The 143,642-nt window shown below is 46.6% G+C and overlaps 1 protein-coding gene, 1 long non-coding RNA gene and 2 other non-coding genes across 5 annotated transcripts; 2 read left to right on the plus strand and 2 right to left on the minus strand.

The window, feature by feature from the left end:
• The first annotated feature begins 46,348 nt into the window (after positions 1–46,348).
• TRNAP-UGG (transfer RNA proline (anticodon UGG)) lies at positions 46,349–46,420 on the plus strand. The gene has a single exon. It is a non-coding gene; the product is annotated as a tRNA-Pro (tRNA).
• Positions 46,421–46,619: 199 nt separating this feature from the next.
• Positions 46,620–46,691, minus strand: TRNAP-AGG (transfer RNA proline (anticodon AGG)). Its single transcript has one exon. It is a non-coding gene; the product is annotated as a tRNA-Pro (tRNA).
• An 11,264-nt stretch (positions 46,692–57,955) lies between these two features.
• Positions 57,956–69,425, minus strand: LOC129201644 (uncharacterized). The gene is made up of 3 exons (XR_008575455.1): positions 69,255–69,425; positions 65,114–65,226; positions 57,956–59,467 (listed from the first exon to the last, which is right to left on the minus strand). It is a non-coding gene; the product is annotated as an uncharacterized LOC129201644 (long non-coding RNA).
• A 1,366-nt stretch (positions 69,426–70,791) lies between these two features.
• WNT11 (Wnt family member 11) lies at positions 70,792–98,491 on the plus strand. 2 transcript variants are annotated; one of them, XM_054813192.1, is made up of 7 exons: positions 70,792–70,923; positions 71,487–71,697; positions 80,928–81,163; positions 81,926–82,039; positions 82,124–82,203; positions 83,664–83,956; positions 93,396–98,491. In XM_054813192.1, the coding sequence occupies exons 2-7, from the start codon at positions 71,615–71,617 to the stop codon at positions 93,568–93,570; spliced, it is 981 nt and encodes a 326-aa protein (XP_054669167.1). In that variant the 5' UTR covers positions 70,792–70,923; positions 71,487–71,614; the 3' UTR covers positions 93,571–98,491. The 2 variants fall into 2 exon arrangements, with proteins under 2 accessions (XP_054669167.1, XP_054669166.1); XM_054813191.1 differs by having other exon boundaries at positions 81,926–82,203.
• Positions 98,492–143,642: the final 45,151 nt, after the last annotated feature.

Here is a 143,642-nt window from a genome sequence, read left to right on the forward strand (position 1 = left end):
TTATTCTCCATGCAGATGAAGAACAGAGCCACAGAAGGGCTGCCAAGCCAAGAGGCAGGTATTCTGCAGCCTCAAATCCCTAGTGCCATCTATTTTACAAATCCCCTCTACCTAATTTTTATTACTAAGGAGGCTTATTACACTACCAGCTAGGGCACAAATGAGTGTGAAGAGCAATATCACTGGACCAAAGACAAACCCTTCCCAGAAGGACTTTACATCAGGACAGCTGAATGAAAGGTAGGAGAAAGGGTTAGCACTTGAGAGCAGTTGTGTTGGCCTCTTGCCTGTTTTTTTCTCCCCCGCCTTGTAGCTCTTGCTGATGTTTTCAGCGGCTTCAGTTCACGGCTGGCTCTTTCCTCTGCTCCTTCCTCCTATTGCTGTATCTCGGGTGGTACATTGGTACTCGAGTGCCTCCTGAAGGGTTGGTTTAACCAACGGAGGTACACAGGCACTGTGATTGAGACTGGTAGAAACAAGAAAAGCTTAGCAGGTGCTAAGCACCCTTTTGGAGGGACCTAATCCAGGCTATTTGCAATGGTGACCCTTTTTTATTACCTCTTCTCGCCTATTATGTCCTCCAGCCGTTCTCCTCTGCTCCTGACCACGGTGTCTCAGAGCATCCAGGCTGCACAGGGTGGTTGCACCCCATGATCTGTCGCCAGCCCCATAAAATACCCAGTTCAGCACCATTTTTCCAGCACTCCCTTATTTTCCTGCTCTCCAGCCCTGACTTGTATCTGCTGTTCCACAGGGCGGTAAGGCTTGCTGAAACATAACCTTCTCCAACTTCATTTCCCAGAAGCATTAGGCCTCACCCAGGGTTTTAGTCTCAATTATCCCAATAATGGGAGCAAATTGCTCTGCATCAGGAGGTGCTGAGGCAACAGCAGAGATGCGGGTGGACACACACTGACTCCTGTGTAGTATCTTGTAAAATAGCTGGGAAGGGAGTTTAAAGCAGCGTTGGCTGGGTAATTGAAGCCAGACCTGGGTCATATTTTCAGCTCTGCTCAGATCTTTTCCAGTATTTTTTTTTTTTTTTTTTTAACCTTTCCAAAGGTGGCAGATGCTGTTCGGGACCTGGACCGTGGAAAGCCAAGAGAACAGCACAACTGCAAAGTGGAACAACAGCCCCAGAAGGTTCATCTGGAGACACCGCAGGGAGTCCAGGCAGGTGCCCTCCCTAGAAACCAGGCACCCTTTGAAACAGGTTGTTTCACCACCTGAAATTCAGTTCCCTTGCAGGAAAAAGCTAGGGAAAAGAACAGGTTTATGTACTGGCATCAGTGCTGTAAGAAAAGCAGACATAAGGCTGTGAGTATGTGGCTGAGGTGATCGAGAAATAAATCCCACCAAGAACTGCTGGAGTGAATTCAGCTGTCCGCTGAGGGAAGCCACCACATCTCCATCTCACCATCAGATGGGGGCAGGATGCTACGGACTGGAAGTAAGGAACCTAGTCCTCCCCCAGGACCACCTGTGGATGAAGCCTTTTCAGACATCCATCAATAAGATGGTGAGCCTTTCTCCTGGGCCAGAATCACAAGATTGACTCTAATACATCTCTGTGTTCAGAATAAAACTGCTGTGAATTGCTCTTGATGCAGAGAATGCATTTCACACCCAGAAGGGACAGTTACAATCATCTTTTTTTTGATCTCCTGCAAGACATGGGCTGTCAGGCTTTTCTGAACTGATTCCTGCTTCAAGGCCGTTGCTCTGTCTGAACCATTTCTGTTGAAAAGACATCCAGCCATCTTCATTGGGATCAACTTTCAGTCTTCTCCGAGCTAAAGAGACTGGGCTCTCTCAACACATTTTCCCATTTTTACAGTCATTCCTTTTTTTCCTTCTATTAACCCTTTCCAGACTGGCAACCTCTGCTTCGACTTCCTTCACCTTATGTGTCTCCTTCCCCTATTTGTGTTTAGACTGCTTAGACTTTCATGTTCGACCAATATCCACCATGACCTCCAAGTCCCTGCTGGAATTGCTGACTTTCAGCGCGTCAAATCATGCCCCCCACCCCCATTTGGTGAATCACACCCGTATGTGTCATTTCTAAGCATGCAATCCTATATTCAGTCATGTGAAAGTACCAGGAGTTTGCATGTGCTCAGCATATCAACCACAGTCAATTGCCTTTTGTTAGTGACCTGACTTGGTTTTTATTATTCTTGCCAATCCCAGTGTTTATCCATAAAAAAATTTCACGTTTTTTCTTAGCCATCAATAAAAATGTTAAATAATGTATGGCTACAGACAAATCCATCTAGAGTACAGCTATGAAATGTATTGGGTCAAAAATGTATGCAAGCATTTATACACCTATTTTAGACCTTTCTGACACTTTTATTCCTTTTAAATGTACATCATGTTGATTATCCACTGGTTCCAATTTCCTAAGAGAAATTTTATCTTGTAATTCACAGCATTCCTGTGTAAATACGCTACATCCATGCTGTCATTTTTGCCTATCAAAACTCATGTGAGATTGGCTTTATGTGATCTGTTTTCTGTGTGGATCACTATTACTTTTTTCAGTGATGTTGCTGACACCATCATTCTTTCCAGGACTAGTGTTAGGCTGATAGCCCATAGTTACCCAGGTTATTTGGTTTCTCTGTTCCAGAAAGAATTTTTATATTCCCAGGATGCAAGTTATATATCAAACTCAACAGCACATATTGGTCCTTGGTCAGTTCTTTTGTAACTCTGGGATGCCAGTTATAAAGATATCCAAGTGGAGACCAGTGACGAGTGGCGTTCCTCAGGGGTTGATACTAGGACCGGCGCTGTTTAACATCTTTGTCAGCGACATGGACAGTGGGATCAAGTGCACCCTCAGCAAGTTTGCTGATGACACCAAGCTGTGTGGTGTGGTCGACATGCTGGAGGGAAGGGATGCCGTCCAGAGGGACCTGGACAGGCTGGAGAGGTGGGACTGTGCAGACCACGTGAAGTTCAACAAGGCCAAGTGCAAGGTCCTGCATGTGGGTTGGCGCAATCCCAAGCACGACTATAGGCTGGGCAGGGAATGGATTGAATGCAGCCCCGAGGAGAAGGACTTGGGGGTATTGATTGATGAGAAGCTCAACATGAGCCAGCAACGTGCACTTGCAGCCCAGAAAGCCAGCTGTGTCCTGGGCTGCATCCCCAGCACCGTGACCAGCAGGTCGAGGGAGGGGATTCTGCCCCTCTACTCCGCTCTCGTGAGACCCCCCTGCAGTACTGCGTCCAGCTCGGGGGTCCCCAGCACAAGAAGGACATGGAGCTGTTGGAGCGAGTCCAGAGGAGGTCACGGAGATGATCTGAGGGCTGGAGCACCTCTGCTCTGGAGACAGGCTGAGAGAGTTGGGCTTGTTCAGCCTGGAGAAGAGAAGGCTGCGGGGAGACCTTAGAGCCCCTTCCAGTCCCTACAGGGGCTCCAGGAAAGCTGGAGAGGGGCTGGTGACAAGGGCAGGGAGGGACAGGCCAAGGGGAATGGCCTGAAGCTGCAGGAGGGGAGATGGAGATGGGATGTGAGGCAGAAATCCTTCCCTGTGAGGGTGCTGAGGCCCTGGCACAGGTTGCCCCGAGAAGCTGTGGCTGCCCCTGGCTCCCTGGCAGTGTTGAAGGCCAGGTTGGATGGGGCTTTGGGCAAGCTGGGCTAGTGGAGGGTGTCCCTGCCCATGGCAGGGGGTTGGAACTAGATGGGCTTTGAGGTCCCTTCCAACCCAAACCAGTCTGGGATTCTATCATTCTATGATTCTATGATCTAATATCTAAATATCTAATTTTACTAGCTATTCTTTCACATGATTTTTTCCTGCTGTAATGGAAAGTGTTTAATCATCATCATGTAATATATGCATATATTTTCCCCCAAACTGGAATACAAATGATTCCTGAAGACATTTACTACTTCTGAACTATTGTTAACAGATCTGTCCTGTCCTTACACACTCATCCACATCTGTCCATGAACCATTACTACACTGAGGATTCTTTGATTTTGGTGTATTGAAACCTTATACTTATTGTCGCATCTTTGGTCTCCTTCTGTTCCCTCCCTGGGGTATTTCTCTTCCCCAGCAATCTCTACAATTTCTAGTTTCTAATTTTTACTTTTAAGCTTCCCCAGTTATTACATATTGGGGTTTTATTATTCTTTTCATAGCTGCATTCACTTCCCTTATAAAGCAGCTTTTTTAGAACCTAGTTTACTCTTCCCTTTCAGCTGTGGGCTTATGTTTTTTTGGATATATATATAGTAAAATATTCTTTAACAGTTTCCAATTTTCATTTACATTTTTAAATTCTCTTTGCCAACCAGTTTTTCATCTGTTTTTTGAATCAATAGAATATACCTACAAAAAGTTTTCAAACTTTCTTTCCTTCCTTTTATTAAAAGGAAAAACAAAGAAGAGAAACCTGAGATTTGTATCTAATCCCATGACTCCGAAGTCTGGGGTTTTTAAAACATGTAATAAAGGTCCAGATAAAATCACAAGAATTGGCAACACTTTAGTATTGCATTTGTCTGACTGCATTCCCTGGCCGGTACCTAATAACATATTATCATAATTTTTTTAATATATGAAAATAATGATTTCACCACAATTTTGAAAGGCGAAATCCGGAGAAAGCATGTGTCTGTTATTTGAACATTTACAGTAATAATGAAGATGATTTCCAAGCTTGCAGTGATGTCTCTAGGAGGTGGTGCTGACACTTATCACCTGTGAAAACCCAAGCAGTTTAAATTCAGGCCAAATTAAAAATACTGGCCTTACATTCCTTGGCCAGTGACTCACCATTCGTGGCACCGTCATCCAAGCAGAATATGAGGTTTAGTTCAGTAGTGGGTGAAATTCATCCCATAGATCAGATATGTACAGAGTCTGATTGGCTTTGTGCTTCCCATCAAGAAACAAAGGGTTTCAGTAGGAGTTTATCAACGTGTAGTTCTGGATGCTGACGGCAATATCTCTGTGGCATGTCATGATCAAGCTATTAATTATGTGTAAAATAGCAGTAATCCACTTGTCCTTCTAGTGTCTCCATTCCAGATATGACTTTTACTTCCCAAATCCATCATCTTGCTTATGAAAGACTGAAAGTTTCATGATTTTTTCTAGGGAGAAAATAGGGAAGGGAAGGGAAGGGAAGGGAAGGGAAGGGAAGGGAAGAAAGCAGAACAGAGAAGAAAAAGAAGAAGAGAAGAGAAGAGAAGAGAAGAGAAGAGAAGAGAAGAGAAGAGAAGAGGAGACATTACTAAGTGGAAATAACTTAGGATCTAGCTAGTTGTCCCCTCATGCTAGAATTGATTTCTTGCGGGGTTTGTTTCTTTCCTTTTTGGCTCTTCAAAAAACAGAATGAGACTTGAAGTAATTTTCTTCCATTGTGCATCCTGCGCTGAACCCAAGAGACATCTGCAAAAGGAAGGTGCAAAATGCTGTGTCACAGGATGGATAGCTGCGATATACCAGCTGGTCCCCGAGGCCACAAATCACCAGGTCTGCAGCTAACACTGCTCAAGAGATGCTTTGTATTCTCCAGCACGTGGACGATCCAAGCATGGACGAAAGAAATCTCCCTCTGGGTTAAAAGAAGTGTAAGAGGAAAGATGAGAGTGATACACATGTCTAATTTACCTTCAGGAGCAATATTTTGTGGATCTTTGTGTTTACTGCTTGGGAAAGTGTGAGGCGTTGGTAAGAGCGCGTCTGGAATATCTCCTCCAGGACTGGTCGGTCATGTCCATGAATGAGTCATTCAAACCAAGCAGGTGCAGGGAAGTGCCAGGACATGGACGGGAGGATGGAGAACTTGTCATCCGAGGGGAGGCTGCAGAGCTTGGATTTTTTCGTTTAGCACAACAGCATCTGAGAAGGGAAATGAGTGCTGTTACACATGAAAGGTAAAAATAGCCGGGAGCAAAAAGAAACAGTGGAGTGAAAGAAAAATTGCTGGCTCAAGAACAAGTAGGTTTTAATTGGCCTGGAGTAAATTTAGTCTGGAAATTAGATGAAGTTTCCTAAGCATCAGATCAGCAAAGTCCTGGAACAGACTTCCAGGGGCTGTGAAAACAGCTTGCTCAGATGACAAATCGGTTTAGCTGCGGTGGTGGCTGTGAGAACAGGGAGCTCTGCTTGGTGAGCCAGCAGGCTCCCACCCTGTGCACCCATGTTTATAGGGAGATGGTGGAGACGTAGTCCCCAAGAATGATCTTTCAGCCACGGGTTTGGTAGCACTTGGACCATAGCAGCAAGGTAGAGCTGTGAGGCACCAGCAGACAATTTGCAGATGAAGAAATACTCCACCATTGGGAACATTTTGGTCCATCTTCCTTGTAAGCTTGCAAGATCTCTCTGCTGCTGTAAAAATGTAATTTATGCCTAATCTGGCTAGCTGTGACCCAACTGCCCTGCCTGTCCTTTCATCCCTGCTCAGCCTGCCAACCAGGTGAGATACCTGTCTTCTGGGAAAGACACCAAGACCAGGAAAATCACCACTGCAGACTGCTAAACTGCACCTATGATGAACTGATTTTCTGTTCCACGTGACTTGGACCTGCAAAGTTAACCTTGGACCTGATATGACCTGGACAACATCAGCACAGGTGTAAATGTCCCTGTGTCCTTACAAAGATTAGAGGGACACATGATCTGAACTTGGACTTCAGTTGCTCCAGAGTTTGCTGGGGACTAGGCAAATGCAAAGTTTTGCTTCGAGTCCATCTCAATCTGATGTGATTGCCTATGTGACAAAATTCCAGACGCCAAGGAAATGGAACCAGGAGCCCTAATGCATGTTGAGAAAGGTCCTTGATATGCATCTTTCTGATGCCACCCGGCACCTCTCAGATGGACTTCTGTAAGGCTCTCCTCTCCTCTCACCATGGCCCAGGACTCATGACTCACCATTGGAGGGACAGCGAAGTGACATTCCCAGCTGCTTGGAGGAATGTCAAGCTGAAGTGTTCTCCCTTGTTCCCTGTTAAGGGTTGGACTAGAGTGTTTTTGTGGTAACCGTGAACGAACAGATAGGAATGACAGGTTAGGAGCTGCTCTGTTCCCAGGTCCTCTGCCTATCTTGGGCTTTCAGGTTGTTGAGTCAAAGGCAGGTGATAACTCTGTGTGACGCCATGAAGAAGCACCAAGTTGCCCAGTGCCAGCTCAGTCATCCTCCTGCATCCTCAACACCGAGCACTCACGTGCTCCGGGAGCCTTGTCACATGGATGATGTGCAGCCCAGGAGAGGAGCTGGGACACAGGAGGGAAAGTGGTCCTCTGGCCCAGCTTGGTCCCCTCCCTCGGAATTCTTCAACCAACACAATGAAGATTGAGACCATGAAAACATGCTCTGTTGTTAGAGTCCCACTCCTCCTTTCTCAGGATGGAAACACCAGAAAAGTCCCCAGATGACACTTTTTCATCATCAGGAAGAAAAAAAACCCACACTCTGAGTGAAAGCTATAACAAAGGCTAACACCAGCATAAATATAAGAATGATCCATTTGTCTTTGAGGAACATTGAGAGTCATTTTGCAGAAGAGCCTATGCGTTTTAGGTGCCTGTATCGCACAGACACTGATGGGATGTAGCCCTACAGCTCATGGAGGCAGTGCAGTTTGTTCTCCCGTGAAGACACCACAGGCAGTTTATTTTCCTGATACACTGCTGTTTTATTATGACATTTCCCCCCCCTTTGCATTGCAGCCAACAAATCCAAATTCCTCAGTAAAGTTTGGTCCAGGGTACCGTCTGCAAAGGGTAAAAAGGTGCCATAAATCATTCCCGGGGAGCGTAGGGGGTGGAAGATGAGTTGAACAGAAGCAGAGATGCTGTTGTAACACCAAATCTCAATCAAGGTATCGCTGTCTGATCTCTACAGTCACCATTCAAGCCACCCTTCCCTTTGCTGGTCCTTCCCTACCAGGATGCAGGACCTGGATGAGACCATTGGAGCTGGACACTGATCTCAGCATCCCACCTCATCTCCCCATGTGGGTTTGAATCCCTCCAGAGCTGTTGAGCAAGGAGGTTTTGCCTCTGATTTATCCAGACGTCATACAGAAGAGAGATGTGAAGGACTCTGGTTTTCAGTGACTCTGTTGCCCCGTCTCTGCACGTCTTTGATGTAACTCAATCTTGGTGCGCTTCTTTCACTGGCGTCTGACTGAGAGGTCTACAGAACTGTTTCCAGAGTTTCTCCCCCATTTATCCTGTGCAGTCTGGAGTGGCGGGTCCCTGGAAAAGCCATTGGAAAACAAACCTGCTCTGGTGCCTACTATAAAATTTGGTTCTGTTCAGATTAACTCTGAATTCTAGACATTCAAAACCAACGCAAATGCTTTAAAAGCCATTTATCTGCACAGCGATGAAAGGACAAAATTCCTTGGCAAGGTTGGAGGCTCCCTTTCATATCTCGTATACTTTAACTACCACATTTACAATGCCTGTAGTACCTTACTTTTTACATTCTGTACTTGTTATTTTCCACTTCTCCAGCCGACGTAGCACAGAAACCAACTCTTACCTTCGTAAGGGAGGTGAGACGTCAGTACTGATTTAGAGATTTGTTCTTTGAATGAATGAGTAACATCCATCCTGGCATTTCTTCATCCCCCCCTACTACATGCATGGATAGGCACTCACACACTGACTACATCTTCATTTCAGCTCTTATTGAACCATAGCTGGGTTTTACTAGGCAGCCACTGGTCAGAGATATACCTAATGCAACCCAACTGGCTTTTAAAAAACTATTGCTTTAATACCGGCTGGGCTGCTGTTATCACGTAAGACATGAAATTGAAGACAGCCCCTGCACTGAAGAGCTTGTTTAGCTACAGACTGCTGGCTTTTTGAACGAAAGAGATTGCAATACAAAATAGTCTTTGCATTGAACACTAAGGACTCATATGTTTGTTTCTGGAGGTTTGTTTCTTCTGAACCCTGAAGAAAAGAAAAAGAAAATGCAGAGGAAAGAAAGAGGTTGAATGAGAGGGCTGAATACCAGGAATGAAATAATTTTCTCTCCAAATTATGCAATAAGTGTAGCCAGAAATGACTAGGTAGTTTCTTTTTCAGCACCTTTTCCAGAACCGTGTGTGCTAACAGGCAGCAGCCGCCCACTATGAGCCGAGCAGCTGTTTGTCACAGGCAAGGACATTACACCCTGGTCAGTGTGTTGGAAATCCTCCTATCCAAGCTCTAAATATAACATACAGGAAAACTTCTTGCAGGTTTGAGAACGACCCATTACTAACCCCCCTCCCATCCTTCCGGGAGGAGAAGAGTTCATCTATAACTGGGATGCTCTCATGGGTCTTGCTGCTCTATTTCTAAGCCTCAGTTTCCCCACTTATAAAATTGGCTATTTAGGGAACTTCTATAGCTTCTTTAGGTTTTGGTGATGTTGTGGTTTAACCCCAGCTGACAACTCAGCCCCACACAGCCGCTTGCTCACTCCCCGCAGTGGGATGGGGGAGAGAATCAGAAGAGTAAAAGTGGGAAAACTCATGTGTTGAGATAAAGACAGTTTAATAGGTAAAGCAAACCCCAAAGAATTAATTCACCGCTTCCCATCTAGCACCAGATAACATAGGAGGGCAACAAAAGAAAACAAGTCATTTGAGTGTGTGAAGCTCGTGAACAGCATCTAATCTGCCCTGGTGAGGCCACAGCTGGAGTTCTGTGTCCAGGTCTGGGCTCCCCAGTTCCAGACAGACAGGGAAGTACTGGGGAGAGTCCAGCGGAGGGCTGCGAGGATGAGGAGGGGCCTGGAGCATCTCTGGTGTGAGGAAAGGCTGAGGGAGCTGGGGCTGGTTAGCCTGGAGAAGAGAATCCTGAGAGGGGATCTGATCAACACTTATCAATATCTAAAGGGTGGGTGTCAAGAGGAAGGGGCCAGACTCTTCTCAGTGGTGCCCAGTGACAGGACAAGGGGCAATGGGCACCAACTGGAACACAGGAAGTTCCACCTGAGCATGAGGAAAAACTTCTTCCCTCTGCGGGTGACCGAGCCCTGGGACAGGCTGCCCAGAGAGGTTGTGGAGTCTCCTTCTCTGGAGAGATTCCAAACCCGCCTGGACGCCATCCTGTGCAACCTGCTCTGGGTGATCCTGCTTTGGCAGGGGGTTGGACTAGATGATCTCCAGAGGTCCCTTCCAGCCCCTGCCAGTCCGTGATTCTGTGATTACCTGGAGAGCTTGCCAGTGTGGATTCTCTAGTGGCTAATAAAGTTGTTGCTGTCACATGGCCAAATGTCTATTTGGAAGAGTCCTAGTTTGGGCTTTTCTTCTGCACCCAGTCTTCTAGAGAGGAAAGAAGTGGAGAGGAGATTCTGATTCTTGACGAAAATTAACTTCATAATGAAATTTACAAAGAATCCTAACAGCACAGCTTTTGCTCAGACTGACCACACTAGGTATTTTGCAGTAGAGTTCAAGATGTTCCTGCATAAATATTTCCCTCAGGTAATAAGATGATCAGACTCTGAGACCACAGAGAGTCAATTATTCCTCAAAGCTGTGTGCTTATTTTATTTGTGGATTTAAAAACAATAGCAAAAGTTTACAAGCTCCGCACTGGTCTCTGCAGAACTTCTCCAAATCCTGCCCAGGTCTACTGCCACCAAACATAAGGTACAGAACAAAGCTGGAGACATTTAAAAATAAAGGGCCACTCCTGGAAACTCAACCCTGTGCCCAAGAGCTGCGTTAACTGTCAAATGCCATCCCTCTTAATCTCTCTGCAAAAGGTTCTTCAAACAAACCACACCTATGTCCCAACAAGTAAATCAAGATAAATTGAGTTTTGATCTGGTTTTGGGTACGGTGCTTGGCACTGGATTAAAGTCCTTGCAAACAAAGTCTCCTGAAGAGACAACCAGGAACCTGCCTGAGTGTGCAGAGTCCTGTCTGCTCTGAATCAGAGGGGCTGCAGTTCAACAGCAGAGGTGAGATGGTTGCTGGTATCAACAGTTGATTTTAATCATCTTTCTTGGGAGGAGCACGTTGTGGCTCAGTGAACCATGCCGATCTCTTTAGCTGTTGCATGCACGCCTGTGAAAATGGGGGAAAATGAGTTTGCTCACTGTTTTGCACATCCTTTGTGGGCAGAAAGTAGGTAATATGGCTCTAATGCAAAGTGCTGTCAGATAGGACTCCTGGATCGATGTCTCCTGGGTGATTCACACTTTCTTTTCGGGTAGATCCACACCACTCATGCATGGGGGTAAGATGGTATCAGAAGGGGTGCTGCAGGGGTAAAGCAGCTGCCCATCACAAGGAAGATATGGGGAAAGAATGTAGGAATGGACTACCAGCTCTGATCTCCAAATGCACCCAAGATGTGAGTCTGCTGCAGCAGCACATGTCCTGGCTTGGTGCATCAGGGAGGAGAAGGGCGATGGGGAGCAGCCTGCAGCTGTAAGGATCACCTCCGGGTCCTTCCCTGCTCCTGCACCCTGGAGTAACGCAGAGATCCTGCTCATTGCTGCCAGCCCCAAAGGAGACATAACATTGACCTTGGAGAGGTGCAGTGTGTTCATTTATGGCTGCTTCCTGAAATGCATGGGTTAAAAAGTGTCACATTCACTGGAATATGTTTTTAGGTTTGTTTTTAATTACTACAGAGCTCTTCACATAAACATATTTTTTTTTACCAGTACATCACATAAAACTGCCTTAAAACATATCCTTTACAAATCCTCAAACAACATTCGATGTCACCTTGACATTTCCAGTGTGGGTTTTTAGGACAGTTTTTAAGAATTAAAGGTAAACTTCCAAGAAAACTTGTATGTAAAAATAGTTCAGATAAACCTCAAAAGACATTTGACAAATATAGAATGACCAGGGCAGTAAAATGAATACATGCGAGTGAACATAAAGGGGTTTTATTTTCCTTAATTCCAGTTGAACAGCCCATTATGTCTTTTCCTGGAGCCCGCAGACTTGAAAACCAGTCGCAAGCTGAACTGAAGTGGTTGGGATATGTGATCTATAAACATTAGGGTAGCTGAAGCATGAAAGCAGACGATGTGAGGTTGGGTTTATGATACTGATGCTATCTCCTTTTCTTTCAGAATCGCCTGGAGTTATGAGATGGAGCCTGCTGGATTGTATAAATGTTACATAGTTTAGTGAGTGTATGAAAGAGGAGTCAGTCTCTAGAGCACGTGGGCATCGGCTGCTGTTCCTCCTGAGTGCCTGGGACTGCAGATCTGTGAAATGAGGAAAAAGGGAGCTTTTTTTTTTTTTTTTTGGAAAGATCCAGTCATTCAGATGATATTTGCCAGGTGTGGATTTAAAGCCCTAATTAAGCTCTCACTGTGGTCAATAGGAGCTTTATCATAGCCTGCAGTGAAAGTCAGACCCTAAATCACCAGCTCCTTTTAACTGGGGACACACAGACCATTTTCCTATCACTGCTTTAGTGAAACGTACCCTTGAAGCGCGTGTGCAGTTCAGCTGATGGTCCTCTGGGCATCAAGGGACACACGATCCATCTACCCACAAAGAGCAGCAGCAAGTGCCGTCATGGAGAACCCCAAGGAGCCTCCAGCTGGTGGAAACAGATGATGGCCTCATGTCAATCAGCAGGTCAGCAGAATCATGCCGATTTCCAGCAGCTCTGGATCTGGCTCTGATGGCAGCCATACCTCTTTGTCTCTGGATAATTGAGTGTTGTCAACATTTCTGGAGGGTCAGTTCCGAATCTTGTAGTGCAGGGTCCATGGCAAGCACTGAAGGCATCCTGTGACCCAGCATTTGCTGTTGTCTCCATTGCTGTTGTTGGAGCGAGTCCAGAGGAGGCCATGGAGATGATGCGAGGGCTGGAGCACCTCTGCTGTGGAGACAGGCTGAGAGAGTTGGGCTTGTTCAGCCTGGAGAACAGAAGGCTGCGGGGAGACCTTAGAGCCCCTTCCACTCCCTACAGGGGCTCCAGGAAAGCTGGAGAGGGACTGGTGCCAAGGGCAGGGAGGGACAGGCCAAGGGGAATGGCCTGAAGCTGCAGGAGGGGAGATGGAGATGAGATGTGAGGCAGAAATTCTTCCCTGTGAGGGTGCTGAGGCCCTGGCACAGGTTGCCCCGAGAAGCTGTGGCTGCCCCTGGCTCCCTGGCAGTGTTGAAGGCCAGGCTGGATGGGGCTTTGGGCAAGCTGGGCTAGTGGAGGGTGTCCCTGCCCATGGCAGGGGGTTGAAACTAGGTGGGCTTTGAGGTCCCTTCCAACCCAAACCAGTCTGGGATTCTATGATTCTGGGATTCTATGATTAATTTTCAGTGTAGCCATTACAATGTTGCTGGAGGGAATTGCTGCTGTCTTTGGGCAGAGAAGATAAGTCAGCCAGAGAGCTGAGTAGGAGGGAAGCACTCACAAAAATGATGGAGGAGTATGCCTGCCTTTGCATGTGCACATGTGTGCACTTTCCTAATTTTGCTCTGAGAACCATCTCCAACCACTCCTCTACAGCCACCGCCCTTAAATGACCTCCTCCTTTCTCACAGCTTCATCTCCCTGCTCTTCTCTTATAATTGCAGCTCCACACCTTGGGTCCAGCCTTGCGTGAACTTCTCCACCATCACTGTGTCCAAGGCTACCCCCACCGTCCTCTCTGTCTCTGAGACTTGTTGGCCTGGAGCCCTGGGAGAGTGATTTCCCCCATATCTTCTGCTGTTCACGCAACAATCTCCCCCTTCCCATGTTCCAGGTCCTCCCACCTAATTCAACTCCCTTCTGCACATTAAGCTTCCTCCAGAAGACTCAGCACTGCTAACCCCTCATCAGTTAAATGCCCTCTCTGTCCCAGCAACATGTACGTGGGGAAGGATAGATTAAAATCATGCTAAATGAATACCTGATGTGGGCTTCCCTGAGTGCCTCTTCTTGTAAAACCAGAGAACTTGGCTGCTGAACTCTTTGGGGCAGGGTCTGTCTTGTATTTATATCCTGTAAATTTTCAAATCCATTGCTGGTGCTAACAAATAAATAGTAATGATTAATCGCTGGTCATTTTGGGTCTGATCCAGCTTTGATTACATCAGTGGGAACCTTTCCATTTGCTGTGTGGGAGTTGGATCAGACCCACAATCCATCCTCTTCTTAGCTCAGCACCGTCCTTGAGTGGATTTTATCTTGTCTAGCTTAAGGAGTTTGCATTCAGGCAGGTTTCCCCTGCTTTTGCGAAGCTAGTATAAAAGTGACATATCAAATCTGGAGATGTGCCTACTAGAGACCTCCAGAAACCCATGTTTGGGATCTGAGGGATCATCATATTTCACATTTTCATCCACTCCAAGAATTTTGGCAATGTGCGGCTGGTGAAATGCTGTAGTCTATGAAATAAAACCTCCCCATTACAAGGGTGGAAAACTCAAATAACTTAAAACCAGCCAGGACAATGCTCTCATGAGATGGCACTGCAGCTCAGAGAAGGTGGCAGAAGGGAAGACGCCAATGTGTCCTGTCAATGTGGCTTTTCTACCCTCTAATCACCAAGGGTTGCCAATAGGGGAGCTGAGATGAAGCCCTGAGATAGCAATTTGTTTTAACTAGCATCGAAATTGCAACACTTATCCATTTATATACAGCAGAAAACAAAGGAAAAAGAACTCCAGGCACTAATGGCTCTCAGCTGATGCAGCTCAAGCAACTAAAAAATTACTAAATAGATGATCAGGTGGCAGGGTTTACATCTGTGCCCCCTGAGCACGTCAGGCCTTCTGCCATTTGGTTCAAGGAAAGCATCCTTGAATCTTAAAAGGAAAATATAATAATGAATCCAGCAGGCAACTGAAAAATAAATCACGGTTTTACATGCATGGAGGAGATCCAGAACATCATCCAATCCTCTGAGGCACTTCTTTCCCTCTGGTAACAAGGCAAAAGGGTTCCCTCTGTAACAAGATACACTCTCCATCACCACCCCAGCAACGAAGCAACATCTCACGTTCTGCCAGACACCTGGCCAACTCCTTCCACCTCTGACCCCTTGATGAACACCCCTATCTTCAGCGAGAAATACTTTCCGAGATTTTCACATGGGGCAGAGTTATTCCTCATTGAGTATTAATCCTGCTGCTGCAGGAAATGTCTGTAAATTATATCCTTTCCTAAAATGGATCAACTGCCTGGGAAAGTGCAGGCACAGCTCATGAGCTAGCCTCAAATGTCTATGTGTAAGAGATAGTAGGTGACATATATGCTATCTCGACCAGTGTTAGGAAGGATCTATCTATCTGAATGCGTTCATATACCTTATGTTGGCATCTAAACGCTCCTTCAGCATTAAAGGTCTCAGTGGATCACCCATATGAAGTAGGGTGCAAGGAGTTATCATCACCATGTGGAGAAAGAGATGATGAATACAGAGATTATCCTGTCAAAAATATCTCTGCTTGCCCAGTTTATGGGTTTGTACGTGCCCAGAGGTCTGGCCCCCTCCACTGGAGTGGATGTCCTGGGAGTAGCAGGCAATGCGGTTGTTAAAACACCTTTGACAAGGGCTACCTTCATCCCTGCACCGTGCAAAGCTGATGCAGAGCACTGATGGTGCCAATCCCCAAATTTGGAAACATTTTTCTGATTGGCACCTAAGCCTTGAGTGATGGAGATACTGACACCTTGGCTGTTCAGAGCACGAGGTCCAGCGTGCAAATCTGTAGTGCTCCAGGAACAGACATTCCTGTGTGCCACAACTTCTGGGCCATGCCAGAGGGGCTTCCCAAAATAGATGTTGTTCTTGTTAAGAACTCCTCAAAGAACTTGTCAGTTCCTGCTTACCAAAATCATGTAAACAGCAAGGCTTAACCACATAAACAAACAGAGGAATATTTTTTTTTCATGAGTAGTCCTCTTAAGTGGCAGTACAGAAAACTTGCAATTTGGATTCCAGGGAGTCAGAAACTGGGAAAGCAGCAATGGCTGCCTGATGTGAATGGGAGCAGCTCCCAGCCAGAGCTCTTAAGGGCAAAAATGTGTCTGCCCTCTGCGTTGCTTCAGTGCCAGCAGTTTGCAGGCAGCATAAGAAAATGCTGTGCTGCTTTACCTCCCAGTTTCAGCTTCATCTTTCTTCAAAATCATAGAATCAGAGAATAGTTTGTGTTGGAAGGGACCTCTTGGAGGTCATCCAGTCCAGCCTCCCCCTCACAGAGACCTCCAGAGGTCATACAGTCCAGCCTCCTTCTCAGAGTAGGTCTAATTAGACCTGGTTTCTCAGGGACTTGATCAGTCAGATCTTGAAGACCTCAGAGGATGGAGATTCAGTTGGGAGGAACCCATCGTCTAGATGAGTCCATTCATGGGGACCATTTTTGGATCTGTTCAGGCAGTTCAAGGGAAAAAAAAAGATGTTTTGTAGGCAGATGCTGTGTTTTCTGGGCCTGAAAGTCCTGGGGGGGTGTGTCACTAAGGTCAGGTCTAGTTCCACCACTGACCAACACTGGTTCTCACCAAGACCAAAAAATGTTCCCCTTCCCCAAGTTTGTCAGCACATGCGGCGGTGGCAGAAGATTTTTAATTGCCTTATAACTACTTTTTTGAGGGTAAATTAATGCAGATTCTAGATCAGGCAAGATGTTTGCTCCTCCCAGATTTGTCAAGAGTCCCAGACATGTTGTTGGTAAGTCAGATGAGGGATCAGCTTTTCTAGGGTGCTTTTTTTCCCTGGTTCTTCTCTGGTACCATGAAAACATCCTCTGGTGCTTACAGAATGAATGAACAAGCCAAAGACCTGAAGGGTATCCATCAAATCCCTTCACTCAGCCTCAGGATGAATTTTCATTGAGAAAGAGGAAACAGAGTTTATGAGGGGGTTTCTTCTGTAAACACTTCACAATTGTAGGCACTGAACAACTCTTTGCTGTTGCACGTCACTCTGGGTGATAAAGGGTACCACCACATGGATTTTCTCATCTCTCCTCTCCTCTGAGGGCAAGAGAAATCTATCCCAGCACTTCTTCTTGTCTTCTGAGCAACTGAAGAGCAATTCTGCACCATGGTGCATCTTGAAGAAGGGAACGTCTTCATGTCATCCTCTTCCTCAGGAGAAATCACCGTCATTAGGGTGTTTGGAAAGGAGATTGGGTCCACACAGAATGCAAAATGATATTTTACCCTGAAATAAATGCGTGCCAATGCATTTCCCTATGTATTTCCTTTTTGCTCTGAAACTGTCCAGTCCAGTCCATGGAAAACATATTTCACTGCTTTTCACATCTGCCAAAGAGGTTGTTTGCACAGATTTTCCATTGCTTTGTTTTTGTTTCCCCTGAAATGATACATGCTAAAGCTTCAGGATCAACCATGTGTTTTGCTTGAGACTCAACATGCTCATTAACTAATTGTGCTGGCATGGAGAAACTTGAAGATAACAAAAGGCAGCCTGGATCCTGCTTGGATGGAAACAGGAAATATTATCATACAGAAGGGGAATTTTCAGGACAGCCTCACTCCTCTCCTCTCTCGTGACTCGCTGTCGGAGCAGGCACTCAGAAATGATGGCTGTGCTCTTGTCAGGCTGCGATGTGTCTTCAGATGAGGCTGAAATGCAACCTCTTGGCACTGCTGCTGTAGGCACAGGGGTTTGAATGCTGGCAGTCGCTGTGAAGAGGAGGAAAAAGGTCTGCAAACAAAGTCCCTGGATGAAAAAAAGAGGATTGTAGGTGTGATTTAGAGGAAACAGGCTTTGCAGAGTCGGGATGAGTTTACATCTCACTGCTTGTTTTCAACACAGCTGATGCCTGCAGCGGGAACACAGTTTTAGGGGTAGGGCAAGAAGAAGCTCTTCAAGGGGATGTGGAGTCACCTGGCTTCTCACCACGTTTTGGTAAAAGGCGGCAGTGTCTGCTCCTTGTCAAACTGGGTCCTGTATCATGCTGTTAGGTCTAGTTGGATGATCAAGATCTGGCCAAAATCTCTAAGGAAATGCATTGGTGGAAAACAGTTCAGTCTGGAGAAAACGGAGTTAATTTTGATGGCCTGGCTTGCTTCCTTCCTTTCTCCATCAGACGCTCTCATCCCCCTTCCTCCGTGGGATAGCCTGAGCTGTGCAGAGACTGCAGGTCGTGAGAGCTAGGCGGAGAATGATTACTTCACTGTTGGGGAGGATTTTTTTCATTCCAGAATTTAGTTCTACTCCTGATTTTGAATGGACACCAAAGTTTTAGAACTTGGCTCCAAAAACCAAGTCAGGAACCACAGGGTGCCCTGCCCAGCTCTGCCCTGGAGCCAGCAGCTTTGTGCCAGCCCATCTTCAAGGCCTTCCCAGAGCTGGCAGCCTGGGAAGTGGTGGGCAACCCTTAAAGTGAGAGAGCCTGGAGACCAGATCAGAAGTCTTTCTGAGGTGTGCACTCCCCAGAAGCCCACCTGGCCCACCAAATAGGAAAGTCAGCAGGAAACCAGACTCAGGCCTCATTCTCAGCAGAATTCCAGCCAAGTTGAATGTCCATCCACAAAATGCTTTGATTTCAGCAATTTCTGACCAGACCAGGATCTTCTGAGATGTTCCATCTCTCTGTGCTGTGTCACAGTTTCCCCTGTCCATTGCATACACACACACGTGCTCCTGGGATGTTGTGGACCCTCATGAAACTTTAGGGTTGGAAGGGGTTAGAGAGAAAATGAGATGAACCTGGCTAAAGGAGGAATAATGAATGCTGTGTGTGATCTAGATGTCATCTTCTACTTTCCTTGCTGGACACCTAATCTCACCACTTAAAACACTAAGATTTCCACTCCTCTGGTCAATGGTCCAATCCAGAAGTTTCCTCCTCAGTGTCTCCTTTAAACATACCTTCTGCCCATCACCAGGCTGTGGCAGAAACCATCAGTTCACAAGGAAACACATGCTGAGATGGGTCTGTCCTAGCAAATTCAGGGCCAGCGTATAGACCTTCATAAAACCTAAAAGTGCTGCAGGGAAAAAAGACAACCAAAAACCCCAAACAACCACCCTTGAAAATTAAAAACTTTGTTCCAAGCTTCTTTATGTCCAGGCAATTTACTTCACAATAGGACATTATCTGGGGCTATCTGCTTGGAGAAACAAATTAAGGAGTACTTTGGAGGATCTGGAACCCATTATTGAGGTGTAAGTAATTAAATCTTTGTAATCAGGACAAAAATAGGAAGCAAACCCAGGCATTAAACAAACCAAGCACTTAAATCATCCTGTGAGACAAATGTGAGTCCTAAGTGGGGCAGAAACATTTCAGGCAAACGGAGGGTTGATTTTCAAATTATTCTGGAGAAATAGTGGGAACAGGCAAGAATGAACCACGCTTTGAGTTCAGCTGAGTCTTAGCCGAAGATCTGCAAGAACTCTGGGCCAGATTTTGGGGGATCCAGGCTGATGGATGAAGTTGAAACCATGCCAGGCAATGAGTTTAATGTAGTCTGATGTGCCAGACAATGAGTTTTGTGTGGCTTCAACATGCAATTGGGACAATGTTCATATGGATATTCCTCCCAGCAGCTGGGGCCGCTCCCTGCTCTGGTTTATAGCTACGTGGGTCTTCCTGCCAGCACAACTGTTTCTGGAGCTGCAGATCTAATGTGGCTTCAGCCAAGGGTTTATCCGGATTTGGGCTTCTTTGGGCTTGAAACAGTGGGTGCACAACTGCACACAATGACAGTGGTGCCACCAGCTCCATCAGTGATGGTTCATTCAGTGTGTGGTTCATTTTAGGTAGGTCTTGTTGAAGCTGAGATGTAAAATATCTCATTACCAAGTGAACAAGGAATGAACTGGACAGATTCACAGCACTTTTGACTTGAACTGAACTTAAGGACAAGCCATACAATACCTCTGAATAATCTTCATTGCATGCATAAATGTTTCTGGAGTAAGTGGACCTGTCTCTCAATTAGTCTCTCTCCTCGATCTGTGTTACTCAAGGACGACTGAAAACAAGATCTCAGACTCTACAAGAACCCTTGTGCTCCTGATGCTACAACTTTAACACTGTTCCTGTGGACATCATCATCATTTCCACAGCAACCACCTGCAATGGCACAGTGGATTATTACTTCAGAAGGAGAATTAACAATAGCAGACAAACACCCAAAGGAAGAGTTTGATTTTCTTGTGCCATAAAAGACCCAGTTTAGAGAGGACTAAGGAGAAAGAGCAACAGAAAATATAGCATGGATGCAGACTTGCTTTGCTTTTTTGTTTTGACAGGATATGAAATTCTTCATTTCCTGCACTGAAGTGTTTTTGGAATATTGGTGATCACAAATGAATCACTGACACCAGCCCATGAGGCATAGGATGAGATGAGACCTCTCGGGTTAAAGAGTTCAGTTCCCTGCTGTCATACTTAATCATATTATTTAAATCCATTCAGAAAATGATCAGCTCCATCTGAAAACATATTCATTTCTCATACAGCACTTATTTCTTTGGAAAGTTTTTCTGGATCCTCCCACTTCTGAACATGAGAAATGTTCTACTTTCTAATCTCACTTCATTTGTCAACAGGTTATGGCCATCTGTGCTTGTACCAAGGTCTCTTCTAGCTTAAATAGTGCTTCTCCTTGCCTGCTGCTTACTCTACTGATGTTTTTCTTAAAGACTGATGGAAGCCAAATTTCGCACAATCTTCTTTCACAAGGTGTCTAAAATAAAATCAGCAAAGCAAGAAAGTCAATGTAACATAAAATTAAATCAGATTATTGGTGTTCCATTGCTATTATTAAATGAATGTCTGACCAAAACCTCTACATCTGATCACTCTTGAATTTTAAGGCAAATTTGATCTAGCTCTGAATTCATTGCCTGCCCTTTCCTGCCTAAATAATCTCACATCTTGACGAAGCCCCTGCGTGCCAAAACCCTAGAAATAACCAAAAATGGGCTCCTGCAGGAAACATGAAATGCAGTGGGATTTGGGGAGAGATTAACACTACAGTTCCACTAGCGCTTTAAGTTGTCTGAAGCCAACTCTACCATGAAAAATGTCTAACTCTTTTCCAACCCTGGCTGTAAGTTCCCACCCTCCACTCCCTCCCTGGACCAGCAATGACATTTTGTGCAGTGAATCACTGTGGGAGACTGATCCAGGTTCAAACGAGCAACACTGGTGCAGATTAGCTGGGGAGAGAAATAGGAGATGGTACTGATCTACCTTACATGCTTTAGGATGGGATGAATCATATTTTCTGAAGTGTCTTTTTCCATTAACGAGGGAGTGGCCCAAGGATGGTGCAAACATCCACCTCTTAGACCTCTCATCTGGGGAAATGGGCACACTTCCACCTCTCCGGGATCTTGTTGGGGTCTGGGCGAAGTTGTTTCGTGGTTTGGCTCCCAGCTGAAGTCACCTACTGAATGAGCCTTGAGCCATGCAGAAGTCTGCCACTAGTGTTAGTGCCGCTATGCATGATCTAAACAACACAAACAAAACAATGCCAAATATGTACTGAAATCAGCTATCGCAGAAGATGCAAAATTTAGTAATGTGAAGCGCAGAGAGCTCCTGTCAACTGTCTCCAACTCCTCTGAAAATCAGGCACCATATGCCCCAAAAGTGAGGCACATCAACTCAGCTGTCATTTCTGAATAGATTGGCCTATGGCCCAACATCTACACACTTTAGAATGACCAATCCAGCTAAAATCATGTAGCAAATCAGGGATTGGCATCGTAAATGTATATTCATGATATATTACAACAGCAGAGAGAACAGAGCAGATTAGTAAGAAACAAGAGAGCTTCACGGAGCAGGACAATATAGCCAGGAGCTGTCTAACAAACTGAGAGTGACATGTGGTTATTATAGTTGGAGTTCTTCCTTGGGCTAGTGAGATTTCTTACCATCTGGGAGAACTTTGAAAGAGAGCAGGAAGAGGCTTGATGAATGTTGCGTGGGGGAGTGTTGCATGAAAGAGCGTTCAACATCGTGAGGAAGCCAAGCAAACAAAGAGAGCAGTCAAAAGGGAGACAGAGGGGAGCGAAAGGGAGGAGGTTGTGTGGGAGATGAGGGGAGAGGCCCAATTTCAGCATGAAAGAGGTCCCTCGACCCACGGCAGTCCACATTGCTCTGCGTGTGGGAAGCAAAGAGACCCTTCACATCTTGCACTTCTGTGAAGATCACAGTGCTGTAAAGCTTTGGGCTGCCATCACAAAACAGCCATCTGCCTCTCACCAGTCCTTGTGTCCCTATCTGTTTTCACACAGAGATGTGTGTCCATGAGGAAGGGTGCATGAAGCCTACTCTGCTAGAAGGAGAGCTGATGAGGTGGTTCTACCAGCAGATGCAACCCTCATTTCCACAGAGCAAGAGAGCAGCTTAGGACTTTTGATAGAGATGTTCAAGTCATCACTGGCAAAATAAGTTTCATTGCTGGCATAGACTGCACAGGCTGCAAGAAGGTTATAAACAACATTGTGGGCATGGCTTGGCTGGCTGGTCTGTGTGACCTGACTGCTGGGGGAGAGAGGAAGATTCACTTGCAAAGCTCAATCTGCTATGAAAAAGAGGGGAAAACTATCCCTGATTTTTACCCTTGTTTCACCTCTCCAAAGAATCCTCACCACCACACCATCTCTTGCGGGGATTCCCAGCCTTCTGCAAATGCTCTTCACAGCTGATGCCTTCTGTCTTTCTCCCTCTGTGAGCATTTCTTTCCATTCATCCCTTTTCTCTCTGCTATTGTGTCCCCCACTATCCTCTGGGCTTTACCTACCACCTCCTCATCACCGTGCTGCCAAATCCAGCAGGACCAGAACAGATCCCACGCTGAGAAGCCCACTGCTTTGTCTGTGGTGTTGGTCCATGGCACAGGGAGTCCTGGGAGCTGCAGCTCTTCAACAGGATGGTTCTCAGACTTCTCGGATACTTGGTCCAAAACATTTTTGGCCTATCAGGTACCGTGAACCATCAAACTCTGAATTGAAATAATTCTTTAATGCAATTCCACAGACCACGTATTATGGCTTTGTAAGCCTGAACCACCGTTCTTTGATTTAACCCTTGTGTTCATCCCCCTGGTCAACTTTATTGCCTTCTATGAAAGCTCTCCCCAGTTCTGCAGAAGTAAGTATTTTGCATATTATGCTCTGGCTATAATTGGGTTTCCAGGAGGTGCTGCAAATTACTCCAATGCAAGCAGTGATTGACAGAAAATGGAAAGGCACACCTTAATGGCTTTAAGGCTCTGATATTTGTTCCATTGTTATCACGGATGCAAAGTAGCTACTCTGATTGAGTTGTGTTTTGCCCTCCCGTCGTCCTGTCTTTGTACCAACGCACCTAAGAAAAGTGGTGGGGAACCTGTAGCAATAGTTCCTCGGAGATGATGGGACCTGGGCTGATGAATCCAGTTCCTAGTGGGTCAGCATGATGGTGGATGTTAAAGACAACAGACTGACAAACCAGGGAACTGCTGCAAGCCTGCGTAGTGGGGTAAAAACCGATATATTTCCTTGTTTATAATTGCTGGTCTAGCTGTTCTCTACTGACTGTTTGCAGAAAGAGGCTTGCAGGCAACAGGGACTGTGGCCTGATCCAGTGCTGCAGATCCGAATCTCTTAGCTCATCTTCTTAAACAGCTCCTTGCTTCCAGGGATGCACTGTAGGATGTGTATTTTGTTAGCCCTGTGTGTGTGTACACCCGTGCACAAGAGTGCATGCATCTGCAACTATAAGAGACTCACAGCTGTGAAAAGGATCTGGACAAAACTCAGATCTCGGCATGCAACTAGAAGAACTCATGTAGCTGTTAATGTAGTCCTTTCCACCACAGACTCTCAAAGCATTTAAAGATGATCATTAATATCTTCAATACCTTCTAAAATTATAGTTTCAAAAGGGCTGTACTGAGTCCAGCCTACCTCTGTGAGACTTTATTAGAAAAAACACATTTTCTCTCTCCTGCCAGATGCTTTCAAACCCTGCACTTGTATATTGCTCTATTTTACTTATCTGCTGGCCAGTCATGGATAGAAAGATTTCACTCTGGTTTTGCGCTGTTCAGTCCCAGATTTAATCCCCATGCCCTCCCTTCTGTGATTTATGGGAGCGGACCAGCCCTGCAACCTTCTCCTTTTAATGCTGCACCTGCACATCACAGCTAACAGCATTAGGTGCTTTCCTGCAATAACTCATAAGATCTCTTTCCCAGGCAGCCATGCCTTTCCGTTAGCAGATATTTCCCCTTCTGGTCCTTTGCTCTTTGGCTCATTTTTTTGACTGTCCTCAGCCTTTCCCCAGATGCTAAAATGATCAAAGTCCTGCAGTAAGAGGCTGCACTGTGTTTGGGGTGTGCTCAGCTGCCTAATGCAGCATCGCATTCGGCTTCGCTGCTCTCCTTCCCATCAGCTGCACCGTTGCTGTGAAGTAAAATAGTCCTACAGCTGCATTGCAACGTACATACCCAGGAAAACCCCACCGGCAGCTTCTTTCCCATCAGCAGCAGTTTTGCTCTTCTTTAGCTTCTGGCCTGCTTTTGCCCAGGTTTCTTTATGTTGGGGCAATTTTTGTGTCCCTGATCTGTGTTCAAACCCCTGATTACAGGCTCTTTAAATTAACTCAGAGAAGAAAGGATATATATATATATATATATACACAGACACACACACACACACACAAATATAAATCTCAGGTATACCAGTGGCCCACTATGGCTGGCGAATTATGCATCTGAATTAAGAGCTTGGCTTCACAATCTGCTACAAGAGTACCTGTCCCAGAATCTCCTTAACTGAAGCAGCCTGTGACCCAGGGAGAATTTGGCCCTGAAATGCATGCCATGCTATTTCCAAGGTGGTCTTATTTCCAGGGGGAGGTTCTGATTTTCCTTCATATCAGAAAGCTGGAGCAGCAGGGAGTCATTGGTATGACTCACAGGGAGTCATACCTAAATACCTCAGACCCGGGAAAGGGCACTGGTATGAGGAACAGCTTTATTTTACAACAGGAAAATAGAAGAGCTGAGCACTGTTCTCCATCAGCACCCACCCCAGCTATACAGTATCTTCTACTACTGAGATAGGAGAGCTTCAAAGAAAATTGCCCATATCCAGCCACAATACCACTGGACAGAGAGCCAGGCATCACATCCTCTGTCTGCTCCTTGGAGAGAAGCAAGCATCATGGGGTTTGGCCATGGGATTAGGTGTTCAGTAAAAAACCCAACCAACCATTGCTTCTGCACAAAAATACAGGCTGGGGCAAGAATGTCAAGGGAGAAGGGAACAGAGCTGAGGTGAGTCCTCGGACTGGGAAACCTGCACAGCATCGGTTCTTGGAGTTAACGGTTCAGATGCAGCCACTATGTCACCTAGAGAATTAGGCAGCTTCCTCCTGTCTCCCACAACTTGCTATAACATCCTTTACCTTCTGGTGAAGCCACACTTCAGATCTAAGCTTTGCATACCTTCAGATGGAGTCAGACAGACCTCGACCTGTGGCTTCACACTGAGGGAAATTCTGTATAGATGTAAAATTGCCTTACACCACAGATAGGAAAAGGGAGGCATCACTTCACACTGGCAGGGGATTTATCTCAAACTTGTGAACCTAAAGCAGACCTGTAGAAGGTGAGAAAGTAAACATATGGAAATAATAGTGATTAAAAGCGCTTTTATAGCTAAAGCATGTTTTTCTCACCCAAGAAAAATTGTGGAAGCACTGTTCAGACACCTACCATGCAATTAAAAAGGATCTAAAATAATCAATGCATCTCTGCATTGCAGTCATTCATTATTGCTAATATTTTTTATTGTGTATCCAGAATCAATAATACACTGCTCATGTGTGACACAACTATTGTTTTTCTTCTGTTCTGTGGGCATTGTAGTAAAAGATATTGTTTGAGAAAGGAAATTTGATGTCACAAATTCTGGTTTCATCACTTCTGAAAGTAGGTGTAGATATTAGGAGGCTCTAGTCAGCCTTCAGCATGATGTAGGCTAGTGATTTTCACCCAGGTCTATCATCCAGGTCATCCAGGTATGTTTCCAGAAAGCTTTGGGCTAACCTTTAAGAGGGCCCTCCTTAGGTAGCTTGTACCGATGGGAGTTATCCTGTCCTGTTGAGCTCCTTGAGGCATGCAGTGAACTTTGAGCACAGTCCGTTGACATCAAAGTGTGTTTGGACTTTGGGAGGTGAAGTGTTGATAAAGCTCGCTCGCATATGAAAAAGACCACACCCCCTACACACACTTCCCAAGTGACAACTGTTGCTTCTCCCATCCTGAGTTTCATCTAAGGTTAAATTAGAAAGGGATTTCATTCAATGCTGGGTTGCTCATTCAAGCCCTCTGGCTTTCTTGACTCGTTCTCCAAGACGTACCCACCAGCCTTTGTGCCTTTCTGGAGAAGTCCTTCTCAAGTTGCTGCCATCCCCAAAAGCTCCGCATCTCTGAGCACCAGCTCGCTTTCCTCTTCGGAGAGAGACTTGAGCCCAAATCTTCCCCTGGATGCTTTTTAGCAGGTTTCACCCCAGCTGGAAGCTGGAATCATTCAAACTGTTGTGCTGTAACTCCTTTAATGTCAGAGTGGACACTGCTGATTTACACCAAGCCGAGGCGGAGCAGAGCCCATCCTGTGGATTCATGCTGCACCCTGGCCAGTCCCGGACTGTGCTCTTCATGATGCGGATCACTTCAGATAGACGGGAGCAGCAGCAACTGGCTCTTTCCTTTCTGACTTTTGAAAAGAAAGATAGCCCAGCACTTCACCGTTAAACCTGTTTGGCGTCAGGTCAGATTGACACTTGTGGTCAGAGTGCACTGATGAAACCTCCCAAAACTCAGCTGTAATGATCCCTCCATCTCTCTACAATAGGCTGCACCACCTGCAGATCCCACAAAACGAAATGGAGCCCCACTCAAGCCCTAGGATCAGGCAGCCCATAGGTTTTATTCCTCTTTTAGATGTGATTCAAAACCCACTGAGGCCAGCCAGGGACTTTCCACTGAATCAGGCCCTCTGCCCCTCTGCAACACCCTGAGAAATCCCAGATATATTATTGCCTGCTGAGTTTTTCCTCTTAAAAGTGCAAGCAAACTGTAAGCAATTCAGTGCCTGCAAGGGCTGTGTAACTCAGTCCAAGGGAGCTGGATTCAGCTACTGGTTCTGCCATTTGCCTTCTCAGTAGGTTTCTGGCCTCTATTTCTCCTCTTAACTCTCGTCTCTTTGGACTGAAGAAGGATCTGCCTTATCCTTGTGGGACCAGAGCAACATCAGCCTCCACTGGGATACTGAGATGCTGCTGCACCACAGATACACGTAAACAGGATGAACACATTTGATACTACTCTTGAGTACTCTCCCAGCCTCTGATTGTTTTCTGGATAGGGCATTTCTTGGCTGAAGTATGTCTAGTTAGTAATCTCCAATGGATCTCTCTTCCAAGGACTCCTTCTCTCAAGCCCATAGTCATGTTTTGAGTCCATCACATCATCTGACGAGGAGTTCCATGGGTTAACTGCTCACTTCAGGAACTTCTGCTGGTTTCCTGCTGCTCTTGGGTCCACTCACAGCTGGTGAAAATCACTGGTGAAGTGGCTGTGTCAGCCCGTCCAGTGTTGTAGACTTTGCAACGATTACCCCAGGTAAGCATCTCAGCCAAGCAAGCACGCTGTGCGGAGTTCAAACTTGGCATATCTTAATATGCAACACTTGGGTCTTCAAACACTTTTATAAGCTAATGCCTCACTCCCTTTTCCCTGTAAAATGTCAGCCAGGCCCATGGCTGCAGCCTGGCTCTGGCTTGAGGCGACGCAGATCATAGCCTGGAAGCTGAAAAACACCTCAGAATAAAAGGCTCTCAGATTGTCTGCCAGTGCCTCATGCAATGAAATACAGTTCAGCTCATAAAACGTCAAAGGTATGTCAGTGTGAAGAGAAAAAAAAAAAATAAAAAGGGGAAAAGTTGGAAAAGAGGTTTTGATAGCAGCCAGGAAAATGCAAGTCCTTCTACTTAATCTTTCTTTGTTCCTTCTGAGCTTGAAGCTTTCCTTCAGCAGAGGAAAAAAATGGGAAGAAGGGTTAAAACGGAGCGGGAGCAAATAAGTCTCTGCTGGCGTTGTATCAAGGAATCGTACGCATCAAGTGCTGAAGTCCTTGCAACTCTTTAACACCCTTCCCCACATGCTATCTCCAAAATTCCTTCACCTCTCCTCTTGCAGCAGCCAGGACAGCAGCTGCCTGCTGTGCTCAGCTGTCTGGCAGGTATGATCATGTTGGCTCTGGGTTACACGGCTGCGGGAAACAGTAGTCACTTTGAGTTTCATGGCACCTCTCCTCTCAGCTCTGGGCACATTTCAAGGGACCCCAAACTTTGAGTCAAGGGTTACAGGGCAGGAGAGCTAAAGGTAAGTGAAAGATGGGTCCCCCAAACCCACACAGCTAAATAAGCAGCAGTCTAGGGAGCTGGAGCCGAAATAACTGCAGCTTGTGCTTCTGCCTTGCTCCTCAGAGCATCAGGCAGAGACTGGACACACTGAGTTGTCTTTGACCCCTGAAATGATCTCATGTGGAATTTCTGAGACCAACACATCTCAGAGCTGCCCTCCTTTTCCCCTGCCTTCAACATCACGCTCAGTGCCCAGCCGTTAGCGACATCCCATCAAGGGTGGCATCCCCTGACCAACCCCACCACTGCCACCACACAGCCCAGCCTGCAAGGGGCCAGCAAGGAGGTTTTTCTTCCCTTCCTGCCACCTGAACACAAAGCACGGCTGCTCAGCGTGGGACCAGCAAGGCTTCTCCCAGCACTGCATCCCCATCGGTTGCTTGTTCTCCGAGGGCCTCTGCCTGGCTCTGCTCCACCAAATGTTCTCTGTGTCATACCGAAACAATCAGCCGGCACCAGTGAGTATGTCTGTCGAGACCAGCGAGCAGTGGGTCAAGAGTGCACCCCAGAAGAACATGGTGTATATAATTGACTCCATCTGCTTCGGGTCAGAACAGCTCCAACTCATCAGAGGGAACCAAAGAGCCTCCACGGGCAGCAAAGGGGCTTTCTGCATCCATCCAGGGAGCTGGCACTGGAAGAAGCCAAACAGGCTCTCAGTGTTTACGCTGTCAGGCTCCGAGGTATTCATCTTCATCCCGAAACACATTCCTCACAGAACAGTTCTGTGCTTCAAGCTGTATCATCGGGAGAGCTAAGGAAATAAAAATTAGGAGGATGGTGGGGAGCCGTCCTGCCTTGTATACAGCAGCAACCACTCCCATGCCTGGGATGTCTCCTGAGAGGCAGCAGGACACTGCACGGTGCTGGTTTGTTTTCATCCTGCCATGGGCATCTGAAATGAAGGATTATATCCCTGTCCGCTGCCAGCTCGATGCCATGTGGGGAAGGTGCAGGGAAGCAAAGGGGTCGCTGCAAAGCCAAGCTGGAAGTTTTACTCCCTGGGTTGCCTCCAGTGGGCTCAAAATCTCAGAGCAATAAGTGGTCAGCAGAGAAAGTGGGCATTGATGGTGTTCAGGACATGTTGGTATCAGATAGAGATCTAGGCAGGACCATCCCCAGATTGTCACCTCCTCTCCCCTCCAAGTATTAGGCACAAGCAGAGTCAGAACTCTAACAGCCTTTTGGGAATGGGGGTCCACCTCCTTGCCCTTCCCTCGGTTAGTGGATCAAAATATAGTCCTCCAAATGGACTTCAGCTTTGTAATCCAGGCTTGGTTTTGCCTCTTCAGTGTCCACACAAACATTTTCAAGAGGGACTTGGCATTTTGGATGCTGACACTTTCTGAGGTTTGTCCAAGGAGGGATTCCAGTAGGGCCCTGGGACAATGTTGAGCTCAACCCACCCATCATGTCCCTATGGTTTGTCTCAAGTTGAGTCTCTTCTAAAATTAAGGTACCACAAAATAGAAGCAAATTCTGCAAATTTGGCCACAGACACTGAATTTATTCTCATGCAGTGCTCCGTTTGTCCCACAAACAGTATTTCTTTCAACCCTCAGGATAGCCAGACTCTATTCTCAACATTTTCACCTCTTTTTTTTTTTTAATACAAGTTTGTTGCTTTCCTTGTAGCCTCTGAGAACTGTTTTTCCCTTGCAACAGGGATGTTTACAGCCTCTTCTACCCAGAACGACCACATCATTTTAATTGTTCTCACATGGCAAAGGAAGCCAAACTTTGGTTATGCATAGGGAAAGACACTAGTATGAAAAAATACCAGTGAATTCCCACAGAGGCTGCTGTCTGTCCTGGGTCCTCTCCTCTTTTGTGTGGAATGGAGCCCTTGGGAGCTGATGGAACAGCCAGTGAACCTACAGCCCTATCAACTGGTGGACCAGAGGTGAACCACAAGCATTTCCCAGCTGTGATTACACGTGGCACTCCTTTCCCCGAAAGATATCCCACTGCCTGGGAGAAGGAAAAGCACTTGCAAGCCTTGGTGGCAATTTACTCATAAGCTCATCTGAAATTTGGAAGTCAACAAAACTGAGAACCTCACAAAGCCACCTGTTACCTGGAAAAGAAGGTTTGAAAATACACCAGATATCAGGAGAGTTTTAGAAAAAACAAGGAGGCAATGAAGGCTATCTTGGATGGAGCTTAGGGAGTTTGTGTTTCCTTCTTGTGCCTTTGGGAGAGTGTGAGCCAAATGATGCCACTGCTCTCTGCCCACCTATCTGGGGTGCCTGCTACCAGCTCCTGCAGAGGGGGATGGAGAAGAAATTATATATGATGCTGACTTTACAGAATTTACAACTCTGGCAGCAATCATTTTTCTTGGGTCTGCTCATTCAATCCACGGATCAAACGCTGGCTGATTCAGACAGGAAAATGTCCTTGAAACTCAGACCTCCTACAGTCCTTGTCTCTGACAGCGTGACAGTGCTGCAGCAGGAGGGTGCATTTGATGGAAGGACTTGGAAAGATGCCCCAGGAGGTGCCACACCACCTCTTCTTCAGAACTGCAGGTTTCAATGTTTTTGGTCACTCATAAGGCACCCCATCAATGTCCAGGTGGCCAGCTCTGAGCCTGATGGTGTGGACGGAGTGGGGAAGCCAGGCTGCGGCGCTGAGCTGAGATACAGCCTTAGGAGATAGGCAAAATTGGGGGAAAACAGTCCAAGTGTGTAAAGCTCACACTTGGCATGTGAGACCAGGGAGAGAGAGCAGGAAAGTGACAGCAGGTGATGTCCCCTCTGAGTCCACTTACACATCGAGAGATGTTTTCACAAGGCTGGAAGGATCTAAGCCAAAGCACATACCATATGTCAGCTTCAGCAAGGTTGACTCTACCTAGCTTGGGTAGCAATGCCAGAAAAATCCCACGGTCCGAGATGTAGCCTGGACTGTTGTCAGTGATGTTATCCCAAACCTCCCCATGGCTTTCAGATGTAGAGAGGGGTGCTTCATTCCTTCACCTTCTTGGTCCCACACTTTTCCCACTCAGACAAGGTCAGTGGAACGTGGTACGGAAGTGCCTGCAAGGTTGGAAGTGCAGCTCCCCAAATATTTGCGCTGCGGATCTCAGAGACTGACTGCTTTGCAGCATGCACCACAATTTGCCTTGCACAAAGCTGAGGAGGGCTCGGTTTTCTGTGTCCCTTGGGACCCAGGACTTGCATTTTGGTCTTGATGGAGCAATAACTGGGCATCACTCTCAGAAGTCCCAGATATATTATTGCCTGCCGAGTTTCTCCTCTTAAAAGTGCAAGCAAACCGTAAGTCAAGTTTTCATCATGTTTGCTTTTGAGCCCAAAAAAATAAGCAGGACAGTGCAACCCATGCAGGCAGCAGCTCCTGAAATGCATAAATCTTCACCTCATTTCAGACACTATTTTTAGTGGGATATTGTTTCTACTTCATGACTTTGCCACTTCTTTTGTCCCCTTCCATCTGCCAGCTACAAAAACCTTTTTATATTTGCTCTTTCTTATCCTGCAGCTGATCTCCTCAGATCCTGCAGGCTTTAAAGATTTTTCAGCAGGGAATAAAGCACTGGGAATTTGACGTACAAGACCACACCTGGTCTGCAAACAGCTGGAGTGGTGAGCATCACTGTGTCCCCCTTCATCTCCTCCAGCCAGCTTCTCTCCATGCCTCCCTGCCAAAAGCACACTGGGGATGAGATGTGTTAGCCATGGATGTTCTGATTCCTCCTGTGCACTCAGCCAGGCTGCTTGCAGCCACCAGGATCCAAGCAGATCGACTTTACGCAGGGGCAGACTGGGGGTCCCCACCTCATTTAGTATGACTCACCCTGGCAAGGGGCTTCTCAAGCATGAGGGAGGTCCATAAGAGCCTGTTGGCTTTGGCTGGCGTTGAAAGAGCTACGGCCCATCACTCTTCTGGTGTCCAGTTGAGAAATGGGGATTATGTTTTTCTCATGCTCTGTTTTGAAAGAAATGGCAGAAGATGATTTACCTCCTTAGAAATATTTTGATGCCAAGACAATCCCTCTGTCTGCACCCTACTTCCCTGCAGAAACCATCTCCAGATGATCTGGAGTCCCTTTTTCTCCAGCACCCAGGACTTGCCATTCTCTTTGCAAGACGTAGAAGAGAAGTTGTGTAAACTTTCTGCCTCTCCTGCATCCCCTCTGTATGGAGTTGTGAGCACAGCTGGAAATAATGCAAGCAAGCGTGTGAGCTCATGAGAAGTTTCCATGGAAGCCATGGCATCAAAACCCTCCAGCCTTTGATGGCGATATCATCCCTGAGCCCTCGCAGCTTTGTTGGGAGTGTAATGAAATCAGCCCGTACGCGGAGAAGGAATTCGAGACATTAAGCCAAGGGTGGATTAAGGATAAATGGGTCCCAGATCCACCCGAATATTGCCCCACCAGAAAGAAAACTTCCCGGCCTCCCAGGACTTTCTCCTTTCCCTGAAGAGAAGTGGAATCGCCAAAACTATACTGCAAGGAGCTTAACACCTGAATGTCAGGGTGAAATTATGGTCTTGCCCAGGAGGTTGGTTTAGATCATCTGATGGTCAGATCTGCCAGGTCTGCTCCACCTCCATGTCCCCCACTGTCTAAAGGGGTAGTTTGCAGAAAGCCCTTTGCACGGATGATCCCAAAAGGTGGTAAGGATATGACTGCTCATGTCTGGGGGGAAGAAGAGATGTTAGATCACTAGGTCATGCCCCAAAGGAAAATTCTGTTGATCTTTTTCTTCTTTCTCTTCCTCTTTCAGTCAGGTCCTGCAGAACCTGTGGTTACTCTCCAGATAAAATCTACCGCTTGATGCTTTCACAGAGCATTTTCTCTTCCCCACCAGTGATTTCCAGTTGTCGTTCCAGGAATTGGGCTCCCTTCCTGGGAGTGCTGTGCCTGCAAGATTATAGCTCTGGATGTGTTTGAGCAATGGAGCCCATGAATTACCCACACCTGCAGAAGGAGGACGGGATAAAAGACACGCCACTTGTCACCTGCAGACTTGTGATCCAGACGTCATGGAGCCCTGAGAAAGTTTGGATCAGGCTTCTTTGCAGCTGTCAGCTGCCTCCATAATTACCTATACCTACAGTTTCGCTATGAATAGCCTGGCGTGCTGGGGAAATCCTGAGTTGCATCTGAACATCCTGGACCGGGCTTGAGTCACGCCACAAATTCTGGTCCTGCTTGGTGGCTTAGCCATTTGGTTGCAGGCAGGTCATTAGTAAACTTTCTCGTGCACTGCTTTGTAGCATAATCGCCCTCCCTTTCTTCTTTTTTTTTTTTTTTTTTTTTTGGCCAGGGAGGGGGAGTAGAATTAAGAGATTCCAGCGCTATTCTCTTTTGCAGCCACAAAACTAATATTCTATGTTAAAAAAAGGAGAAAAAAAAGACCCCATAGCTCCTTCTGGGGGAAGGGACAGAGTTGGTAATGACTTACAGAGCAGTGAACTAGCAGCACAGAACAATAGGTCCCAGGCAGAGGAGTTTAAAACAAATGAAGTCCAGCCTACAATAGCCCAGGGGCTTGGAAATAAATGATAGAGTCAATCTGAGAGAGAGATCTCATGACTAAAAATTAACATCTGATGCTGGCTGCGTGAAGAGTTCCCGGGGAGAAAAAAACTTGTCATCCTTGCAAAACTGGGAGCTCTGGGGGTTGCACCTCCCAGGATCCCATCCCTGGTCCAGGGTTGTGTGCAGGGGGGCTCGTGCTGCTCCCACGCCAGCTGCTGCAGTCCCCACAGCATCAGTCCCCACACCTGTGGGGCTTTGAGAGTCACGGTGGTCCCTCGACCCCTGCGGATGGGTGAGTCACGTTAGCACCAAGAGGCATCGCTGAAATCTCTCCCTCCTAGGTTTTGATATTCAGTCCCATTTCATGGCAGCATGTGGTTTTGTTTTCGACTGTTTATTATGATGTCTTGTGTGCTGTTATGAAAAGGAGCTGGGTCTACAGCTGATGGATGTGGTCCCGCAATGCAAGAGAAATGTCTCCTTTTTATTTATTTATTTTTTTTTAAAAGAGAGATCTGATTACTTTTAAACTTTATTTTGATGTTATGCAATCTTCCCATTGGCGTTGTTAAAGACACAGCCTCAAACAGATTTTAGCTGTGTTTTAAACACAGCATTTTCTTGAGATAAAGAAGATGAGCCAGTTCCATGAGAAAACTCAAGGACACGTCAACTCTGATGATATTAAAGAGGGTAAATATCAACCGTAAAGAACAAGAATATCTTGCTCTTCACCAGCGCCTTCCACCTGAAGACAGCCCCGTTACAAACAGATCCAACCCCCCACCTACATTTGCAAAGTAGCCTCGCTCCCCTTTTAAAAGTGTAAAAATGAAGGGACAACAGTCAACATCGTTTAAATTTCTTCTTGCTTCTATAGCTGCCAGTGGCAAAGGTTGCATGAACTTGAGCAGTGCAGGATCAGACCTGGAGAGAGTGCAGGAGCCCGGAGCATCGGTCCTTTGCATTTTCTCCTTTCACTGCTCTGGTCTGTCTCAGTGGCTTTCATCCCATGAGGCTGTCTGTCCTCAGACCCAAAACTATCACTGCAATATATATTGATATATATATATGTATATTTTATTTTTGTTTGTCACGGTATTTCTGTCCCAGCCCAGAAGCACCATGAATAGTGGGGTGTGTTCAGCCTCAGCACTGGAAGGCACTGACGGCGGCCGGAGGGTCCTGCCTTCACTAGATGTGGCTTCACGTCGTGCCCTGAGAATATCCAGAAGAGCGACATTTCATCCACCAAAATAAAAGTAAAATTAATGACCCCCACTCACATTAATTTTGGAAAGAAATTCATGTACACCCAAACCCTCTGAGAATGCTCTGTTTTCCATCTAGCTCCTCATCCAGTCATAACTGACTAAACTACTTTATATGCCCTTGGATTCTGGCCCAGAAAATGTGTGGTTTCTTAAAATATATATGTATACACTACTTTAATACCAGCCAATACCTTCTGAAATGTAGGTGGCCAGAAAGGCATTGGCTGATCTTTTCCTATTACATATTTTAAAAATGAGTTGACATTCGTATATAAATTCTGCGTAAGCTTCATGGAGTTTTAGTAGCAATATTGAAAGGGAATGTCAACAACCGCTTAGCTGCTAATATGGGCTGGAGATAATAACTAAGGTAGCCGGGCAAATTGTATTTCCAGGAAATTTTGTCAGTTATGCAAAAATCAACCAGCTTGGAAAAAAAATAATAATCTTGATTTCTTTTCATGAAAGAAGTAGGTACTGTGAGGTCGAAAGGAAATTTGAAAATGGATGTATAGGGTCCTAATTTACTTTAATATTTCCTGTGTAAAGTCTTAAAGTTAAAGATTGATTTTTCCAATAAACATTACAAGCATAATGACCTGGAGGTATGATCACAGATCACGTACCAGATGGAGAGCGATGGAAAAAGAGCTACTGCTGTTAGAATATGTTTTGTGTTCTTTTTTTTTTTCTTGGGGAAACCTGCAGTTGTTTGAAAGAAAAGGATTGGACTCTGAAGCATGCAGTAAGAAAGACTCCACTTACTAATGTATGAATAAAGATGGAAGAATTTGGCCCAGAAACAAACTCTCTTAGGAAAGGAAAGCACATATATCAAATTTAATTTAAATTTCAAGGGGATTTCCGATACACAAATTGCATTTATTATTTGGTCCGAGCATCATAAATAGAGTAATCATAAAGTTTTTGGTCAAAACTTTTATTTTCCCAACCAAAAGAAAGTGTAGTTCTCGCTGAAACGAAAACTTCTTTCAGAGTCCCAACTTCAGCACAATCCCACCTTAAAACTGGGCAGGCACATTCAGACGATGTCCAGGGTCTGTGTATCTGCATCTTCGCAGAATGGAACGTTTTGACCTTTTTTATGCACCATTTTTCATGGGGCAAGCACTGTTTTCATAGAAGAAAACATTAAGGACTCTTAAAAAAGTTTGATTTCAGATGAAGTTGTGTGGTTTTCTTGAACTCAGTTCTTTTTTTTGGTGGGTTAGAATTTTTTTCCTGGTGCATTTTCATGTGTGCTTGCATGTTAAGATTTCTGGGGGTGGAAGCTACCAAAATCAAAGACTGTCCTTCCAGAGCAGAAAAGCGAGTTCTCACTCACTTCTAATTCCCACCCTAAACACACTGATAAATGCGTCAGGGAGAGATCCTGTTTTCTGGCTGCCTTCTCCCTTTAGGAGCAAGCAATTTGGGATGGAGGAACAAAACCAAAGGCAGAAAACGGGCAGGCATTCGGGGCAGAGCCATCACTCAACAGACCAGAGTCACTGTTTTTTATAAGTCAACACACTCCTGGTGACTACAGGGAACTGGGGATCAGTGTCTGCCCCTGATTTCACTCCCTTGGCTAAGACTGTTGGCAAATGCATCCCTACGTTTCCCTATTTATTTCGTGCTAGCTTCTGCCATAAAGTGTGTTCCCTGTAGGAATAATGACTCGTGCTGCTGGGTGCACGCAGCAGGATGTATTCTTGCATCCGCCGTCCTCTGAGCCCCCCGATCCCACCCTCCCCCATACAGCTGCTGCCTGTGACTTTATCACCTTCTCTTTGGGGTTTGAAGAAGGACGTCTTTGTCCCCAGACTCATCCAGCTTGGTGAGGAGACCTGATCATTTCCAGGACCGGGAGAAGGTTGGTGCATCTGTGCATTAGCACTCAGAGCTGCTCCACCCCGCCATCAGCCATGCCAAGGACACTGAGCCACCCCAGGGATACTGCCCGTGTTGTCATCCCGACCGTGTCCAGCTGGGCAAAAACAGACCCTTCACCCAGGACATTTCGTGGTGCATCTAACAGATGGTCCTCCCTAAAATGAAACCAGATGTGTGCAGCTGAGAGAGCTGCAAAGGCACCTGCTCTCCTGCCTGTTGTGTTCAGAGAGCTCCTAGGACATCTCTATAACATCTTTGTCAGTGACATGGACAGTGGGATCAAGTGCACCCTCAGCAAGTTTGCTGACACCAAGCTGTGTGGTGCGGTCAACACGCTGGAGGGAAGGGACGCCATCCAGAGGGACCTGGACAGGCTGGAGAGGTGGGCCTTACAAAGTTCAACAAGGCCAAGTGCAAGGTCCTGCACATGGGTCAGGGCAATCCCAAGCACAACTCCAGGCTGGGTGGGGAATGGATGGAGAGCAGCCGTGAGGAGAAGGACTTGGGGGTGTTAGGGGACGAGAAGCTCAACATGAGCCAGCAATGTGCGCTTGCAGCCCAGAAAGCCAACCATGTCCTGGGCTGCATCACCAGCGGTGTGACCAGCAGGTCGAGGGAGGGGATCCTGCCCCTCTACTCCGCTCTGGTGAGACCACCCTGCAGTACTGCATCCAGCTCAGGGGTCCCCAGCACAAGAAGGACATGGAGCTGTTGGAGCAAGTCCAGAGGAGGCCACGGAGATGATGCGAGGGCTGGAGCACCTCTGCTCTGGAGACAGGCTGAGAGAGTTGGGCTTGTTCAGCCTGGAGAAGAGAAGGCTGCGGGGAGACCTTAGAGCCCCTTCCAGTCCCTAAAGGGGCTCCAGGAAAGCTGGAGAGGGGCTGGTGACAAGGGCAGGGAGGGACAGGCCAAGGGGGAATGGCCTGAAGCTGCAGGAGGGCAGATGGAGATGAGATGTGAGGCAGAAATTCTTCCCTGTGAGGGTGCTGAGGCCCTGGCACAGGTTGCCCCGAGAAGCTGTGGCTGCCCCTGGCTCCCTGGCAGTGTTGAAGGCCAGGTTGGATGGGGCTTTGGGCAAGCTGGGCTAGTGGAGGGTGTCCCTGCCCATGGCAGGGGCCTGGAACTAGATGGGCTTTGAGGTCCCTTCCAACCCAAACCAGTCTGGGATTCTATGACCTCTTCTGGCTTTTGTTGGGATAAGTGCATAAAATGACATCTCCCCCACATCTCATCCCACCCCCCCAGTATGGAATAAAGATCAATGGCAGTTGTTGGAGAACCACAGATTGTGAACCTCATCATGAGGCGAAGGACACACAGGGAAAAGCAGTGAAAATGCATATTGTTCCCAGCGAGCTTAGAGAATATGTAAAATGCAACAATGGAACCCGACTCCCTCTGAAAATCTCCAAAGCACTTAAAAACGGGAATCCGGTCTCTCGCCCCCTCTCCGCCCCACATACTCTGAAGTGCATAACAATAGAAACTCTGTTCCTACGGGTTCCCCTACGAATGACCCCTGGAAAGCATTGACTGCTTCCTGTAGACTTCTGCCATCATCCCTTCCCCAGTAATATCTGCATCTGCTTCCAGATCCGTAATCACATTTCCTTAATTGAGCTGTGAAGTAGGATTTACGTGACTCCATTTAGATTTCGTCGCTTGCCAATAAGGAGATAGTTATTTCAAATTAGACGCGAGGAACATGAGATTCTGATCTAAGGGAGAATCTAATATCTAATAATATGTGCCTGGCTATAGGTGATAATTTAAGATGAGTTTACGGAGCCCCTGTAATTACATTTTCTATGTGTGCTTTGTTGTGGTTACCAGGTAACTGCAAAGTGATTACATGAATATTTATGCTTGGCAGGTTAGACACTGCTGATACACGGGATTAGCATCGTTTTTTCCCCCTTGTAATTCTTTGTGCTAATATCTGGGACTCATATCAGGATAAAGGCGCCTCACCAGCAAAAAAAACCCACTAATGCCATGCTTCTTATCTGAGGCATCAATATTTTTTTTCCCTGAAGCATAGCACTTGCATTTTGAAACACAAATCGGTCTCTCCTTCCTCCATGATACATCCAGGATAGTTGAAGTCAGGTTGGAAATCTCTGATCTTGCCTTCTGTAGAGGTTGTGCAACATACCGTGTAGGATCATTTCTGCCAAACCTATAAAGCTTTGTGTCTGTGCGTGTGTGTGTATGGACATAGCAGTGGTTTAGGCAGCTCCTGTTGGGGAATATAAATACAAAAAGGGTATGGACACAGGAGCAAATCACCGAGGCAAGGGCGTGAAGTTGCAGTGTGTCATACTGCCCACATCCGTGCTCTTACCCTGTGGTAAGCGTGAGGTAATGGGAGGTGAAGTCATGCCCCTTAATTAGACAGAGCAGAGTTGGCTCACGTTCGCCATGGTATGGGAGGGTGTGCACCGTGCCGTCCTGCAGACCAGCTTGCACCCTCACCAAATCCATCACGACCGCTCTGCAGACCCCCAACCAACATCAGTGTGGAGCCACATCCTTAGATAACTGCACAAATTTGGGGGTAATGTGGACCTTTGGGGTGTCTGGCTGGTTTGCTCCTCACCCTAGATGTGCTAATGGCACAGTGAGGACAGATTGGAGAAGGGAGGTTTTGGGGGCCCTTCGGCCTGGCTCCCACCCAATTGAATGAGCATCAAGTGGCAGCTAGGCTGTAGATCTGGACAGCAAGGATGTGATGTCCCAGGGCTGTCATCTCCCTCCCATCTATTCTCATCAGGCAGTGAGACACAAATCAGCCATCTTGCCCCAGCACTTGGGGGTTTTCCTCTACAGACCCCCCATTTTGGGAACACATGAGTTAGCACCACAAACATTACCATCTGCAAAGCCTCAGCTCTTGGCCTGCCCTATGCCTCCCAGCCCCGTCACTACCCACTGTCTACTAACAGTCACAGGAGGCAGGAGAGGACAGGCAGAAAGGACCTGTAGCGATAGGACAAGGGATAATGGTTTTAAGCTAAAAGAGGGTAGATTCAGACTAGATATAAGGAAGACATTCTTTATGATTGTGGTGGGTTGAGCCTGGCTGGGGGCCAGGTGCCCACCAGAGCCACTCTCTCACTCCCCTTATTCACTAAACAGGGGAGAAAAGGCATAACGAAATGCTTATAGGTCAAGATAAGGACAGGGAGAGATCACTCACTAATTATCGTCACGAGCAAAACAGACCGAACTTAGAGAGGGAATTCATCTGATTTATTACTAGGCAAAACAGAGCAGAGGAATGAGAAATAAAATCAACTCTTAAAACACTTCCCCCCACCCCTCCCATCTTCCCAGGCTCAACTTCACTCCCGGCTTCAACCTTCCCCCCCTCAGTGGCACAGGGGGACGGGGAGTGGGGGTTATGGTCAGTTCATCTCACGGTGTTTCTGCCACCTCTTCATCCTCAGGGGGAGGACTCCTCTCATCGTTCCCCTGCTCCAGCATGGAGTCCCTCTCACGGGGTGCAGACCTTCAGGAGCAAACTGCTCCAGCGTGGGGTCCCCCACGGGGTCACAAGTCCTGCCAGCAAACCTGCCCTGGCGTGGGCTCCCCTCTTCACGGGTCCACCGGTCCGGCCAGGAGCTTGCTCCAGCGTGGGCTTCCCACGGGCCGCAGCCTCCTTCAGGTGCCTCCACCTGCTCCGGCGTGGGGTCCTCCACGGGCTGCAGGTGGAATCTCTACACCCCCTCATCCTTCCTCCATGGGCTGCAGGGGGACAGCCTGCTTCACCATGGCCTTCACCACGGGCTGCAGGGGGATCTCTGCTCCAGCGCCTGGAGCACCTCCTCCCCCTCCTTCTGCACCGACCTTGGTGTCTGCAGAGTTTCTTACATCTTCTCACTCCTCTGTCCGGCTGCAAAAGCTCTCTCTCTCTAAGTGTTTTCTTCTTCTTCTTAAATATGTTATCACAGAGGCGCTGATTGGCTTGGCCTCGGCCAGCGGCGAGCCCGTCTTGGAGCCGGCTGGCATTGGCTCTGTCAGACACAGGGGGAGCTTCTAGCAGCTTCTCACAGAAGCCACCCCTGTAGCCCCCCCGCTACCAAAACCTTGCCATGCAAACCCAACACAATGATGAGAGTGGTGAGGCCCTGGCACAGGTTGCCCCGAGAAGCTGTGGCTGCCCCTGGCTCCCTGGCAGTGTTGAAGGCCAGGTTGGATGGGGCTTTGGGCAACTTGATCCAGTGAAAGATGACTTTGTCCATGGCAGGGGGCTGGACTAGATGATCTTTAAAGGTCCCTTCAGCCCAAACTGTTCTATGATTCTATGACTCTGCAGAAGCAACCTACCTGCAAAACTCCAGTTGATAATGAAGAACTGGCCTTTTGCTTTTGTCCCCAATGGGGTCAATGCAATAATTTATTTGACTAAAGAGCCCTAAAACGGAGCAGCCTCTTCCAAACTGTCTACTGGGAAAGGGCTAGGTCGCAGAAGAGCTGTTGCTTTCTGCAGACAAGGGAAAATTGGAGAGCAACTCTAGAAGGGAACCTTTGGGTTGAGGGCTCATGGTATAAATAGATCATCCACCAGCTAATCTGGTCTTCTCTCTGGTCTAAGTGTTTCCCAAGTACTACGTGAGCTCAGTGAGAATTACTATTAGTCATGAACCAGATTTTCTTCTCAGCTTCCTTTTACTGAATCTGATCAAGCTCCCTTAAGTCATGAAGAACAACCCAACTGTGTTCCCAGGTCAGGAGAGAAGGAATGGTGATCAAAACAAGCCTGGGCAGCAAATACCCTCAGATCCGACACTGTCACAGCAGAACCCATAAAGATATTACACAGGGCGTCGTGCACTTTCACGTTGTTATGATAACCCAGGTTTAATCACTGCAAGCTTAGGCAGGGATTTGGTGGCCAGTGATTTCAGAAATTACTTTTATTTTGCCAGCATTTGTGAGCAGGCTGCTGTTTGCACATGAAAACGGTCTGCTTGCAAAACACAGACCTGCAAAATGAGCAACGGGGCTGAATGCTTGGGATCTGATTTATTTCTGAGGGCTCTGCGTGGAGCTTTCAGAGTGCGGAAACCTGCACCAAAGAAAGAGGAAATTATTTGAAGGCAAGTCTGCTTTTAAGTAGAAAAGAAATCATTTGCTGAATGTTTTAGATACTGTTGATGTTCTCAAATTTAAGGCATGAAAAGAAACCATTTCTAGCAGCAAGGCTGTGAGCAGGAGCCATCTCTTTGATCTGTATCTGCACACAGTGGGGTGGGGTCCATGAATTACAGGGAAACGTAATGCGCTGTCATTCTTAAATAAAAACACACTAGCTGATTAAATTGAGGCCCCAGCGACCAAGTGACTGATCTGCAAGTTTGGAAATGTCTATCCTGTGCAGCTCTACAGCTCGGAGTAAGTCACTTAACCTCTGTGTTTTCCAGTCCCCCTCCCCACAGCCTCCCTGTCTACTGATGAAAAATTAAGTATGATTTACACAGAGTTGTATGAACGTATTTTCATCATCCTTCAGGACTTGGACTCTGACATTAATCAGACCTGCACCCCCTGACATAGCATATGGTTGGCCTCCACATGTCCTCAGTCAGCCAGGCTGCTGTCTGGGCTGGCTGCTGCTGGGGTCTCTGCTGGTCATCACAGAGTCAAAGGTTTGGAGACCCAAAAGTTGGAGGATGTGGGTCAAGCAGGGAGTGTGGTCTCAGAAGACCACGGAAAACACTTAATCTCTCATTCTTCAACTCCCACACTGTGATGGGCCAGCCAGAACTTCCTCAAACAGCGCGTTGGCTTGGCCAGGATCTTCATACAAGAAAAAATTTACACCACTGAGCATTAGCCTAACTCATCCTGGATATATCAGATTGACAGCACACGCATATCTGGCCATCTGATAGCCAGTAATCCTCCGGAAGCTACGGCTTTAGAATGCTGAAGCCACGGCTGCTGAATATCTGGAAATCCAGCAGATTGTTTATAAAAGTGGTAGATCATCATTAAAAAACAGGAGGAGCAACATCTTGCTCATGAAATCAGCAAACTACTGCAGCAAGCAACAGAGTAAGAGATTATCCCCAAAGCAGTAAAATGATAGATTACCAGGGAAACAACAGATGTCAAGTAAAACAGGTTAAAAGTAGTAGCTGACCATGCAATTCATGGGTTGTCCAATGCTAGGTTTTGCCATCATAGTAGTACCAACCTGGTTGGTAAAAGGTGAGTATACACCAAAGCTCATCCAGTTTCCAGGCTTTGGAAATGCCTCTTCACCTGCGGCAAGGTTTCCCTGTTGGATGGAGGACTGGAGTTTCACCATGGAGGAAGCTGTCCTCAAGCTCTGGTCATTTCTGGAGTGCAAGGTCAGATTTCAATGCCAGCCCAAAAGGTATCTATAAAAAGCTCTCAGTCCATGTTCAAATCACAGGTTTTGAGGCACTGATATTTTTCTCTTTTGTTTCCAGCAGCATTCGGGGAGGCCAAGACACTAAACTGATAAATGACTTTCAATCACACAAAGTCAGATCAATTTGTAGAAGCCTTGGGGACAATAAGGAGGACCTGACCCTCCTATTTAGCAGTCAGAGCACAAGAACCCCAGGCCTAGATTCATCATCTCTAAACGAGATGAGACTTCCTTGGTCAGGACCGTGACTGCTCCAGGATCTCTCTGTGGTCACCGCAGAAACCTTCAGCGAGTGATTCAGACTTCACCACAGATGTCTATCTTTTTCCATGGGTTAGGGAGAAGACCCAGCACAACTACTATTCAAAATTAGGTACCTCATTCAGGTTGAATGCTCCTCTGTGTCAGTGAATAAGGAGTGCCAATCTCTAACGTGCTCCTTAGCCTCACTGGCAGCCTGGGGAAACTGCAATGCGAAATGCTCATTAGAAACAAGTGGGACAGGGTTACCTCAGAAGACTTCATTCCTCAGGAGTCTGGGATAAGTAATTACAATCTCCCGTGTTATGTTTTGAGCCAATGTCACTTGTCCCATCACTGGGATGTCCAGTGAGTCCATTTTTGTCTCCTCTGCACCATCCCAGCAGGGAGCTGCAGAGAGCGATAAAATCCCCCTTTGCCTTCTCTCCCACTGCACCCACCCAGCTCTCAGCCTCTCCTCGCACACCCCGAGCTCCAGCCCCAACCAAGATTTGCCTCTTCAGCTGCATCCCCTGCCATCCCCAGCTGCTCTTTCGGAAGGATCTGTCTCTGTGTCCAGGCAGGTGGGGACCTTGGTGACATGGTTCCCCTCGGGCCACCCCAGCAGTGCTGATGCCTGCTGTGCCACCAGCTCATGTGACATCGAGGTCCTCAGCATCCCCAGTGATGAAGATGCAGTCATGATGCTGGGCAGTACCTGGACAAAATGCCCTTTGGCCGGGGACATTTGAGGTCCTCCTCCCTGGTCACCACCCCATGGCAGAGCTTCATGAATGGACCTGGTGGGGATTTCTTCTACAAAAGCTTCATCAGCCCTCCACATCCCATTGAAATCACAAGTGTGAAGACAACCCGCTCTGTAATTTTGAACTCTGAGACAGCAGCAGGGGCCAATCCAGGTTTCTCCTCTCCATCCAGTGGTGCAAAACCAGAGACACCCTGGGAGAGCCAACGGCCCCCCGTGTAAATGAGACCGGGGTCTGGCACGCAGTAAAGGGACCTGGTTTGCATTATTGAATTTCCTTGCACGTAGCCTGATTTATTAATTTTTGGAGCAATCTGTGCAGGACTATATTCACTGAGCTAATTTTAAGTGGCTTTTTAAAGCAAACAAACACAAGATTTCAGCTATTCCTCCTCTGCTGTCTCATCTCTAGCTGACAGCTTGCTCCAGCAGGAAAATACGACCCCACAAGGACTGCGTTTCACCGCTGTGTATCAAAACAAACACGCACACACACAAAAAGGGACCCGACCACTAACCTCAAGCAGCTTCATTTATTACACACAGTGCTGTCTTTTAAAGGAAACTGCCTGCCCTGCTGTGGCCGGCTCTTTCTTCCCCGTCGGAGCATTTCATGAGCAAAACCGAGGACCTTCTGAGCAGCCAGGGTCAGCTCAGCTTGCGCCCCGTGCACAAGGCGACTTTGTTCTCCATGCAAGCATGCTGGCTGCCAGCCCCACGCGCTCACCGCAGAGCAGCCAGCACCCCACGGCACCCTTTGGGGCATTGCTACAGGCTGAGAAGGTCCCCTTTGCCATGGAAGTCTGAACACTGCTGAGAAACCAGCAAGAGGAACCACCATGGGGAGCCACTGCTGCCAGCTTGGGGTGTCTGACCATCAGGTCTTGCTAGAAAGCACCCATCAAAGCCCAAACATCCCAATCTGCTCCACATTTGAGTTAATAACAACACTTCTCAGTCCTAACAGCCTGGGGGCATGTTGTGGGAGAGCAGTGATGTTGGTAGAAACATGCCTCCACAACCGAGGACTTTGCAACCATGTCCTGCTGAGGACCATGACACAGTGAGACCCTTCGTGAGCCCAAGGATGGAGTTAGGTGCTTGGGCACTGAGCAGGCAGAGCATCCTTTGGCTCTCCGTGAGATGGTTAATCAGTGCAGCACACCATCCATGTTAGGAAATGAACCATTCACTGTTTCCCTTTGTTATGAGAAGATTAGGGGAAAAAAAAAAAAAGAGGAAGAAAACCAGATTGTTGATTTATATCCTAAATACTAAATTATATGACCCTGTCAAGCCCTGTTGCAATGGAGCTGCTTCTAGCATGCAAGTGTTGGGCGAATCCTTGCAGGAGCAGGGCCTGACTTCATGGCACCTGGTAAATGCTTAATTCATACCTGTCAGGATGAGTTTTTTTATTGTAACAACACTAAAAATCCCTTTTATCTTATCTCTTGCTGGCACTGCGTAAATAGCAGCAGGTGTGGATGGGTGGCAGCTCTGCTCGGCCTCATGACAACGCAGGATTGTTTCCTGCAGCAGGCTGGGAAACAATGGAAATCATTCAGGGCACTGTGACATCTGCAAAATTTCATTTTTGGGAAAGTGATGCCTATTCCAGAAGAGTTTCAGAAACACAGCCTTGGCGGAGTGAAAAACCTGCGTGTGAAACTGTATTGGACTAGCTCTCGGGGAACCATCCTCCCCCCTTTTCCTCCTGAAATGCAAAGAAAAAACAATTTTGTGGTTTTTTTTTTTTTTTTCCCCCAGATCCCACGCAAACATTTCACCCTGATTTTGGGAGCAGGAGACGCGGACACGGACCCCTCCTTCCGCGCGGGGGCGGGGCTGCCCGAGCTCCGCTGATAGAGCGATTACGGGAAGCAGTTACACAGGCGGCTCGTTGGTCTAGGGGTATGATTCTCGGTTTGGGTCCGAGAGGTCCCGGGTTCAAATCCCGGACGAGCCCTTTTCATTTTCTTCTTTTTTCCCTAGTTCCCTTCGGTTTACCATTCTCTTTCACGCACGCTCCCCAAAGGTGAATTTTCCTTTTCGGGGGCAGGGGGGGGTATGTGACGTGGCGAAACACACCACGGCGGGCAACAGGGCGAATTAAAAAAAAAAAAGGAACCTTCCCCTGCTATGTTTGTACACGAGGATGAAAACAAGGGCTCGTCCGGGATTTGAACCCGGGACCTCTCGCACCCTAAGCGAGAATCATACCCCTAGACCAACGAGCCGATATACTATCACTCGCCCCGCCCGCGTTCTATCCCCACACTGCTGACGTCACACCGCTGCGCCCTGACCCCACCGCGGGCACGAGCTTACAGGCAGCGTCAGCCCCCGCACCCGTCCGCTCCCCCTTGCACCCCCCCTCTCCCAAACCTTTCCTCCCCTTGCACCTCCTCCTGCAGGCGCCCGCTGCACTCCCACCTCCCCTGCAGCCCCTTTCCCCCCTCGCATCCGCCCCTGCGCCCAGCTCCGCACCCGCTTGCGCCCTGCAGCTTCCTGACCCCTTTGCACCCACTGCCGCGCCCACCCGTGCAGGAACTTTCTCTCCTTGCACCCACTGCTTCTGCTTGCACCCAATTCCGCAGGCGCTTGCTGCTCCTCTGTGCTTGATATTGCCCCCTCCGGGGAGTTTTCACTACCCCCTGCAACTACTTACGGCATATTAAGTTCAAGTATTTTGCCGCTGACGGCTAGAGGAGTAGGATGAAACCCCAGAAAATGCAAAATTGAAATTCTTTAGACGCTCATTGGAAATTTCAGCAGCTCTAAAGGCTGTGAGCTGTAAGATAAACTCATGCTGAGGCGCTTTTTAAGAGGGGGCAATCGGGGCGAACACAGCGGCATGCGTGCTTGCTGCTCTATGGCATAGAATCACAGAATGTTTTAGGTTGGAAGCGACCTTTAAAGGTCATCTAGTCCAACCCCCCTGCAGTAAGCACAGACATCTTCAATTGGATCAGGTTGCTCAGAGCCTCTTCCAGTCTGACCTTGAATGTTTCCAGGGATGGGGCATCTACCAGCTCTCTGGGCAACCTGTGCCAGTGTTTCACCACCCTCATCCTAAAAAAATCTTTTCATTATGTCTAGTCTGAATCTCCCCTCCTGCAGCTTCAGGCCATTCCCCTTGGCCTGTCACTCCCTGCCCTTGTCACCAGCCCCTCTCCAGCTTTCCTGGAGCCCCTTTGGGGACTGGAAGGGGCTCTAAGGTCTCCCCGCAGCCTTCTCTTCTCCAGGCTGAACCACCCCAACTCTCTCAGCCTGTCTCCAGAGCAGAGGTGCTCCAGCCCTTGGATCATCTCCGTGGCCTCCTCTGGACTCGCTCCAACAGCTCCATGTCCTTCTTGTGCTGGGGACCCCCGAGCTGGATGCAGTACTGCAGGGGGGTCTCACCAGAGTGGAGTAGAGGGACAGAATCCCCTCCCTCGACCTGCTGGTCACGCTGCTGGTGATGCAGCTCAGGACACGGTTGGCTTTCTGGCCTGCCAGTGCACACTGCCGGCTCATGTTGAGCTTCTCATCCCCCAACACCCCCAAGCCCTTCTCCTCGGGGCTGCTCTCCATCCCCCAGCCTGTATGGGATACTGGGGCTGACCACACGTGTCTGTGCCGTGCACAGTCCTAAGTGTACAGAAACAGGAGGAAACATTACAGGGAGCAGAGCGAGGCCTTCTTGCTTCAGATAAGTTAATTGTGTACATACTGCCTGAATAAACAGTGTCATGTAAATATTGATGCCTCGTATGTGGTCTTGTAACTGGGGGGATGCATAAACCCCTGACCCACAGGGAATGGCTTGTTTGATGCCAGCAGCATGATATGGTTTGAGGAAGATGAGGAGGATTCAGCCACATGAAAAAGAAGCTAAAAGCGACTTTGGGATTGAGGCTGGTGACTCTTTAAAAAAACAACACAAAACAAAATAAAACTGAACGAGCGGCAACGTAACGCCGAAAAAATAAAACCTCTAGCTTAGAAGCGGTATTTTAAAACTCAAATACACTTCAAAGTCTTCTGGGCATGGGATCCCAGTGCAGCTCCCAGCACTCGGTCCTTTTCTGAAGCACAGTCGAGCCTTTGTTTTGTGTTTGGAGGAAAAAAGTGACAAACCACGCTGTTTGGAGAGTGCTGGGGTTTGCTGCACTCCTGCTTGTGGGGATGCTTCTTGAAGGGTGCAAACTCCCCTGTGGCACGTCTGTGTGTGCATGTGTGACAAAAGAGAAACACAATCGATTTTCACACTGATTTTAATAATTGCCCTTTGTAAAAACAGTCCACTGGGGCTGTTATCTCTCGGGAGCGGAGGAATTCCCTCGAGTGTATCAGCTGCCGGGGGAAGAGGCGTTTTCACCATCAGCAGCAACCTGCTTTGGGGAGGATGCTCCTCGTGTTTCTTGAGATCAGCCCTTCCCTTGCCCCGCATCCGTGTGTGCTTTCTAGAGAAAAACCAACCACTCCAACATCCAGTCTCATTTTGGGGTGAATCCAGGAGATCGAGTTATTATTGCACTGATCGGCTTTACTCCCCATTAAAAATCTCACTCTGTTTAGTAACTATCACTGGGAAATGCTGTTAAATCCCCCTGGCTGCTAGATTTGCTCTGTGCAAGCTCAGGTAGATACATACCTGGCAGCAATACAGAGTTATACCTTCCTTTACATAAACTAAAAGTTAATTTTTCCCCTGGGGCAGAGGTTTTTCCAGCCCTTTAAGTTACATCTGCCCCATTTTGTCTTTCCTGCCTTTATCACTGGTTCAGCAAAACGTCCGTCCGTCCGTCCCCTCCGCGCTGCCGTACGTCTCCGTGGGTATCCAGCAAGCCGGGGGAAATAATCGCCCGGCGGCAGCCGCTGCGAAATGAAGTCATGGGCTCTATCTGGCAGTGGGTCCCCCTTCCCCACCTCCCCCCAGTAATACGTTTTGTGATGTGGATTTCTGTCGACAGAGCGAGACGCCCGGCTTTCTCCTCCTGATGAACACGTCCCGCGAGGACAATGATGGAGTTCCTGCGAAATTTTTACCACTGACCTTTTCTCCGCCGTGGAGCGGGAATGCGTCTCCGAGTGAAGGCTGGGGACAGCAGAGAGCATGTTATAACGCTGGAAAATGTGACTCCGTCTTTGTGGAATGCCATTTTTCCCCCCCCTTTCCTTCCATTTTCTTCTCCCACCCACCCCCCCCTTAGAAAAATGCGGTGCTGAAAACTTGAAAATTTAAGGCAAAAAATCACCGTCTGCTCCCCCCCCCCCCCGCCTTCCCAGCTCGGTCTGAACAAGCAGCCAAGCTGTTAAATGCTTTTACCTGCTGCGCCCAAGTCAAAAGTTAAATAACGTGTGAACGAATGTGGAAGGAAAACAAGAGGCAGAGAGGGAGCGCGGGAGAGAGCCCCTCTTACAGCAAGATAATTGTTACATTATGAGAAACAAATAACATGCTGCTCCTCTCCGGGTCTGTGTCCGTGACATCTTGACAGGTACATCTGAAGTTAATTACGTGCCTCTCGTTGCGTTTCGCTCCACCGCTGAGACCGGATCCTGCAAACACGCGGCGCAGAGCATCGTGCCCTGGCAGCCAGCGCTCACTTTTCAGAGGTCAACGGGTTTGCAGTGGGGTTGGTTTGCTTTCCGCGGGCCATCATGGCTGCAAAAATGCTTCTGCCAAGAGGCTGGGATATCCCAATTGGCTGTGGAAGGTGGACTGGATGTTGGTGTCATGGGGCTTGCCGTTCACCCATGCCCACAAAGAGAAGTCCATGGCTCCTGCCAACAGGAGAGAGTTACGTTATTCCTGTTGACTAAGAAGTTTAGTTGCCACGTCTTTTCTCCTCAGGGTTTGTTTGCTGCTCCTTGACGTTGGAAAGCTGTTGCTGTCTAACCTGATGTGTTCCCAACCACAGAGAGATGCTGGTTTAATACTGCACGTTTCCACCGTTGCTGAATCTCCTTCACCACGTCTCAAGTTTGGTGCTCCCTCCTTCTGCAAACCCTCCACCAGATTGCCCATCCCACCTTTGTCCCCATGGTGGGGTGTCCTGGGTGTCTATGAATTATTTTTAAGTTCTAATAGTTGGGCCAACGTGATAACTGAAAAGGATCTTAGTCCTTTCTGGACATGGATTCATCTCACCTGCATCAGTGACCAGATGTCTTTGGTTGCCCTGAGCTGCCTCAGTGTTCGATGGAGAGTTTCTTGGAGAGCAGTTCATCTGCCTTCTCCCAGGGATGCATTTAGGAGAAGAGGTGTATCAAGGTGTCCCTCTACCGATGTTGACTATAATGGAAGCTGGACATGACTACCTCAGGTGGAGGACACATGCTGATGAATGCATTTGGTCAGATGTCTCCTGCCCCATGCTTAGAAATATGCGATGCACTCATTAAGACTGTTAATTTAGTCTCCCCTTTGTTTTAATATTGCTTTTATTGTGATTCACATTCAAAGAGATGAGGAAATTGGTGAGTGGAGGGGCGATGTGGGTTTTCCTTCAAAGTCTTTCCCCAGACCTGCGTTTTTCATGATGGATCTGAGTTTCTTAAAGGGAAGGAGTAAAGAGAGGAGACGGTACATACATGGCACGAAAGGGGCAACATCTCTTCCCCTGCCCACGTTAGGTCGGAAGAGCCCAGGGCCACCCAGGCTGACCCAGCAAAGTGGGTTTGTCTGCATTGCTGACCAGAAGACCACCAGAAGATCAGCTTGAGTCCATCCTGACTGTCCACACCACTCACCCTCTGCCCCATGCCCAGTCAGGAGTGAGCTTACTGAAGAGTCCCCATGGGCAGGGACTGTGAGTCTGAACCTGCTTTGGCCCCTTCTGTCCCATGCACAGACCTATAGCACTACCCCAGCAGGCTTTATACCCTCAAGCATTGATGTTGTGCTAGAAAACACCACTCCGGTGGGCTGCAGCACATCCCACATACTATTATTTCAGACAGTTTAACTTGCCCAAAACACACAAAACAGTTCTTATGTCTTGGGGCCAGAGGGGCAACACATGAGCTAGGGGAAAGCCGGCACCACGTGCAGTGTAGGGGGGATGTGCTCCAGACAGGGACAGCCCTGAGCGGTGTGGACACCCACTGGTCCATATCCCTTGGCATCAGGGCTGGGGACACTCACTTGTCCTCTGTTATTTAACAGTATAGACATAGAATCATAGAATCATAGAATGGTTTAGGTTGGAAGGGACCTCAAAGCCCATCTAGTTCCAACCCCCTGCCATGGGCAGGGACACCCTCCACTAGCCCAGCTTGCCCAAAGCCCCATCCAACCTGGCCTTCAACACTGCCAGGGAGCCAGGGGCAGCCACAGCTTCTCGGGGCAACCTGTGCCAGGGCCTCAGCACCCTCACAGGGAAGAATTTCTGCCTCACATCTCATCTCCATCTCCCCTCCTGCAGCTTCAGGCCATTCCCCCTTGGCCTGTCACTCCCTGCCCTTGGCACCAGTCCCTCTCCAGCTTTCCTGGAGCCCCTTTGGGGACTGGAAGGGGCTCTAAGGTCTCCCCGCAGCCTTCTCTTCTCCAGGCTGAACAAGCCCAACTCTCTCAGCCTGTCTCCATAGCAGAGGTGCTCCAGCCCTCGCATCATCTCCGTGGCCTCCTCTGGACTCGCTCCAACAGCTCCATGTCCTTCTTGTGCTGGGGACCCCCGAGCTGGATGCAGCACTGCAGGGGGGTCTCACCAGAGCGGAATAGAGGGGCAGAATCCCCTCCCTCGACCTGCTGGTCATGCTGCTGGTGATGCAGCCCAGGACACAGCTGGCTTTCTGGGCTGCAAGCGCACATTGCTGGCTCATATTGAGCTTTTCGTCAATCAATACCCCCCAAGTCCTTCTCCTCAGGGCTGCTTTCCATCCATTCCCCACCCATGACCTATGAATCCCACTGCTAGGATCATGTCTCTTTACATGGTCTTCATCCATACCTCAACATAAACCACAGCTCCTTGAGTGAAAAAGTCTGGCTATGTCCATATCACCAGGCTATGCAGAGTGAAAAAGTGCTGAAGACTTGACATCCACAGTTCAAAGAGTGGCATTTTGGGGCTAGCTATAGCCTGGTCCTGTGGACCCGTTCTTGGTCAGCATGTGATAGGTGCTCCCCTGGAGCAGGTCTTTGGTTTGAGTTTGTTGTGAACCGAAACATCAATGCAGATGCAGGCTCTCCCCTTGTATAGATGCAATGGTGAGGAAGACCATGAAAAGCTTTTTTCCCCACCAAGTCCATGTTCTTTGACTTTTGCCTCAACTTTGAAAATAAAACCAGAAACTTGAAAGAAAACCTCATCCCAAAGCTTCACCCTTGCAGCCACAGTGAGACCACAAGCTGTTTGCTCAGGGCTGGCGTACCTTGTCCTGCTTTTTCACAGACGCTCAGAAGAGTCTCACCTCCGTGTCAAATCACAAGCCCAGATGATCTTCATCTGCCCAGTTTTACTTTGTATTTGCGCGCCTCTAATAATGACATTACTATTTCCCTGGGCATCTTCGTCAATACATCTGAATGTCTCCTGTGAATACATCTGAATGTGTCCTGTGTCTTTTTCTCCAAGAACGGATTTTGATGGGTTCCTTCAGCTATTACTTTAAGGTACATTATGGATTTACTATGATCAGTACTTTTTGACTTTCTGCCTTCGTTGGAAAACTCCCACAGAGAAAATAATCAATCGTGAGTAAATAAGCATTGCCACACTCTCCACAACAAATTTATGATCTGGATACCCTCAAGACTTCTAAGTAAAGACCACATTTTTTTTCTTTTTTTTCCAAACATTTTATTTGGCAGGTGTTCCTGGAAGACCAGGGCTCAGTGGTGGTGTTGGGAACTTACTGAACAAGACCAGTAGCCATGCTTATGAGATTGCAAGCATTTTTAAGGCTTTTGGAGAAAACATCAACAAAATAATTTGAAATTAGGTCGAAGGTACTTTATTAAGATTTTTTTTCCCCAGAGGCAAAATATATCAGACAAGACTCTTGTCTTTCTATCCCTCACAGACAGAAAAGAAGGTAACTAATTTGATATTCACTCCTCTGAGTAGACCTGCCTCTAGCCTACCATGCATTTTTACTATAAGTCCTAAAAAAATTCCAGGTACAGTTCTAGATGCTGGAGGGATTTCAGAAATGCTTTTGTGGTGCATGCCAAAATGCTAAAAGCAGGGCTAGATTGTGTCATCAGTTTTCAATCAAGTCTCTCTGTGCCTCTTTCTGCAAGTTGCTAAAAAAGTTATACATAAAATGGTGAACAAAGTCTTTCCGTACGGCTTAAAAAAATGAAGTTCCTCATTGCAACTGCTGTAGGTGGTTTGGGGTGTTCTGCTGAAGGACCTGGTCCTGTCTGGGTTCATATGGCAGTGGCAAGGAGAGGGGAATACTTTTGCTTGGCTTAGTTTGCACATTTGCTCTGTTTTGCGCCAAATTTGATCATCATATTTTACGATTCCATCCCAAGCAGGAAATCTAGACTATGGATCAGTGGCTGCCCTAATTTTTATTGGCAAATCATGATCTTTATTGGTGGAATTATAAGCTAGGTGGACTTTACAGTCTTTGTGTAATGAAGCCAATATATTACTACCAGTGTGATGTTTTAAATTTAATGTAGCAAAGAACAAAGGTAGCTTTCTTCTTGCTTTCCTTCTCTCTTTCTCTTTCTCTCCTTCTGTTCTCCTTTTCTTTCTTTCTTTCTTTCTTTCTTTCTTTCTTTCTTTCTTTCTTTCTTCCTTTCTTCCTTTCTTTTTCTTTCTTTCTTTCTTTCTTTCTTTCTTTCTTTCTTTCTTTCTTTCTTTCTTTCTTTCTTTCTTTCTCTTTCTTTTTCCTTCCTTCCTTCCTTCCTTCCTTCCTTCCTTCCTTCCTTCCTTCCTTCCTTCCTTCCTTCCTTCCTTCTTTCCTTCTTTCTCTCATTCTTTTTCCTTCCTTCCATCCATCCATATTGACAGTAGGTCAGTCACTCCAACATGGACATAGCTACTTTGACAAAAGAGTTTGGTCTTAGAGGAAGAAAAGAACCAATACTAGCAAGATGAAGTGGTTTTGCTGATGCAGTTGTGGTGAGAATTGTATCTCTACCCAGCTTGGTCCCACTGAGATGTGAGATGGAGCCCTAACTCCAGAGATCACAGATACAAAAGTCACTCTGGACTTTTCTGTTCTGTTTTGTTCCAAACCAGATATCCACATTTCCAAAAGCATCCTGCCGCACTGGTCATTGTGCTAGTCTGAAATGGCAAAGGCTTATTCACATCCCCTGCAGAGCAGTGTTCAGTAGGGACGGCACTGTCCATCACCTTTGGAGGAAGCAGAGCCAGCTGGATTGGACACCCACCTTCAGGAAGGCTGAAGAAGGGTGAGATGAATCAAATCTTTTGTGGTTATGGTTGGATGGTACCAACCATCACATGAAATACCACAGCTCCCAACCAAAATGCCAGCTCCAACCTCAGCTCCAGGGCTCCCAATTCCCCTTTGGAGAATCCTCTTTCCCTCCACTGACTATGGAAGATCCAAAGAATCTCAGACAATTGCTATAAATGCTTAAATTTATCCAGTGAATAACCCTCCTCCCTTCACCTCCCCCACCCCCGGCTCTGCCCCAAAGAGTTGCATTCAGGACGTGAAGGTCAAGGAGAGGAATAGGGACATAGGGTGAAATCATGGGCTTGGAAACACCCCCTGGTCGCTGCTGGAGCAGGGAATGCAGTCCCAGCATCTTCATTTCTCAACCAGGATCAAACCCACCAAATTGCTCAGCAGCAATAAGCTCCAACAGAACTTTGTGTTTCATTTCCAAAAAGTTAAAAAAAAACCCAACCACCAGCCCTTTTTGTGGGTTTGTTTTTTTGTTTGTTTTTGTTTGTTTGTTTGTTGTTCTGTTCTTTTTTTTTTTTCCCCCAGGCTGGGAAGGTTCACAGCAGTGCAGTGGGAAGGATGCAAAGGATCAGGCCCTGGGTGGTGCCAGAGGTGGTGCTGGAGCCAGAGGAGCACATCTGGTTTCTCAGATCCTGGGACGGGTTGGCAGCACAAGCAGCAAGAAAGAGACACACTTTATTTGTAAACCATGTGAAGTTACAATGGTGTCACCACCACACAATAAATGTCGAGTCCCACAATGTCAGTTTTAGGGTCTCCATCCAGACCAAAGCCTTGCTTTAATATTGTGTGCACATAATCTTCAGTTTGTAACATTTACTTAATTCCTTATTGTTAAAAACCCCAGAGGAAGAATAGGCTAGTCCTAACCTCTTCTGGACCGCAGTTCTGAGCTATTAATCTGTCATATCAGCATATTTTTTTAATACTGTTTTCCTGCAGACGATAGGTGGAATACATCATAAGTCACATACCATCTGCTGCGTAAGTGCGTTGTAAAGTATCTTTCTTCCATAGATTATTGCTTTGATAGATTAGGGGTTTGCTCAGCCATTATACCTCATCCCATCAATTTTAAGCTCCCAGAAGAGCCCTCACGGCTGAAGTATCTGATCAATGCACAAGTCTTTAATGGCATCTCATTGTGTTCCTGCAGGCTAGGAAAGTGCTATTACACCCGCTTTCCAGATGAGGATGCGGTGTCCCAGTTTCCTGCTGCATTGCTTTAATTAAGAGCGTTTTCTCCTTCTACTCCATCAATGGAGAGAGATAAGCAGGTCTAGAGGGGAACAGCCTTTTCTCCAGACTGAATCAGGGATGGATCTGGGACTGGAAGCTTTGCTAGAGGTGCTCTGTAGCATCCCAGCCACCAAGCCATCTGCTCTGCTCTTTGGAGCTTCAACACATCTACACCACAAGCTTTTATGGGCAGAGATGCATCAGTGCAACGAGTGACCTATGGACCATCCCAGAGCAGCAGCATCCGTGGGAGCAAATCCCACCTTTCAGAATCCACCTTTCGTTGTTTTAGCTGTATTTAAACCCAGGTGCTTAAGTGTAAAGAACTGAGTTGAGATAAAAAATGAGAAAAAGGAAGGCACCACAACAGAAAGGGTTTATTTCCAGCCTAGAGAAGCTATTTAGATAGAAGATAGATACCAGTGGGCTGAACTGGAAGTCTACTTGCTCCATCCCACCATAACTGCAAGATAGTGTCACTCCCTTTCATTGCGCTTTTTTCCCCCCACATTTATGGAGATGGGGAATCCGTGGGCAGCTGATACATCAGCAGTTCTCATTCTGCCTTTCCTGATGAAACATGTCCTGCTGGTGGCTATTCCCCCCACCTACCCCTAGTAAATCCCTGGCCATGATGTAGCTGTGTCTGTGCTATGCTCAGCTCTATTGAGTCCTCACCTTGATTTCTCCTTGAGGAGATGACTGAAGAGCTTTCTGAGCTGGTGGTACATCTGAGCCACTAAATGGATGAGTTTGGCCCCAGGAACTAGTGGTTTCTGGTGGGCTGGAGCTGCTGTCAAACCTGAAAATGACCTGAACTTAAGTGGTCCTTTGGGAAAAACTCAACCTCTCTGGAAGAGGGCTTGGAACACAAGGGCTGATCAAAGTTCTGATTCAGCAAGATACACAGCAAGGGGGACGAGGTACTTTTGAATGACATATGTCTGGTAAAACCTAACGAGTGTGGGTTTTTGTATAGAAGTATGCATTAAATGCATTAAGAAATTCAGTGTGCAGAGCTCAGGAACAGATCAAACATGAGACACCCATGAGATGGGGAATAAAGATGTCAGTCAAAGGCATAAGGTATATCAGGTCCAATCTTTAGTCCAAGAGATGCCGAGGAGACCATGGCAGTTGGGATGTGGCATTGTCCAGATTGATTTTCCCTGCATCTTGGTCCCCAGATACCCAAACCAACGTGGATCACCTCTCCTTGCTGCCCCTAAGGACTCATCTCCTACATCTTGGCATGCTCAGCACTCCAAAGACCTCATCTACCTGAAAGCAGTTCAGCATCCTCAGGGTTAAATCAGATTTGGTATCCAACCAAGACCTGGCAGTTGAATTTCAGCCCAGCATGAGTTTTTACAATCAAATTATAGACCCCAGAAAAAGAAAAAAAAAAAAAAAATCCAGTCCAAGGTTTATAATGGAAATCATGACAGACCCATGATTGTAGTAGCAGGAACAGCATCACTGTAATACCGTCGTAAACTGGTACTGTCCTGCAGGGTATTATAAAAGGAAAAAAAAAGGCGTCTGAAGTGCACTTGGTACCTCCGAAAGGTCTGAGGAGGTGGGTGCCACGACTGGATGGGAAAAGGGCTGCTTGCCAAGATGAACTTTAAAGGATTAAATCTCCTCCCCGGTGCAAAATGGCATCCACAGTGTCTCCATGGCCCCGTGTTGAGGGCGGTGAGATGCTGAACCAGCCCCTCCGTGGGGCTCATGTGAGCTCTTTGCGCCCCTAAGACAGAGAAAATTAACTGTCTCCATCTCCAGGATGGACAGCTGTCTATATGTGAGTAAACTCAAATTTTATGCGGCAAAGCAATGCTGGATTGCAGCGATTTTTCATAGTGTGGGTCTAACAAGGTGGAGGTGCAGCCTTTTCCAACATTTAAGTAGGAAAAAAAAATAAAGCTTCTGGATCTCATCTTTATTATTATCTGGCCATTAGGGGAGGCAAAGCATTTGTGAGCTGTTTGCAAATCCCAGCTTCTGAACTCCTGCTCTGGATCCCGGGTTTGCAACGGGTTTGGTCCATGCTCTCCAACCTCTTAAAAAGATGGAGCAGAAATGATGTTTGGCTCCGGCAGAAAGTGAAAGCTGAGAATGATACAGTAAAGAAACAATGGTCACATTTTATTGCCTTACTCACCCATGGTTTCTTGAGTATGACTTATGGAAGCTTTGATTTACGCTGGTGCAAGCTTTATCTGCTGCTGTCTTGGCCAGCTCATTCTTAATACCGAGACCTATGGGCCTCTGCTGACTTTCTTGGTTAAATAAATTAAAGCAAATATAAACGTTAATGGAAGCCACTTTATTTATGGCTAGATTGGAGCACTGTCTCTTATACCGTGAGTCCAATCCAAAACCCATTAATCCCAAGCCTACTGACATCCCTGCATCAGGCCCTATCTTTGGGCTTTTCCTTCTCACTAAGAAAGGGGCAGCTAAAAACTAATTTTAAATGAGATTACATTATCCCGCAAAAGCCATTCTGCACAAAACTTTCAACCCTTGGCACCTCTGGGGAGGCAGAGCATTCGGGATATTTTAGTGGCTGTTGTTTGAAGGCTAAAGATATTCCTCTGCAGCGATGCCTCCCCCTCTTTTCCTCTCCATGCCAACCATCCCACCCTCTAAATATCTCCTCGTGAAACGTTTTGCAATGCATCATGCGCTGTTTGTGGCCAAACACATTTTTGGCTCTTCTGCATGATACAGAACCTACTTCCAGCTCTTCAGACACTTTCTCAGATTATTCCTTGCCAAACCCTTATTTTTTTGGCCTGGTTGGATGGGAGAGAGCTTTCTGCTGCTTTTATTATTATTATTATTTTATTATTATTGTTTATTCAGAGATGCTTTCTGCTACATGTACTTGGATAACTGCTGGCTTGCCATTCCAGTGTCTGCATGAATGCATTCTGGTATGCTTCTTCCTCTTGCCCCTATATTTCCAGTTCAAAAAAATACTCCCAAACCATCACAAAAGCAAGAAAACAAAACAATACCCCAACAACCGAACAACAGTTGCATGTTCTTTTTGTGCTGTGGAGAACGAGAAGAAAGGGGCAGCACAAAATGTTAAAAAAGTGGAAAAATATAGGAGTTGTCCCACAGAGTATTAGGATGAGTCAGTAATTGAAACTGTTGTGTTTTCACGTGGAAATAGCAAGTTCTGGGTTATTCACGTAGCATGAAGTCTTACTGTTATCACAGCCGTGGGAGGGATAAAAGGAGCAGCGAGAAGGAGGATCAGCTCCTCAGTGAATATCGATCATTATAGTTTATCGAGGCTGTGACTTTTCACATCTGATCGTGTCCCATTGATATTAATAGAGCTTTTCCACCAAGTGGGGACTGGATTCAGAGACTGAAAGGCAAGAAGAAAGCGTTCGGTTAGACCTCCATCATGGAGAAGGACAGGGAATCTACCCAAAATGGTCACAGCATCAGGTCCTCAGCCTCTGTGTGAGCACAAGTGCATCCTTCCGGATGGGATCCAGACTTGTTGGGTTTATAGACAGCACGGTCCTTCCCAAACGTGTGTGTTAAAGCACATGCACACCCAGACGTGGTATCCGGGCTCTGCAGGATTAGGAAGTTGCCAATCTAACAGATCAGGATAATTCAAGGAGGTCTGATGCCTTTGTGTCCGTGTTTAAAAATAAAGAATACTATTTATATTGCAGCAGCTGTGTTTGGGAACCCTGGCTTGCTTTGTGCCAGGCGACTTGTGTGCACGTAGTAAGGGGGATATTGTACCCATGACAGCCCACGGTCCCCAGGAGAAGGATGGGAGGGGAGACAAGAGCAGTGAACTTGCACACAAATGGGTGGGGAATTGGGGAAGTCCTATTAACCCATCCAGTTCTCTCTGACATCTGTCATCCCAAACATTTCAAAGACAATATGTCCACACTGACTCTAAGTACCGCTTCCACACCACCACATGTCTCCAGCAGCTAAACTGGAAGTGGCTTGGTGAACCTCACGGGTTGTTGAAGGTGTCTCTACCAAGCTGGTGTACCACAGTTCTACAGGCCAGATTTGGGGACTGCTTGCAGTCTGGTTGCACTGTTTCTTACTGAATTTAGGATAACGAGCCTCTCTGCCAGGAAAAATGGCATGTTAGGCAGGTGGGGTGGGATGTCCCCTGTAGGACATAGGCTCCTAAGCCTCTGCAAGCTGATGAAGCAACATAATCCCAATTATAATCAAGTATAATCCTAGCATGGCCGTGCCAGCACGGCCACCCTCTGCAGGCACATCCTCTAGAGCATCCAGAATTCTTCTCAGACCCATCTCACAGAGCTTGGTGGGGACCAGGGATGGAGATGGGATCAGAAGAGGGGATTTTGCATGCTGTCTTCAGACTTTTGTGGCTGCTTCGCATGCAGCTCTGCATGAGAAAATTCTGCTGGTATTTTGCCTTCTTTTTACATGCACATCAGCATTCGTGGGCTGCAGGGGTGCGCCCAGGTAAGGTGGCTCAAACAAGACCCCATTTCTCTTCCCCTCACCCTAATGACCTACCTATAATGACCCTGCCAAGCCCTTGACTTTCTGAGTAAAGTGACAAATGGCTTTCATATCTGCCCTGCATTTCGCTGAGGACAGAACAAGCTTCATGAATATTTACCCTGCAGATTTCCTCAATTAAAATAACTTGGTGAATATTTGTCCTGTAGATTCCATGCAATTAAGTGAGTAAGCGATACTAACAGCCCACGTTTTCCAACAGCAGGACGGTGTCCAAGCGATAGTGCAGCAATGCTACAAGGAGGCAAAAGGAAAAAATGCCTGCCTGTGTTTTTATGCCATCCTATAATTAACCCCTGGAATGGCTCTGGAATAAAATTCAAGTAACTCAGTGCTAATTCAGGCCCTGAATCCATACCACAACCTCAGAAGTGCTCTACTTTGCTCAGCACCTATTTCACAAAGTTTTTCCGATGGACATACTCCATCATGGAAGATGAGCCAAAGCCCATAATCAGGTGTTTGTAGGTAACCAGAAAGCCTAACTGAATCATCTTTAGACACGAACAAAACAACCAAGCCTGGGTGTCTCTAGAAAAGGATAAAGGGTTTTCGTAGCATCCCCTTGAAGACCATTCTTTAGTAAAATCAGCTGGAAGGGAAGCTAACTAAAGCTAGATCTCTTAAGAATGTCTTAAGGATATCTTAAAGGATGCCTAAAAAATCAGAGACCAGGTTTTTGGAAGCTGGGCTACCAGCAGAGCAAGCAGATGAGCAACTCTGGATGCCCATAGCTGTGACCCAGCCGGGTGGGTTTTTGGGAGAAACCTGCACTCAGAGTTGAGAGAAGAACCATGTATTAGCAGGGACTAAATGGGATGTGGATGCTTGAAAATTAGATCCCACCTGACCTGTCCAGAGCTGCTTCAAATTTACATCTCCAAGCCAGGGTGAGTGAGACGGATGTATGAAATGATTCCTGTGAAACACAAGGAAGTTTTAGGTTAAAATATAAAAGCCTGGTGTTACCTATGGTTTATGATTACATAAAGCAGAGTGCATCTGGGAGAGGTTTTCCTTGTCCAAATGGTTCCAGACTAAGTTTCTGGAACTGCCAGCTCTTGTCAACTCAGGTCAGAAGGTGATTATGCCATTACTCTCCTTGCTGTCCCCAATTTGCATCAAAAAGCAGCTTTTTCTCACAGTTGAAAATGGAAATATTTGGCTAAGATGGGGCACTGTGGGTTGCTTTGGGATCGTTCCCCAGTCTGGGGGGGTTGTACATTCTCCACTCAAGGCCATGGATTGCAACTAACCAAGGTGACCGATGTCCCATCTTGGTTTTGCTTTGTTTTGCCTTGTCTGAAAATGTGTCCCTTCAGCAGAGCAAGTGGTGTCTGGATTTTCAGAAATGTTCAGCCCCTTTGCTCCCAGCTGGGTTTGCAGAGGTGCTCAACTCCTGCACAAACAGTATTGGAATATCTGCCCAGGAGGTGTGGCAGCAGGGGTGGCTGCCTTGAGCCCTACAAAAAGTCCACCTTCTTTTCTGCAAGTCAATCTTGTCTGAAAACCTCTCCAAAAGCCCTTTGGATAACCTGGCCCTAATGCTGCCTTGCATGAGATGCTCCCAAGACCCATTGAGTCAGAGCAAAACCTGGCACAGCTCTCTCCTGGTCCCTGCTTCCCATCATGGAGTCAGAATGAATGTTGGGATCAAGGACTAGATTAAAAATGGGCAGAAGTAGGGATGTCTAACAAATGTCTTGCTCACAGATGAGGTGTTTTTACTCTCAGCCAGCATTTGCAAAGCTGGGACTATAGTGGCAGATGGTCCCCTGAACATTTTACATTATTCCTCCTATTCCAAAAAGGCTATTCAGGCATTTTATCCTTTCCAGTTGGTCTCCATCTCTCCACTCTTGCAAATCACTGTTATTAATTATGCACCCATTGCTAAGCCCCCCTGCAAGGAGGACTCCAGCTCCGGCACTGCAGCAAAGGAGGGGTTACTGGACTTCTTCGTAGGGAAGAGAAAACGCTACCCCACCCTGAAGGGATCATTCAGCTTTGGAGAGAGGAGCTCACAGCTGGTTTTTATTAGGACAGAGGCCTTTAAAAGGCAGAATTGGGGTAGGGGTGGAACCTTTGGTCTGGAGGAGAAGCATGTTCTGCTCAATCCCTGGACTGGAAGGTCAGGCTTGCATGGTCTCCAGCCAAATGGCACGAGAATCAAGAAGCTCTGCTTTGATTTTCCTTTGGCTGGTGATGGGAGTTGGGCTGGTGCAGGGGTACAAGAGTTGGCCGCTGCTGTTGCCTTGGCACAGACTGGGCACTCCTACCGCATAGGTGATGAGTGATGATAGTAAAGACAAGGTGAAGGAGACAAACACCACTGCAATTTAGGAAAAATGAGCTGTGGCTACAGCTCTGAATCCTGCCCCTTTACAGGCAGGTAAGCAGGATGATAGCGCACAAAAATCTCTGTTATTTAAGGGCAGGGTAGGGGGAGAAAAGAGGCAGAATAAAGCAGAGCTGTGAGGCTTCAGGCTTGTGTTTCACCCTGGAAAATGCTACAATTTTCTGCAAGATGTCTGGTAGGGGAGAAAATTTCAGGCTGCTGGAATCTTGCTGCTTTACAGGGATGGCCTCACATGCCTCTTTTAAAGCTGTCCATGCTGTAGGTACAAGAGAGTCTCCATATGGTCTCTGTATGATCTGGCCTCCATCACCAGAGTTTGGGCACTACAAGGAGAACAACTGGGCTTTTGCTTCCCTCTGGCTGCACCTTCCTGGGACAAAAGCCCCTTTTCTGTTATTTGCCTCACAGCTGCCATGCACCACCAAGGCATAACCGGAGCTGCATCCCCTCCACGCACGTGGCGGTGTGATTGATGCTCACACAATGCTCCTCTGCACCACAGTCCCTCCTCGGTCCCTGCCAAGGTGTATTCTTGTTTTAACCCCCTGGCTAGCTTCAGAGAAACCTCATGTTAAAAAAAATAAAAATCCACGTATCAAAAGCTGTCTTCCTTTTCCCAGAGATGTGGCATTTCATCCCATATCCTGTACAGACCAGGAAGGGCCATACCCAGTCTTGTACCCTCAGGAGTATCAATGCTTGCTATGAGGCAGTCTAGAGAAAACACTTCTTTAGTATATTCCTTATTCTTGATTTAATTTGGAGGAACCTCAGTCCTTACTTTTTTATGTACTCTCGCTCTTAAGCATTTTGCAGAAGATTTTAGCATCAAACTGTCCTTGTTTGTTCTCCCTGTCAGAAGAAAAAGCATCAATATTCAAGGGTGGACTGCAAGCATGAATAAAAGAGTGAATATTCAAAATTCATGATAATAATTTGGGGGGTTTTTTTAGTAGGTGGAGGAGCCTTAAAAAAAAGTGCCTATCGATGCTTGAAATTGAAATTTAGAGACCCAGTGAAAAACTTGTATCTGCTTATAGTAGTAACTACACAGGGTCAAGGGCGCAAACCTGGTCACTGACCTATAATTATTATTGATACAAAAAAAAAAAAAAATCACCAAAGTCTGGGCAAGGTTTGGGGGATTTAAGAGACATGTTTCCCAATGCAGCGTGTGGATGTGGTCACCCTGCTTGGAGTAAAGGAGCTTGATTTTACATACACGAGTTGTGCTGAGCCAGTTGTGCATCAGACCAGTAAATGGCCACTAGCCTAAAGTTATTTCTATTTATAGCTGGAGCCCGTGTCTGAAGATGGCCAGAATACTTGTTTAAAATGGAGGAATGGCATCCTGTCGCAGGGCGTGCCGTCACATGCCCTGGCACCTTCCAGCCACTGGTCCCAGATAAATAATTTAAAAAAAAAAAAAACCAAAACCCTCCAGAACATTTGTAAATGGCTCCTTTGACTGTCACATGCAGAACACACACTAGTACTGGGTGAAGTGCTATCCTAACCCCTCTGTGGGTGTGATGGCTTTCATAGCTCATTCATAGCACACAGCATCTTGAAACTCACTGATAAAACTGTAATACCACACCCCACAGTATACATAACTATGTCATATTAATAAATATTTGCAGAGTACCATGACTTGGCACAGCGCTTTAGAGATTTTTTAAATAAAGGAGCATGCCCCCCTGCTCCAGGAGAGTTTATACTCGGGTCCTGGCTCTGTGTATGTTTAATGTTATCCTGAGTCATCCATGGAGGGTCTTCTCCTCTGGTGGGGGTGACGGAAGTAGAAGAGAGGGTGAGGAGACACATGCATAAAAACAAATGATAAATTATGCTACTGAAGGCAACATGGGTGGGCCCGGCGCATTAGTAACGGAATATGTCTTTTTTGCATCTTTGTGGTTGGTTGAGCTCCTCAGCACCTGAATGGTATCCCTCTCTCAACGTTGAGTGCTATGGTTTGTGTAGCATGAGTCTGGCGAGGTCTGCAACAGCATTAGGACTTCTGCAAGGGGTTGCAGGACTCACCCTCTCTTGCCTCCAAGTTACATTTGAGGCCAGGGACAGATGTAGCTGCAGTCTGGGTGAAGGGAGCCTCACCTGTGCCATCTACGGTGGCTTTGAAGACATGTCTCATCGCCATATGCACTGCTGGTAAATCCTGCAAAGACTTGCTGGCAGACTTGGGGAGGGTTTGGAGGTTATGACACCTGCTGCAATAGAAAACAACAAAGCCTTATTTTCCAGCCCAGCATCTTTATGACATACTAAAAAACCTCTTTATACCACCCCAAAGATATTTCTAAAGATTCACAAGATGATTTTCCAAACATTTATCTGAGTCTAATCATAGAATCACAGAATCATAGAATCACAGACTGGTTTGGGTTGGAAGGGACCTCAAAGCCCATCTAGTTCCAACCCCCTGCCATGGGCAGGGACACCCTCCACTAGCCCAGCTTGCCCAAAGCCCCATCCAACCTGGCCTTCAACACTGCCAGGGAGCCAGGGGCAGCCACAGCTTCTCGGGGCAACCTGTGCCAGGGCCTCAGCACCCTCACAGGGAAGAATTTCTGCCTCACATCTCATCTCAGTCTCCCCTCTTTCAGTTTAATAATTAGGTCAATTAGGGAATGCAATGCGGAAAGCACTGTCCCACTGTCTCCGCTTCTAATAATGGATGGATACATCCATTCCCTATGTAAAGACTATGTCTTTGCAGGCTGCAATGCCTCAACAATGGCTTGCTTCCCATGGGGCTTAAATGCTTTCGGAAAGTCCCAGCTCTGGTTTATTTATTGTCACACTGGTGTGGCCAGTTCTCTTTTATGAAAACCCTGTGGAAAATTGTGAATCAGACTGTCTTCTGCTGATGAAAATGGTAATAGCTTTGACCACAGAAGCAGTAGGAAAGCTAGTGATTGTTAAACTTTAGATTTACACCCCTGGTTCAGCATTTAGGTCCCATGAAATAAAACTCCAGATGCACACTGAGGCAGCTCCCCACTTCCCAGGTGCCCAAAAAGCAAAAGCATCCATGCTTTGCCAGCAGACCCACACCCCAACGTGTGCATGAGAAGCAGGAGGCAAAGACCTCCAATGTTTCAGCAATGATGTTCCCGATTCAGCAAAACACCAGAGCACAACAAGAGATTAGGAGGATTTAAACATGTACTGAAATATTTTGGCCTATCAGGGTCTAGGGGCTTGTCTACATATGAAATTGTCTCAGATTAAAGGCTTGGTGTGGTTTTAAAGGTCCTAAAGCTCCTCCTGACTAACTCCCTATATGCATGATGTTAGTCCAGACCATATTTATCCTATATCCTTTATGTATCCTTTCTCACTGTCCTTCTGGGTTCTTACTCTTTATCCTACCTTTTGACTTCTGTCTCCTATGTCCTTCTGTCCTGATGACCACTGTGGACAAGCAGCTCTCATGAACGCTGTGAGGAGTAGATACTTGTGCTCCCAGTGCCATTTTTTAAATGATTCTCCAGCATGTTGTCCTGTTGAAAAGAAACTTTAACAAGTTGTTAGGGCACAAGACAACCATGCAGACTGGGACCCTCTATGTTGCATATTCCTCCTCCACACCATAATTTTTGGTCGTTCAGCTCTCATTGCTGATATATAGACCGTGAAGGTCTGGTGGTAGGACTTGCCTTGCTGTGTTGTGTTTGCACAGCTCCGAGCACAGCAGGTCCCCACTGCAAAACCATGAGTATTACAACTACTGCTACTTACAACTTCTACTCTTATTGATTAATAACAACTGCATTTTCCCAACAGTCCTTTAAAAATTAAGGTAATTTGGAAAAAAGCTATTCATACAGAAATTGGGGCATTTGCACAGCAAGCCGGACTGCAATAGATATTCCAGGCAATTTCCCCATGTAAATAAATCCTCCTTGGAGAACCCTGCCGAAACTTCGTCCTCATAGGTACATGTTTCTGGGGGGCAGTGGGGTGGGAGGGGGGCTGGGGAAATGGGAGTCTCGAGCCGTTTGCGCACTTATGGGCAACTGTGACACAAAGAAAAATGGACATACTGTGCAAAGCTGCTGGCAAAACTGGGTCTTAAACTAATAATATAGTGGCTTTGGGAATTTGGGATTGTGTATACAGGGTTCTTTGCAGTTCACATAGGAAAGCCCATTAGCGACCTGTGTATATGAACACAATCTTTCCGGCACAGGGACACATACATAAAAATATTATCCTATATAAATAGCTGTTCCAAAAATAGACCTTTAGGAAATTTATTCTGAGTCTCTTAGTCCTGAGACTAAAGCATTTATTCTCTTCTTTCCTTTCACCTGAGACCCACGGTCAAACTGAATGAACAAACTGACACAGGTACTTTTGCAACAAGCATCCATTTATTCACAGGCCATAGCTGACACAGATGTCTTAAATTCAGACAGGTGAGACTTGAGGTTGAGAAGCCAGTTGTGCTTTTCTTTCTTAAAGTTTTTTCCCTAATTTCCTTTTTTTCTTTTTGCTTTTTTCTTTTCCTTTTTTCGTTCTTTTAATTTTTCCTTTTTATTTTTCTTTTCCCCCCCTTTTGTTTTTCTTTTTCCCCCCCCTTTTTTTTTTTTCCTAGCAGGCAACCGTCAAGCCTCCATCCCTGATACTGTCCTGAAAGTAAAAATCAGATCTCAACATCTGAACTTTCCGCTGATTAAAGACAGATCGAAGAAAGAGAGGTCGTGGAACCTGAAGGCTGGCAGCAGGACTCGGTGAGGCAGGACGTGCTCGCAGCCCGCCTTAGGACTGCCGGGCAGTGATTTCTTACCCTTGCAGGAGAAGGAAATCCACCTGACGGCCCCGTGCATGAAAAGTATATTTGTCCATTAATTGGGAAGTCGGTCGCGCAGCCCAGCAAGCGCTAATCACCCTCTGGAGAGGTAACGTTTAAAAGTTTCCGGTGAAAACACGAACTAGCTATTTTTGTTGCTAATCATTAACCGCTCATTAGAATAACGCCCTTAACAGTTGCAACACCGGGTCCAGCCAGGTCCCTGCCATCCCCGGGGGGCCGACACCGGGCACCCCCCGCCCTCCCGGTCCCCGCGGAGCTCTACGAGGGGACGCGCTGGCTCAGTCCCGGCTCCCGAGGGGGATGTCCCGGGGAAGGGGGCGGGGGGGGGGGGATGCTGCGGGGGCGGGGGGGATGCTTCTCCGTGCGCGGAGCCCCGCGGAGCCCCGGCCCTGCCCGCGGGGGGATCCGCGGGGCGCGGAGCGCTCCTCGCGGAGCCCTTTGTTATGCTAATCCGGGCTGACATCACGCCGCATATCAAAGCCGAGGGGGCCGCATATAAGGCGGCTCCGCGGGCCGCCCCGGCAGAGCAGCCCCGGCCCCCGCGCAGCCCCGGCCCCGCCGCGCAGCCCGGGCGGAGGTAAGCGGCGGTGGGGAGCGGGGAGGGGTTGTGAGCTGCTGCTGGGGGCTGCGGGAGGGGACAGTGCCCCGACGGGACCCCCCCGAAACGCAGAAGGTGCGAGGGTGGGGGTGGCCGAGAGCAGGGGGAGAGGGGAGAACTGGGGGGCTGTAAGGGAGAGGGGAGACCCGGGGGTATGCAGGGAGACTCGGAGGCTGCAGGAGGGAGGAGAGGATGCAGGGAGACCCGAGACCCGGTGGGTTGGAGGGGAGAGGGTAGACTTGGAGGCTGCAAGGGAGAGGGGAGATTCAAGGGCTGCAAGGAAGAAGGAGACCTAGAGGGTGCAGAGAGACCTGAGACCCAGGGTCTGCAGGGGAGACCCAAGAGCTGCAAGGGAGACTGGACACATGGGGGCTGAAGTGAAAGGGGAGACCCGGGGGCTAAAAGGGAGAGGGGAGATGGAGAAGGGTGTAGGAACACTAAAGATCCAGGGGCTGCAAGGGAAAGGGGAGACTCGGGGCTGCAATGGAGAGAGGAGAGGCTGCAGCGTAGCGGGGACAGCCAGGGGTTGCAATGGAGAACGGAGATGCAGAGGGCTGCAAGAGAGGGGAGACCCGGGAGCTGCAAGTGAGAGGAGAGGCTGCACGGGGAGGGGAAACCTGGGGGCTGCGAGCAGCCCACCCCTCCCGCCCGCCTTCCCTGTCCCTGCTCCCCATCCTTGCTGCAGGTCATTTGGGGATGCGCTACCCCTAAACCGGGTGACTGCGCTCCCGGGAAGAGCTGGAGGCTGGCAGCGGGGTCAGGTGGATGCCTTGTCTTCTTGGGTGGGAAAGTTGGAAAAATGTGAGGTGGATACTCACAGGTTTCTATATAGTTCGTGTTGCCTGTTCTCATCCCTGGGATCGGACTCTTGGAGATGTCAGACGGGAGCGTTTTCGGCATGTGAGACTGGGACTGGCTGCAAACAGCCTCGGGATGAAGAGAAAAGGGAGCTTTGAGTTAAAAACGGCTCTGGTTTTTAGGAGTCCGCAGGCCACTTGCTGCTGGTTTGATCAGTGACCCAGAGCTCTCCAGAGCTGTAAACATCACGTCTGCCCCAAAGAGTCTCCCTCCCCTCCCCTTGCAAATTCCTCTTGCAAACGTAACCTGTGCTGGACTGAGTGGAAAAAGGCGTTATTACCTCCCCAAATAACAGGGGTGCGATTGCAGGCCAAGCTTGCGGCTCTTGGGGTGGGGATGGGGGTTTTTAGATAATTTCTGTTCCTCCCTGTCTGGGGGAACCCCAAACTGTGATTTGTTTTCAAGGTGGGGGGCAAAGCAGAGGATGATGTTAGCCGGTCAGGGTTAGCGAGAGGGTTTTAGACCATCTGAGACATTTTACACCCGACTCTGTGTTGTTCAGCAATTCACGGGAGGGAGATAAGGGGTCTGAAATATCTAAATGGACACTAAAAGGCATGGGCAGGATTAAGGGCTGAAGGTTTCCAGTGTTCTCGTGGAGGAGGGGGGGGGGGGAAGCAAAGAGCTTCCAAAGATGAAAAGATACAGAAATACCCTGAAATAAGAAGTATGCCTGGATGCTTGTGGGCACACTGCCTTCAAGGGACACATCAAACCCAAATCTGAGTGGGCATTAAAGAAAAACAACCCGTGGTGATGAAATCCTGCCTCCCTTGTAGTCAGTCGGAGTTTTGTCTCGGACTTCAAGGGAGCCGAGAACTCGCCCCTAGAGGTTATTAAAATCCTTTGTAATAACAGCACTTCTCTAGTAACCCTTTATACCAGGCGCTGGGGTTCAGATAGCCAAAAAGCAGCCTGAATGGAAAAATACACTGGAGATGGTAGAAAAAAACACCCAGAAATTTTCCTCCCCCCCTGACCCAATTGCTCCCCAAATGGAGATATTGAGGCAGAAAGTTGCAGCAGGGACAAATCCAGAGCTGGGGTCAGGTGAGAAGTGCTTTTCCCAAGGTAAGGGGTTCCTCGAAGCGATGAGGACTGCTCCAGCCATTCCCGGTCCCATCCCAAACCCCTTTGGGGGGATGGTGTGGGGGGATGCATGGTCACAGCTTGGAGAAGCCAGCGTGCCAAGCGATGGGCTGTGAGACTCCAGAGGTGCAATGTGGCGAGCAGGTTTTTCTGTTTATTTTATTATTGGCTTTTTCGTGGGATGGGAAACCACCGCAAAGACCACAAAGAACAGCCCGGAGCGGTGTCTGAAGTGAATAACTGAAGGGAAACCCATTTACTGCTATTAATACCGCTGCTAAAATAAGCAAGCTGTGCCCCGGAGACAGAGAGAACCCCTCTAAGAATTTAAGTCCTGCACCTGGTTTGTTTATTTGTTTGGACTGAAGAAGGGAAAAACAACAAAAAAATCAAGGGGGGAGGGAATCCTTGAGAGCTTTTGTCTCCTCCCGGCTGCTCCCCGGAGACAGAAACGTGATTTTATGTTTACGAAGTTGCAGCCCTTTCCGTGAGCTCCAGGTGCCCGAGGACTTGGAAGAAGTGAGAGGCAGAGTTAATGAGGTGAGAAGGAAAGCAGAAGGGAAAGAGCAAAACACATTTGTTGTAACAGATCAGACCGAAACATCTGCAGGGCACGGGCACCTGCATGAAGTTGGGAAATGCAGTTTTTATAATTTCTCTGCAGAAAATGAGGGGGGGGGGGGGAAGAAATCAGGAGATAATGAAAGGAGGGATGAATAGCTGAAGATTTGGGCTCATCTAAAGATTTATCTTTTTTTTTTTTTTTCCTTCTTCCCAAGCAGTTACACAAATCTTTTGGAGAGTGGGGGGGGGGGGGGAAAAGCGAAGCAGCGAATGAAGTCTTGCCATGTGCAGGGTTAAATGGAAACACACAATCAGACCATAACTCAGGGTGTAATTCAAGCCATACGGTTTGTCTGTCTGTTGACTCGAAAGGTTGTATCAAGGCTTGGCGAGGGAGGGGACTGAGAGGGGATAATCCAAACCTTTTCGTGATTCATAAACCACTCCTTTGCAATTTGGATAATAGATCTCTCTCTCGCGACGACTCGCTGAACTTCAGAGTTAACCGGAGCTCGTGCTCTTTCTTTCTCTCCTTTCAGGTTGTTCATCTCCAAGGAGGAGCAACACCCAAACTGCGGGGAAATACGTCGTGCAGAAGATTCGGAAAACTCCTTTTTTCCTTTGGAGAAGCTGATTTCGTTCAGCAAGTGGGGGGACGGTGGAGAAAATGAAGCCGAGTCCACGATTTTTCTTAGCTGGTTTTCTGTCTTTGATTCTGCAGACGGGGATTTGCTATGGGATAAAATGGATGTAAGTACCTGGCTATCTCTCTGCGTTTTTAAAGTCTTTGTAGGCATGGCTGGTCTGTTACCCGTTTTTGCAACTGCTATTTGAAGCACACTGTAAAGCCATTTAAAGAGCAGCAAACGCTGCATTTCTCCAGGCATTCATTGATTTCAAGTGTGTGTACTAGGGGCTTGTGCTAACAATATGTCTCCATCTTCTTTCCAAAATATGCATGATTTAGGCTCGCTTTTTCTTCTCCTCATTGATACCAAAGGAAAGGCACACACTTGAACGCTCACATGAGCCACTTAATGAAGTTTCTAGCGTTAGCTCCTGCCACGCTGGGAAACTCTCCCACCGGGACCGCTGGTCGTGCTGAGTAGGAGCTGAGAGCAGTGGGGACGGCAGCTAAGATAATGCGACCAATCTCCAACCACAGGGGATGCTTGACAGATAACATGTTTTTTTTGTGGACCTTTTAACCTTTGGATTTCATGAAGGGTGTTATAAATGAGGGGGGGGGGTGGGAGGAGGGTGAAGAAATACCAGGGAGTGTGGTCAAGTCTGGATCGAGTTTCCTCGGAGGTAATGTCACTGCAAACAAAGTGAAAACATCACTATCTCATTTCTTTGCTTAAGCAAGCAATCAATTAGTTGCTTACTGCAAAATAAACAAACAAGCCCCTCCAACGCCCATCTGGTTTCACGTCTTTGATGAGTGATCTGTCTTTTCTACTCTGGTTTGAAGCTGTGCACAAAATAAATAAGGGGATGTGGGCTAGCTGCAAATGAGCATCTTCTGTAAAAGAAAAAGCACAATAAAATGCAACACCAGGGAGAGTCTGTTGCGTAGGGTATAGTGCGTTGCTGTGTGGATCTTGGTTAGGTGGGGACATTGAGACAAGAGGGACCTGTTTTGTTCCTCCTTCTGTGTTACGTCTAAGTCCCATTCCACTGTCCCAATCATTGTCATTCGAGGCTTTCCCCATGCCACCTATTATAAAGGCTGTCTTACATTTGGACATCTTTGAGTTAGGTGTCTTGTTGGAGCCAGAGTTTTCACTGCCCTGCATGCAGTCACAGGAAGGAGGACCTTCCAGATGGGCATTCACCATCTCCAAAGAGAGACATCCAACACAAATGTCAAGAGATGTCATCTGGAGATGCCATGGACTGTAAGGAGCTGTTTGAGACCACACATGCACCTTTTGTATGCATAAAGAGAAGCAGGGTGAATCCCTCCGTAGGGTGTTTAAATGCACATGGTCAGGCAGGAGGAACAGTCACCTACTTTAGGGCATCTTTCATTTGCTGTCTCCGTACCCTAAGGACCACCTTGGAAGTAGCGAAGAGTCAGGATCTGATTTGCTCTTCACCGTCTTGGCTTTACACCTTGTAGCAGTCACCACAGCTAAATTACATCGACCAGCTATTTCTTTCTGCCAGCTTCCTCGTGTATTTAGGCACTCAGCTCTTCGTATATCCAGCACCTTGCGCAGAGCGGGCATCTCCTCTCTGCAGGACATAGAGCAACATGCCCATGGGCTGGCAGAGCCTGGACTCATTTGCAACCTTTATTTCTATGCAGCCCCGAAGTAAAGCTGTTTTGTGGCACCCTGATTCAAGCAGGGCACTTGGGTACAGACCCGTAACTGAGTGGAGGGGCTCGCTTATATGCTCGGCATTAGGGTCCCGCTTAAGCAAAGTGCTAAATCCGGAGCGAAGGGCCTGGGTTCCTCTGAAGGGCAGGGCAAGATGAGCTTCAGAGGGAACCTGATAGCATGGTGACAAGATGTAGACATGAAAAAAGGCTGGGAGGCAGGGGAAGGTCCCTAATAGCTTTGCTGGCAAAAGCAGCCTTTTTGGCCGGTAAGCAGTTAAGCTGCGAGGGTTGGGGATGGGGTTGGAGGAGAGTCGCTGCAGTTGCCGCTCCTCCCCTTCCCAGCAGACGTATCCCCCGTATCAAAAAGCGAGTGGGGAAGATGAAAGCTGGGATTAAAGTGGCATTTGAAGCACAAACTGCATCCAGATGTGCCGCGGGGCTACCCTTCACACCTGTTTAAAACCTGGCGGAGACCTGCACTCCCTATCCCAGGGCACTTTGCACAACTGGGATGCTGCCAGCTGGGATTTCACAAAATTATGGTGTTTGTTTTGTTTTGGGTTGGTTTTTTTTTTTTCCCACTTGCAGTTTCTCCTCCCTTCTCCACCCTTGTTTTTTTACAGAAACACAGGCCAATTTTTCCCCCCTGCTCCACATCACTCTCTTTCCCCCGCTGCAGCGGTGCTGCCATCCTTGGGGCTAGGGAAATCCTTGGAAATTGCATGAGTAAACTCTTGGTGAACAGAGATCGATGCTACCAAATACCGAGTAAAACCTTGGAGCTGCAATCCCAGCCCCGGACTCACATGCTGGGTGCTGTACAACCAAACCCTGCCCCTTCCCTCTGCTGCTCATGGACAGAGGAGGGGGGGGAAAGAATGAGATGAAGAGGGAGGAAAGTGCCTCGAGATGTTTTCGGTCGTGGGCTTGTCTCTGTGGTCTGCTTGCTGGGCCGTTATTGTAGGCACGGTGCCAGAGGCAAGCTTCAAAGAGGATTTGGGAGGGGAGGGGGAAGATAAGGAGGTGGGTTTTGCCAGCCCGGGGAAGAGGGAGCGACTGATATGAAAGGCGATAGGAAATTTAATTTTGATGCAGCCCGTGATGTAATTGCAAGGGGAGGGGGAGAAGAAAAACACACTTTTCAGCCGTTTAGGACTTCCCTGTAATGCAAATATCCCCTGTAAATTAGTAAAAGTGGGGAGAAGGTAAAAGGGAGCTATTTGTTTTATTTTACTTGGCTTATTTTTACGAGTTCTGTGGTTGAGATCCCCAGCTGTTGTAAATCGGTACTGTGCCCTTCCCTGCCGTGGAGGTGTGCACCACCGAGCATCCAGCGCAGTGCATGGATGGTCAGCATCTCGTAAACTTGCTCCTGCTGCTGGAGAAACTTCTTATTTTGGCCTCTTCTGTCCGAGCTCCATTGAGCTGCTCGAGTGTAAAGTTAGGGTACAGACAGGTCTTTGCAGGGTCAGGGCTGCTGTGGAGAGGCAGCCTTTCCATTCCATGCATATGAGCCCCCGAGTCTCATTTTTGCACGCTGCTTTTTGCAAATACTTTCCCATCCTTAGAGCAGGGTTGTTTCAGGGGTTTTTTTGCATCGCTTTGTGGTTTTTCGCATCGTTTTGTGGTGTTTTGCATCGCAGCAGCCAGGGAGGTGAGGCAGCCATCGGTTTTAACAGGAGATGTCTTAGGACCAATGCACGTAGGAACTCTATCACCTTACCCACCTCCTTTTGCACCCCTTTCGCTTTCCTAGGGGGGTTTGGGTTTGGCCAAGCAGGTTGCTGAAGCAACTTGTTTGAGTAGAGCTGAAAAACAGATGAGCACTAGAGGGAGCTGCGGCCAGATGTGCATCGCGCAGAAGTCTGCAGATGTTGAGATGTTCCGGCACAGGGTGGCTTTTGAGGCAATTCTGCCTCCCCGGGGGTTGGCATCTCCTCTGCCCAGGTGCCAAGACACAGACTGGACTGTTCTTCTGTGTTGAGTGTCACCCAAGAGTGGTTGCAAAGAAGCCAAATGCAGCAAGTGTTTGTTTCTTTTTTTGCGGGGCTTGCAGGATCAGCCCATGACAGCAAGCAGTGGCATTAGGAATCTCATAATTTTTAGGTGGAGCTCAGTCCCTTTGGGAAGTCCCTGCCTGTCCCTGTTATGGTGGCCTGGACATGCCTCATGCATTCTGGAGCCGTCCCTGGCTGAGCACTGTCCCCAGCTACGAGGTCAGCTTTGCTGCACAATTCTCGTGGTTGAATTACAGCCCTTCAGGAGCAAAAGGTGGCTCAGACGTGCATCTCGGTGAACCCGGGATGTCCCCCAGCTCATCATCCTTGAGCAATACCGCAGCCTTTCTGCAGCGAGCAGAAAGCAGGGGAGAAAATGGAAAGATTTTGTGCTTCCCAGCAGTGCCTGCTTCTCTCCTTCAGCCAGGGGGGAGCTGGGACATCGGGGCACGGGCGCCTACGAGGAGACCGTCTGCCTGGCAAGGGGGCTGCTAGATGAGCTGCCGTGAAAGGACTGCAGGACGGGGATGGCGGGAGGGGAGTGGGATGGGGGTGAGGAAGGGGGGGGACAACGGCTTTGAAGTTTGCTCTTCGCTCCATAGGCAGCTCGGGAAAACTTGACAAAGCTCCACAGCCTTCCTCGGTGCTCGGTGAGCCAACTCGCCGCTGGCATCGACTTCAGTCGAGTTTGGGCTGGAAGTCAATGGCCTTGTGCCCACTACTGCCAGCGCTGGATTTGGCACCGTATCTGAAAGCAGCTCTTATTTTAAGCTTTTACTTCAGGGTTGGGATTTTCCCCCCCCACACACTCCTCTCCCTCTTCCTCCTCTTTATTTCTTTTTTTTTTTTTTTCTTTTTTACTATATAAATCCTGCTTCTCTGTTTGAAAAGGCTTTGCAGAACCAGTCGAAGCATTTACCAGGGGACATGGTGGCTTTCCCAGAGCTTGCGGTCCCCAGGCCAGGACTGATGCAGGGCAGGGTGGCAGGGGCACAGGCTGTCTCTGACTACCAGGAGCTTAGACAAGGTGTTTGTAACAGTCCCGTGAGCCTCTTCCAGCTGAAAACCTGAGAAAATGAGGCTCCTGCAGCTAAAAACCTTCAATGAGATTGAATGCAAATAAACCACAATTGCTGCTTCTCTTTATTAAAGTTTACCACACACTTCACTCTCCACAGCCGTGTAATTTTGTCTAAATCTTTTCATTTTGCCCAAATCCCTGGAAGATTAAGGGGTTTAAGAATAGGCATGAAAATGAGACTGCCTTCATGGAACGCAAAGCAGACAATTTGGAGCAGAAGTTCATGGTTTCACCAACAGTCCCCCTGTGAGACCTTCCTGGGTCACATCACACAAGGGATGATGGGGAGATGCCCTCTAGAGAGAGCCCACATCAGAAAGAGATGAGACCCTTCCACCCTTTAAGGCTGTTTTAAACGGCACCAATGCTGCACCACTCAATTCAAGGAGTTTTTCTCCTTTTGGTTGACCAGGAGCAGTGTCCTATGCACAGCGGTCTTTGTAAACCAAACCGTGTGTGGCTTTCATTGATGTCTGCTCAGATCTGAAGGTACTTCTCCCAGGCTGCTGCTCCTATGAATAGTCTTCTCATGGAGCCCAGATCTGCAGGAATGGGCCCATACCTCTCAAAGGACCTAACACTGTAGAGCATTCATTTTTTCAAATGAATTTATTAACTGCCTGAGATAATTAAAAGAGTAAACGAAAGTCATGATCCATTCATGCATCATATTTCCTCTGTAATTACGTTTATGGTTTTCTGTCAGTATCCATAACTTCAATTGAAAGCCCTGCTATGCTATATATAAAGCAGGAGATGTTTGGTTTGAGGCCTGTTTATTTAAAGGGACGGGCCAAATATGTATATTTAAAAAAAAACAAAACCAAAAACAAACAACCACCCCTCAGTTGTCCTCAGCTTTCTGGAGAATGAAGGATGGGGCAGGAGAGTGAAGGGAGGAGAGCATGACGTTAGGAGGAGGAAACAGTGAAAAGCAGCATTTATGGGATTGCAGCAGGTAAAACCCCCACATGCTGCTTCTTGGATGAAGGGTGTGAATCCAAAGACAGACGTTTATCAGGGATTTTTTTTACCAGATTGAGGATGAAAGGTTGTTCTTCCCTGAGGGCTGCTTTATTCAGGCTGGCTGTTTCCCCTCCCAGTGCTTGGTGATCAATGGAGACTGGGTGGAGATGGGATGGAGACCCACCACCAAATCCCACCATGGACAAGAGTCTTCTGGGGGAAGGTGATTTCTCTTCTGCTGCCCCATGAATGGACTTTGTTCCCCAACAAAGTCCTTTGCAGGCAGTGGGCATCCCTCCCTAGTGCTGCCAGAATTTGGGGAGCAGGGAAGGATGGTGCCTTTCCATGGGGAGGGTTTAAAGCGACAAAGGGTAGAGAAGACATTTGTGAATGTAGGACAGAGAATGAGCAAACCTGGGCTGTCGGGGCATGGACTAGATGACCTAATAGGCCTCTCACATTCCTGATCTGTGATTTATAAATGCACTTTTTGGTCTCGGCAAGCGACTCCACTAACTGTGAGTTTTCTTTTCCATCTCCATTACCCTTTACTTTTTCCTCCCGACGCTTGGAGATGTTTCCAATTATAGGTTCTCACAAGCAAAGGCATGAAGTTCAGGCCTGGGAGATGTTCAGAAAACACCTTCCTGCGTCTTGCGTTTTTATTCTTGGCGGGCTCCCTGGCACTCGGCTCATTCGACGAGAAACAGCCATTGGTGCCATTTACTGAGTTCTCCCCAATGGGGCCGCAGTCCTTCCTCTCTTGACCGTCTGGCAGATATTTTTCCCTCTTCCACAAAGCGAATTTCTTTCTTTTTGCATTATAAATCTGCTTCTCTAATGGTGACCATTTCAGACCATCTGTGATGATGTGATCTCGTTGTATCACATCCCCTTTTTCACAGTGGGGATGAGTTTCAGTTTCAATTCAGCTCTCATCCCAACTTGTAGGTGGTTATTTCTGCTGTTCTTGACTTGTCTGTAATGGTGAGGTGCAGATGCCTTAATGTAGGTTTCCAGGTCCTTTAAAGATGCCAAAGACCTCTATACAGGATTAGAAAATGTGGTGCAGGACCTGGGAGATATTTGCATCCTTCTGGAGGGCTGGGTGAAACATCCCAAGGTCTCTAAAGTGTCACTTGTCACCTCTGATTAGAAAGCTGTGCTGGTGCCCCGTAGTACAGCATTTCTCAGAGACCTGGAGCGTTCCTCATTTTCCTGAAGCTCAGGCTGTGAAGCTCTCTCGTTTCATCTGCCTCACCCTGCCTGCTTATTTTGCTGTTGGGACATACTGTGCTGGAGTATTTATCATTTTTACTCTATTAGTGACGAGCTGCTTTGGCCTCTTGCCTGATTTGCATTTCAGCCTGTTCCTGAGAGTTGCTGATAGGCTTTCTGGGATAAATTTTCACAGGTTTCTGGTGCCAAGTGCTAGGGGTTGGACTCATCTCACCCAGCTCTGTGCTTATACAGTCCAGATGTCTGCGTCTGAGCTCGGTACCTGGGTTCCCTCTATAGCCAGAGCAGAATATGAGGATTTCTAGGGCATGAGTCATCTTATCATACTGTAGATCTTCAAAGCACATCAGGCTAATTACTCCCTTGATGTGGCTTTTTCTTTCCATGGGCTGAAGAAGGACCGTGAAGGACCACCATGAGGTCCACACAGTAGAGGTTTGCAGTCAGGGGACATTCATACTGTCCCAAGACTCATGCCTCTACCTTCAAGGATGTGATATATCTGAGATACTTGAGCACCCAGAACATCACCAACAGGTTTTGTCTCCACCAGCTCAGGTCCAGCACTGGTTCACATCTAAGGCAGGGTGAGTTGCCTTCTGGAGGTGCCCCTCTCCAGACAGGGAGTTTTGCATGGGAAACAGTGTGCAAGGGACAGAGATGAACAACAGGGCATAATTTCAAACAATTAAATACTCCACTTTTTCCTTTCCCTTGAAATTCATCGGCCAAAACTTCTGTTCGCTATATATTTAATAGACCTCTTTAAATATATGTATGATGTATATATTTACATAGCTAGCAGAGTGGCGGTTTCCCTTCCAAGTTTGCCACTGATTATCTAGTGCCAGAAATGCCAAACTCCAGCCGCCTGGGAATTTGTCAGTGCAGACCTACGCAGCCCTAGCAAGGATCGTAGCTTGTCCCTGCTGGAAGCGTGGTTGGGGTTAGCAGTTACGCGCAGCACGGAGAGAGCTCCAACATACACAGCAGCTGGTTCAAGCCAGCCTTGAGGGAGCTGGTGGAATATAGATGTGTTTTCCTGAAAACCGGAGATCAGAGCTAATACCCCCCGATCTTGGTGAGGGCTCAATTTTAGCTCCATTTCCATCTCATTTAACTTCTAAAGGACCTGGATGTTACAGTAATAAAGTGAAATGCGCCCAGAAATGTGTCTGCTAATAAGCCAAGCTAACCAAGATGGCTTAGGATGAAACTGAAAGGCAGCACATTTAACAAGGAGAGAAGGAAATATGTGTTAAAGCAGTTGTGTTGCCAGGATCAGATGCCAGTTACTGATGCAGCCAGCTAGAAAGTTGTTTTATGGGAATGAATAACATTTATGACTACCCTAAGCAGGTCATAAAGATACAAAGAGAGTTACACACCAGGCTTCTGCTGATCGCTGTGGGTGCTTGGGGAAGAAGAGCACAGCCCCGTACGATGCATGGCACCATTTGCTTTTTTTTTTTTTTTTTTTTTAACCTGGGAACGCTGGCAATTGCACACTAGAAAAAACAATGGGATCTTTGGGATGTTGTCGGTTTCTCCCGTGGTAACACACGTGCTTGTGCTAGTGGATTCCTTCTCGGTTTTGACCATGGTACTCTCTTTGCACATGCTCTCGTTGTGCTTCTGCACTACATTTTTGAAGACCAGAGAAAAATACTTATCTATGTGCAACAGTGATGGAATTGGTAGAGGCACTTGGCGTTAACTCTAAGGGAAAGCATCTGTCTTGCAAATTTGGTGGCTTTTCCCTAGGCCTTGCAGGGCATTTTTTCCATAATTAATTACATGACATTTAGCATAATCCTCAGAGAGTGTGTGAGACAGATGCTGAATGCGAAACACTGATAACACCAACTTTGCTTTTTTTTTGCTTTTTTTTTTTTTCGCTTTTTTTTTTTTTTCATTTTCTTTTTTCTAAATACCACAGTCTTGGAAGATCCAGCTTTCTGTTATCATGGAATTGATGGGCCATTTTTCACTCTGTTGGGAGGTCTGTCCTCTTCATTCTTCAGCAAAAGCCCTTCCCATAAGGATTTACACATTCAGTCAACTTGGCATATGCCCCAGGAGCTTTGTCCAGGCTCCCCTAGATGATGGACAGAAATGCGCACTTCTGGAGGGTGTTTCTTCCCACCTACCTTAAACACCTACTTTAGATGAGATAAATCACTCTTAAAAGCTGCCCGTTTCTCTCACCAGCTTAAACTAAGCACTTATTTACAGGTAGCTAAAGTTAAGACGAACACAGACCCAAAGCATTTACTGCACTGGAGGTAACGGAGAAATTAATATTGACCTGAAGATTAACTTTTTTTTGTGGGTTTTAATGCCTTTTTGCATGTGTTTGTCTCCTCAGAGCTCTGTCCAAGACTCCTTCGGCTTTGGCCCTGAATCAAACCCAGCACTGCAAGCAGCTCGAAGGCTTGGTGGTTTCCCAGGTGCAGCTGTGCCGCAGCAACCTGGAGCTAATGCAGACCATCATCCAGGCGGCACGGGAAGTGATAAAGACCTGCCGTAAAACTTTCTCAGACATGCGTTGGAACTGCTCTTCCATTGAGCTGGCTCCTAACTACCTGCTGGATTTAGAGAGAGGTAAACAGCACTGCTGGCTCAGCCGGGGACATGAGTGAGTAGAGTCAGCCAGCGTTGTGTGTATGTGTGCTGGGGCTGGGTTAGGGTTGTGCGGCCGGGGGCGATGCAGAGGGGCTGCATACCCTAGTTGTCCTGTTCTCTGAAACCACGTTCATTGTTATGGTGCCAGTCATACCCAGGAGCTCTTGAGTCCAAGACCTGGTCTCCCACAGCTCTTACAAAGCATGGCACCAATGTGATCTGCTCATCTCATTAGGAGTCATGGTGCACTTGCTCACAGCCGCGGAGCTGCTGTTCAGGGCACGCAGACTTGTCAAGCAGCACATGCTATGAGTGAAGCTGCACAGTCAGCTCTCATGGGTCAGAGCGTCCTTGCACACTTGTGCTGCAGCTTCACAGCCTCCCAGCTCCTCCCTCAGCTCCGTGCATGCCAGCTCCATGATCTGCCAGCATGCATCCTCCAGCACAGGGGTGAAAGGAGGCAGAAGAGTCCATGAGGGGCTTCTTCACACGGTCCAAGAGCAGATCACAGCACAATGGACAAGTTGCATAAGTCCATGTGCTTCCTTGCCCTGCTGGGATGTTGCCTCATGGTAAAGATCTTACTTAGGAGATGTGCTCCAAGCTGGTGATGCCATGGGAGGTCTCAGCTGCAGCCAGTTGGTGTGTTTGCTGCTCTGTAGGGCACAGATGGTGTGGGTCTCTTTTTGGGGAGCCTTTAGCTGTCCTAGGAGGCTGAGCTGGAGCTCTTGTCTCTTCCAGGTACAAGGGAGTCAGCATTTGTGTATGCCCTTTCTGCTGCTGCCATCAGCCATACCATTGCCAGAGCCTGCACCACCGGGGACCTCCCTGGCTGTTCCTGTGGTCCCATCCCAGGTGAGACACCTGGACCTGGGTATCGATGGGGAGGATGTGCAGACAACCTCAACTATGGTCTTATCATGGGGTCCAAATTTTCAGATGCTCCCATGAAGATGAAAAAATCAGGATCACAAGCCAATAAACTGATGCATCTGCACAACAGTGAAGTAGGGAGACAGGTAACAAATCCACGAGAGTTATTGTAATTGTACAATCATCTGTAGTAGTCGGTCGCTCTGTGAGGTTCAGTGTCTCTATCAGCTAGCGAAAGGAGCAGGTTTCTCCCAGATCGCTCTGAACTCCTTTGGCCTGCTGAAGACTGTGGCTACATAACTCACGCTGGGACTCAGGAGGTCCCGAATGCTATTATCAGCCCTATATAACCGTGGGTGGGATGTCTCATTGCCACCCTTTCCACAGCCAAGGATGGCTCTGGCTTGCCTACCCCAGGAGGTGTGGTGGGGATGGGTTCCGTTGTGCTCTGCCAAGGGCGTTGCACATGCGAAGTGCTGTGTAAGCATGGAGGATTATCATCTGCCAGACGCGTCCAGCAGCAGCTGCCTCCCAGCCATCCCTGCAGCCGGGAGGGCTGATTTTTCCTTTTCAGACTGCTTCGCTAGTGATTATTCCCTTATCTGGCAGAAGCTGCTTTTAACAGCTTGCATCCAGTGGAGGGATAATGCTTACCATGCGTAGTGCTTGGTGTGCACCGAGGTGCAAATCCCCATTGCAGCCCTCCATGCAGCTGGAGAAATGGGTATGGGGGCTGTAAGGGTGACCCTTGCACCCACCTCTGGGGCTGCAGCAGTTCCCTAGGCTGGTCCTACCACACAGCTTAGTCCTTCCAGGGCTGCCGGCACTTGGGCGCTGGAGCAGATAAAACTTGGAGCATGTTGAGCTCATTGGCAGCTGACTGTGTAGCTACAGGCTGAACTCACCTTTGCAGAGCACAACCATGCTGAACTTGCCTCCCCTGGGTGTTTTTCTCTACCATTCCCACTCTATCTCTTTGTTGTTTGGGGTTTTTTTTATTATTTTTGTAATGTCTTGAGGTTTTGTTTTAATTGCAATGGGCAGATTTTTGCTTGGGACATAGTGTTGCCATGGCTGGTGCATTCATCCCTTCCTGGCAGCATCCTGCCATGTCCTACAGAAATAAGACTAGTGTAGAACCAAAGTAAAAGGCTCTTTTTGCCCCATGGCCAGCAGAAAGGCAGGGTGAGGGTGCCCTGAATTCATCAGAGCCTTGACATCTGTTACCCAAAGCCCAAAGCTGTTGGAGGCAGAAATGGATGTTAATTTTCTATTTATGGATTGCTTTGATTTTCAGCTCCTTAGGAATTTAGAGGGTGGAAATGCAGCCCTATGTAGATATCCGATCAAATTTCAAAATACCTTTCTGTCTGCTGGCTGCAAAGGTGCTTTGCTGAAAGTAGCCCTGCGCTGATAGTGATCACCAAGGAGCTGTGGGATCTCATTCCCTTCGCACAGTAGCTACTCTAGAGTGACTGTGCAGAAATCAGAGCAGGAGTCCTTTTCTATAGCTGTCCCAGCTAAGAAAGTGCCTCCTTTAGCAAGCTTGTGGGATGTTTAGAGGTAAGAGAAGGACATTTCCTAACTCCTGCATTCCTTTTTGCAGGTCTTGAAAGCCTCTCTTGAAATGAAATGTAAGTGCCATGGAGTTTCTGGGTCATGCTCTATCAAGACCTGTTGGAAAGGCCTTCAAGAGCTGCGAGACATTGCATTGGACCTCAAAAACAAGTATTTATCAGCCACCAAGGTCGTTCACCGGCCCATGGGCACACGCAAATACCTCGTGCCAAAGGATATTGATATCAGGCCGGTTAAAGAGACAGAGCTGATTTACCTGCAGAGCTCACCCGATTTCTGCATGAAGAACGAGAAAGTGGGGTCGCATGGGACCCAGGACAGGTGAGGGTTTCTGCAGCGAGCGTTGACTGCACTCTGAGCCCCAGAGGGGGAAGGGGAAGAGGGGAAAATGTATGAATAAGAGGCAAATAATTGGGGAGGCAGCACATGCATGCAGGTAAAGGACATCTCTAACATATGGTATGGTCTACAGATGCCCAAGCCTAGTAGTGGTGGCTGTGGCCAAGACAAGGCTGAAGACACCTTTTTCATTACACAGGCAGGCTCAAGATACCTTTTGAAATCTCCTGAGCAGCTCACCTCCGCAGGAACTTGTAATGATCGAGCATCTGTTGTTTACTGTGTTGAGTCTCTTGAAGTCATTTCTCGCATTCATTGCTGATGTGATGAGTTATTATTCTACTTTAAGGCTCCTCTAAGTAAGCAAGTGTTAACCCAATTAGGATCAGTGCTCCCAGGCAGCTGTAAAAAAGCCCTGTAAACTACAAAGATGAATTTTTAGGACTTTTCTTCCACTGCATTTTAAAAATCCAGGTGTGTTCGTATTGCTGATGTCTCTGCAGAGGAATTTCTTGATCCCATTAATATTTGTGATTTAAGGTCATCACACCCAAACCTCCACTGGGCACAGTGCTGTCCCTTTCACAGGCAGCAGACATGCCTGTCTCTTCCCGGGACCTGTTTAATTCCCTCCAAGACAAACCAATTCCATGTTTCAGCACCCTGAGCACCTCTAGGTGGGCAGCAGACCCTTCAACAGCCAAATAATTGTGTATTTATTTCCAGAGTTTTGCAAAATTTCCAGATTTTTTGTTAGGTGGCTGCAGTGGCTGGATTTCAAGCTGTCCCATTAGTTGCTATCTGCTGGCTTGGCTTTCTTCAGATAGTTCTCATAATTCTTCTTTGCTCTTTATGTTACTTTGTGGTGGAGACCCAGAGAGTCAGGCTGCAAGATGCATGTGTCTACCCTTTTGTGGGGTGTCTTAATTTTAACTCTTATTGGACGTACTGGTCTTTCCATTGTGTATTGAGAAGTTCTGTGCAATGAAGGTTTTTACTGTGACAGAAATGAAGTAAATAACCCAAAAGCAGAAAAGATACATCCTCTTTGGATACCTTTGATTCATACAAAGTGTTTTGTGAGGGGACTTTAGAAGATATCCTTTGGCAATGGCCATTTAATCTGTCACCACAACTCCGTGGAAAATATATCAGCATTTAACTGGTGGAGCTGATGAGGAGATGATGACAGTTGAGTGAGACAAGTGTGTCTTTTTTGTCCTGTGATGTTTTGTGGCATTTACAGTTTTATATCCTCCTTTAGGACCAAAACCAATGGTTGGACTGCTCTACAACAGTGTTTATCTGGCAGCTCTGTGGTGGGAACACCAGGCTGACGTTCATTGCCAGCCCAGTGGTGGAGCAGTAATTAGCAAGTGAATATCTTTATGGGTCATTGAGGATTGTAGGGAAAAAGCATGCATTGAAACTGGTTTCTGAGGGAAAATGTCATATGAGTGAAGGCGATGTTTTTGTGGATTTGTATGGATTTTGACAAATTTGTGTCTTGAAAAAGACCTCTTTGTTGTGTCATTCTGTTTTGCAACAAAAAAAAAATAATTGTGGAGGTTATTTGGAAATTAGTTTTATAGGAATTGTGTGAAATCAACAGGTTGTGTCAAAATCAAACTGAATTCATTACAGATTTGCCAAGTAAAACATTTTCCATGCACTGAAATCCTTTTAAGGGGGAGAGAGGCATGACTTCTTCATCTAATTTCATTTTACAGCAGATTTTGCCTTTTTATCCCAGCTAAGGATGAAAAATATGTCAAGGTCTTGAATGATTTTTTTTTTTTCCTTCCGAGGATAGGAAAATGTGTATTGCAGGCATCCGTTTATCCTGAGTTGGGCGACAGCAGCGATTGTGAGCCTGCCAGGCGAGGGTCCACGGGAAGTGAGATTGAGTGAGGATTTAGAGGACCGAGATATTGAGGCAGGAGGGGATGACTTTCAAAAGGAACCTGTCAAGAAATACTCCTTATTCTCGGATGTGCAGGATGGTGATGGCTGTGGGAGGGGAGGAGGGCAGGATAGTCCCGTGTTGAGCTGCAGGCGTCTCTCGGGCCAAGTTTTAAGGTCATGTGTAGTTACACTCATTTTCATCGCAATCCATCTGCCAGCCCTTGAGAAGATGCCTGGTGTCTCAAAATTGGCACGCGTGACACAAGCCATAGCAGCCGTTTTTCTGCATTAAGTTAGCAGAGGAAATACGTGTAAAATGCACACAATATATTTGCAGATCGGTCTGTTCTTCCTGGAGGGGGGTTGCAGGGAAAAGGAGGGGAGCTTCCCTAACCTCCTCCTCCCATGGATGCCTTTTTCCTTTCTCTTTTTTTCTCTCACAGAGAGGACATCTAAATGTATTTTAAATGCAGTGGCTCTGTTCCAGCCGGCCGCAGGGCTGCAGAGATAGCGCCTAATGACAGGGATGAGGGAGAAGGAGCACAAAAGGGATGCTGTTAGAGAGGGCAGGGAAAAATGTGGTTCATTCTTACTCCGCAAAGATGTAAAAACGCTTGCATGGAAATAACCCAAACAGGTTTTTATTTTATAAGTCAAGTCCCAGAGGCATCTTAACATTTTATCCTTCTGCATGTCAAAATTTTCTAGGAGGAGATCCCACTGTTTCCTACTAGGCTAATTTTTAAGGTCTTTTATGGCAAATGCAATCAAAAAGGGATTTTTAGTGGTGGTCCCTCAGTTTGTTTTCTCTCTTCTTCCACCACCTGCCTATTCACTGTTTGGACTTTTTCTGGCCATGAGCACGGGTGCAGGGATCAGCCCATGGGGTGTTACAGTGCAGACCCCTCTCACCACGCTCCAGGAGGCCTCAGTCTGGGCATCTCCAGCATCTTTCCAGCCCCGCTTTCTGCCTCCAAAGGGGTGCAGAGGGGAAGAGACCCCACTAACAACCCCTTTTCCTGTTACCAGATTTACAAATTCAGATTGCTGCATTTTCTTTACAAAAAAAATGAGTAGTTTGGCATCATATGGAGAAAAAGTCCTTTCCCCCTTCCCTCTCCCCCAGGTCCGGTGCTTGCTCCGAGCACGCTGGAAGCAGGACAGAGGTTGATGGCTCAGTTGCAACACCTTGGACGTATTGGGTTTCAGCGTATGCTGTAGGGAACAATCCTGCACCGGCAGGTGGGTGGAAGGGATAATCTAATCAGCGGCTTCCATCTCTCTAATTATCCCTCACATTATGCGGACTTATTGTGTGTTTTTCAGGCAGGAAAGGGAATTGAATTACCTTGTAGTGGAACCACGTGAAAATCCACTTGGAAAATGTGCACCCGGTCACTCACAAGGCTTTCAGAGCTCTTCGCTGAAAGGCTTTCAAAGCCTTCTTCGGAACAAGCCTGAAATGTTTTCTAAGGCAACTTGGCCTTTCATAGTTTGTTGAAATTAGAAATGGTTTGGAAATCTGCATGCCTCCAAGCGCTTGGGGTGTATCCAGATTTCAAAGTCAGGGAGCTGAACCCGAACATGAGATTTGAAGGCTCTTTGAAGTGCTCAAAATCTGATTAAGGAGCTGAGCTTTGCAACCGGTGTCCAAGGTTCCTGCAAACGGGGTTGTTGCAACCGCAGCCTTCATCGACTCCGGACAAACTCCATGTGCTTATATGCCACCGTCACACTTTCATAGTCAAAAATCTGAAGAAGCTGATCTATAGAGCAACAAGTGGCTTGTACAACTTTCAATACAACAAATTAACCACTGGGAAAAAATGTATATGTTCCTGTTTTGGAGCTTTCTTGGACAAAAGCAGCCTGTAACACATCTTTTAAAAAAGTAGCTCAGTTTCTCCTGCCTGAAAAATTCATTATCAGCTTTGAGAAAATGATAAATAATAGCAGATTATAAAATTGAGATCTCTTTTGTGAGAAAAGAAGCAAAAGTATTAACCTTCTTTATCAGCAGGGTGCAATGTATCATATTTCAAAGGCTGTTTAGGGTCCCTTAAGGAATCCAAGGAAAGGGAAATTCTGCCATGCCTTGCAGAGATAACTGAGCTGTTTATTACTGATCTTTCCCAGAGCAGTCTTGGAGCCAAGCGAACGCTGCTCCCTCCCTGTTGAAGATGGGAAGGACCTCTCTTACGCTGCAGAAATTGGGCTGCAACATGGGTTGATCAGCCACCGCTCCTTCGCTGACTCACTTTTTGGCAATGAACCATTCCTTGGTGGTTGCCCCTTGCTCACGTTTTCGTTCTTTTCTGCAATGTAAAATATTAGTCTTAAGCATCTCCCAAGGTGTCAGGCTGGTGTGTTTTCTTGGGTAGGAACATACATGAAGTTGTGTAGGCAATGAAATTTCTTACCAGCAGCACCTTATATTTAGATGGGGAAGAGTGGCAGTTATGGGTAGACAAGAGCATTTGGTGTTTGGTTTTTGTTTCTGTCACTCAGTGAAGGCCCAAGAAGAGATATGATGAACTTTGGCTTTGAGTAGTTTATAATGTGTTATAATTTTTGGAATTGGTATCAGGTGTGCCACCCTTTTTTCATGGGGTCCAACAAATTATGAATAACAAATAGCAAATAATTCCTCTGTGAGGGTCCCAGAAGTTTAAACTGAAGGAAAATCAGGAAAATAACAGCTTTCTGTTCCTCTCACCTGCAGTGGAGGAACCTCCCCAGGGCAATGTGCTCGTAGCTGCTGCCCATTTCAGTGGTTGGGCCAGCCATGCTTTTCTTGAATCCTTCCCACTTTGAGAGACCTGGATTTGACCATAGGGTTTCCTGAACAGATTCGTGAATAATAAATTTATTGGTGGAAAGAGCAATTTCATCAAGTAAAATTGAAGCAGATAGTAAATTCAGGGAATAAAAAAATGCAGCCAGTAATCCTGAACTTGTTTAGTCCCTCTGCCTCGAAACAGCGTTGGAGTTAGGGAACATTGGGGCTGGGAATGACTTTCCATGAAGTCTGATCGTTTTAGAAGCGAGACTGAACTGAGACCACCTGGGCTGTTACTGAATGTGTTTTTCTACTCTAGTCTTAAAAACACTTGCCCTAAACAACCTGTTCCAAGGCCTTACTATCCTCAGAGTTAGGTTTTTCTTAATCTGAATTCAAACTAATCATAATCTGAAGCAAAACTAATAATTTCTTGTCCTCTTTCCTCAGCATATAAAGAACATTTCCTCTGTCTCCTTTTTTTTGCAATGATCTTTACAGATGGGAAGAGAGCTCTTACAAACTTCTCTAAATCAGTTCCTTCAACTTTTTCTACTTTCTGAACTGCTCCTCTGATTCTCCTGGGAACATTCCCACATTTATCTGGGTCTTTCTCAAAGCATGTTGCTTACTTTGCATTTTAATCCACTCTCACAAAATGCTCTCAGCTCCTTTTGCCCCAGCGTTATCCACAGATTTTGAAGCTCACTCTCTACTCATTAATGAAAATACAGGCTGGTTCCAGGATCTCCCTTGACATCTCCTCGCTGACATGTACTATTGATAACTCTTTCGTACAGTTGTTCAGTGTCAATCTCTAGTTGTTCCTTGTGGATGAGAAAGCAATTTAAAAGTAGTTAAGATCCTGCCCTCAAAATCTTATATGAAGTTGTGCAGTTTAATGTATTTTTAGCCCATGTCCATTGTGTTACATGCCTCCTGGGGGACTGGAATTATTTTTTCTCTTTCTTTTATATACTGCAGTATGACTTGACATTATCGGAGCAAGGGGCACTAAACTAATGAATAGGAATTTGATTTAAAAGAGAAAAAGTAAATTACTTTTTACATAGCAGTACTATCTTCTGAGACGTGTGGCTGCTGGAGTTCATGGAGGCAGATGGTTTCCCTGAGGTCAGAAAGGGCCGAGACAAACCCGTGGCCAAGATGCCCACAAAGGGTTACTGAGATGTCTAGGCAGGAACATACCTTCGATCGTCCCTAATGCAATAGCCCAGGTGCTGGTGGTGCATGAAGAAAAGGACTACAGAAAGTGGCCAGATTGGTGTTTTTCTCCCCGAACAGTGTCTTCCACTGCCATTGGGAGATGTACTGGGTCAGGCAGGCAGTTGCTGTGACCCAGCATGACTTTTCTTATGTACTAGTAAGCAGCTTCAACTTATCAATAGGACTGGTGGAGTGAGGTCCCAGTGGACATCTCGCCCATCCCTGTCATCATATGTCATTATTGTGGGTGACGCCGTACAGAGTTGGCCTCACTTTGGCTCTCAGATGCCAGTTGGGCAACCAGAAAAAGCTATCCTTATATCTGCTGATGGGACAGAAGTGAACCGGGATCCACAATGAAATTGTGTGACATCTCCCCATTGCTTTTAAAATTAAAATCCCCCAGGACGTAACTGTGAGATGGCTTAGCCTCTCCATCTGGGGGAAGACTCTTAGAAGTGCTGGGATGTCCTTCACCATCTCTGCCGAGGAGCCAGCCCCATGATGGGGCTGTATGATATACCTCAATGTTTCTGCAAATGAGGGCTGGAAAGGGGAGATTTCGGACAGGCGTATTGAGTAGGATTTGTCTAGTCAGCAGGGCTGACCTCCTCCCTTCTTGCAAAAAGAAGGAAAAAGCACTGTGACAATGTAAGAGCCTGTTCCTGAGCCAGGACCTTGGCTGGGATTACGGCTGAAGCATCATTTTTCACCGGTCTTCCAACTGCTTCTAGAGGTTACGGTGTTGTGTTAAGATGCAATCGCCTGCCTTTGTATTTTCTCTCTGAGGCTCAGGAGGAGGGCATTTCTCTGAGTTGCTGGAATCGTGCTGGACCAGCCCCAAAACAAATGAGATTGAACTTAACCCATCAGCAGGGAGCCTGGTGAGATCGCAGCCGTGGGCTCTGAAAGCAGACGCTCGGGGGCAGCTTCTGTGGGTAAACTCTGGTTTTTGGGCTCCTTGTGTTCCCCCGCTTGCATTTTGTATGTATAGATACAGCTGAGAAAAAGTACCTCTGTTTCAGCTTGTTTAAAGAAAAATAAAGATAATTCATCCAGGCCTATGCTTTAAAACAGAAAACAAAATCTCTGGTTAGTGGCACTGTCAGGAAAGTTTTGTAGAAGCCCATTTAGGTTCAGGATGGGGTCAAACAAAAGCTTTGTTTTGGCTATTCAACCCATCCATCCAGAACATCCCTGTTCCTTTATCCAAAGCTGAGGGAAGCTTGGGGATTTTTCAATAAGATTCTGTTTTTTTCCTTTCTTTATTTCAGGCTGGGTGGGATGGGGACAGCTATGGAAAGGTATATCTCCTAGAAGATCCACTTTTTTTCTGCCAGCCACAGGAGTGGGTGCAAGGAAAGGGAGATTCCCAGGTCTCAATGCAGCAGGTAGAAGAGTTTTGCTCTCTGGTTGAATGAGGTAAATGTAACCGTTGGGTGCCTTGTGCATTTGGGGACTGAACGTCCTCAATGGTGAACTGGAGTCAGAGTGGACCCGTATTCCTTTTCTTGGCCATTTTAATGAGCTCTCAGCACGAGGTGGCACAGATGTTCTGCACATCCATCACCGTGCTTCTGCAGACTCCCCATCCTCCCTAGGTGAACCTCCGGGCAACAACCTTTCCATCCACCAGTAAAGCTGAGTAAGGTTGTCAAATACCCTCCCTTCTCCTAATGTCAACATGCCTATATTTGAACCTTCGCTTCGAATATTTAATGCATTTACTAATACATTTATGAGGAGTCATTCGGAGGTTTCCTGGCGGAGGGGCCCTGGCTCGCAGGGGCAATAACAACGCCTTTGGTTCAGCGTTAGGCAAACACGCTCAGTGTGGTTGCAGACTTCGGCTTCGGTAGAGGCTTTCAAAGGTTTGTAAATATTTACACACACTCCCGAATGAGGGGGAGCGGGGGGGGCCTTTAAACACTGAACCTGGAGAGGAATGCAAGTCAGAAATAACAAACAGGAGGCCCGCCTGAGTCAGAAAAAAATAAGGGAAGAACAAGAACAAAATCTCAACACCTCATTAATCCCATAACTTCTCCTAAAGCATTACCTCATGAGGAATTCCTATAAATCTCATGGATTTGTTTTCATGTATTAATGGAGTCAGCTCAAGATTCCAACTCATGCTCCTCTCTCCTCTCCCTGCCCCAAACCAGCCTTAGAGTGTTTCTGTCCAAAACAGCCACACAGAGTAAGATTTAGGAGAGATGCCAGGAATTCCCCCCATCTCCAAACTGCCTGTCTTACAATAGTTTCAAGACTCAACATCAAGTTCACATCCCCATGGTGGTGGGTGTGTAATAAGATCTGTTACCCTACAGCTGTAGTGTCCAGCCAAGCGTCTGACCAAACATGAACACTTCCACCCTGGGCTATCTTTACAGACCATGGACAAATGGCATCTCTATGACATAGTTAATCTCATCCAAAAGTCATCCTGTTGCGTTGTCATGTCCAGTGACCCAACTTGGAGTATTTTAAGAGAATGAGATAGCTGGTTTTTGAGAATGGTTGGGGATCCATGATCAATGAAAGAGATCCCCCAATTCATGGGTTACTTCTGAAAACCTCAAGCCAGCTGCTTGCAAGCAGACAAAGTGAGGGAACCCCACACAATGGCCAACTTATCCCACCGAGTCTGGCTTTAATTAAAAGCAGAAGCAAAACAAGCAGTGGAAGTCCGTGTGATATTTGGCGACTTGTCATCCTACACTGTGCTCCTGCCGTGCTGCCTGCTCCTGGGTCAGGACTCGGGGTGGTACAGGGCCACCTCCCCGGTTGCTTGTGCCGTGCTGGGAGACACACAGAGGAGAAAGAGCAGAGTCTGGCCCTGCTAGTTTCGGTTGTGATTTCCCTGATAGGATCAGGGCTGTATTGTGACTGTAACAGCCTGCTCAGGAGCTTTCCCAGCCCGGGATCATTGGCACAGAGCCTGTGCAAATACTCTGTGGCTGCAGGGTTCCTCCTCCATCCTTTTCAGGTTAGGTAGTGTTGAACAAACACCAGTGTTTGTTCTTTAGGGTATCATCTCCTTCCAGCTCTTTTCAGACAGCTTTGGAGCCTGCCTGGGAATACAGATTGCTAGGGACTATGAGCTTTTGGTTTGGTGGAGGTATCACAATAGCTTCGCTCCTCTGCCTGTACAGGAGCTATGTCCTGCCTGCCCTGGCTGACAGGCAGCCTGAATGCTGCTGAGCACGAACTGAGAGTCGGAAGAGGAGTTTAATGTTATTTTGGGTGTCAGAGCAGGTGATGCAAGTGCAATCCTGGGCACGAGAGCAGGTGATGTGAGCGCAGGGACTCTCCCTGCCTCCCTTGCAGGTGTAGAGGGCTGCTCGTCTGGGTGCTCACCCCTGCCATGTGCTTGCTGCAGCTGAGATGCAACTGTGCTGGCTTCACCTTCGCCTTGCAGAGCTGTCAGGCCCCAGCATCACCGCAGGACACTGGTTTAGAAAGCCCTGCAGGGATTTGCACTTGCTCACCGCATTTCTTTCCTTCCAGGCAATGCAACAAGACCTCCAACGGGAGCGACAGCTGCGACTTGATGTGCTGCGGCAGAGGCTACAACCCCTACATGGACAAAGTGGTGGAGCGATGCCACTGCAAGTACCACTGGTGCTGCTACGTGACCTGTAAAAAGTGCGAGAGGACTGTCGAGAGATATGTGTGCAAATGAAAACTCTCCGCCCGGGAGCTGAGACGCCAGCGGCACCCCAGCACTATTCAGAGAAGAGAAAACATTTCCCCGACTAGATGTCGTTTATCTTGTTAAGACATGGACTTGAAGAAAGATGGTAGGAGGAAAGAAAAGCAATCACACCAGTAAAAATAAGACCTTTGAAAAAAAACCCAACCAAACCCCCAAGTGTCGTCCCTCCCCAATAAAATGCTGTCTGAGAAGACAAAAAAATCACTTGGGATGGTATCTTCTTCCAAAATATTTCCTATGGTTGCCGATGACGTCCAGCCATCAAGTGCCTTAGTATTTTGAGAAACAAAAGTAGAAACTTTCCCCGGGAAAGAAAAGCAGCTCTTGTTTGAAAATAACTAAGGCTCACACCTGCCTGTGCCTTCTAGCACAGGTACTGAGTCTGCATTAGGACCATCCCAGAAGGGAAAATGCTGCAACTTTTCAGCAATAACTGCCTTTTTTTTGCCAAAGACTTAATTTTTAGCATGGAAAGCATCCACTCCGAATGATAAAGGTGGAAAGATTTCAGGTCAATCCCCTGAAATGAACAACTCATTTTAACCTTTCTTTTACGCAGGTCTGCGACTTTGAAGTTACTGCTGCAGGAAAAGCTGTCCCTGATTTTTCCAGACTGGATGGGGTTTCAAATTCAGCCACAAAAAAACTCCCGTGTGATCCCAGAGGCAGTGAGAATAGGGTACCCTGAGAAGGGCTTTATGGGGTCCACAAGATCGTAGCGGAGCCGTTAGGATAAAGTAACAAAGCGAAGTCAAAATCCAGTGGGGAAAGTTAAAAACAAAACAACCCAGCTCCTGCTCTCTTTCTCTCTTGCCCTTTGGGTGTGATGCCCTTAGCCACCGATGTTCTGCCACGTCGGGCCATCAAGTCCTTAGGGAATGACGCTGCTGCCTCTTTTCCCCCTGAAAACTCTTGGCCCAGCCCTAAAAAACTGCAGAGAGCGGAGCGGGCCCGGGCCCGGCTGCAGGGAGTGCAGCCTTGCAGGACAGCAGCTATTCCTGCAGAAAGGAGTGGGAACGTGCCAGTCCTTCACGTGGCCCTGCCCTGACACAGCAGAGAACCACTATCTGTGGCTGTACATATTTTCTTTTGTACGCGGACATACAGAAATATTTATAAGATATATCTCGTGCTTTCGTCTACTTTACTTCCTACATAAATATATCTATATATTATAAACAAGCATTAACAATAGTATGAAATAAATGCTGAAGTTACTGGTGCAACAGCAGAATGCTAGATTATTATGTTTCACTCTCCTACTTGGAAAGCAACCCTGCTTTCCCTCCCAAGGACAGGAGAAGAGTATGGCTCGAAGCACTCGCTGGCGTGGGATAGATAAGTTCCTTTATTCCCTGTCTCCCCAGCCTCTTCATTTTGAGCAGAATTAGCCAAGAGACGGTCAAGACAATGAAACGGAGCACTTGGAGAAAGGAATAGTCACCGTTCTTGTTTTGCTTTTTGTATCAGCGATCACTCTCATCGGTAAAATATCCCGGTGACCCCAAGGAGCTTAATAACAAACATGACTAATACCTCTCACGGGTGGTTTGCTCCTTGCTCCTGCGTGTGGAGAGGAGTTGCTGTGCAGTGGAGGTTTTAGCTTAGGTTAGGTTCCCTTTCTTGCTCTTTTTTTTTGCAACAGGCGTCCAGCTCTGTGTCCCTGTTAGGTAAGGTGACATTGGAGAAGGATGTCTGCTCCAGGAGCAGAAGGCAGCAGAGCCTGTGAGGTCCTTCAGATCATTTTTGGGCAACCCGTTCCCCAAGCAAAGTGCTGTAAGCAGCCAGAAAATTACTCCTACACAAATGGGGGAGGACAGTGCCACTTTCCGAGCAGGAAATATGTCCATAACCCCGCAGTCTTCCTCCAAATCCTGTTTTTTTCCCGAGCCAGCTGCTCTCTAGGAGTCCACTGCCTCTGAGATGCCTCCGACCAGCCCTGGGGAGCTGGAGGAGAAAAGCATTGTGGGCTATAGAGCAAAATTAGAGATATTTTGCACTCCTCAGCTACTTTGCTTTGCTGTAACAGGTTTGGTCTCCTTGCCTCCATCCCTCCCCCAGCCACGAGCAGGCAGAAAGAGGCCTTTGGTAGTTTGTCAGTGGTTTGTGTTATTGTCACCCCATAAAAGCTGGTGGACTAAAATGTCTCCGCAGTGCGGTGTGATGAGCGGTAGGTGTCTTTAGGCTGACATGCAGACAGGCTGGTGGCACAAATCCCACTGCTCTCCAAAGCCAGAGTTTGGCTTCATTTGATATGTAAAGAAACGGTCTATTTTCATTCTTTTAAGGAATTTTATTTTTATTTTCAGTTTCTGATGAAGCCAGCAAGGCAGGGATGTTCTGACCGAAGAAAAATTCGAGCATTTCAATGCTATTCTGTAATGACTCTTTTTCTTGCTCCCTTGCTGATGTCCTGAGTCTTTCTGCTTGGCGAAAAAATAGTGAAATGGAAGAAATGCTCTATATGCACATTGTTTTCAGCTGCATTTCACTCCTACGGTGTCGGGCCCATATTCCTCAGCTGCTTTTCCCATGTCAGAAGAAACCATAACTTTGCAGAGCATGAAAAGATGTGAGTAAGCCTACCAGGCATCTGCAGGTCCATCAGGTGGGAAATGACCCCTCAGCAGAACTTTAACCACCGTGGTACCTCGTGTTTTGTGTCTGCCTCTGCCCACAGCTATCTGTTACTGAAGATGTTGAACTGAAATTGTTGCAGTGTTTTGAGGTTTGCATTTTGGGGCATCCAGGTTCAAAATCTCTGCTGGCTCCTCTAGATAATCCATCATGGGCTTTATCTGAATTTTGCTTCTTTGAGCTAAGAGTCTGTGTGGACCCATCCCGTGTCCTAGGCTGTTGCTCTATGAATTAACACCACTACACCAGTTTTGCTATAATACCTATGTTTCAGGGTCCTTTTCCAGAGCGGCTGCACCCTGCATTAGCAATGTGCCCAGGGTGATGTGCCTGACTGAGATGAGAGTCATGCACAGGGCAAAGTCTGATAAACTGCAGCTTCCCTTCTTACACAGCCCTGCTTCATCCAGCAAATTGGGGTCATCTCCCCCCGATGGTCTGGCATTTTCTATTTTTTTTTTTTTTTCCAGAAAATGGTTTTCTATGAGAGGGAGGCAGTGCTTTCTCTTTTCTTTTCTTTTTAATACAAACTAGGAATAAAAAGAGAGTCCGAAAGCAGGACACATGGGACCGTACTGCTGGAACGACTCGTGGTGCATCCTGCTCCTTGCAGCCTGGCTCTGATGCTTCCCTCCTGGCATCAGCAGCAAAGCACAGAGAGGTCAGAACAGAGAAATGTCCTTGCTCTCAACTGCAATGCTCAGTGCAACGGGAGTCCAAAATGTGGCTGCGAAATTATTTTCTGTGCATGTGTGGCCTGAAAGATATTTGGGAGAGCATTCATCACAAACCAGTTTTGCAAGGAAAATATATCCCTAACGGCAGGGCAAGACCTTCATGTACCAGTCTCCTTCACTCCCCAGCCCCTCAGCAACTGGTTTTCAGGGCTTTGCTCCAAAACACTGAGGTCTTTCAGCTTCTGAATGACATGGGTTTAATTATTGTGAATGTCTCTGTCGGGTGATGCTACAGTTCCCTCTCTCATAACATGCCCTGCAAGATCCTAACAGCTGGTATAGCTTGGCCCAGCTCCATGTCCTACTACACAGCTCTGTTGATTTACACTAGCTGGGAAAATACAGCTGATATAGTCCCACAAATACTATTATTTCAAAATATTACACTATTAGCCTTGATGGAAAAGGGTAAGCTATCTTGAAAAGTATTATGTTGGTGGCTTTGTAGCATTTATTCATTTGAAAAAATATCCATGATTTAATAAAGCAGTTTGGACTTTAAGCTATTTCCAAATCTGAGGATTTAGACCTTGCATGCATCCAGCTGGTTTTATATTTTTTGATGAATTCCCCCCCATCCTCACCCTATTCCAGTTTTATATAATTTAGGTTGCTCCCTAAGGCAGGCAAATAACATTCATTATAGAAAACTCCCATCCGACTGTTGGATGGAAAATATCTTCGTCATGCTAAAGCACGCAGCCCACGAGTGTTTCATGTGCAGCTTCAAAAGCCCTTGCTGAGGGGAAGGGGCGTGTGGAAAGGAGGCAAAAATCTGAATACAATTAACAGTGCCTTTGTCAGGAAAATGATAAAAGAGTCCCTGAGGGAACATCCCTTTTCCTGCTACAAAACAGATCCCTGTAGACAACCATTAGCATCCTCCAAGTGAGCTGGGCTTGCGCTGCCCAGCCCTGGGCTACCTGCTCCGGGAAGATGCTGGGAGGAGGCTCTGGAGGTATTTGGGGATGTGGGGAGCAAGAGGAAAATTCAGTCCTGGGATCGCTTGTCCTTAGCACCCTCACCCCACCACGAAGGGTTTTCTTTCCCTGCATTGGGCAGAGGTTTGTGAAACACCATCGCTTCGCTCCCAAGAGCAGATGGGAGCCAGCGCAGGAATGACTTTGTCCTCTACACGTGGGAGATGGAGCAGAAAACAAGATTTGGGAGAGGGGGAGAAAGAACAGGAAACTTAAAATCCACCTGAGATTAATGACTTTAACATGTACAACATGTTTTGTTTTGTTTTGTTTTCCCCTCAGGACCAGTTTCATCAGTCAGACAGAGTTTGATTAAATATCTCAGCAGAGCCGTGGTTTATTCATCTAGAGCAAAAGTTACCCCCTGTTCAGGGAAGCAGCGTTAGCTTTGTTTTCTAATTATAAGAGCAACAATAATAATAAAAATAATAACAATGGTATGCATTGTAGATTGTTTTTATTCGCTTTTTGTTAAGAGGAAGTGGATTGTATTTTGTCTGTATTGTGAAGATGAAATGAGTTATTTTAAAGATCCTTTCTGGGTTGTGTAGAGTTTTTTTTCTCTTTTAAGTGGAATTTTTCAAGGTATTCACCAGAACCACATGGCCTCGAAATTCCTCTTAAGAAAATAAAAAGGCAGAAGAGGGTATCGTGTAATTGCACAACCCCGGGGAGCTGGGATGCTGCAAAGGCTGCAGAGCTTACGAGAAAGCCACTGGATCCGTAACACTGTGCTGGGACTCTCGTGCTGCCGTGTACGCGGGGACGAGCTTCAGACCTAAAAACTGCCGTGGGTTGAGTTACTTTGAGAGTCTGCCCCCTCGTACAACGCGGCGACAACTCAAACGGGGATGGCTCACACGCTTAAGGCTGAACATGTGTGTAAGTGTTTTTCTGGGTCAGGGCCAAAGCGCTGGAAGCCTTGGGGAGCTGGATGCTGTGAAGGTCAGTTATCGATATCTGAGATCTCTCTAAGTGGTAACTGCTAACCAGCACGGGCTTTTAAAGACGGAGACCTGCGTTTCTTTCAGTTTTTCTAACGCTGGGCCCCAAATTCACTCAGTCTGGGATCGGGTCTGTAGCGTTGCTCAGTGGCGGTGAACGATGAACCTGGGCTGGAGCCAAGGTGGGACTATAAAATAAAAACCGGTAAAGTTGGGTGCTCGCAGCCCCAGTTTGTCTGAAGCTCCAGGGGTGTGTGACAGCTCAACTTCAACATCCTCGAGGATCGGCTGCTTTCTCAAAGTTCATACTGAATTTCAAAGGAAAGAGAGATTTTTTAAGTCCATCATTCTAGGGGGCTTCCTTCCTTCCTTCCTTCCCCATTGTTTCTTATGCTAAATTTCAAGCTGTTCAGGATCATTTATTATCCTAAATATTTAGGAAAATAGCTTGAAATTTAGGATGAGATACTATAATATGGGTCATTATAAAAGTTATTAAATAGCAGCCACTGCATCACCAAAGAAAACCAACCGGTGGGCATATCTCAAATCAAATGTCCTCCAAGTTGATCATGCAAAGGAAGATCCAGACCTTCCTCTGCTGCGTGCAGACACAGAAAACACGCACCACCTGCAGCTACTTTCCACTCCGCTACCTGATCAATATGCAATTAATTTTACAAAGTGCTGCACATGTTGACCAGGGCCAGGCTCAGGCAGGAAAACTGTTTTCTTTTCTAAACTCCTGCTCTGTCCAGGGCTGCTCTCCTCATCTGGCTTGGACAGATTAAAATACCACCTCGGTGCTCACCTCTGCAGGTGCTTCCTTCCTCGCTGCAGGCAGCGTGCAAGCTGTGGGGGGCGGGGGGTGCGAGCTGGAACTATCTTTGCATTTGGGGAAAGTGGGAAATGGTGTCTAGCAACTCACCGTATACCCACGCTTGAGGAGCAGCCCTCGGCGTGACATAAAAGCGTCGAGCTGACAGTTGCAAAGAATTGGTTGATTTAAGGCAGTCGCAACTTCCCAGCTCACCCTGACCCCCCCCACACATAACTCTTCCTCCGCTGGACGTAGAGCTCCTCTCAGCAGTCCGCAGAGAAGCATCTGGTGCCATTTGAGGCTTTGCACAGGACTTCAGAGTGACCTTGTCCCCCCAGGAGTCCCCTGCCCACCAGGGCACCAGAGGAACATCAAGGGGACACCCAAGGGCATTTCAAATAGCGCTGATGTTTAAGCAATTGAATTGCACCCCTGCATCTGGTCATGCAAGCACTCAAGGACACTTTCTTCCCTCCACAGCACTGATCCCAAGGGCTCTTCCAGGTCCACCATGGAGCAGCAAACTGGGTGACACTCAAAAACGAGCTCTACAAAGCCATGGGGCTGATCCTGCCTCGTAATTGCCACTGATGCCAGGTCGGACCTCCAGATCTGGTCCTTACAGCCCTAAATCACCAACAGGGGCTTCTGATTTAGAGAGGACCTTAGGGAAAAGTCCCAAGTTGTTGAATGAATTGCCCCGGGAGGAATTCACCTCCTGTGACATTGCACAGGTCATGGAGCAAGCTGTCCTCAGCTCCCTGCGCTGTCAATAAAGATATTTCTAGAGTGCTAGAAACCTGGCGTGCCTCCAAAGAGGGGATCTGGATAAGATGAACTGTGTCCATTGGGAGTTAGTGTGACCCTTTTCATGTAGGCATCCACAGAGCAGATGTCAGATGAGAATTATCCTTAGCCTGATGCTTGTGGTAGAGGTCCTTCTATTTTGATGTTTGGTCTTGTTATAAACCAAGCTAATTAGCTGTTAAGCATAGCTGGACTATTAGCATCAGAGCATGATCCTATGTAACTCCTATGCCCAAAATGATTACAGCTGGCATCTATTATTTTACACAAAATGATTACAGCTGGCATCTATTATTTTACACAAATTGCTTAAAGACACTTCCAAATAAAACAATGAAACTCAATGCATGAAATCAAGCATTGTACACATGTAAATGTAGCAGGTTAGATTTACTTTTCCCTCTTCTCTCCATTAGAGGGAACATTTTCAGCTTGGGGTTTGCACATAATTCCAAGGAAATTTAAAAAGTTACTTTTTGTGCAGTTTATAAAGAAAATCAAACCACTCTAGCTCACTGTCCACTTTGCGGTTGCAACCGAACGTCAGACTCAAGGCCCCTGAACTTGACTCGTATTGTTAATTGCTCTGGTACAAAGTAACTTTTTTTTCCCCCAACCATTAAAGAGGCTATGCCAGATAATAAAATATAAACAAAGAAACTTCAAAGAACAAAATGAATGCCATGCAATAGCTGTGTTTTACATGAAGACTGAATTGCTGGTAGAGGATTTCTCCTTGCAAAATATTTTCCATTACTCTGTGTAGTCTGGTTAATAGTGTAAGTGCCCTGGCTTACCTTTAGAGACTTAGATAAGCTGAGAGACCTTCCTGCATAGAAATACACCGATCATCCTTTCAACATCATCCTTTTTTCTCTTCAAAATGATCTTGGCCAGTCTAATGAGATTGACCTTCTTTCTTGTTGCTTATATCCTGCTAGTACTTTTGAACACATCTCTCAATGGTGCGTGGACTGGATGAAATATATGAGAATAAAGGAATCATGGAGAATGAGCTGAAATACCTCAAAGTAAAATATTCAGCACTTGAGGGGAAGGTGCTCCAAAGTGCCTTTTAGGCACCTAAATTCAATGGTGAGAATTGAGTGCCTCAGTGACTAATATATTCTTGTATGTTTTATCCCTCTTTAGCCCTGAGCAATTGATCCTTCCCAGCTTTACAACTAATGTGGTGTATAACTAGGGTAGATATAAAGGAATGGCTATGGGAATTCACCACAGCTCTTATTAAATAAAACTTCCACCTTCTCCTAGCACAACCAAATGCAACTCCACAGATCTCAAATCCCATCCAAGTTTTCCTTCTGTACCTGATCCCATGTTTTTTTCAGGTGCTTTCATGCAGAGAGGCACCTGGGGTGAGAATCATCTCACGAAGCTTCAGGTAACGGCGATGAAGACACCTACATCTGAGCTAACCCAGCGTGGTCTTCATGATGGTTGGGTGCGAGGAAGGCACGAACTGGGTGTATTGCCTCTGTAATTCAGCCTTTTAGCCTGGTCTGGGGTAGGAACATATGATTTGTGTTTTATCTGGTTTGCCTCTGAGATCTGACCAGCCTCACCTAATTCTGGATTATAATTGAATCCAGGACTGGTTCTGCTGGGTTTCATGCTAAAGGACTTTTCACTGCTCTAGCTGGGGCTAGGTAATGTAGTTATGTTATGTTAGAAATCCAGTGGAGGTAGGTTTATATTTATCATCACCCTGTAACTAGGACTGACACAAAAAAGATTAAAGCAATAAAACCCAAAATAGAACATCATCTTGCAGGTTTGTTGGTTGGTTTTTTTTTTTTTTTTAAAGACCCAAAGTTTTCAACTAGAATTTGCCTTGACAGAATAAAATACATTTTCAGACTCAGCTTCTTAATGGGCTACATCTGCTTAATGTAATTTTGCATCTGAACTGTGTATCTTGTCAGGCGCAAGCACAGTCAGAGCTGCACTCAGCAGTACTCACTTTCCCTGGAATCAGATAAACTCAGCCCAATAAATTAGTTTTACTGCTCTCGGTATCACCCTGTTATCATTGTGAGTGATTTAGTCTGGGCTTCCCAAACTTTCCCATTCTTTCCCAATGAAAGGAAAGGAGGTCCCAAAATAAATATAAAAAAAATATTTCTTCTTCTTCTTTCTTTTTCTTTCTCTTTCCCTATCCTTCTTTCATTCTTTCTCTTTCCTTTCTTTCTTCTGCTCTCTCTTGCTCTTTCTCTCTTTTCATTTTGCTTTCTTTCTCATTTTCTTTCTCGCTTTCTCTCTCTTTCCATCAATGGGCTATATAAAGTAAAGTCCAATTACACTTTTTAAAAGTATAGCTTTTTGCTCAAAGAGAAGCTATTTAATTAGGCAATTGTGACCTACTTCTCAGCTGGTGTAAATCAGCAGCAATGATTTATACCAGCTGAACATACGAATTCTGGTGTTTGGTAGCAGGTTTTAGAGGGCCTGCCTTGTAAAGTGCATTGGACTGTGTATTATATTAGCTACAAGAACATTTTGTAAAAATACAGTTGTATTTTACGCCATATTTTTTTCATATCCTTTATATTCCCACATTGTTTGCATGATTAAACAAGAGGAAAGATGGACCTCTTGTTGCAGAACAGACGAGGATCTGGGTGATAATGGTCTAAGCTCTCTCTTACATCATGGGCAAGTCACTTGAAGCTGAGGTGCTGAATATCCTGTACAAGGTATTGACAGCTCACAAGCTCCGCTGGAGCCTACAGTGCTTTACAGGGATCTAAGGGGCCTCCAGAGGCATCTGAAGTTGTGATGTATGCAGCCCACAGGTTGGATGCTCAGGAGGGAAGGAGGTGGGAATAGATGTCCATCCACCATGGCAATGGAAGGGAAGGACCGTGCAGTGTGAGGGGAAATAGGAAACAGCATTTGTGCTTTTTTTTGGAAATGAATTTAACTTTCTCAGAAAGGCTGACAGATCTGCTCCTGGGGCAAATGAATCCAAGGAGTGACAATCCATATGTGGACCTCTGATTAGGCATTTGAGAACCTGGTGAACATCTTTTGCTCCTCTCACAGGGTTAGCTATTCCTGGCAGAGGGTTAGGAAAGGAATGAACACTTGGGAGTGGCAATGTCCTGAATTGCCTAGTAAACTTGGCCAGAGTTTGTCTATCAGAGCTAAGAGCTGTAGGAGAGATGGCAAGTTCTGGTAAGCTGGCGGGACTGCAGTTGGGACCCTGATTTGCTAAGGATATAAGCCTTTTGCAACATTTTTCTTCTGCCTTCATGAATGTCTGCATGTGCATCCTCTGTCCTTTCAGATGCTTTCTGCTCTCAGTGTTCAGTTCCAACAAACTTTGGCAGCAGGTTGAGGTTTCAAGAGCATTAAAGGTGGGAGATCTCCCATCTGCCTAGATATGCCAACTCTGTTGCTGAGCTAGTTCATCCTGGACTCCCTCTGCAAGAAATGGTTAGAAATTTGGATCAGGGACCTGTTTCATCCTCTTGCAAAGCAGCCCAGAACTTCTCTGATAAAGGCAGCACACTACCAGGGTAGTTCAGCATTAGTCTCCTAAATGACCAATTATACCTGGTACACTTAGAGGGAAAAACGAGGTAGGTGTACTCCTCGTAGAGCTAGGTAAATTAATTTAGTGATAATAATCCTGAACTCTTGGAGCCGAGTTCCTGTCTCTATTCTGGCTAAATTGCCTTTGAAACATGCTAAATCTATGGGCATAATAAGTCAAAGAAAGGCATTTCTCTATGAAACACCACTTCATTTTCCTGCTCTCCTTTGTGCTCGGTTATAACCAGGATTTCATAAGAGTGTGCTTGAGAGTGGAAAACCGTATTATCCTTTAAATATGGTGTCTCAGCTACGGCTGAACTTTCTGTTTGGACTTTGACCAAACCGCTGGGCTTAAATCCCAAGTCTGGAGCTACCAGATGGACCACATTATTCTCACTTGCAGAAACCCTATCAGACAAACTGTTTCAACCAGAACAGGTCTGCTGCTCATGGAAGGCGCGAGTTACTAATGGGACATTGTGTTCCTGCCATGGGTGCCATGCTTCTTCTGGTACCCATCCCAGCTTACATTGTACTTGTTTTTCAAAATTCCCTGGGTCAGAGGGATGGGGAAGGGTCTAGTGAAGACACAGCCCTGCTAGAAGATGGGGCATGGCCAGATGGACATGCCTAAATGAGGACTACTGGCATCTCAGCATCACAGCAGCCTGAGGTGCTTCACAGGGTAATGCCTCAGCCCAGCCAACAGGCACTGCCAAAGAGAGACGTGTTGGAAATCACACTTCTTTCTTGGACTCAGGCGCCTGCGTGCAGCCCTGAGATACCTGCATCTTTGGCTGCGTTTGAGTAGTAAATAAACCAGGCTGGAGCCTGTTCGCTGGCTGCCCGTGGCAAGTGGCACAGCAGAACTTGCAACCAGATGGTTTTTATCCCCCAAACAGATGACTTCACCCCCACTGAGTTTTGTGAATGATCCTTGCCTTTTTCTAGGATGACCATGCCTGGATGTTGTCTGGACTCACTAGCTAGTGTGGGCCTTCAGACATGATGGGGAGTAAGCTAAGATTTAAGCAGTCTGGATGATCGTGGAAAAGAGTTGGTGCCATTGCTCTGGCTCTAGCTGGCTCTTTAATACAGACATAGCCTTGGAGGCTTAGAGCATTTCGTAACCCTTTGGTTTTCCTTTCCTGAAATCGTACATTCTTGTCTTGAGTTCTTGTCACCTTCTCATATGCCAGCAGAGTCCTGCATTTCACTTGTCTGTTGGCTGAAGAGCTAACTCCCCTGTTTGTTGTGAACTTGGCTCCTAACAACTTCATTTGGTGTCCCCTTGTCCTTCTTCTACAAGAGAAGGCTCTTATACTGAAAGAGATCCCTCTTCATCTCTCCCAGATCTCCTTCCAGGACATCCTCTTATGTATCTATATCACCCTCAGAATCCTCAAGGATGCATAAAGAGGCATAAGAGGGAGATCCTGCTACAGCTGTAGCCAGTAGTCAAGCAACACACATGTTGTAGACCTCTCTTTTTATCCCTCCTCAGAAATAAGCCCTTGCAGCTTTTTGATTGCAAGGAGAAGGAGTCACTGTGATCTTCATGGCACCACCAAACCTCACCAGTGTCCAGCACCCTCCATTCCTGGTGCATGGATAGGAGGGTGAGGACCTGAGCTTCACAAGCATCTGGGGAAATGAAAAACCAACTGGCTGTTCTGGCTTCATGGCAAGATGGAAAATAGATGGGATCCTTGTATTGTGGCTTTCTTCCTCCCTGGCAAACAGATGTTGTAACCTTTTCTAGAGCAGGCTGAAGAAATGTGCCCTCTTCTCCAAGAGCTGGCCGAACTCCCCACCAGGAGAAGGGAGATTAGGAGATACAGAACTTTTCTTGGCCCAGCTCACAGCCTGCAGCCTGACTGGACAGCAAAAAGGGTGCACAAGAGTGTGCATGGGGTCACTGACACCCACTTCTTCATTGCTTTGCATCCCTGGGAAAGGATCTGCAAAGAGAATCAGGAGTGTTGGTTGGCTCAAGGTGGGGTTCCTTGCATAGCCTGTGTGGAGGGTTTTTTTAAGCATATGCAGTCAATTGTGACCTGGTTGTAGAAATGAGTGGGAAGTCTGGGTCCTTTGTGTGCACAAAAAAAGCAGGTAGTCAGTTTAAGGGTGGGCTGAAAGGCAGAGGGTTGGGAGAAAAGAAAGTGCAACAATCAAGGAAAAGAAGGGAATGAAGTCACTGATTGCTTCTCAAGGCTGTATTTTAAAATGTCACCTGATTGGTTTTCAAGCCAGAAAGGTTTCAGGTCCAGTGGGTTTCCAGTAATGATGGTAAAATAAGGAGGAGCATTGAAAGGAATTTGTAAACTCCGTATTTCTTTCCCAGTTTTTTAAAGTTTCATGAAAAGGACTTTTGTCCTTCCTGGCTTGAAATCAAACTTGGGAGTAAAAACCTGTCTATGTTCACCAAGAGAAAAGACTTTTTCTCAGCAAGATTTCCAATACTTCTGACCTTGAAGGCTTTTTTTTTTTTTTAAGAAGAAACATTTTTCTGTGTCTATGTTTTGCAAAATTACATATTGTACTCACTTATCTGTGTGGAAACAGCCTTTTTGTACGCAAAGTCCCCGGAACCACAGGTTTCCAGCCCCAGGAGGGTATTGAGACATTTCCAAGGAAAATATAATTCTGCTACCTCGATCATTTGAAGATAGCATTGCAAAGCGTATGGACACCTTCCAGCTGATCTGTGCTCCATCAGCTGGAGCAGCACAATTGCAGGCCAAGGGCTCTTCTGGGTCTGCTCTTCTCCAGCCACAGCTAGTGGCAGAGCAACCCATGAGATGGGCAGTAGTGAGTTTCTGGACCCCCCATTAAACCATATCATTATATCAGACCATGGGCAATTCACTGCACCCTTTACGCCACACCACGGAGTGGAGACAACAAGAAAACAAGAGGATGAGCTAGTAGGCATCTCAGCTCATAGGAAATTAGGGAGCAGCCAAGCCCTACTAGCACTGCAACAAACATTGGGACTGTGTCCTGGCCTAAACCGCTTAAATAAGTCATAGTCAAGCCTGGGGTTCCTGCAAAGTTTTCTCTCCAGAGAAGGAAATGCAACTTTATCACGCTGGCAAGTATCAGGGAAGGAATCATGCAGCAGGGTCCCAGGGGCATTCAGGAATCCAAAATGTGCAGAGCCAGAGTTGGGGACAGGATCTCTGGAATAGGGAAAGTTGCATAACTCTACTCTGGCAGCTTGATCCAACACTAGTTCTGGAGACTCACCTGCAAACCAAGCTGAGCACCACCAGCTTGTGCAGATCCCAAAACAGAGGGAGTCAGCTCTTATGTGCTTAGTGTGGAATGGCTTGCAAGGGATTTGGTGAATCCAGCTTAATTTCCATGTGTCTTCTGATGAAATCTGTATTGAAGTCATTATGATAGCCCAGGCTTTTCCAGATGTGACAGTAAATGTCTGCAGGCACGCTTTTAACAGTCTGCAGGGTTAGGAAGACATTTTATGATCTAGGTGGACGAGGCTGTTTAATGTCTGAGCAAAAAAAAATTAATGGCAAAGAGCTGCCTAACAAGCCTTTTTCTGAGTGATTGCTAGCCAGGCTAATGTGTATTTGGTCGTAAACCATCTGGGACATTTGGGATGTATTAGCCAACTTTTGCATAACATATGCAGGAAGATGCTGAGAAGATATAACTGGTATGTTATAACGTTGTACAAAACTATTGAGTTACATGGTACAAAATTTGAATTTCTTTAGCAAGGTGACCCTTGTCACTGGTGTGGACACGGTTCACATGAAAGGCATAGATTTTTGGTGTGGTGTTCTCTTTTGATATTTCATCCATATTTCCCTTTTTTCCCCCTTACCTGCAAGATAACGTTTTTACTTTCCTATCAGCTCGAGGATCATTCAGATATAATAGTAATGAGAGACAGACACATACCTCCAAGCAAGTGGGCCCACCTCATTTTAGTGGCAGGAGACCAGTGACTGTTTTCTCATCATCTGGGAAGTGCTAAGTCTGCTACTCCCATGTGAAATTACACTTTTTAAGAATAGCCTTGTTTAGTAAAGGTCCTGCCTATGTGAGTGGCCTGTGGAAAGGGCAACCAGAAGACGTGGTGGTCTTCTCTACTGGAGTGTCCTTGTACATGAAGGTGGACAGTGCTACTGCTGTTGTGTTTGATGAATGAGGGCTGGGCAACCATCTAATTTCAGACTGTGTTATAAAATACAATCCAAAGTCCTTAGCAGTCCCCATAAGAAGGTCCTTGCTGCTTCTAAACTATAGAGGAGCTGGTTTAAGGATCCCTGAAATCATTCTTGGGATCTCAGGGGACATCCTCACCACCTAAATAAGAGAGGTCCAGGGTGCAAGCTCAAGTCTTGGAGCACCAGTGGTCCACGCTGCTTTGCCGTTAGCTCACTCCCAAACCCTGCTCTCAGGCAGAGGAGAGCCGAGGTGTTTGGACTCAAGCCATGCTGTGACACTTGGCCTCAGGGCCAGCGAACCGGCCCTGGACAGCTTTATTTAGTAGAGTAGGTGTTGCTGATGAGCTTTTGGCTCCCTCTGCCCCGCGCAGTCCTTCAATGCTATTCCCGGCAGGCTTTGCACCTTCAAACACCCCCACAAGTCTTTATGCCACATCTCAGAGCTCGTAACACCTACCCTCAGTTTCTTACTATAAAAACATTGCTCTGGCAGGCTGCAGCACAGCCCACTTAATATTTCAGACACTTTGAACTGAACCCCCCCATCCCTCCTCCAATAATGACTATGAACTAGGGCCATGGGGCATCACACAGGACCCAGAGGAGGCTGAAGGCCAAATGCCATGTGCTGTGGACCAGGCAGTCTGCTGGCAACCCCAAGCTGTGTGTGGCGATACAAACCAGGCTGCGCGGCTGGACTTAAAGGCGAGAGGGGAGCACAACCCACTTTGGTTTAGCACTACAGAGGAAATCGTTGTGGATTTAGAGGAACCATGCTCTTAGAAAGCAAGAAAGACTTTTGCCAGTGCAGACATTGGAAATAGTTTGCGAGATATACATACATCTGACTGACTTACCAGCTCACCTTAGTGTGATGAAAATCGTGGCTCAGAAATCTTCCTTTGGTAAGACATATGGCAACACTCAAAACCCAACAAGTCTCCATAAATACCCCTGGTTAAGTCCACAGCACAACAGAGCAATTTAATAGGGTTATCAAATGCAAGGTAAGCCATGGCAGCCAACTGTGAGGTCATTCACATCAACTCAACTTACCATGCAGAAGTGTCCAACTTCTGCTTGCCTTGCATGGAGAATATGCACTGGGATAGTTACTATATCTCATCCAACATGTGGCAATGCGTTTGGGTGCCATAACTGGGTTGTTTAAGCCCCGGCATCCAGCTGCTCACAGATGATGGGTTGCATCTCCACAAAGGGGCGGCAGATGTGGACTGCTCTTTGAGAAAGAAAACCCAGCTTGTCTTTAATCCAAAATGCATGGGTTTGACATTCCAGGCATATCTTGACATTGCTGCAGATATTACAACAAACCTCTAGGTCCCCATGCAGCATGAGCACGGATATGCTGTATTTATGCAAAAGGATCTTGTGCCAAAATGCTTGTTGCCTAAATCTGTTCGATAGCCTGGATGTGATCTATAGGAATATGAGTGGCTTGACTGTGTAGGAAGAGGTAAGTAGGTTCCTCAGGCAATGACTTAATATAAAATCACAGACACACTTTGGGCTCTGTTTGCTCAGTGACTGAAAGGCCACTACTGAAAAAGCCATCCTGGCTTTGGCTTGAGGAATTTGTATCTCTTGACACAATGGCCTTGCTGTTGGCCTGGAAGAGCCAGCCTGTGGAGGTGTGAAGGCCAACAACTCATCTCCCAGCCAGGCAACCTCGTGAGCATTTTCCTTCATCCCTGAGAGTATGACACTGCTCTCCCATTTCTGTAGGTGCTGGGAGAAGATTCCTCAAACCTTGCATCTGGCCGACCTCAAAGGAGATATCTGTCCCCATATTTTATCTTCAGACATCATTGCATGAAGTTGCTCTGGAGATCCCAGGTCAAGTAAGACAAACAAGGCAGGCTTGCCAGCTGAGATACCAGTTCATCTGCAAGGGTGGAAGTGGCATGCCTCGGTTAAGCAACATGAGAGGCTTTATAGGTCTTCAGAAATAACATGGAAGGGAAGTGTCTCTCTTTCAGTGAGTCTGAAAGAAGAGGCAGGTCCTTCAGCACCCACCTCTCTGCTGACATGGAGATCACAGGAGGCAACTTGTGGCTTTTATAAAAGATGGACACATGTCTACTTACTGACTCCAGGCAGTGAGGAGGTGGCAGTTTTTCACCACTGCCAAACCAGGCTGGATTTCAACTAGCATCCAAAACATATCCCAGGAGGCTTACAAGCCCCTGAATGTCTCCCTTCTGTACAGCATCCAGGTCTCAGAGGCCGTGGGTGTTATTGCTGTAATAAACATTGATGTTAGCTCTCTGTCTGTCAGGTATGTTGCACTTTAGAAATGCCACACGTATTCCCAGCCTTTAGGAATTTTCCCAAATCCTACCCATTCAAAACAGATCCCACAGCTGCTTCCCCTGCAAAAACCCAGCTGCCTCTTCTATTGTGCCTTTACAGTGATTATCAGAAGATTTTCCTCCAGTTTAGCAGAGCTGCAGCTTATACAATCTTGACCTCTGAAGCAAGAAAAGAAAGAAGAAAATAACAGGGCACAATGTCTCCTTTAGCTATAATTCCATCAGGGCCAGCCAAGCTACTGAAAGGGAAATCCCTGCACAAATTAAGGAAATTCAGATATTTCTTTCATTCTAGGAGGCATTCCCGACAGAGCCAGGGCTTGTTTCCAAAGACATGGCTGCATTCCAGCATCAGAGAAACTTTATTATGCAAATATTGACCAGTGTTGAAGGAAACAGCAATAAAAACCTGTCAAAGGTGACAAAAGCTATTGCACTTGGACTGTAATATCTAAAGCCAAATTTTGGGAGCATTGTTTCACTGGTGAGATGGTTTTCGCAAGTGAAGGGTAGCAGCGGATGGTCTGTGTTTCTTTTTCTTTTCTTTTCTTCTTACTTCATTTTAATTGGGGAAATTTCAGTCCTGGAAACGATGACGGAAACACTAGCGAATGCACAGAATCCTGTTATTGTCCAGGACTTGGTCGCGCAATGATCCAAACAATGATCCAACACGTAGACCAAAACTAATAAAGACCTACCTGGCAGGAACATGAAGAGGAACATTACGCATTATGGATCAGCCCCAGGAATGAGAGCGCTGGGTGGAAGAATATTGGAAAAAGATGGGAACTCCACCTCCAGTGAAGCTGATGGAAAAGTCCAAAGGAGGCCCAGGAATGATGGGGCAGGAACTCAGTAATGATATACAAGTTGTAAGGTTTGAGGCAAAAGTCAAGGGTCACACAGATGAGAGTTTAAGTTACACATTGGCAAGGGAGAGCCAAGAAATCTAAATATTTGCAGCTTACATGCAGAGGGGCTGGAGAAGACACGAGGATACAGCACAACCCTGCAGGCTGTGTAGGTGTGAGTCGGGGCAACATCTTGCCCTTAAAATGACTTCATCTGCCTCCGCAGCAGAACTGAATTAAAGCTTCACAAGCTGGGGAGAGACACTTTAAAAAGTCATCTCTACCCATTTCTTGTCCTTACAAAAGTAATGATAAAAGAATGACTACATTAGACAAGGTCACAGAAAGTGTCCCCTACCCAGATGTAGTCAGAAACAAATGTTTGAAAAAATATTTTAAAACGCATGTGATGACTCCTCTTTTCTTTGCAATACCCTCCCAGCTTCTGACATGTGTGAGTTTAGGGTACAGTTTTGTTGGATTCGAATGCGTAGATACCAGATTCACATTTCATCTTCAGGAACTCCTGCTGAAGCTGAAGGAGGATTTGGCCCTGAGATAAGGGCTACTTTAACTGACATATTCTTCTCTGCTACTTCTCTCCTTCTGTCGTACATGCCAGCTCTAAGCCATGCTCACCCCAGCAGTATACAGGCAGTTCCCAATGGCTCTATAGGATATCCTCATTAATTCAAAAATAACTTCTCCCTTTTCCTTCTGCTCCCCTCATCATACATATTATCATCAGCATGGACAGTATGGAAAATAGAGTTTATATCCCATCCCTGAGCTGGCGTATGAATCAGAAGCCAAGGATGGGCATTGCCTCCCAAGGCTGGCACCTATACAAAAACTGTTCCCCATGTTCCCTCAACAGCTCATCTTCAATAACTGAACAACAGTGAATAAACTATCCTCTTGCATTGCCAGTCTCCCTCCACTGACTATAGAAACAGTGTAGTTGGCACCACCCCAAATGCTAATTTGCCATGACAATTAGCAAATTGATCCAAATGTTCACATAGTGCATGAGCTTTCCATGTCCCCCCTACTCCCGGTGTGTGCATGGGATCAAGTGCTTGGTCAACCACGTGATACCACCTTGATCTACATACAATATTGCTCATTGAGTTTGACATCTGGGAGCGGTTTCAGTGCAAAATGTTAATTGGGACCTTTGGGAATGTCACAGGTCCTTCAAAAGCAGCCTGGTGTTCATGGAGTCTGGCTGAGACTCACAAAACGGGGCACCATATTTGCTGTTCCTGCCCAAAATTCCTATTAAGGTGCAAACCAGGAGTTTGCCCCTGGAAAATCCTGGTCTAAGGATTGTTTGATGGGAGGCAGGCATTGAATAAAACCTACCAGATGACACCATCTCCACATGGTCTCCAATGAGGGGGGCCCCAAATCTGCAAGCATACCCCCAGGAAGACGGGGTTTAGGGGAAAAGGTAGTGGTATAGGGATTGTTTCTTTCTACGTACCAGGCACAAAGTGGTCCAGGGATATTTAAGAGTAAGTATAACACACACACACAATATGCAGAGGAATCTAGACTTGTTAAAGCCTTTTCCTTGCTGGGCCTGTCTGGCAGAGCTTGAGTTTTAAAATACCAATGCCTTTCCTTGTCACTCTCAGCTTTAATTTATTATTTTTTTAAATCAATAAATATCCCTCCACTCCTCCATCTGGAGGATTCCTCCTTCATCCCACCACTGCCAAGCTGATCAGAGCCACCTATGCAATGCCATTTGATCCAGAACATATTTCAATCTTGGCCCGTTCTCAGCCTCATAAATTCCTGACATGATTCGGGAGGCGTTTCTGTTGGAAATAGCTCTCCGCTCTGCTGTCGTATTTATAGAGATTGCTGCTGCCTCTGATCTGAGGCCAAACATTAGGAATAATTGCAGCAGGAAGCAGGACAGAGCTCGACATATTGTTTGTCTGGATTGTTTTAATTTCAAGATTGTGGAAGTACCCCCACTTACTGATGTTAGCAGGAAAAAAAAAAAAAAAAGGAAAAGCATTGTTCAGGAATTTTATATTTTAATTTTTTTCTTTTTATTGCTTTTGTTAGAGGCAAAGAGGGAATCATTACGCTTGCTGTTGAGGACAGGGAGTTGAATTAGATGTTGGTGACTTATTAATTCAGGAATCCTGTCCCTGCAGATTAGACCAGAGTTTCCCACTTTTTTATTTTCTCCTTGTTGAAACAAAGCCAGGGAATGCACATGGCTCTGCGTACACATATGTGTGTCTATGTGTGCATGACAAGAGGGAGGGGGTACAGAGCTGTAGGTGGGCCCCCAGAAACACCAGCCACGCCAGACAGGGCTGAAGCTGCACACGGACAAGGTGCTAACACTGGCAATTTGGAAGGAGCCACACATCCAGCCAGGCAATGGCCCATACTCAAGGCGTGAAGTCCTTGGCCACGTGGCTCAGAGCTGAGAAGGAAAACTGCAGGACGTGGATGCCAGGAGCCTTCAGACACGCCGTGTCTGAACTCGGGTAGCCGTGTTTGGAAGTGAGAGACACATGCACACGCTGGGAGCCTCAGCTGAAGCCCGTTGAAGTCGATGGAAAAACATTTTTCACTTCAGTAAGCTTTGGACGACACTTGAAGTGCAGCTGAGAGGGAGGATGGAGAGAGGGACAGAGCAAAGTCTCCCCAGTACAGGGATGCCATGCAGTCTGTGAGGTGGAACCACGGGGCTCCTGGTGCTCAGAAGCCCCATCATAAACAATTCCCACCCCTGTCTGACCATCAACAAAATTGCCAGGTTGTCTGGGACATCATTTAAGCACAGATTTAGCTGATGAAGTGGGACCTCAGTGCAGAGAAGCACGAGGGTTGTCTTCTCCTCCCACTGCCATGCTTTCTGGGTAGCATTACTCTGGTACAACAGGGATTTAGCCTTGCTGCAATTTTAGCACCTTCAACAGAGAGTACTTAATGATTTGCTTAAGTACCCCTTTTTTGGTAAAATGCTTAGAGTGATTCCTATGTATGTGTTGAAATATGTTCCTGAGTAGGGATCCTGGAGCTGTTGCCTCTCGAGAAAGAAACCCCACTGTGATTTCATTGCTGGGTAATAGCTTTGGGAAAAGAGGAGACATCTTCTGCCAAATCCTGGACCGTGTTGGTTCAAGCCTACCCCTTTTGCTGGTTAACCAAGAGGTCTCTTAATTGAGCATAGATATTGGGTAAGAACTAGTGTAATTTCAGAGGAGAAAACCATCCATGCTTCCAACAAGAGCCACAACCATTTTAGCTTAACACAAGGGAACAATAAAGGGTTCTACTCAGAGAAAAAAATTGCAGGAGCCAACAGCTGGAAGCTAAAGCCAAAAAAACATTGGTTACGAGCAAGTGAGCCTTGTAAATTGAAGGGGGAGGTTGACAGCCTGGGGCGATCTATCAAGGAATGGTTAAAAGGTTGGCCAATTGTTAGGGTGCCTTCAGGAAAAAATACTTTAAACAAATCCAGGTCACTGGGTTCAGTCCAGTTTTGAGGTGAAAGCGTCTGTTCTGTGCTACGCAGGGGATCAAATTAGAGGTTCGATGGTTTCTGCCACCCTTAACATCTCTAAATAGAGAAATGCCAGGAAGCACTCATGCACTTCTTAAGCTGATAGAGAAACTGGAAATGCAGCCATCTCAAACTGCTTCTTGGATGTTGTGCATTTGCATTTTACCCCTAACAACCCGTGAAATAGTTCAGATGCAGTTTTGAAAAATATTGCAGCGGTGGAAAAGAGATAAGGAACAAACTGTGCTGTGTGTCTGGCTTGATAGGGGCAGAAAGCAACCACCCTGCCTGGAGTGAAGGTACCTTTGATATCCCCCATTACATTTCTAACAGCAGCACCTAGCACTGCCATTACCTCAGATACTGAGTCTACTGCCTCGGTAAAAAATGCCAGCAACTGAATGAGGATGGAAAATAAATGTCTTTTAAGGTCCTGGAACAAAATGAGGGCAGAATTAAAATAGGTCTTGCTGTATTCAGGCTCTATCATTCTTTCCTGAGCTCCTGCATCTTCTCAGAGGTAGGACAGAGAGGCAAACCCAGTGCAGCCTTTCCTACATTATGATATTGGGAAAAACTCATAGACACACAGTAAGAAGTACAGATTAAAAGGTGGAAAAAAGGATGGATTAATTCTGTTTTTCATCCAGGGAGCTGAGATAGCAAAAGCTATAAAAGAAGGCTATAGAAAAATGGGGAATTAAACAATTATTTTGAGTTTAACCATGTCTGTCTCATTCCAGTAGCACCTTCCCATGGAGCTGACCACTTCAACCCGTAACTGTGGCTGGCAGTTACCTTACCCCGGAGTCTTCGCCACAGTTAAGCCACAATAACCTCCCTCTGCTAAAAGAAGTAGCCCTGAAAAAAATTAACAAGATCAGCATTGCCTTGAATATTTTAAGTGACCCCTGACGTGCTTCAGTCTCCCTCAAAATCTGATGCTAGTAAAAAATATTCCTTTTATTTGAAAAAATAATTAAAAAAAGATAATAGAAAAAGGGAGAACATAAACTAGACAGAGAGGAAGACTGGGACAGATGCCAGAAGATCTGATGCTAATCAGCTCCAGATAATGTCCAAGTCCAACATCGCCTTCCCTGGGGACAGTACCCAGGACACAGCGCCAGGAGGATGTCAGTGCTGAGACTCCAGCGCTTGCCTACACCACCGGGGAAAGGGAATCTGCAAATATTTAGTCTGCCAGAAAGACTATTCCAATTAGTAGATGTCAGATCAAGGCCTGAATGATTCTGAGACATGTAAGGGTTTGGACAGGGCTTACTCAAGTCACACAAGGGTCGTCACTTACCTAAAACTATTAGTATCTGACAAGCATGTGCATCTCCGGGCACTTAAACCAGAAACTGCTTAATTTACACTAACAGCCATGGGATGGATCCCATTTAGCGTGGATTCCTGCGTCCTCAGAAAGCTGAGCCTGGTCTGATTTCATTGCTTTCCATCTCATGGAAATTTTCTTATTCATAAATAAAACCATCGTCATTATCCGAAATGAGGGAAGGAGCCTTTGTCACAGAAGACAGGGTGTCATCACGCAGCTGTGTTATTGCGAGCTTCAGTCTGACCGTTGGTCCTAATACGGTTGTGGTTAATGCTTACACCAACAGTTGCGGACAAGCGAGGACTTTTTTGGAAATGAAGGGAGAGGGACCGCAAAGCCCCGCACGAACATTCAAGTGAAGAGAGTCATGTCAGCAGATGCAGCAAAGCTGGCATCGCGCTGGTTGTAGGAAGGGTGCTGTTCTCACCCTCCTTCATTTTTCCACACTGCAGCTATTTTTTCTTCAAATAAGGGCAGGAAAATCTTGCAGGTCAAGACAACGAACAAGAAAGAGACTGAGAACAACTGACAGGGTGGAATTTAAGGCTCAGCCTTAAGTGCAGACACTGGTTTAATCCTTGTCCCAGCTCCAAAAACAGTCAAGATGTTCTCAGCATGATGATGCCTAGCCATCCTCTTCCAGAAACGCACCAACAGCCCGATAGCAAGACCAGGTTTCCCTCCCAAAAGGGCTAGACTCCTTCTCTGATTTGAGTAGTGACTGATAATTCAGAAGATGAATTTTCAGCTCCCCCTGAGCCCTCCTGAGTTGGTTGCAGCTGAGTTGGTCACAAGGGTCCACATGCACCTCTCTCAACTCTAGCTGTCTCTGAGCTCCATGTTTGGCCAACATTGGCCAGCCAGGCTACATGTGAACAGGTAAGGAAAGCAGGCCAGGTTTGATCTCAGATCATGACTCACATCCACACAGTTTAAATCCCTTTTTTTCTGCCCCAAAACCGTATGTGAGCAATAGTCTCTTGCCAGCACTCAGTCAATGTTGCCAAAACCATGCTAACACTGAGCCAGCCTCTACAAGTGAGTGCATGCACTGGGTCTGTTGACTGTGTAGATCCCAAAAGTTTCTACAAACACAGGAGAGAGGCAGGCACCCTCTCTCCATCCCAATAGAATGGGACCTGTCCCATCCATTTGCAGAAGATGAAGGCTGATGGGATGAACCAAGCTTTGGATGTTCCCCAGGCTGTTACAGGGTCCTACTCTGCATCCTTCAGGTGGCTAACCTTAGGTGAATTGAACCCCTGCCACCCTTACCTAGTGCCTTGGGACCTTCATTTGCAGGGATTAGGGATAATGAGATGTGAGGGAGAGCAACTTGGCCAGTCCTCACACAGGTGTAAATTTTTCACTGTTAAAACAGTGGGCACTGGGGCCGTGCTCCTGAGAAATTTTGTGATCCCACCTCTGCAGATATTGAATGCTGTGTGACATCAGCCCTTGCTTTTATTTTTATTGTCCCAGAAGGGGAACTGAGATGAAGCGCTTTGGCCAAGGTCACCCTTGAAGTGAGTTGCAGGGTGGGATGCTGAGCCTGGGTCTCTGAAATACGAGGCTGGTCCTCACACCATCCTAGATGCAGAAGGAGAGCACTTGGGAGGTGGAAGCAACATTCTCTCTGTTAGTGAGGCTCAGTCCAGACTACGGACAAGTGCAGTGAAGTACAGTGTCTGCTGGGCTTGCTTTCCAGTGACTGCATTGCAGGCAGCTCCTAGCTACATTTTTTAAAAAATAGAAGTTTTAAAGAAACTTATAGCAAACGCCTGCTATGAAATAGGCTTTTTATAGCTGAGGCTGGAATAAAACCCTCCAAAGGTGACAGGAGAAAATGTTCAAACAGGACCAGACTGGGGTGTAGCTCCAGGACCAGACCTGGTTGTACATGTCTCCAGGTTATAGCTCCACAGGCAGCAATGCAACTTCCCTGCTTTATATCTGCTGGGATTATGGTTGAACTACAGACCTCTGCAGGTGGCCACAGCCAACTTCTCCCATCCTAAGAGCTCCCTAGAGGTATTGTCTTAAACATCAACTGGGGCAAAAATGGACCACAAAGGAGTAACTTAATTTCTGCCTGTGTCTGTATGGTGTGTAAGTCAAAAGTTAGGTGTAAGTGCATTTCTCACGTACTCATGGGTCCTCTTAGAGTGACCCTCTGACTTTGGAAAGCATGAAATTTATATGCTAAAGCCCACCAGTTTTAGAAAAAAACAGAACTCAGTGGATCCTTTGTGCCAGATGATGTTTCAAAATATTGGACTCAATACAGCTGCCCAAAGTAAGTATTGAAATATTACACATGGTTATCATTTGAGATGATTTGGAGATTCTTAGACACACAGGTCTGGCAGGGACAGTCCCTTCTACCTGGCAACCATGAGGCAGTCCCAAAAGCATCACAGGAAACCTTGCTATACAGAGTCTAGCTAGACAAAACCAACAAGGAACAGAGGACAACTGAGGGACTCTGTTTTACCCAAAATCAGTGAATGAGCAGCAGGTAGGAAACTTAGCTTCCATCTTTGTTCCACTAAAGTCAAACCAGGTTTTGCAGCTATCTGCTCTGTGACCAGGGCTTCATCAGTGCTTGCTGCCTTCAGGCATATCTTGCCTGTGTGAAGTAAGAAGGTCATTTTCAGAAGACTGGGTTTAGGTGCAGGGTTGCTTGATTATGTGGATTTAATTGAATGAGACGGATAGTGCCAAACTGGAGAAACAAAAGTGCTGCTGATTTAGGGTACATCAAGGTTCAGGGGTCAAAACTTTCACTTTGCACCTAGTGAAAATCAAAGTATCTCAAACGAGCATGCAAAATCGTAACTCACGGTTTTGCAGCCCTTTGCCTCTTTGCTTTCCTGGTAGAGTATACACAGTCCCACAGAGGAGGATTTCTGAGCGCAGCGTTTTTTAATGGAGCTCATCCCAGCTCTGGGATCCTCACGCCGAGTAACAGCGGGAGTTTCTTCAGGTCTCTTCACCATGCGGGGTTTTGGTGTTTGTCAAAATGAGACGTCTTGAAGGGAAACTTTCATCTGAATTTTTCAACAGGTGAGGCCCAAATGTGTTTTACGTTCCATCACTACAAACATATACAGCCAGGCCTGATGGATTTGATACCCTTTCTGGTCCATCAGTCTGACAGATTGGAAGGGAAAGGGATTTTTTTTCAATGTCATGCGAGCTTTCAGCCCCTTACAGATGATCACTTTCCTGGTGCACCCCGTCCTCTGACTGAATAAGGAAATAATGTTTAGATATAAAACCCGTGATTGACAGTCAGGCAGACAGACGCATTTTCTCATAACAAAAGCCAGATAGTTGGACTATTTTTCTACACCAGCCTCCAAAAATCTGCACTTGGTGTAAGGAAACTCAGAGAAGGAATCTGTCCCATCTCCCCAAACTTAAAACGCTACCAAGAAATTACTCCCAGCCCATACAGTTTTGTGCCTCTGCTTTTGTGCCTCAACCCTCTTCACTTACCCTCCAGCAAATCTGCTGTACCAGATGCCAGAGTTCAAGCATAAACAGGGAGTTTCAATACTCAGACCTGATCCCTTCCTTTCCCGTTGCAGTCCTCCCCTATTGACCATTTCCCACAATTAGGGGACCCTCAATTCCCAAAACTGCTTTAAGCATAAGCATGCTATCATGTTACCTTCCCCTAGGCAGATGCTACCTTTGGTAAAGTCACCTTTTCCATGTGGTTTTGTTTTTTTTTTTTTCTTTTCTTTTCTTTTTTTGAAGAGGAAAATTGAAAACATGAATAAGTAATAATAATAAATCTCTTTCTGTATTTCACATTCCACCATGCTCCCTTTAATATTTCTGTTTATGTTATGCATTGTTTAGCACCATTTCACAGCAACACCTGTGAGTATTTATTGTTTTTGAAGAATTACAAGACTGAATGTTGACTTCAGAGAGGTTTCTCTGTCTCATCTTAGTCTATAGCTTAGCTACAGAATGTATAGGTAATGTATGGCCCATAGCAGGCCCACAGAGTGAAAAAAGACAAAGATAAGGTCTAACAGTGGGCTGGACCAGAGATCTCACCCCTTGATGCAAAGACCTTGACTGTTTTCAAACTCTCGTGTACATCTTGCAGTGAACTGGGGCTGACCTTTGTTTTCAGAACAGGAAACTCTCCAGAATGTATTTCTTCTGGGGGTATGCGGTATTTTGCATATATTTCTGTATCTGCTGCTAGCTCATGGCCCGTGTTCCTTCTGTGTCCCTCCAGTCAAGTCTCAGCGGATCTGTAATCTCTTACATCTGCATCTGTAGCTTGCGTGTGCAATGGGCAAATATACTTGTGGCTTCAAAGAATTGTTTTCTCTTATACACCCTTTACTTCTCAGTACGTGGAGTGCTCTTATGTGTTTGTGTTTTGTTCCAAGAAAATAGTCTGGTCCTGGAAAAGACCCTAAAAAGGTGTTCTACAAGGTCTCCAGCTTGCAAGATAGGTAAGTCTTTGGCTGTCTTCCTTTTCGTCTTGTATTTTTTCCCACTCCTCTTGGTTCTTTCATGCTGTGCAAGTATTTGGAGTTTGGTGCTTGAATCGGAGCGTCATGCTGGTCTTCAATGAGAGTATTTCTCCCCTAGAGAATGACTCACCAGGCACTGTCTTTGCTTCCTTCAGTACAATCTTAGCAAATAAAACTGCTGGTTCAGCTTTGCTGTTTGGTCACGGTCAGAGCGCGACATGCTGGGACAGGATTTCTCTTCCTGGGTAAATCATGCAAAGTTACTGCAAGTCAAACAAGGTGCCTGCTGAAATGCTTCTTTGCTTTATTGCATTTCATCTGACAGTTCATCTACCTCCCCCTGGTCTGAACACTTGTCTGCAACGATGAGGTAGTTTGTGTGGTTTGCGATGAAAAGGTCCTTTCCTAGTTTGTTCCAAAATCTACTGGGGATGCTGTATATTTTCGTTGTCTCTGTTTGTTGCTTGGCCAGCATTTCCTTGCCTGTATAACATCTGCTCACCAGACCTCAGATATCCTTGATCACATTTGGCCAGTATGAGGCACCTCTAGCTTTCTGGTGTGTTCTTGGGAGTGCATCTGTTCCCGAAAATCTGGGTGTTGTGATTCAGCTGCATTTCTGTCTGAGCCGTCTATCCCATATGACTAGCTCATCTCTGTATTTCCAGCTAGTAGTCTCTCTCTGTCTTCTTTTCCATGGCTTTTTGTGCATCCTGTTGACATCTGGTGAACTTTATGTCTGTTCTGCACTTTCACATAGGTGGGAGTTCACTTTTCCTATGCTCACAGCTCTTGGTAGAGTTCTTGTGGTAGCATGAGGGTTGCCAATTTAGAGGTTTGGAAAACTGGGGATGGCTGTGAAGAATTGCCTTCCTCATTATTGAAGAATTCACTAAAGGAGTTTTGCCTCCTTCCTCCTTCACTCCCTAGCCCTCTTTATCTTCCTGCCTTTGACTTCTACCCTGTTGTTGCATGTAGGACCTCCACTTTCTCCAGCCACTCAGTGCCCACCTTCACCTCCTCTGCTCTACCTCCACTCCTCCTCTATCCTCTTAATGTGCAGATATTTAGATCTGTAGATTTTAGACCTCATTTTACCCAACCTCCAATAGCCAACTGAGGTCAGGATCACCCTTGACTACTTGCAACCAATGAAGACAACTTCAGAGGACATTTCAGCCCACCTCTTCCGGAAGTGCCTCTTTCTTTCTTTCCACTGACCATAAAGGGGAGTCTCCAGGAAACACACTCCTACATGCTTTGCTTCGGTGCTTAGCATCACACAGGACAAATCCAGTCCATATGCTGCAGTGCCTGTCGGGTAGCCTGACCCTTGATGCAGCGCTCAGGGTAACTTCTTTCAGTGTCTCTGGGGCACTGTCTTCAGCTTCTTCACCTGCTATTCGTATTTCAGAAACCCCCTTCTTTCCAAATTTTACATGCTGGGGAGCAGTAATAAAATCTGCACAGGCCAGAAGAAAACCTGACTGTTGGTAAGTCTGCTGAGCCTTTCCATTCAGACTCCTACATCTTTCATTCCTGTTACAAATTTTGTGTAATTTGGCAGTGGTCTGATCTATTGTTTCTCCACAAATCTTTCATACATGACATTTTCTGTGGGCTGACAGTGATTTTGGAGTACAATTAGATTTACCTGGGTTCTGTGGTGAGTTGTGGATGCATCCAGATGAGGAGTGAGCATGCGACAACCATTGCCTACTACAGCTAGTAGTGCATCATCTTGTATTTAGCTTTATTTTTTAACCATTGCAATGCCAGGGCAAAAAGCATCAACCTGCTAAGCAGGGTTTGGTGGAGGTCAGGGCTGTAATTTAGTGCCAGGGATGTGATTTGTCTCTGACTTTTTTTCCCTTTTCCAGTAGTCTCCACTTTGGATTTCCTAGATTTGCTCTTAGGACATTGGTCATAATCTAAGTAGAAAACCAGCAACCCCAAACACTGATACAGTCCTATTTTATTCCTTGTGCCTCAAACACAGACCCATCTCATGAAACACTTCCTCCAGGCAGAGCTGCCTGCATACCCAGATGTTGTCTGAGCATCAGTGTGCTGCAGTGGGCCCATGGGGAAAAACACATGCCATAACACTCCAGAAGTGAATTTTCCCTGTCTGGCCTTCCTGCATCCTGACATCGCATCTCCCCTACAGATGGCAGGGACTGCAGTGGCTCTTGAGCACTGGAAGTGTGTTGGAGTGGTAGGAAATACCCCGTAAAAGATTTCCTAGGGAACAGACCTGGTGTCTGCTTGGAAAGACAGTCCATAGATTGTCTTGTAGCTCTTTGGAGGTGACAAGGGAATGCAATTGCACCTCTCTGCTAGCCCTCTACCAGAAAGGAGAGGCCATGAGATTGAGTGGGTCGCTGAACTGGACTCCAGAGATCTCAGCTTATTGCTTGATCTAAGGCAGAAACAAAAGATGAGAACAAGCAAATCTCTTCCTCCTTTTTTCTCCCCTGCTGTTAGTACATCTTTTCCATTTAGAGATTATCTCTCACTATGTGTATGCACAGTGCAGGAGGGGCCCATGCTCTCCACTTCCGAGCACTGCTTAAATACAAAGGAAATAAGAGGAACCATTACCCGGTGCCTGGGGCTATGTTTGTGTGCCTGATCACCTTCAGAGGTCTGATCGACAGCTTGCGTTTGGGGTTGAATCCCTTTCTCCTTCTTTGCAATACTTCTCTTTATGGGATCATACTTTATTGCTTTCTTTCCAAGTGTTTCATTACAAACTCTATTAATGAACCACTAGGGGTAGCCAAATATGTTTGGTTGTACGCAGGACCTCGAGAGAGGATTATGGAGCAAATTCACTGCAAACAGCCTCAGCTTGCTTGCAAACGAGGCAGCCTAACTGATCCTCCTTCTTGCCCCAACAGATGAGCTCTCAAGACAGAGACCTCCCTGAACTCAGGACCTTGGGGAGACCAGGAAGGGCATCAAAAGCTCCAGAGCTGAGAACTTGGTGCAGCAACCTGACCCCATCCAGACCCAGGGCATGTCCAGCAAGATAGATAAATGATGCTTGCCACATGGCTGTCACGCATCTCAGCACTAAAGCCACCCATTGGGGGTATAAAACACGCACTGGAGAATACTGGGAACGAGAAACCTCTCCTCTGGGTTTAAGTGAAACTGCTGGGAGAATGAACTGCAGAAACTACTGATGTGGTCATGTCTCATGACAGCTTTACCTCTTGTGAGATGGTAACTTAGGAGGAAGGGACAAAATTTTGTCTAGCTCTTTGACTTCCATCTTCACTCTGCTTCAGGCTCTCCTCCCCGTGCTATTTATGTACAGTCATTAACTGCTGTTAACAGCAGTGCGCAATAAGGAAACAGCGCTGCCATAACATTGATGGGGAAACTGCATAAATTTAATGATTTCCCAGGGTCACACAGGCTGCCTGTGCTTCAGGCAAGAGAGGTATCAAAGTACTCCCGTATCCCACGTCAGTGCCTTGGTGGGCTTTTTCTTCCCACCTTTCACTGCAAGGACAAAACCCAAGAGAGTTAAATGAAGACATGTTAAAAGCAAGCATGCCCCTGCTCTGCTGGAAAACCAGACCCAAGGTGAGTGGCGGTGATGCTGTGGGTCTCAGTGGACTTGCATCTGCTTGCTATTAGGCTGGAGGTGGCCTGCAAGATATCTTCACCACACCGCAGCTGGGGTTGTAGGTTCTGCATAGAGGATGTGCTGAGCTATTTCGGTATGAGTTTGACTAATGCAGTCTGGAATTGGAAGCTTTTTTGTGGTGACATAGGTAAAAGACCCATTCCTGCTAGAAACTGAGAGCTAAATGCTGCCCTTATACACCTCTGCCACTTCCCTGCTGCTCCAATTAGGACTGCAGGAACCCACACCATAGATTCACAGGATGAGAAACGAGTCTGCTCATTTTCTTGGGTTCTGAAAAGTTATGAGGGAACAAGTCTAGCACCAGACAATATTCATCCAAGGCTCTTGAAGGAAGTGTCTACCAAAACTATACAGCCCCCAAGAACCAGCCTCCAAACCATCAGTTTGACGGTTTGCTAATGCTGTGTCTGGTTACTTAAGATATTTTGCAAATTGAAGGCCAGGGTTTTCCTAGATACTATCAAACTTTGAGAAGTAATCTTTAAAATAATTGGTAGAAGACCCAAGGGAGCAAACTGGTATAACTTCCCCTCAGAAGGCATCCCAGGTCTAGTAGGGTTCTTGGTGCATGTTATCAAAAAAGGGGAGAGGTATGATTGATAGTGAAAGCAGAATTTAAACTTTGATGAAGTTCATCACTAGAGACTCTTATGGAAATGATACAGTCATGATGGAAGAGTGATAGCTCTATTAAGGAATGGGCCCATGTAAGAGACAGAAAACTTGAATTAGGAAAGGAAGATCAATTTTCAACCTGGTGGTGAGGTTCCTTGGGGCTGATATTGAGTGATAAATGATCTGGAAAAGAATGAAGTGGCAAGAAATAAATGATAGATGATTGTCAAATACTTCTGGGACTCCTCTAGAGGACAATGGAAAGAACTCTGCAAGAAGCTTCCAGAGGTCCTTCTAGGGTCAGTGTGGTCACACTACCTGGGTATAACCTAAAATTGTTTAAGAAATTTGCTTTCTTTAAAAGTACATTCGTCCATTTCCAGATTCTGTAACTGCTTGAAGAACTCTGTCCTACCACTTAAAAACATGACTTTGACATGGAAATCATGAGATTCTGCAATATAAGATACATTTGATAAACTTTTCATTTAACTTCTTGGTTTTGAGCCAATATAGTTGGTCTTCTGAAGGTTTTTCTTAGCAACCATGAGGACAACAAGCTTTGGAAAAATATGACTTGATGCTATCAGAATTACATGTCTCTGGGAAAGAGGTGACAATTTCTGTGGGAGTCATTGCTGAACGTGGCCATAGTTGTTTCACTGGGCTGCTTTAGAGGCACAGCACACCATGCATTGAACAGCTTAACGTGAAACCATGCACAGAGCACATACTTTACACTTGGACGTGTGTATTTCCTCCAGAAACACATGCTGCTGATCAGCCCAGCAAGGGAACAACCCCCCTTGACTGAGCTGACCGATGGTAACAAGAGTAGTACAACTCGCCTTTCTGAATCCTCGTCATTTACCTCTTGACACGACACCTTTCTCTGTTCTCAGCCCCTGGATATGTGAGATGTGGTTTACATCCAGGTCTAAATCCAAACCCCTCCAAGGTGTGTGAGAGTTCAGATTTCAGCCTGCACCTATCTCGAACGTGAACACTTTTTAATAAAGCAGAAATCTCCAGATGCACCCAAACAGCTGAAAACCATCAGCAAGGATAGTGCCATTTCAGCTCTTTCAGAGGAACCTCTGTGCTCCCCCTTATTTTCCACCTCCCCGGTCTCCATCTTGCCATCTGTTATCCTGCGTAACTAAATCATTGCTTTGTATCTTGCTCATGCCCTTCACCTGACACAGCCCATTCCCTCTTTCCAATAAAGGTAGAAACACAGAGGAGGTACTGTGTGCACTAATTCTGTTTCCAACCCATCCTATGCTGGGGCCCCCACGCAAACCGTGCTATCAATCTGGCGGTCTCTGATGATGGAGCCCACATGGGAACCTTAGATAATGGATTACAGTGGAGGACATGTATTTTTAAATGTGTTTAAGATGTCTGGCAGTTTCTTAAGAAGCAAAAGAAAGGGAGAAAAAAAAAAACAACAACAAAACCCCCACAATTTAAGGGGAGAGAAATGTACCCCTAATCAATGAGAGTTTTTTGGAAAGAGGACGAGGAAAGTCCTCTGTCCTGCTGTACTGCGTCACCCATCCCAACGCAGGAGGTGAATGGTGAACGTATCCTTAAAGCAGAACTCCCATAGCTGAGGGCAAGGAGGCAAACAGGTAATATGGTAAATTTTGCACATGGTTTAAATTATTGTTGGTAATAAAACCATTCATCATCAGCCTCCATGGTGAAGACTAAGATAGCTATTGCTCCCGAGGATTGAGTGACTGAAAGAATGAGTCATCTGCTGCTCTCTTGCTCTCTTATTTTCTCTGACCTCCATGGCCCTGGCTCAAGGTCTTGCTGCAGAATGATGGGTCAGCTGCTCTGAGCTCAGTATCCAAAAATTATAGCCTAGGATTCAAAGGTAATTCTCATCACTGGTGTGCCTTTCTGCTCACTGAGACAGGGCCTCCTCTGGCATGAGGACTGAATTGTCTCTCTGCCTTGAAGACTAATCACTCAGCATCAGAGCTGAGAGAGGGATGGAGATGTCCTATGTGTGACCCCACCAGGGGCTGGTGGTGATGGCAAGCCCCAGCTAGACTCCAGAATGTTGGTATATTGTGGAGGTTTCTTCAGCTGACACTATTAAAATTCTACTTTTTATGGTGTCTTTGTGTATCACATGCAACATCAGGGTTGCAGTGTCTAGGAAGAAATGGGAGCTTCCCTCCTGCTTGCCTCTGGAGATGGACACAGCCATCTTCTGCACACCCCTGTATCGTCTCCCAGAAGCCTCAAAAACAGGTCACAGTCTGTACTGTCCTCTGCTTAAGATCACAGCTCAACAACCAGACATTTAAACCAGCACCCTCAGAAAGCAGGTAGGACAAGTCTTCCACATTGACCCCCAAAACAATGGATTTTGGCATCCCTCCCCAGTGGTGTCCAGCTCCTTGCCTCCCTGACAGTCCTTCCATCGCTTCTCTTCCAAGCAAATTCTCCCCAGACATAAACGTGCAGATTCACTTCTATCCCACTCAGCAAACCCATGCCTTTCTCCACGAAGGTCTGCCCAAAGCAAAATCTCTCTGGTACAACATGCAGTGCACGCATGGCTCTCCCCAGTGATCAACTCAAAGTTGGGTAAGGATGGCCGCTGTAAATTTGGTGCATGTGCTCCATCGAGGTTGGGGAGGGAATAAGATACTTCCCCTACCTGGCCTGGCTGGCTGTAGAAACAGTTGCAGGTTCCTCACTTCGTGCTGTGTTTTCTTTTGGTGTTATTGAGCTGTTTGAGTAATAACATTAGCAGGTTGCTCTCCCAGACAAATTCTTTCTGCAGTCAGCAATGCTCTTTGGGGTCCCCTTACCTCCTTGTCCACAGAAGAGGGACACATCCTGAGCCATATCGCAGAAAGAAAGGTGAAAAATGTGGTATTTGGTTGCAGCATGGAAGAGTTTGAGTGCTGTTCAGCAGCAATATTGGGTAAAACTGGCTAAAAAGAGGTGCAGTTCTATAGGTATCAGTGACTTCAAGCCATGTTTACGCACACTGAGTTTTGTGTTACAGGATATTTTATTGCAGATGAGGACACCATACAGCAGAACTACTTTTCACACAGCTTTTTTTTCTTTTTGTTTTCCTTTCTTCCCAAATAGCTTCATTTAGTTCTTTCGTTGCATCAGTTTTACACCACTGCACCTTCGCCTGACCTGAAAATGGTTTAAGCCAGCAACAATCACAAACTCTCAGCTGCTCAGAGAGTCACAGCCCTTTTGAGGTCAACGTTGTGCCCATTTCCCTAAGCTGAGAACTTGGCCTAAGGCCATTACAGAGGTGTGACCCTGGGATGAGTGAGGTTGGAAAAAAGCTCATTGTCTTCCAGGAGCTTACTCGGATACACAGCTCAGGTAGAGTAGCAGCAGGCTCAGACCCACAGCAACGCCTGGATTTCTACAGACTATGGTCACTTTGAATCTGGATGGAGGTGCACATAAGTAGCCAACAACAGGAGCACCACGTTGTGAATTTCAAGCTCACCCTTGCAATGCTGTATTAATAGTCACGCTCTACTTTCAACTGGATGCAAGAGCACGTGGACCATATCACATTGCTGGAGGAAGAAAAGTACAAGAGGAGAGCGGAGTCTGCCATGGTGTCCTCCATCAGCACCAAACTGCTCTACACATACCCACCTGGAGATCTGTTCTGCGCTTATCATAGAATCACAGCATGGTTTGGGTTGGAAGGGACCTCAAAGCCCATCTAGTTCCACCCCCCTGCCATGGGCAGGGACACCCTCCACTAGCCCAGCTTGCCCAAAGCCCCATCCAACCTGGCCTTCAACACTGCCAGGGAGCCAGGGGCAGCCACAGCTTCTCGGGGCAACCTGTGCCAGGGCCTCAGCACCCTCACAGGGAAGAATTTCTGCCTCACATCTCATCTCCATCTCCCCTCCTGCAGCTTCAGGCCATTCCCCTTGGCCTGTCCCTCCCTGCCCTTGTCACCAGCCCCTCTCCAGCTTTCCTGGAGCCCCTTTGGGGACTGGAAGGGGCTCTAAGGTCTCCCCACAGCCTTCTCTTCTCCAGGCTGAACAAGCCCAACTCTCTCAGCCTGTCTCCAGAGCAGAGGTGCTCCAGCCCTCGCATCATCTCCGTGGCCTCCTCTGGACTTGCTCCAACAGCTCCATGTCCTTCTTGTGCTGGGGACCCCCGAGCTGGACGCAGTACTGCAGGGGGGTCTCACCAGAGCGGAGTAGAGGGGCAGAATCCCCTCCCTCGACCTGCTGGTCACGCTGCTGGGGATGCAGCCCAGGACACGGTTGGCTTTCTGGGCTGCAAGTGCACACTGCTGGGTCATGTTGAGCTTCAGCACTGGAGCAGACAGGAAAATTAAAAATAAGACGATGGCCATAAAGACACCCAGAGGTACCGCGTGGTGGCTGGTCTCTGCCCAGCTCGTTAGCTCCACTGTAAAACTCCTCACTGCTCCGCCGGAGTCAGCGGGTCCCGGATTTACAAACGTCAATGCACAGCTCCTGTTTCAGCGCTTAATTTACTATTGAAATGAGTGAGAAATCAGGTGCCTAAACAAAAAGTTAGACACAGAAACGTCTCTGTGGATTTGGCCATGCAAGTCTGGCCAATAAATATCTGAAATAACCCCTCCCCTGTTGAGAGCCTGCTCACGCTTCGGCTCTCTGAGTCCTTGGTAACGCTACTGTCTGTAACGGTGGGGTCTGGGTATCAGGGCAAGGAGCATGATCTATAAATCCACTCCTTAACAAGGTACAGAGAGATTATTTGGCCCCTCTTTGTGATTTGTGGATTTTTTATTATTTAACGTACATGTTCAATCCTGTTGCAAAGTTCACATGGCACAGCAAGGTTTGCAGTAAATTTTATCTAGCAAGTGAAAAGCAAGAGGGGGGGATAGCTCGTTTTCTGTCCATAGCTGTGGGGGTTTTGATGATTTGCATTTTGCTCATGCTGCCTGGTCTGAAGTCAGGAGGGTGGACTGAAGCTCCATCAGCTTGTCTGGATGTCAAAAAGGTGCAATAGGGTTACAACAGGGAGTGTTTTTCCCTTGAATAAATATGACTGAAGCAATGACCTCAGCTCCCAGGGAGGACCGCTACTGTATTAGCAATGTTATCTTTTGGAGCAGATACAAAGCTGAGCTCTTTTTCTTTGAGGTTTTACATAGTCTGTGCCCCTTTTCTTTGCTGACCTTCAGTGCCCCAAATGTCCTGAGGAAGCTCCAGCTCTGGTAGGTGCAGGGGACACAAACAGATAATCTAAATAGCTGTGGCAGGTGAACATGCTCCCAACCTCAGCCTTTCCTTTCCACCTTTCCTTCTCACTGCACATATTCCTAATCCATGCCAGTGCAATGCCAAACCTCTTTTATCCTGCCCTAACTGGGCAGGAATGCTCTTGCCCAGGAAGCATCTCTGCTCCGTGAAGGGTATTTCACCAGAGCCATATGACTATCGCAGCTGTAATTTTGCAATAGCTTTGGTCTGATATCGCTCCGCTAACTGTAAGAGATTAATCCTGCATTTTTCCTGATGTCCTCGAGGAGGCTACACTGAAACCAGAGAATCCAGGGACACTTCAAAGAGCAGGGGTGCAGGGATGAGCTCAGGATTTGCTCCTAATATTGAAGTGTGGCCCCTGCGCATCCCCATCTGTCTCCCACATTCTTGTCTACTTGGTGCATGGACCAGGCAGGAGCCCAGGCAGGTGGGGGACCGGGAGCTCAGCTCACCTCTCTAACGAAGTCTGTTCAGCAGGATCCCAAGAAATGTGTTACTTTCCCTCCTGTTATCCAGATTTCCAAACAACTTTGAAACACAAGTCTTAAAAAACCAAGGTTTCAAGCTTAAATTTTCCTTAAGCCACTTGGCTTCCTCCATTGCCCTCCAGCTGCATTCCTGGGATTTAATTATTCTCCTCTCTCCTTCCATTTGTATCGTGTGTTTTGCCAGAGAATAAGGCACTGGTAGCTTATCACCGGATGATGTTACCTTTCAACTTTCTCTGCTCAGGCTTTAGGAAAGAGCTCCCCTCCCATGGCCAGCCATGACCTTTCTTGTCCCAAATGGGATATGGCTGCCAATCCGCCACCGGCACACAAACAAGCCAGATGTTGTTGCAATCGAGAGACATTCTGCTCCAAAGCCCTTTTTTATTGCTATTATGATTATATTAGAAACCAGTGAAATTTATGGGTTGGGGTCTAACAGGTCAGCCCGCTCACCAGCTTTAGCTTCTTCTCCTCTGATGCTTTTTTTTGTTAAAAAATTAGGACTAGACTTGCAGAAGAAGTAAGAAACAAAAGAACTAATGAGCAAACCATTTGCCATCTTGTAGGGTAACAAGTCTGAAAGTGTTTCCTTAGACTCAATAGCAGAAGTCCCACAAACTCCAATGGAGAAGACTATCTCTGAAGAAACAGATTCCTAAAAAAAAAACAAAAAACAAACAAACAAAAAAAAAAACCAAAAAAAAAACCAACCAGCCAACCCCAATGGACATCTTAAATTATCTTTATTCTCCTGAATTTATATGGTGTCCTCTTAAGTCTGTGTCCCAACTCCCTGCTTTGCAGAGATGCCCATTCCTGTTCCAGCTCCACTTTTGGTGCACCCCAGTCATCTACTTGTGAGACCTGGAGGTGCGTTTCTTCATACCCTCACCACCACATCTGTGGCCACCTTCTGCCCACCTCCTCAACAAGTTTGCAACCAGTGCATTATCTCCTGTGCCTTCTAGGAAGGAGTCCTCACTTTTGGATGAGGAAGCAAGGTTTCCATCAGTGTGACAATATTGCTGTTTGCTTAATGAGGAGTCAGAGTTTCAATATTAACATGTGTGGCCTTTGCTGTACCATAAACCAGTATTTTGCAGCTGCAGATTACTCAGGGTAATGAACGTTTTCTCTTTCCACTTTTTATTCCACCGATTAGCATGCCATCAGGAGGGAATGGAGAGCAGAAGAGCAGCACTAATAAATCCTTGGAAATCGCTCAGATTTGGTCTAAACCTCTGGCTTACTGGTGGATAGTCTTGGAGGACACTTTCCCACTGCATGTTGCCATTTCAAAGAAAAAGGAAGCAAAGCTCCTTGGAGTTCTGAGTAGTTTGGAAAGATACTTTAGGTAATGTCAGAGACAGAGGCAGAACATGGGATCTCCAAATGTCCTCTGTCTCTCTGGGAAAAATGCTTGTAAAGAGCCACTCTGGACCAAGGTTTGCATTTTGTTGGTGATGAATCCCAGCCCAGTGACCAAGTTTCCTTCCCCATCACCAGTGCTTTGACTTCCATAGCCCTGCTCTTTCTTGCAGTCGTTTAGTCAAGCCAGGTATTCCAGCAAAAAACACTCATCAGAAATGCAACATAAAGTGGAAGTGACCCCTGACACTAGCTTAAAATTAGACTCGATGAGCCTACAACCAGGAAACTGTTCCCCCAGCCCCCTTTAAAATGTAACAAATGAAAAACATTTGGTTGCTATTACCGGTGATTATGATAAGCTATGTTAAAATATGAAGTGGGGGAATTTATCTTTATTTCCTGGGATAGCATTGATGAAAAATATGCTGCTCCATCTTGATTTTCAATCACTCGAATGAACTCTGTCATGCATTTATCTTTATTTGGCTTGATGTGTGTAACTGATCTGGGGAGGGAGAGAGGGCAAGGGAGAGGGAGGGCAGGATTGGCGATTTAATCTGATGCAGATAAGTTTATTAGCTGCCCTTAGATCTGTTCCTGGCTAAACATAACAAACAAGGCTGCATGTCGGATATCTCATCATACTCCTTTGGGGAGAAGGCACAGTCTCTGTCGCGGCGTAACCTTCAGCAAATGGTTTACATCAGTTTTCATTACACTCTCTCTAATTATCTTCTGCCAGAGCCTGGGGGCTGGGTGGGTCCTTCTGTCCATCAGGACTTTTCCTCTGCAGAATGAAAGCAAAGACTTGGACAAGAAATGAGGTCAAAGCCAGCATCCCTCCCTGCCTCCCCCTTTCCTGTAGGTGAGATTCAAATACTATCTACCAGATTTCTTTCACCTAAAGCAGGTTCAGGAGACTTTAAATTTTGGCAAGACGAGATAGGAGAGGGTTCTTTTTTTTGTAGGGCCAAGTTTTTGCAAAGTTTTCTGTAGCACAAGCTGGTCGCTGAATTGCAGTGCCACTGCTCGATGCTGCACCAGGAACACAGGGAAGACCTGGCAGAGGTTCACCTATGCCAAATACAAAACAGCTTTCTGGGAATAGCACTAAAGCAGAGGTAGCAAATTCACACTGCTAGACTTGCCCATGAAATCAGTAGCTTTACTATTGACTTCCATGGGAATGGACTGCAAAGAGTTAATTGCGCTTTCACACGCGCGCACACACACACATATATATATTTCTGATTCAAAAATTGCTCTTTTTAAGCATTCGGGGTTAGCATTTTTCAGCTGGTGTAAACTGTGGAAAGTTGTGCTGTGATCCTGAGGGCCATATTGAGCTTCACCAACTAAGAACCCGACCGAGAGCTTTGGGGACTTTGTGGCTGAAAATCCCAGAACTATCAGAAGAATATTACATCTCTGAGCAATTAGCACTCATTCAGCTGTCCTGAAAAACACCTCTTTCTAGTAACTCTTGTTGTCTGTGTTGTAAAGAGCTTAGCTGAAATGAGGACGTTTCTCCTGGAGCAAAGCATGACCAAGTAGAAGAACAGATCAGTTCAGCATTTTTTTCCCCCTTCTCTTTCAGACACTTAACTAAAGTACATTACAAGTTGTAAATCACCCAGACAGTTCCCTGCCTTCACCTGAGTATATCCTGCTGGTCACACTGCTCAAGATATCCACTCAATTTTCTTTTGTGTTTTTTTTTCTCTAAAAGAGAAAAAAAAAAAAAAAACAACTCTCACGCAGTACAGCTCGATTTAACAGATGTTTGCTCGTTTATGACAAAGTCCTGGTTACAAGATGGGGTAACTCATCTGGTTCTTGCACAAAAGCAACTATATTACCTCGATGCAAAACCCTGCCCAGTCTTGGGAAGAGGAAACGTTAGAAATAACAACAGGTGAGACCTGACAGAATAGACGTAATGGCTCATTTTGCAGAATGTGTCCGAAAGCATTTATTGCCCGTCTCTCTCAGCAGAGAGGAAATTTCAGGAATGACTTCTCTCACTTGCTCTCTTGGTTCATATTTTTATAGGAGAGATTTGTATTTCCACCGTTGGATGTTTGCCCCATTTGTGCCGGTGCTGTGCAGGAGCTTTTCTTCTCTGGGGTGTGCTTCATCCCATGTCTTTGCAGATTCCTTCTCCCTTGCAAAGAGGAAGGAATATCAGGATGACTTCCAGGGACAGACCTCAAAGTACCACAGGAAAGAAGTTATCTCCATGAAGGAGGCACTGATGCAGGAAAAGATGAGTTTGAAGTCGCCCCAAGGCTGAGCGCCAAAGTTGAACATCCTCTGGGGACAGACTTTTTAGTAGGGCCTGTACCGACAGGCCAAGGGGTAATGGTTTTAAACTAAGAAGGGCGATTCAGACTAGATATAAGGAATAAACTTTTTAGAATGAGGGTGGTGAAACACTGGCACAGGTTGCCCAGAGAGGTGGTAGATGCCCCATGCCTGGAAACGTTCCAGGTCAGGTTGGACGGGGCTCTTAGCAACCTGATCTAGTTGGAGATGTCCCTGATCGCTGCAGGGGGTTGAACTAGATGGCCTTTAAAGGTCCCTTCCAACCCAAACCGTTCTGTGACTCAATGATTATATGATCCTTATGTAGGAAGATGAACAGATCTCCCAACTGCAACATGAAGTGCCTGGCTCTAAATCACAAATTCTCTTTAGCCCAAATCACCTGCAGCAGGGTCTAAACGCAACTAGTAAATGCAACATCATCTGGTTTCCATGAGGTTGTGCCTGTGCAGTAGAGCTGCTTTCAGCCCCAGTTGCAGTGATAGAGGAATTTTGATGGCAACGAACGTTCCCACAGTGAAGACAAATGTGCCCGATGCAGATTAGGGATAAGAGGTTGGGAAAACAGCGGCTCGTTCAGTATCAAGAGCACTGCTCTGGTTAATGTTAAATGTCCACCTTGGACGGAAAGTGACTGCAAGCAGCCAGGCTCCTCCGGGAAGGGATTTAGCAGGTTTAGATTTCCAGGCAGAGCCCAGAGACTCTCTGGAGCGTGAGCCCCCAGGGAAGAGAAGCAGAGGCTGGGGGGGATAAGGGAGAGCATTAGTGCACCACGATCTTGCAGTGGCCTCTCCGGTGAAGTTATTATCGTATTTTGCAGTGGTAAACCCCCAAGGATTAACCTGCTACGTGTGTACCTTTGCTGTTGTTTAGTTTTCTCCCTGCCTGCATTTGGAGATAGATGTGTTCACATTTTCCCACCTCCTCTAAAAATAACTAAAGCCCGTCAAACTCAGAGCACAGAGTTTCTCCCATTTCTCTTTAAGTTGTTGGTAGATTCAGTGCCTTGGCTGCAGTCTCTGGAGATTTAAATCTTGCAGCCTGCTCTCTCAGCCCAGCTCTCCCTGCTAATTTCATTGAAATATTTTATGTTTAAGTTGTAGTTTTGGGGTTGAGTTTTTCTCCTTATTTATCAGAATGTTTTTAAAAGGTTGCATGTGTCCCAAGTGCTTATCAGTAAAAATAACACCCAGGAGACTTAACCTCATGCATGTAATCCGTGCACACAAACTGAGATCTAGATCAGGATGTCACGAGCTCAGAGGACATCACCTCTGGAGACGCCTATTTGGCACTTGCTTTGCAGCCCAGTGACCAGAGCTGAAACCCTGGTGCAGGTAGGACAATGGCAACATATTTCTCCTCCCTGTGACCAAAGTCCCAGTGCTGGAAGGCTGGGAAAGTCCCTTTCTGCACCCATTAGCCATACTTGGGACCTTGCTTAAGGGTGGACAGGACTTGGTGGCCCCACCTAGCAGTGCATGGGAGACAAGATGGAGGAAATCTCCCAGTGCCTCCACTTGGTGTGGTCCATCCACAGGTGGAGAAGAGGCAACCTGAGAGGTCCAGCCAGACACCAACCGTCTGGCTGGGTTTCAGAAGCCCACACAATGCCAAGTAACACAATTTCTGTAAAATAAGAGTTCTGCAGGGCTCCTGCCCAGCTGAGGCGCCAGGCTGTTTATTTGAAATAAAGGGATCGGTGTTTTGGCATCTCCCTCTGTAGGTCTGCAGCCTGCCCTTACCGCAGCTCTCCCTCTTACCCTCCCAGAGATAAACCATTTCCAAAAGGGATCTCACCCAACCTCCCCCACTGAAGCACTTCACAGCTCTCTCATCCAGCCATGGGCTGGGTTGCACATTTTGGGTCCAACACTTCTTTCCACTCAGGCTCAATAAGGTTTCACCGTAAAAAAGGACCCCAAATCTCTTATTTCTCTGTGTGCTTTTCTTGCATGGAAGTGAATTACCAGAACCAGCAAGTGGCACGTTTGTGTCCTGTGGAGGTTTCAGTGGAGGTTGCAAAGCCATCAGAAGTGTCACCAGATGCAACAACTAGAAGCAGAGACCAGATAAATTCGGAAGGGTGATAAGGCATGTTTCTCTTTTCACAAGAAGCATAGAGAATCCTTTGGGTGGCTTATCTAAAGATGTGCTGAGTCCTTCATCATGTGAAGTCCCTAAATCAAGATTGAATGCCTTTCTAAAAATAGATGTTAGCCAGCAAGCTAGTTGTAGGCTTGGTGCAGGAATTGGTGGTTAAATATTTCTGTCTGTATTAACAGGACAACAGATTGGATGACTGCTGTGAACCCTCACAGGCATCTGATTTTTGAGTACGTAGATGTAGCTAGGGGAAAAGATCAAGCCAATACTCCAATTATAAAAGGAGTAAAATTGTTTATTGTTGTATCTATGATTATGATCTTTTTGTAGAAATAACAAAACTCCCTGTTGTTTTGGGGTTTTATTTAGAGGGAATTTGAGGATGAGGAAGAAAATTTGATTGCACTTTTCAGCACCTTACTTTCTCCAAATAATTGTTCTTTGTCATTCTTGGAGTACAACGAACTCCAGAGCGAGGACCTGTAATCAGGCTGCCAACTCAGGGTGCACACCAAAGGCCATGGAACTGCTGGTTTCTCTGAGGGAGCAGGATGGACATGGGCACCTCATCCAAGAGACACGGGTCCACAAGAGCTACGCACAGCCAGAGACAAGTCTTCCTCCCCAAGCCAGGGGGAAAAATGTCACCCAAGGGTCTGGGTCAGCCCAGAAACTGCTGCATGGGAAGGACGTATTGACCAGAGAGGACTTTGGTTTCGTCCTTATGGGAGGGTTTCAGGCTGGCTGTAGCAGCAAGTACCTGCAGCAGATAGCTCAGTGTACTTGCAGTTCCTAGAAAATGTGAGATTGAAAAATTTAAGCATGGGAATGGCAGTGCTGACCGAGCAAACTTGTGGAATGAGACAACTCAAGGTTTTTGCTGCAGGCAGCAGAGGGTCGTTGCCCAGTTGCACACCCACCTCAACACCCGCTGCACCTACATTTGAGACCAGACCCTGAGAAGGCAACAGACAGACAAACTCACCACACACTGCACAGATATTATGGGTGCAAATAAGTGTGATTTGTGGCACATGGGCAATGGCAACACAAACATTCCTACCCCTTGTTCATTCTTTATACTTATAAACAACCTCTTTTCTGAGCATTGAAAGAGTTACACTCCCTCTCCCCCTCCTCCCCCGCTTAGCAATTAGCTGTTTGATGGTTCTGCTCAGTGTTTCCTATGGCAGGCAGAGGATGGAGCCTGCTTTTGAGCCTCGCTAAAACAAGGATGTTTGATTAAGGGGCTAGAAAAGATGTTACACGGAAATGGAGCTGGCATGAAAGTTGTCCAAGGTAACTAAAGAAGGACACTTTCATTTTCCCACCTACACAGCTGAGGTTTTGGACAGTTAATTACTTTTGGCTAATGGTCTCCCATGGCCCTCTCCACTTATCTCTAAGATCTGGAGGTGTCCACAGTGGTTAGTCACCCCCTAAAAGAGCTCCTCTGCATGCAACAGCCACAAACCGCACAGCCAAAGCCTCACCCAACAACCTCAGCCTCACTTGATGGGCAGAAGACCCAAAAGAAAGCTAAAGAAGCTCTTGATGACTTTTCAAGCTTTTATTTGAATGACTTGGCTTCATGTGAAGTTGATGGAGGTGCCCAGCTCTCCTGAAGGACAAGCATCTGCACACTATGATTATGCCATTTTTAATTAGGAAAGGTTTTAATATTGAAGCACCTGTAAAATTGTACCATGAAGCAGCACAGCAACATTAAAGCCAGCATGGAAAACAAAACATGCTCCAACTATGGCACAGCCCTTGTTCTCTAAATAAATCCAATGAATGTACCACCACCTTCCACCAGAAAACCCTCCGAAATCTTGGCATGACTTTCCAGGCAAGTCTGGTACTTGAGGCAGAGCTGATCCTTCAGATAGTTCTTACCTCGGCAGCACTGAGCTGCAGTAACAGGCAGCCACGCTGCAGGCTTGTGTGGTGCTCCAGCAGCAGGGCCGGGTGCCCGAGCCCTCTCCAGGAAGACAGGGATGTTTTTGTATGGTCACTGATCCCGAGAAGCACTGGGCAGTTTGGGGACAGCGGAGGTTAGTTCACTTCTCCTTGGCTCTCTGCGCAGAGGGATGAATAGAAAATACTGTTTGCCTGCTGATTTAGTATTGCTCTCAAATATGGCTCAAGCAGGGGGAAGGGGTGAGAAGGGAGGGAGAGGCAGATAAGCCCGAGAGTTTCAGGTCTGAGGTTTCTACACCTTCTCCTTGAAGGTTTTTGTTGGTCGGGTGACTGGTGGGTTCCTCTGGGAGAAATAAAAGGGAAAAGAGGGGGCACTGCGGGGGCTGAACCTTGCAAGTCTCTGCTTTGTGTTGCAGATGGTATGAAGAGAGGCTCCATGGTACTCGGTCCCTTCCAGAGCAGCCCCTCCATGAGCCGGACCCATATGGACAGATGCCTCTCTGATACTGTCACAAAGCAAGAGGCAGGTCCAGAGTCTTCACGAGCAGATAAGAGGCATGCCAAAGGTATATGAGAAACAGAGGCACCGAGAGAGACCGATGTGTGGAAAACTGGGGATAGGTCCAGATTTCCTAAGTTTTCTAGCCATACCCTGAAGATGCAACAAGCATTTTAGAGCACTTAGATGACAGTAATGTCCCACCTTCAAGAACATGAGGGTTTGCACAGGAGAACTCAGTCCCTCCATGAGGGACCTCAGTTGAGGCCCCTCAATCTCTGTCTCCCTTGCTGACTTACCCCAAATGTGCCCCCAACAGACAAATTTCCCCAGTCCAACTTGCCCAGACCTAGGTCCTGTGTTGTGAAAGACAACAAGAAGCCACCACAGGCAGCAGAAACCTGATTTCAGGTTCACATACCTATGATGTACGTCACACTGATATAATCACTCAGCGAGGAGGGCTTAGCTGGACGAGTACCCCATGTGGGTAATTAACACATTACAGCCCTGACCCCACGACTGCCTTAGAAACTTACTCAACTGCAGTTAATTCTTTACCAGGTCCAGTCATTAATGCGGTTATTTGTCTTTCCTGGAGTGTGCGAACTGAACTGACTGACCTTGTATGGGATATGGGGATTTTAATAGGAAAATCTGCTTAATATTAGCACATTTTTCAAGCCCTGCGCAGGCCTTGACAAGATTATTTTTAACAGATGACACACGGCTATTTGAAAAGAAGATGAATGTTTTTTTGGCTGCGCAAACCAGAGCAGAAATATCTCATTTGGGTTAGTGGGGGGGAACAAAAGAAAAGAAAAGGCTGTTTGGGAAAGGCAAACTGGAAAGTCAGTCGACATACTGTGAAGCAGACACTTCTGTCACCCATGTGCAAGTCCTGATCCTGGCATCAGGGGGGCAATGTGAAAGTCTGGATTTGGTTAATGAGCCAGATCTTCCTTTGCAATGAGCTAGGTGGACTTTCCTCTGGTGTCGGGGAGTCCACAGTACCTGGGTTGAGAAACCAGCACTTGGTAAAGACGTTACACATCAACTTCTGGGAGAAAAAGCAAGGAGATACTTTAAATGAAAGTTTGCAATTCAAAGCACAAAAAATAAAGGATCGTTTGTTTGGAAGTCATTCAGATGAGACACCCCGCCGCCTCTGAGACACGTTGTGGAGCATCATGCAGAAACATCCAAGTGTCAGCATTATCTTGGCACTATTTGTGCCAAACCTGGCTCAGACACTGGCACGTGATGCTCCCCAGCTCTCAGGCCTTGCATCACACAACACAGACCTGAGCTCTCTGCAACCATGGCCCAGGCAAGCCCTGACTCACAAAGGAAAAAAAAGGCTCATGCCTAAATGAGAATTAACAGTACCATGAAAACATAATGCTTTCTGCACAGTTTGCGATTTGCCTAGATAGCAGAAGCAGTTGGCCTAGGTACATAGCAGTTGTGAATTGTAGACACCAGCCAAGAATCTGACCCTGTGAATTAAAAAAAAAAAAAAAGTAAAAAAAAAAGTAAAAAAAAAAGACATTGGCAAAGCCACTTGATGTTCACAAGCTGAGGGATGGGTTTTGTGGAAGTTTCACACCAAGAAATCAGCCTGAGGCATAGGAAATGTCAAGTTGAATTGCTGAAGTGTGGCGAAGTCACATGCAACTTGAAAGAGGTTTGTAATGGAAAGGCAGAACAAACTACACGCTGTGTGCTATGCTCCATTGCCAAGGAACAGTCTGAGAGACCTCTGAATTTGGGCTCAAGTGCTCCAGGGCTACGGGGAGCTGTAACATAAAGAAGGGCAGCAGTCTGGCTCCTCATCTTGTAGCACTGCATGTGTGATAGATGGGGCAGTGCTAAGAGGGAAAAGATGATGGATTTTCCCAGCCTACACAGTAAATCCTCTCTTGCACTTACCAGCATCTTTTCAGAGATGTGCAAATTCCTCGAGGCCCCAAAGCTGAGACAACACTCCTGCGAGGGAAGGCTCTTTCTGATTTCCTTGCATTGCCCCTATCTTGGCCCACCTTCCTTCCAGATGAGATGTAAAACCAGAAACACAAAGCCTGTGAAGCTACCAACATCGTCAGATACCTGGAGTGCAAGACCTACAAGGAGAGCTTGAGGTAGCTGCGCTTATTTAAGGGGGAATCTAAAAGCAGCCTCCAACTACTTGAGGAATAGTTATAAAGATGGGTGAAGCCAAACCATTTTCTGTAGTGGCAACTACTACAGGCAGTAGATTGTGTTGCTTTTGCATTTGTGTGGATGAGAGACCTCCAGAGGTCCCTTTCTACCAGCACTTCTTGGACTGCATGAGTAATATTGGTCTGATTTTGTCTTGTTTTGAAAGTTAAGTGAACTTTTATTGAGTGAGAATTATTCTGTCAAATTGGAAGTAGAAATAAGGCAGACCTTATTTCTCTATATTTTCTCTGCTACTTATTTGTCTGATTTGATTGACGTACTTTCACTGCTAATTGCCAGCATCTAGTCCTACAGAGGTAAATTACCACTGATTAATAGTAAAGTCAGTGCAATCATCTGAGCATGCATCTGGCCAAGAGAGAAGGTAGGCAGTGCTGTATCCTCAAGAACCAAAGGCAAGGAGGTCACGATCCGGCAGGGTGTTTTCAGGTGGAAGAGATCTAGGACCCAAATGGTAATCTATAGGCATTCAGATTCAGGAGGACCCAAGTGATGAGAGGTCTTCCAAAGCCCCATGGACCACATTCCTGGTGGTAGAGAGGAGGTGAGATGGCCTGAGATGTCCCCTGTCCCAGCCCCCAATGGCAGTACATCAGGCCAGTGCTGTTGGCTGTGTGACTTTTACCCAACCAAAACATGACCACCGCAAGTCAAGGACCAGCCAAAAATGCCTCTAGCTGGGCACTAACAACCTGAGACTAACACAGGATGATTAATTAGACTTCACCATCAGGATTTGGTGAAGGGATGGACTGTGAAGCCCTGAGATACCACATTACAGAGCCACAGAGGTATCATGTGCCATTTCTCCTCCTAGCTGACTCCTGCACAATGTCCCAGGTGAAGCTCTCACCACAGCTTGAAAACGGTGCTTTGCAAATGTCTGGCATAGGACCTCCTGCTGCAACGGCAGATAAAAGAGCTGAATTTCTTTTTGTTATTATCCCCGCAAGCCAACCACAATAAATTATTCCAGTGGAGTGATTCGGTTTTCATGTAGCTTCCCTGCAGCTGTTCAGCTTGGCTGATGGGCCCAACCCCTCCTGTGATGTTTTGTCAGATTTCCACCCAGATGGCAAACCTCTTCTCTTAGGAAACCTGCGAAAACAAAAAAAATGAGGTCGCCTTTTATTCTCCACTTCTTTTGTGCTTCTTAATGTGCAAAAAGGCCATGCCCGGGGCAAAGACCTGTTGCAAAACCTCTGCTGGGCAGCAGGCAAAAAAAAAGAGATGGAAATCGCAGACTGAATAAAATAGAAGTGGAATAATATTCCAAAATTTCCTGAAAATGTTATCAAACTCTTTCCAATTCAAGCCTGGTGTTTATACCTTTGACATGCAAAAGTGACAGGCAAGGCAATTTTGGATGCTATACTGAGGTGCAGAAGAATTACTGTAAATAATTGCCCATCCCATCCCACCATGGAGAGCCAGGTCAAACACCTAGCCTTTCCCTTTTCTTCCTCTCAGCCGCTTCTTATATTCCACTGCATCCCTGCCAATCATGCAAAAATGATGAATCGTGAAGCAGCAGGCTCATAAATTCTGAGACTGGCTTGGAAATCATTAGAATTAATGTACTCTGGATCCTTTTCCATTGAATCCTTGGTTTTGGCACATTTAGGCACACTCAGGACATATATGCTAGCTTTTTCAACATTCATGAGGGCTAAAATAACCCCTTTTTTCTTCTTTTTTTTTTTCCCCCCCCCAAAGGGAGAGAGACATGAAAGCCCAGATATTCAGCTCCTGGAACTGGAGCTTTAAGAAAAACAATAAACATCATGATCTGCACAATAAAGTCATGAGAGTTGGCAGCCATCTGGACTTCATGTTTCAAAAGTCATTGTTTTCTCTCTTTAACTTACGCTATCTAGTGTGGCTTTGTTAGAAGGGCAAGAAGGGGAGGGAAGCTAAATATGAGGGTCCTTGCCCCCACCATAAGCATCCTCTTGCTGCATTCCCAGACAGACTGTTTTGGAAGTGGCTCCTTCTTCTGCCTTGGTTTGGGGTGTTGGAGGGCTCTGGATCAGCGTTGTTTGGAAGATCGTAGATCAGTTGTCACAGCTCATGTTCCTACTGAGGTGTGATGGGTGATACTGGATTGCAGCAACCAAGTCGCTCTTACTCTTCCAGGTCTCTTGATCTTTCAGTGGCAGGATGTTGTTCTTCGTTTGGAAGAAGAATGGATACCACTGGGCTCTGGGATGAATTGCATCATCTGGGTTAAATAAAACAAAACTCAAAAAAAGCACAAGTCGTGTTCCCATGATAGAGCACAGT

The sequence above is a fragment of the Grus americana genome, chromosome 1 (genome assembly GCF_028858705.1).
Source record: "Grus americana isolate bGruAme1 chromosome 1, bGruAme1.mat, whole genome shotgun sequence".
NCBI lineage: Eukaryota > Metazoa > Chordata > Aves > Gruiformes > Gruidae > Grus > Grus americana.

Coding starts and splice junctions, on each gene's coding strand:
- WNT11 (XM_054813191.1), top strand. CDS start 71,615: ATGAAGCCGAGTCCACGATTTTTCTTAGCTGGTTTTCTGTCTTTGATT. Junction 82,204..83,663: donor ACAGTGAAGTAGGGAGACAG/GTAACAAATCCA, acceptor TCCTTTTTGCAG/GTCTTGAAAGCCTCTCTTGA. Junction 83,957..93,395: donor TCGCATGGGACCCAGGACAG/GTGAGGGTTTCT, acceptor CTTTCCTTCCAG/GCAATGCAACAAGACCTCCA.